General features: G+C 55.2%; 9 protein-coding genes across 37 annotated transcripts; 6 read left to right on the top strand and 3 right to left on the bottom strand.

Annotated features, from left to right (window-relative positions):
- The first annotated feature begins 9,225 nt into the window (after window positions 1-9,225).
- LOC108388398 (leukocyte immunoglobulin-like receptor subfamily B member 3) lies at window positions 9,226-29,656 on the top strand. The gene is made up of 20 exons (XM_073226348.1): window positions 9,226-10,668; window positions 10,841-10,876; window positions 11,056-11,340; window positions 11,480-11,782; window positions 11,992-12,273; window positions 12,450-12,752; window positions 13,097-13,219; window positions 13,530-13,572; window positions 13,647-13,681; window positions 13,851-13,900; window positions 14,627-14,776; window positions 14,854-14,999; window positions 22,628-22,641; window positions 22,725-22,901; window positions 23,087-23,371; window positions 23,501-23,803; window positions 24,011-24,292; window positions 24,473-24,775; window positions 27,410-27,454; window positions 27,577-29,656. Exons 1-20 carry the CDS (start codon window positions 10,467-10,469, stop codon window positions 27,693-27,695), a joined length of 3,486 nt encoding a protein of 1,161 aa, XP_073082449.1. The 5' UTR covers window positions 9,226-10,466; the 3' UTR covers window positions 27,696-29,656.
- A 10,084-nt stretch (window positions 29,657-39,740) lies between these two features.
- Window positions 39,741-45,610, top strand: LOC140843038 (leukocyte immunoglobulin-like receptor subfamily A member 5). 6 transcript variants are annotated; one of them, XM_073226899.1, is made up of 10 exons: window positions 40,447-40,692; window positions 40,803-40,955; window positions 41,055-41,339; window positions 41,480-41,782; window positions 42,970-43,086; window positions 43,394-43,436; window positions 43,511-43,545; window positions 43,715-44,087; window positions 44,494-44,535; window positions 44,718-45,610. In XM_073226899.1, the coding sequence occupies exons 1-10, from the start codon at window positions 40,659-40,661 to the stop codon at window positions 44,746-44,748; spliced, it is 1,416 nt and encodes a 471-aa protein (XP_073083000.1). In that variant the 5' UTR covers window positions 40,447-40,658; the 3' UTR covers window positions 44,749-45,610. The 6 variants fall into 6 exon arrangements, with proteins under 6 accessions (XP_073083004.1, XP_073083005.1, XP_073083000.1 ...); XM_073226900.1 differs by having other exon boundaries at window positions 40,451-40,692; window positions 40,839-40,955; XM_073226901.1 differs by having other exon boundaries at window positions 40,455-40,692; window positions 40,803-40,874.
- A 7,392-nt stretch (window positions 45,611-53,002) lies between these two features.
- On the top strand, window positions 53,003-60,332 carry RPS9 (ribosomal protein S9). 2 transcript variants are annotated; one of them, XR_005063313.2, is made up of 6 exons: window positions 53,003-53,165; window positions 53,427-53,548; window positions 53,783-53,905; window positions 58,947-59,133; window positions 59,226-59,411; window positions 60,079-60,332. XR_005063313.2 is itself a non-coding variant. In XM_017671166.3 (5 exons), the coding sequence occupies exons 2-5, from the start codon at window positions 53,452-53,454 to the stop codon at window positions 60,254-60,256; spliced, it is 585 nt and encodes a 194-aa protein (XP_017526655.1). In that variant the 5' UTR covers window positions 53,009-53,165; window positions 53,427-53,451; the 3' UTR covers window positions 60,257-60,332. The 2 variants fall into 2 exon arrangements, 1 of the variants encoding a protein (XP_017526655.1); XM_017671166.3 differs by lacking the exon at window positions 59,226-59,411 and having other exon boundaries at window positions 53,009-53,165.
- LOC108403805 (leukocyte immunoglobulin-like receptor subfamily A member 3) lies at window positions 60,213-65,609 on the bottom strand. Of its 4 annotated transcripts, none has more exons than XM_037025824.2 (11): window positions 65,279-65,609; window positions 65,042-65,077; window positions 64,613-64,891; window positions 64,182-64,481; window positions 63,725-64,003; window positions 63,126-63,425; window positions 62,684-62,806; window positions 62,292-62,334; window positions 62,180-62,217; window positions 61,933-61,985; window positions 60,213-61,453 (listed from the first exon to the last, which is right to left on the bottom strand). In XM_037025824.2, the coding sequence occupies exons 1-11, from the start codon at window positions 65,325-65,327 to the stop codon at window positions 61,412-61,414; spliced, it is 1,542 nt and encodes a 513-aa protein (XP_036881719.2). In that variant the 5' UTR covers window positions 65,328-65,609; the 3' UTR covers window positions 60,213-61,411. The 4 variants fall into 4 exon arrangements, with proteins under 4 accessions (XP_036881719.2, XP_036881718.2, XP_073082998.1 ...); XM_037025823.2 differs by having other exon boundaries at window positions 60,213-61,425; window positions 65,279-65,606; XM_073226897.1 differs by lacking the exon at window positions 65,042-65,077 and having other exon boundaries at window positions 60,213-61,425; window positions 65,279-65,607.
- A 4,354-nt stretch (window positions 65,610-69,963) lies between these two features.
- Window positions 69,964-74,986, bottom strand: TSEN34 (tRNA splicing endonuclease subunit 34). 10 transcript variants are annotated; one of them, XM_017671157.3, is made up of 6 exons: window positions 74,819-74,985; window positions 74,254-74,374; window positions 73,877-74,123; window positions 73,401-73,650; window positions 72,988-73,245; window positions 69,964-70,432 (listed from the first exon to the last, which is right to left on the bottom strand). In XM_017671157.3, exons 3-6 carry the CDS (start codon window positions 74,117-74,119, stop codon window positions 70,245-70,247), a joined length of 939 nt encoding a protein of 312 aa, XP_017526646.3. In that variant the 5' UTR covers window positions 74,120-74,123; window positions 74,254-74,374; window positions 74,819-74,985; the 3' UTR covers window positions 69,964-70,244. The 10 variants fall into 10 exon arrangements, with proteins under 10 accessions (XP_017526646.3, XP_017526645.3, XP_017526643.3 ...); XM_017671156.3 differs by having other exon boundaries at window positions 74,254-74,432; XM_017671154.3 differs by having other exon boundaries at window positions 74,254-74,440.
- A 521-nt stretch (window positions 74,987-75,507) lies between these two features.
- On the top strand, window positions 75,508-85,139 carry MBOAT7 (membrane bound acylglycerophosphatidylinositol O-acyltransferase MBOAT7). 3 transcript variants are annotated; one of them, XM_017671150.3, is made up of 8 exons: window positions 75,508-75,770; window positions 76,498-76,576; window positions 76,680-76,809; window positions 77,363-77,489; window positions 79,235-79,394; window positions 80,147-80,507; window positions 82,284-82,460; window positions 84,130-85,139. In XM_017671150.3, the coding sequence occupies exons 2-8, from the start codon at window positions 76,501-76,503 to the stop codon at window positions 84,515-84,517; spliced, it is 1,419 nt and encodes a 472-aa protein (XP_017526639.3). In that variant the 5' UTR covers window positions 75,508-75,770; window positions 76,498-76,500; the 3' UTR covers window positions 84,518-85,139. The 3 variants fall into 3 exon arrangements, with proteins under 3 accessions (XP_017526639.3, XP_017526640.3, XP_017526641.3); XM_017671151.3 differs by lacking the exon at window positions 75,508-75,770 and adding an exon at window positions 75,805-75,892; XM_017671152.3 differs by lacking the exon at window positions 75,508-75,770 and adding an exon at window positions 75,923-76,086.
- Window positions 85,140-85,257: 118 nt separating this feature from the next.
- Window positions 85,258-96,543, top strand: TMC4 (transmembrane channel like 4). Of its 4 annotated transcripts, XM_017671146.3 has the most exons (15): window positions 85,258-85,467; window positions 85,778-85,985; window positions 87,971-88,116; window positions 88,255-88,487; window positions 88,597-88,718; window positions 92,845-92,992; window positions 93,503-93,670; window positions 93,849-94,012; window positions 94,264-94,390; window positions 94,649-94,746; window positions 95,004-95,187; window positions 95,468-95,598; window positions 95,713-95,868; window positions 96,113-96,191; window positions 96,293-96,543. In XM_017671146.3, the coding sequence occupies exons 1-15, from the start codon at window positions 85,389-85,391 to the stop codon at window positions 96,359-96,361; spliced, it is 2,112 nt and encodes a 703-aa protein (XP_017526635.2). In that variant the 5' UTR covers window positions 85,258-85,388; the 3' UTR covers window positions 96,362-96,543. The 4 variants fall into 4 exon arrangements, with proteins under 4 accessions (XP_017526635.2, XP_017526636.2, XP_036881675.1 ...); XM_017671147.3 differs by lacking the exon at window positions 96,113-96,191; XM_037025780.2 differs by lacking the exons at window positions 95,468-95,598; window positions 95,713-95,868.
- Window positions 96,544-96,684: 141 nt separating this feature from the next.
- On the top strand, window positions 96,685-99,850 carry LENG1 (leukocyte receptor cluster member 1). Its single transcript, XM_017671163.3, has 4 exons — window positions 96,685-97,050; window positions 97,970-98,149; window positions 98,780-99,030; window positions 99,555-99,850. The coding sequence occupies exons 1-4, from the start codon at window positions 96,919-96,921 to the stop codon at window positions 99,769-99,771; spliced, it is 780 nt and encodes a 259-aa protein (XP_017526652.3). The 5' UTR covers window positions 96,685-96,918; the 3' UTR covers window positions 99,772-99,850.
- Window positions 99,808-113,471, bottom strand: CNOT3 (CCR4-NOT transcription complex subunit 3). 6 transcript variants are annotated; one of them, XM_037025775.2, is made up of 19 exons: window positions 113,245-113,469; window positions 109,389-109,649; window positions 109,093-109,176; window positions 108,939-109,006; window positions 108,619-108,693; window positions 108,440-108,529; window positions 108,089-108,217; window positions 107,897-107,992; window positions 106,865-107,087; window positions 106,643-106,776; window positions 106,191-106,247; window positions 104,852-105,215; window positions 104,656-104,779; window positions 103,731-103,929; window positions 102,597-102,696; window positions 102,310-102,508; window positions 101,895-102,027; window positions 101,259-101,384; window positions 99,808-100,127 (listed from the first exon to the last, which is right to left on the bottom strand). In XM_037025775.2, the coding sequence occupies exons 3-19, from the start codon at window positions 109,115-109,117 to the stop codon at window positions 100,029-100,031; spliced, it is 2,241 nt and encodes a 746-aa protein (XP_036881670.2). In that variant the 5' UTR covers window positions 109,118-109,176; window positions 109,389-109,649; window positions 113,245-113,469; the 3' UTR covers window positions 99,808-100,028. The 6 variants fall into 6 exon arrangements, with proteins under 6 accessions (XP_036881670.2, XP_036881674.2, XP_017526630.3 ...); XM_037025779.2 differs by lacking the exon at window positions 109,389-109,649 and having other exon boundaries at window positions 104,873-105,215; window positions 113,245-113,471; XM_017671141.3 differs by lacking the exon at window positions 109,389-109,649.
- Window positions 113,472-116,895: the final 3,424 nt, after the last annotated feature.

The following is a 116,895-nucleotide window of genomic DNA, read 5'->3' on the forward strand; positions in this document are numbered from 1 at the left end:
AACAATATGGCTTCTCTCTCACTTACCAACTTTACATTTCCCTGTATGGCCCCGGAAGATGACTGGTTAGCCAGAGACGGGTAAGATTCCTCAAGGGAGGAACAACCTAAGACAGGCACAGTCGCAGGGGGGCCATCAGGTGAGAATTTGGGGATCAACAGAGGTGAGGCTCAGAACCTCACCCCCCCTGCTTTGAGAGAAATCTTCTGCATCCGTGGATGTCTTGCTGCCCTTGTCTAGCCTGGATTAATACTTAGTCCATAGGCACACACCTGATCATCTGATCATCTACATTTGCCTTCTTACAGCACTAAACTATGTTTTCTACCTTTATCTTGCATCTACCTACCACTTCAGCATTTTATTAAAAATAAAAATAATAATAATAATAGGAGAAATGTGGGATCAACATATAAATCAAGTACAAAAATCAAATGAATATTCATATTTGACCTGATGGTTTATAGGTCATATTGCATGATCAAAACCGAAAGTTTCTGTGATGACTGCCCTTGTACTGTTCACCATGTAAGAATTTATTCACTCTGTAAGAATTCGTTCACCATGTAAGAACTTGTTCGTTATGCTTCAGAAGATTGGAGACTGACGAGAATTAGGCTTGAGATGGATTAATGATTGTACATTGAGCATTGACCCCCCTATACTGAATTTTATTGTTGTTAACAACCATTTGATCAATAAATATGAGAGATGCCCTCTCAAAAAAAAAAAAAAAAAAAAAAAAAAAAAAAAGGGAGACCCAACCAGCGTCGTCCATAAGAAACACTCTTTAAATTCATTATGTATGCTTCCATGTAAATAATAATCCTTATAAATTATAATAAATAGTGGATATAAATGTCTGGAGGAGGATACATATATACAAATACTAACCCATGAAATCTTGAGCATCTCTGTGAACATCAGACAAGGTATATATTTCAGAGCAAAACAATATTATCAAAGACAGAGTAGCATTGCATGAAAAAAAGGTCTATTCTCCAAGAAAACATAATTCTAAAGGTGCATTCAACTAGACACAAGTTTCACCACACAAGAGGCAGCCTGCTTGAGCTGAAGAGAAATAGGCAGTTGCACATTGTAACTGGGGACGTTCACACCCTTCTCTTCCAGCTGTCCTTAAATCTGCCATTTCCTGGACGGGCGGGTGCTCTTTAGAAGGCTGCCTCCTCTCGTGGCCTCCCTCTCCATTGCTCTGTGGAAAAATGGAAATATATGTTCATTACTGTCCTCAGAAGCGAGCTTCCTGAGAGCCATCCTTGTCTGAACCCTGTAGCGTCTCCACAGGTTGAGGTGAAGAGCCTTGCAGGGTGTTCTGAGAGGCAGAAATGACGCAAGTGATTTGCCCCAAGGAGCAGAGAGGGGGACGTGCTGGTCACAGAAACCGGCGCGTCAGGAGGAATCTGTGTGAGAAGAACCACCCGGGTGCGGGGTGCAAGGACCTGCGCTTTCCTGGGGGAGCAGAAGAGGACGGCACAAACCCCAGGCCGCAGGCCCCTACGCCAGTTCCCTGAGGTCGCCCTTGACCCCTCCAGGACACCCAGGCAGGGGGTGACGGTCACCCTCAGGCCCGTCTCTTGCCCCCGCAGCCGTTCACGCAATGACCACGCAGTCCCCAGGGCCCCTCCGCCCTGCGTCCCCTCCGTCCCGCAGTCCCGCCCACGTCCTCCCGGGGTCCTCGCTGGCCTCGTGTACACCCACACTCCCCTCTGACAGCAAGGCTGCTCGGGATCAGCCCCCATATGACCTCCCCCCAGTCTCACTTCTGCTTTCCTCCATCCAGATGGGCGCGGTTCCCGGGTCCGCAGCCCACGCCCACCCTCGGGAACGTCCTCCAACGGGCCGCTGAGCATGTCTGCCACTCACAGGTGGGCCTTCGTAGAGCCCTTGGGACCAGGCGGGTCCCTTCCCAAGCCCCAGCTGACCACAGAGGCTGAGGGGGGCCCTGAGGGGACGTCTTCTCATCTCTCTACTCTAGACACATCTGTGGTGCTGGGGATTCAGGGGTGTGGGGTGACAGCCCCCTAACACGGCTCCGCTCGCCCCCTCAGGAGTGTGCAGCCCACCCTCCCTCTCGGCTGACCCAAGCCCGTGGGGGTGCCAGGAGGGACCGTGTCTCCATGTCTGATAGAGGTCAGAGGTCACAGGGGGCACTGGACTGGGCGGAGAGGGAAGGAGGCACCTTGAGGTCAGCCACTGGGGACCCCACCCCGTGGAGTAATGGAAGGTGGGGAGCCCCATGCTCTCTCTGTACCCCACCCCACAGACGCACAGAGGCAGGGCCAGGCTGTGCGGGGCAGAGACTGAGGGTGTAAAGAGCTGACCTTTGAGGCAAAGCCCTGGGGTGAAGATGCATGAAGACGGGCCACAGCCCCACAGTCTCCCCTGTCCTGTTCCTACAGCATTTGGGGTGCAGACCCTCACCCCCACGGAGGAACCTCATGTCTGCTGGGTAACAAGGCCTCCATGCCCAGAGGTTCAGGTTCTACCAGGCTTTACCAGATTCTCAGGTCAACATGCCAGACGCACACAGAAGGCGCTGTTTCCCGCAGGGGCTGGGGAGGAAGGCGGGGTCTGCGGAGGGGCATCCGGGCTCAGGCAGCCTCGAGGGCAGTGGAGCCTGCCAGGTGGTCAGTGTGGAGCATAGCCATAAAGAGGAAGGAGCCCCCTGAGGCGGGTGAGGCAGGCAGAGAGACCCCAGGCCCAGGCCCTGTCCTTGGTGCTGATTCCAGGATCCTGGCCCCACCGGGGCTCCGAGGGCCTCAGCCCACGCAGGAAGAGCCGGGGCGCCTCTCAGCTTTGGGTAGGACTGTTGGGGGCCTAAGCCGAGCCCTGGTTGGCTCAGCCACTCTTGGACTGACCCACTGACAAACCCCATCCGTGTCTGGGACGTTGTTCTGCCAGCTGGCATAGACAGAATCTGTCCCGGTCAGTTCTGACTCCAGGGCCAGTGAATTTCTGTGGAAAGAGGCGCAGGGGTCCTTTCTCTCTCCTGGGACTTCAGGCCACGCTGAGCAGGTCCTGGCTCCCCAGTAACCGCTGTCATTATGAGGGACAGAGAGAAAGGCAGGGTTTCTGCCCCAATATCCACGAGCAGCCGGCCGTCAGCTGGACAGGGTCCCCTTCCGAAACATCTTCCCTAACAACGCGTGGTCAGTACTCCTTCCCCACCCCGGTCACTGGTGCTTCTTGGTGGTCCTTGTGTCATGTTACCAGAGCCTGTCTTAGGTCTACAGACGCCTGTCTTTTTGTCCAGATGAATATGCTACTTTATCATATATCTTTATTTGATTGTTTCTTATCAAACTTCCTGTCTAGACTGCACAGAGGTTGTGCAATGAGAAGTTATATTAATTGTGTATAATTCTAGATCCTAAAAAAAATTGCCTGATGTGTTGTACATCTTCCATCATTTATTTTCTTTTTTTTATTAAGGTATCATTGATATACAATCTTATGAAGGTTTCACATGAGCAACAGAATGGTTACTACATTCACCCCTATTATCAAGTCCCCACACACACTCCACTGTAGTCACTGTCCATCAGCGCCATCATTTATTTTCTAAAAGAAAAGGTAGGTAGAAGAAAGGAACATGACTCAGAAACATATAACTAAAAGTCAGAGTCCACATTTACACACGCACACACACTCTTCCTTATTTTGATCAGCCACATTCCTTGATGTACTTCTCTTCAGCTCCGAGCACAGAATGTGTTAGGTGGCTGCATAAATGGGTGAAAATTGGGTCCAGCACAGAAGAGGTAAATCCAGACCCATTTCCTAAATCCCCCTCGGGACTCACCAGGTGCTTCTCTCTCTGTCAGATGACAGACTCGGTGCCGTGCTGGCAAACCAACTCTGAAAAGTAGTTTTTCCCAAGGCCCTGATTCATGGCATTTGCCTGTTCCTTTGGTGTAAATACTCCCTCATGGCCAACTTCAAGGCACCAGTGTACGTGCAGCTGGGGTGGAATGCATACGAGGCCTCTGGCGAGTGTGTACCGTCCAGCCGGACCCCAGCTCACCAGGGACCCTGAGCTGCACGCATATTTCTTCTGTTTTAAAGGCCATGGTGATTTCTGCCTTAAGGTTATACCACAGTTTCAGTGAGATCGTGGTGCCCAAGTCCCAGTACATCCACGTGACAGGCAAAAGGAGAAAATGGGCCATTGCGGGAGAATTAGGGAGTGCCTAGAATCCCAACACAAACTGGGAGGAGTAAAAGCTGCTTCCGTCAGTTTGAGGAAGACACGCAGCTCTGGCCCATAACCGCATACAGGAACGTGTGTGGGCAAGCGTGTGACACTTCCAAAAGAATATTGACAGGCATGTCGTTCAACGTAGACAAATACCACAGAAATGATACCGCAGCCAGTGAATGTGATGTTATATATGTGTAATGGAATATTTTACATTGGGAAAAACACACACTAAAACTGTAAACAGGAATACAGATAACTTTTCAAGCACGATAGCGAAGGGAAATACTAAGCACAATGTTATTCCATTGTATGCATAAGTTAAAAGGAGAAACATGCATTATTTGGGGGACATAATTCTATTCAGACCTATAAATATTTGAAGGGAAACATTCCCACATAATTCAGTGTAAAGAACAAGGAGACTTTGGAAGTTTTGTTGAAGATGGAAGCTGCTACCTGGACCTGGTAATGTTCTTATGGACTTTTATTTGTCGAGTGGCAAGTCTTTTGTTGTTAGTGGTAAATAACACCTTTCTATTCATAACTTATGCTTATTTTCCATAAAATTTAGTGCAGTGGGGTTGAAGTAGGATGGAGGGGGCCACGGCCTTCCCTAGACACTGAGCACCAACCAAAGTTGCTCCTGATCTGGTAGAACAAACACTTCCCATGTCGGCACTGAGGTTCCCCCAAAACATGACCACCATCTACCTGTTCAGCCTCACCTGAGTCTACTCAGAGCCACTTTCCTGGTGAGACACTGGGTCTCTGGACAAACGCATTGCCCAACATCACAGGATATGTAGTGAGGAATAGAAAATGGGTCCATATGAGCTTCCAGACTCATCATGTCCCTGAATCTGAATGGGATGCAGGTCAGCAACATGGCCTTGGGGGCATTTGAGAGATGGGGTTCACCTGCCTCCGGCTTTGGTTGCCAAACCAATTATCTTTGGGGCTTAATGGTAGGAACTCTTATTATGCCATTCTGCTGACATCTCTGTGAATCTGACGTCTTGCTGAACCTGCTTTTTTGATTCTAACATTCTCCAAGTTTTGATATGATGTAATGTCATCACCTTTTTTACTTAGTATTTCAGAGATTTAAACAAACATTCCATGTTGAAGTATTTTACTAACATCATGAAGTATTAGATTTCTTTAGTAATATCTTCTTACTGTTATTGCTATAATTAAATTGCACCATACATACTCAAGAAGAGAATGTACACGCTAGCAATACGGAAAGAATTAGGGATGTCTGGATTTTGACTAATAAATATTCAACCTTTTAGGGACAATAAGGACTTTAAATATGTGCTATATATATCACAAAATATTTTCCTTATTTACTTGATTTATACACATATATCACAAACCATTTTATACATATTATATAATATGTGTATTACATACATACCATACATATGGTGCTGACACAAGAACAGATACACAGGCTAATGAAACAGAATAAAGAGTCCAGAAATAAGCCCTATCTGGTCAATTAATATGTGACAAAGGAGGCAAGAATAGACAAATAGGGAAAAGACAGTCTCTTCAGTAAATGGTGTTGGGAATACCAGACAGCTGCACGCAGGACAATGAAACTGGATCACTCTTACTCCGTGCAGAAAAACAAACTTGAAATGGATCAAACGCCTAAATACAAGACCTGAAACCATAAAACTCCTGGGAGAAAACAGAGACAGTGAACTCCTGAACATCAGCATCTGTCATTTTTTTTCTGGATCTGTCTCCCCAGGCGAGGGAAACAAAAGCAAAAATGAACAAGTGGGACTGTATCAAACTAGCACGTTTCTGGACAGCAAAGAACACCATCAGCAAAATGAAAAGGCAGCCTACGGAATGGGAGAAGATATTTGCAAACTATATGTCTGACAAGGGGCTAATATTAATTTATCTAATAAGGGGTTAATACCCAAAATATATAAAGAACTCATACAACCCAACACCAGATTTAAAAATAGACAGAGGACCAAATAGACATTTTTCTAAAGAAGACGTACAGAAGGCCAACAGGCACATGAAAAGTTGTGCCACATTGCTAATCATCAGAGACATGAAAGTCAAAACTACAGTGAGCTATCAGCTCACACTAGCCAGAATGGCTACTATGAAAGACAGGAAATAACAAGTGCTGGCGAGGAAGCGGAGAAAGGGAGCCCTGCTACGCTGTTGGCGGGAATGTCAATTGGTGAGGCCACTGTGCAAAGCAGTATGCAGGTTGCTCAAAAAGAATACCATTCAACCCAGTAACTCCACTTCTAGGAATTCACTGGAAGAAAACAAAATCCCTGATCTGAAAAAATACAGACACCCCTGTGTTTATTGCCACATTATTCACATAACTAAGATAAGGAAACAACCTAGGTGTCCACTGACAGATGATTGGATAAAGAAGTGGTACATATATACAATGGACTATTACTCAGCCATAAAAAGGAGGAAATCTTGCTATCTGCAACAGTGTGGATGGACCTTGAGGGCGCTATGCTCAGTGAAATAAGCCAGGTGGAGAAAGACAAATACAGTCAGATTTCACTTATATGCGGAATCTAAAAAGTGAAACAAATGAACAACAAAACCAGAAATAGGCTCATAAACACAGAAAACTGACTGGTGGTTGCCACAGGGGCATAGAGGATGGATGAAATAGGTGAAAGGGAAAAAAATTAGTAAGAATGTCTGATATCTTAGCAGACATTACATGGGTGTACACACACGTCAAAACCCATCAAGCTGTACGCTAGGATTTGTGCATTTTATTGTGCGTACCTCAATACAAACATTTTTTAAGTAAAAATAAAACATGACCGAATTTGCAAATGGAAATCCTCTCAAATCAGAGTGAAATGAGCATACATTTAGGGAGGTAAGCAAATACTAGGGGCATCGGCTGCTCTGGGAGCATTGACTAATCCCAGGTGGCCTAGAATTCTAGTTTTAAAATGGCAAAACAGGAGTTCAGGTTGGGTTGGAGACTCCCTAAAACCAGGAACCACAAAGAACTGGGCCCTCAGAGAAAGGGCAGGTCACAAAAATAATTTTTACATGAAAAAGCAGACAGCAGAAAAAGTTGTGCGACTTGCCTCGGTTCTGGCTGAAGGGAAGAATGTCTCCTCTGGGAACACACGGCTGCGGGCCCGCCCTCACACCGCGTGTGGCCCCGGGTCATGCCACCCACGTGTCTGAAAACACTACAGATCTTCACTTACTGAGTGATGCGGGTTGAACATTTACGGAGGCTGGTAGTGCCCCAGGGGCCTGGAGGAAGTAAAACCAAGCTGGGGAAAGGAAGGAGATTTCCCCAGCACAAGCCTCAAAAATCCGCACAAAGTTCCAGGGAATGTGAACTACAAGCAAAAAGATCACAGTACGCACAGAACATCCTGAGCAAAAGGCAGCCTGAACCATAAGCAGAACCATCCCCACAGAGATCTCAGGCCCTGGCAGGATTCTCAGCCAGAAAATACACAAAATGAGATGGAAGTCTAAAGGTAAGTCACGTGTCCACAGTCTACACCCAATGTTCTCTATTCCATCTGTAGAATCTTGGGACAGAGATGACTTAGGAAAATTGTCTGCATCTCCAGAGACCTTGTGATGAATGTCAGAATCAGTTCTCAGCAGGTTGGGAAATCCTGGCTATAGGATCCATGGCACCTTTAAGTGACATGGGGAAGCATGTATCTTTGGCTGCGGACCTGGGTCTTAAGAACTGTATTTGAGGTGCCTGAAACGGTCACTTCCACAGTGGTTCTGAAGTGGACTTTTATTGACGTCCCTTCTAACAAATCTAATCTCCTAGTCTGTCACATTGGTGATAGTGGGGGCACAATATGTCTGATCAACTGCCTTTCAGAAATACAGCCTGTATGTTGGGCAGAAGACTACATGAAATTCATTTTGAAAAAATAAATGTAACAGTTGCAACATACCAGGGACGGTCTGTTACACGATGACACAAGAGGCTTCACAGTGACTTTCTGTAATGGTTTCACATGGGAGCTTAGGGAGACATTTTTTAAGGTAAATCACAGTATCATTAGCCTGGGCATAAAATCAGAACAAGGGAAAATTCAGTCTAACCAGAGAAGTTTTAGCTGCTAATTAAAAGTACTTAAAGGGTTAGGGTTTGGTCAACTGAATTTATCCATTTGTAAATGTACAAATGGTCTTTCATTCGGGGATTTCTTCATTTTTTCTGGGTTATAATCGAAATGAGTAAAATTAAAACCAAAATATTATTTAATGATTTTTATCAGATAAGAGCTTTCTGTTAGTATAAACTCCTTTCTGGGAGACATACATTCTTCTAACCCTTAAGTAGGTCACTTAATCTTTTAGTGTTTGGAGACAAATGAATAAATTTCCCCTTGAATATCAAGCTACAGATTTCGTGTTCATACTTATGCACCCTGGCACTGACGTGTATTTCTGCATCTGTGGGACATGCCCAGCTGCTGGCCTCCTGGGCTGTTCCCAGACATCATCTCACGCTTCCCTTCAGCTCTCACAATATCCACTGGCCTCTCTCTTTCTGTTCCCCGTGGATCTTAATTTTCTAATTCCAGACTCTCTGCGTTGCATCGTAAAAGATGCCCTCTAAGCTGTATTCCAATTTCATACTATGATCTTCTCCCTGATGGAAGGATTCTTTTGAATGTATTATAAGAAAGTATTATATTTCTCTCTAAGATATTTTTCTAATTCATTTATAAAATTCTGTACTCTTCTGTAATATAAACCCTGATGTTGTTCCAAGAAGCCGATTCCCTCCTTCATTTTCAGACAGTTGAACATGCGTCAATTACAGTGAGTCGCATACACCCTCGGGGCCTCTGTCCTCTGTACACAGAGGCCGCACACGGGGCTGCAGACCCTCTTCCGCAGTACGAATCCCCATTATTGGAGTCACCCCTCCACGCCCTCCTTGGTGGACACTCCCCTCCCGCCCGCCCTGCAGGAGCTTCTCCGGCGCGCCCGGAGGGGCAGGGTGCAGGCGCGGGTAGTGGCAGCTGCCCGGGCCCTTGGCGCCCACTGTCCCCACGTAGCATCTGATCAGGGCTGTGCCCGCAGGGACGGCCCCAAGGGGACCTCACACTCACCCAGGGACGCGCGCTCCAGTCAGACTCCCCTGGACAGAACCTGCTCCCCCCCACACAAGGGCAGGGTCGGTACTGGGGTGGGGGTGGGGGCAGAGGGGTGCCAGCGCCCGTCCCAAACGTGGGTGGGGGGACATCGCCTCTCTTCACCCGGAGCACGGAACCTCCCTCCTGAGGAAACAGGCCCCCTCTCCTGTCCCCAGAAGGACACCTCCCCTCTGATGACCGAGGGCTGTGCCCGGCACCAGAGGCCACTCGGTCTGGCCACTCCCGCTGTGGTTCCCTCTCAATTTCAGTTCCCTTTTTTTGCATAACTGTGGCTGCGTATTTCAGAAATATTACAGAGACCATTTCTCGGCTTTACGAGCACATGGGGCTCTGGAGTGGGGACACCCATCTCCCACCTGCACTGTGGGGCCGACGCCACGACCTCTCCCGCTGAAGACGCCACACGCATCACCAGGCCTGCAGGTTCACAATGACTGACCGTCCTGGGCACCACTGACCCGCGGCCACCCCAGGAGCGGGGTCGGGACAGCACGCGGCCCAGGAGGAGCCTGAGGTTCAGAGACCAGGGGGTGACTCCCACGGGCACACTGGCAGTGGGCGGCGAAGAACACTTACCCAGGAATCAGCGCTGTCCTGACCAGCCCTAACCTTGCACTGCCCCCCAAAGCTGAGGCGGGACCATGTGGGGGGCAGAGCCCTGCCCCAGGAACAAGGGGCGTGAGGAGGCAGGAAGGACCCAGGAGGTGGGGGGGACGCCGTGCTCAGGAACAAGGGAAGCCCCTGAGGGGCAGGGGTGAGGAGCCCCAAGCCCAGCCCTGAGGCGGCCGGTTCCCTGCCCTGCTCCCCGCGTCCCCCCGGGGCTCATGGCCTCGGCGCCCCGGCCCTGAACGCGCAGTGACCTGGCAGACGTGGGTCTGCTGCCCTGGGCTCTGAGGGCAGCTGGACGGTGTGGCCCCTGAAGCACCCACAGGGCTGGGGGACCCCGTCCCGGGCGAGGCCCCGCGGGACATGCTGGTGGGAGGGCTGGGTGAGGGAGACCCCTGGGGAGGCCCTGGGAGGAGGGCCGTGGCTGGTCCCCCTCTCCTGAAGGGGCGTCTCGGGGAGGCATGGGGCTACTGGCTGCTCCGCAGGGACCCAGGGCCGGGCTCCGGGAGGCTGTTCCCCTTCCTGCGGGCCGTGGACACGTGGGCCCCGTGACACAGAGCCCTCCCCCCAGTGCCACACCCCGTGGTAGGCCTGTCCTACGGGCACCGTGGCCGCAGAGAGCAGCCGCCATGACGCCCACCCTCACGGCCCTGCTCTGCCTCGGTTAGCACTGGGGGCGCCCTGGTCAGGGGGGGACCCGCCCAGGGGGGGACCCGCGGGGGACCGCCCCCCAGCCCCGAATGTTCTGTCGGGAGACCCCGGGGCTCAGCAGCCTCAGGGGGAGGGGGGACCTGCTCAGGCTCCAGGGCAGGGACCTCACCAGACTCTCTCCCAGGGCTGAGTGTGGGCCCGAGGACCCGCGTGCAGGCCGGTGAGTCTGTTCCCAAGGGCCCAGGCCCCTCCTCCTCACGGGGACGAGGGCCACCCCCTGGGCAGCTGGGCATGGAGACCTGCAGGTCTGGGCTGAGGGGTGGGCGTCTGGGAGGTGTGGGGCTGAGCTGGGGACCCTGGGTTGGAGGGCTCGGGACCCAGCCTCTGGTTTCCTTCCAGGGACTCTCCCCAAACCCACCATCTGGGCTGAGCCAGGCTCTGTGGTCCCCCAGGGGAGCCCTGTGACCATCTGGTGTCAGGGCACCCTGGGGGCCCAGGAGTACCTTCTGGAGAAAGAGGGAAGCTTAGTAACCAGGAACATGCAGAGGCCACTGGGGCCCGGGGACAAGGCCACGTTCTCCATGCGAACCATGACAAAGCAGTGCACAGGGACGTACCGCTGTTCCTATTACAGCCCCCTTGGCTGGTCAGAGCGCAGTGACCCCATGGAGCTGGTGGCAACAGGTGAGACCCACTCAGGGCCCCAGCCCCAGGCTTTGCCCTCAGGAAGGGAGTCTGCTCTCGGGTGCCCCTCTCCCACCCCAACCCTGGGGTGAATGTGGGGACATGAGCCCCATTATCACGGCGGCCTCCCCTCTCCTAGGAGCCTACAGCAAACCCAGCCTCTCAGCTCTGCCCAGCCTTGTCGTGACCTCAGGAGGGAACGTCACCCTTCAGTGTCACTCATGGCAGGGATTCAAACAGTTCGTTCTGATGGAGGATGGAGAACACAAGCCCTCCAGGACCCTGGATGCACAGCGACTCCCTGGTGGGCAGCGCCAGGCCCTGTTCCCCGTGGGCCCCGTGACCTCCAGCCGCAGGTGGACGTTCAGATGCTACGGCTATTTCAGGAACAGCCCCCAGATGTGGTCGGAGCCCAGTGAACCCCTGGACCTCCTGGTCTCAGGTGAGGACCAGCCCTGCCCCGTCTGGGTTTGGAGGCAACAGACAGGTTAGGGGGCTCTACTCCCAGGAGAGCCCAGAGTAGGGGGTGGGCTGAGGGGAGCCCGGGGCTCCTGGGCCAGAGACACAGGGGGTGGGAGACAGTGAGACCCAGGTCGGGATGGGAGGGGGCTTGGGGGGCAGCCCCTACCATGCCCGCTGGTCTTTCCCCAGGTGTGTCCGGGAAGCCCTCCCTCCTGAGCCAGCAGGGCCCTGTCGTGACCCCTGGGCAGAACCTGACCCTCCAGTGTCACTCTGACGTCGGCCATGACAGGTTCGCTCTGACCCAGAATGGGGGACAAGGCCTCCCCCAGAGCCTCGTGCGGCAGCCCCAGGCCCACATCCCCCTGGGCCCTGTGAGACCCTCACACGGGGGCCGGTACAGGTGCTACGGGGGACACAGCCTCTCCTCCGAGTGGTCGGCCCCCAGCGACCCCCTGGATGTCCTGGTGGCAGGTGAGGAGCCGGCGGGTCAGTCGGGGGCCCAGACTCTGCACATGGCCTGCCGGGGGCGCCGGTGATGATATCCAGATATGGGGGTGTGGGGACCCCAGGGAGGGAGAGAGGCAGAGAGGCTGGGGGCTCCATCAGAACAGGGCAGCCTCACCCCTCACCCACCGTCCTCTCCCTAGGACAGCTCCCGGACAGACCCTCCCTCTCGGTGCAGCCGGGCCCCACGGTGGCCCCAGGGGAGAAGGTGACCCTGCTGTGCCAGTCGGGGAGCCCGAGGGACACTTTCCTTCTGTCCAAGGAGGGCGCAGCCCAGGCCCCCCTGCGTCTCAGATCAAAGAACAGGGCACAGCAGAGCCAGGCCGAATTCCCCATGAGCCCTGTGACCTCAGCCCACGGGGGCACCTACAGGTGCTACAGCGCAAACAGCAGCGCCCCCTACCTGCTGTCACAGCCCAGTGTCCCCCTGGAGCTCCGGGTGTCAGGTGAGGGGCCCCTGACCTGTCCTGTCTGAGCTCGGTCCTGTCTGAGGGGACACTGCTCAGGGTGGGGAGGCAGGGCAAGGGCCGGGGTTCAGCCAACAAGGTGGGCAGGACGGACTCTCGGCCCAGATGGAGACCCTGGGTCAGGCAGCCTGCTGATGGGGTCCCGGAGCCCGAAGCCGGGTCCCCCTGGGGGCAGGAGGGGGGCACAGGGAGCCAGTCCCGGGCCTCTCCCGCCCCCGCTCCCCGCCTGTAACGTGGGTGGTGGGCGGCCTGCGGGCAGAGATGGAGGGACACCCTGCCTGGCCCCCAGCGGGCGCCCCTGAACGGCCCTGTGCCCCGCCAAGGCCCAGGTCCGACGTGGCCGGTGCTGGTCCTCGTCGGTGTCTCCGCGGCCTGCGCCCTCCTGCTGGCTGTCCTGCTGCTGCTCCTGCTCCGCCGCCAGCGGCTACGCAGACGCAGGAAGCCGGGTGAGTGGGGACGGGGGAGCCGGGGCACAGGGGGGGCTCCCGGGATCCAGCGGGGGGGGGGGGTGGAACTAGGGAGGGAAAGGTCAGTTTAGGAAAAGACCTTCCGGAATCTCAAACCCCACAGTCTAGGCAGGAAACACTCCGTGTCAGCGCACGCTTGCAAATTTAAAGCACTTTTTCATCTTTTCAATCTCATCCAACACTGAAAAGACAGGCAGGGATGCGCCCCCACTTTCTGGTTTCCTCTGGGACCCACGTGGAGGGGCGTCCTGACCTCCAGCCCGGAAGAGGCTGACTCCCCCTCTTGTAGGTGCTGCGGGCGCTGAGCCCGAGGACAGAGGCCCGCGGCCCAGGTCAGTCTGTCCCCGCGGCCCCGGGACCCACCCCGTCCGCAGCCCCGGCCGCTAACGCCCCGTCTCCCCCTCAGCTCCGGCCCCGCTGATGACGCCCAGGAGACCCTCTGTGAGCAGAAGGGGGGCCCTGGGGACGGAGTGGGAGGGCTGGGGCCCCACACTGCGCGACTCCCACACCACCTCACCCCGGGTCAGGGCGGCCCCTGGGGAGCAGGGCGGGGCCTGCAGCCTCACAGTCGCAGGGACTCTGAGCAAGAGCCACCTCTCTGTGCCCACAGATGCCACCGTGACGGACGCACAGCCGGAGGGGGTGGAGCTGGACCCCCAGGTGAGGCCCCTGCTTCCCCGGGGCCCGCCCGCTGCCGCACTTCACCCAGTGGACACTCTGTCCTCGCGTCCCTCAGCTCGGCGCGCCCCACGGCTGGCCTCTTCCTCCTCGGGCACCTGGGTCGCGCTGCTGGGACCTCAGCCCTCCTGGTCGCTGTGCCCTCAGCCCTCCTGGCTCCCCGTCCTCTGTCTGACCGGCTGGCTATCAGACGCGCCCCAGGGTCCGGGAGGGCGCAGCTGCAAAGGAACCACCCCGAGGTCCCTGCGGCCCTGCGTTCCTCCCCGACAGGGCTGCACAGGCTCACCCTTCCCCCGCATCTCTAGGTGCAGCGGTGACCCCTGCCTCACCTGCCTCACCTTGAGGTGGGAGACATGTGGGGACGGGGATTAGGGTCCTGGGTGCTCTGCTGTGAAGGAAAAGGGAGCAAGAGGGGAGAGTGTGGGGGTGGGGCAGAGGGAGCAGCAGGTGCCAAGGTCCTGGGGCAGCGACCCGCTTTTTCAGGAAGGCGGAGTGTGGCTGCAGCCAAATGAGCAGGAGATCGTGCCGGGGTGGGAGTCAGAACCTTGGACAGCATCCCAATGGCGCTAGCCTAGGAAGCCCCTGAGGAGCCCATGGGGAGGGACCGGATCTGACTGGAAGTCCTGAGGCATCTCCCTGGCAGCCTGTGGAAAACTGGCTGAGGGAGGGTGAGCGGGACCCAGACCGACCTCCCCACTGTCTCTCCAGCAGAGCCCGCAGGACGAAGACGCCCCGGGGGGCACGTATGCCCAGGTGAGCCACTCCAGATCAAGACTCAGCAGGGGAGCAGCCACCTCTCAGGGGACGTTGCTGGACCCGGACAGTCAAGCAGAGGAGGACAGACGCATGGACAGTCAGGTGGGTCCCCTCCTCTCCGGGTCCCAGGCATCCCCACCCCAACCACATGCCTGCCCTGTCCCCCTCCCCCACTGCAGGCTGCTGCACCTGACGCCCCCCAGGAGGTGACCTACGCCCAGCTGAACCACCTGACCCTCAGACGGGCGACCCCGGCGCCCCCTTCCTCCCAGGCAGGGCAGCCCCCAGCAGAGCCCAGCGTGTATGCGGCTCTGGCCACCCGCTAGCCACGAGGGCCTGACCCGCACGCCAGGGGGAGACTGCCGGCACCCCAAACCTGCCCCCGTGGACACTACCTAACGACCCGGCGGCCTGGACTCCTCACGTGGACCCCCAGGAACTCCTGGGACCCTCTGGGAGCCCCTGATCCTGCAGCAAGGACAGCCGATACCCCTGTGTTTGGACGTCTCAGTAATCCCCGGGTGAAATGGGAAAACCACGCGGGAGTGAGAGAGGGTTTTACATTGAGTCAGAAGGGACGTGGACACGGCAGACCCATGAAATGGAAAGTTAGGAACTGCGGGTGAATGTATCAGGATATAGTAGGAATGTAGGAAAACAGTCAGCCACCAAAGGTACTGTATCAGGCGTGTGGGAAAAGCGTCATGTTCTTCCAAACGAAGGCGGAAGGAGGGGAATACTGCCGAGAGTGGCAGCGAACCTAGAGGAAAGTCAACACACCAGAGAACCTCGTTCTTGAAAACTTTAATCACATTTATCAATCCCAGCCGCATGGCCAAGGAAAAAGAGAGAGAAGGCCCCCACGCCCCTCATCAGGACAGCAGGGCAGGTGCCACAGACTGTGGGGAACAGACTGTTGTGAACCACTGCAGGCCAGCACGGGAGAGACTGCCGGGGAAATGGACAAAATCCTCAAAAATATAATTTACCAAAATGGTGGAGATAAAAATAAGTGGAAAAAAATAAAAAAAATAAAAAATAAAAAAAATAAATAAATAAATAAATGGAAAATACGTATCCCCTTATATATACATTGATGCTGGAATCAAAACTTGTCCCACAACTGAACTGTGGAATCTAAAAACATCACTGAGAGAAACAGAGTAGAGGGCGGTTCCCGGGACTGGGGTGGGCAGGAAATGGGGAGCTGCTGGCCTGGGGCACACGCTTCCTGTTGAAAGATAAATGCGTTCTGGGGATCTGATGGGCAGCTTAGCGATGATAGCTGATAATACTGTATCCTGTTCTTGAGTGATTCTAAGAAAACAGACCTTAAATGTACCCACCACAGAAAAGACATGGCAATTCGTGTAGGCACGGAGGTGTGAGCTGACAGTAAGACCGTGATCATGTTGCAATGTGTCCATGTGTCAGCTCAGGAGGCCACCCTAGCCACTTCCCCTAAACGCTTATGCACTTGTGAAACACACACACCCCAACCTTGCAAAACCTTTCCTGTGACTACAAAAAGAGGAAACACACCCAACACATTTTCTCAGTCAAGGAAAAAATTTACACCAAAACCGGACAAGGAAATTGTAAAATGGGGAAATCACAGGATGCCTTCTCACATGGACTTAGGCGTAAATCCCTAAACAAAACATCTCAAACAAGATTCGGTGATGTATGAAAAGGACACCTCATGGCCACCGGGGTCTCTTAAGTTTTTCAAAATCAACCCATATAAACCAACACATTAGCAGAATAAGTAAAAAATGATCATCTCCACAGATGTGGACAAAGCCTTGATAAAATGCACCAATAATTCATGATGAAAATAAAAATTCATCAGAAACAATAGGGAAATTTTCTGTTACCTATAGAGGTACATGTAGCCATGGACACTAGACGTCATTTGTAAAGGTGGGACCTTGGGCTCCTTCCCTCTATGACTGAGAATATCCAAATGTTTCCTATGATCAGTTCTGTTAGCTTGGTACCATGTTAGCATGATTAAATAAGAAAATACAATTTATTTTATTAAATATTACATAAATTATTGCATTAAAGCAAAACAAAGTGAAAGCACTGAAACGGATAAGAATATTATTGTATTATGCAGAGATGACACAGTCATGTGCACAGGAAACCCACAATAATAAAAATATGTATTACAAATGAAAAGGGAGTTTTGCAGTATCTCTGGGTACGTGGTCAATATACAGAAACCCATTGCATTTTAGATTTCCGATTCTGGACCAAGACGGAGTACACGAATGTCTCCCTATTCCTTGACTTGATACCAGTGAGACTGATTTTGGACTTCTGAGCCCTAGGATTGTACAATAATATGTCTGTGTTGTTTTAAGCCATGAAGTCTGTGGGGATTTGTGACAGCAGCAATTGGAATCTAATACCACCATTTACATTTTCTTTGGATTAATGTTTGTATAGTATGTTTCTCATCCTTCTATTTTTTTGATGTGGCTAAATATGCATACCATAAACTTCACGTTTTTAGCCATTGTTCAAGTGTACAATTCAGTGACATAAGTACATTTGCCTGTTGTTGGGCAATCGTGGTCACTGTCTGTCTCCAGGACATGTTCATTATCTGAAACAGAAACTCTCCACCCATTTAACAGCAGGGCCCCTGGTCCTCTGCCACCAGGCCCCGGGCCTCTCGGCTCTAATTCCCGTCCCAGCAATTTGCCTGTTCTGGGAAGTTCATGGAAGTGGGGTCACACACTCCCTGGCCTTTTTCACTTAGCATAATATTCTCTAGATTCATCCACAGTGTTCGTTCTTTACTTCACTAGTTACATCACTATATATATTATACATATATAAATATTATATATATATATGTGTGTGTGTTGCAATTAGCTGGGCAGCAAGAAGGTTTTATTTAAGGCAAAGTACACACTTGAGGAACGGGGAGCGCAGGCAGCCTCAGAGGAGAGGTGCCACATCGCTACATTTGAAGTCAATTTCTTAGATCTGCATATAGTAAGGTCTTGTTTGTAGTTGCTTTTTCTTAAACCCATCTTGTAATCTTTGTCTTTTAATTACTGTGTTTAGACCATTTATTTGTAGTGTAGTCACTGATAAGGTTGTATTTAGGTTTATCATTTTTTTTTCCTATTGGTCCTCTCCATTGTTTGTTTTTCTATTTTCCCTTTCCTACCTTTAAAAATATTTTTAGTATTCTAATTTCCCTATTGGTGCTTTAAGTATAACTCTATGAACGCTGTTTAGGTGGCTGCTGTAGATATTATCATATACTTACCTGACTATACACAGCCAAGTTCAAGTTAGTATTTTACCTCTTCAAGTGAAATGTAGACGCCTTACAAACCTATAGGTCCCTTTAGCCTCTTGCCTCCATGTAGCAGTTGTTGTATGTATTATAGCTACATACATGTCCAGGGCTGTGTCAGGGCTCCTGGGACCATGTGCAGGTGGGTGCGTCCTCTCCGGGCCTCCTGCTTCACAACCCCTGGGCAGCTGGGAGCACAGAGGGTCTGGGCTGATGGGGCCCTCCTGGGGACCTTGGAGTGACAGCCGGGGATGGGGGAAGGGCACCCCTGGACTCCAGGTCTGATTCTTTTCCAGGGGCCCTCCCCAAACCCTCCATGTGGGCTGACCCAGGCCCCGTGGTCACCAAGGGGTCCTGTGACCATCTGCTGTTAGGGGTCTCTGCAGGCTGCTGTCTAATGTCTGTATGAAGAGATATTCCTTCTGCCTTTGGATACAAAGGCCCTAAAGGACTCAAGGGATAAGACCAGTTACTCCACCAAATGCACAAGCTTGCACGTGCCAGGGCTGCATCACAGTGTGGGTCAAAGCTTGAAGGGCTGGTCAGACTGGAGTGCTACCCTGTTAGGTGTGGAGGGCCGATGTGATGTCACACCAGAAGTGACATCACCAGATCCAGGCACCAGGGAGTGATAGCGCCGGAAGTTAGATCACCGGGAATGGAAATGACATCATTATGAGCTTTTGTATATAAGTGGTGTTCAGAAAATAAACAGTGTCACTTGTCCACCATCCGTGGGCAATGAACCTCCTGATCCCAGCTTTGGTTTCTGTGTCTTTTTTGTATCTTTTTCTGTATTTTCCTCAAGCTCCTTATCCACTCCACTCAGGTTCAGCTGGTTTGTGGTCTCTGCAGTTAGGGGTCTGTGCAGGCTGCTGTCCATCATCTGTATAAAGAGGCAGTCCCTGGATCCTGAACCCTGGTGGCCCAGCAGGAGTCCAGGGACAAGGCCAGTTTCTCCGCTGGAACCACGAGCTCACACTGCGCAGGACGGTACCAGTGTGGATTTCAGGGGGAGCAGCAGCTCAGAGCACAGTGACACCCTGACCCTGGTGGTGACAGGCGAGAGGAGGAGCTGGGACCCCTCCCAGGGGAAGGATCCATGTGGCCTCAGGGCACCTCACCCCTCACAGTCCACACCTGGGGCGTGGGGGGCAATGGTCCCTCCTTAACCGGGCTCCCTGTCTCCCTCAGGACAGTACCGCCCACCTCTTCTTGCTGTGTTTTATCAGTAACCCTAGTAGACAACAAAATGAATGAGTGATCGGAGTTTATGCTAATTGTGGGGAAGATTGCCTGGTGTGTTGCAGATATTCCATCCTGTATTCTTAAAAAGGATAGTTTGCTAGTTAGAAGAACAGAAAGTGGCTTGGAAATACGTCATACGGAGTCAGAGACAACAGTTGCTGGCTGAGGTGCCAGCCTCTCACCTCTTCCTGCCCTGACTCTCAGGACAAACTGAAGCCCCAGATGTTCATCTTTGCCCACTAATTAAATGCAGAATAATCCAGCAGGGATGCCCACCTCATGACAGACTGGCATTACTGGTTGTATGTATGCCGGAACACGGGCTATGTTCTCATAGACTCGTTTGTCAGCGCCTAAGGCTGCTTGTTACTGGTAAACAAGACATTTCTATCTAAAACTAATACTTAGTTGCATACAGTTTAGTGAGGTGGGTTTGAATTAGGGTGCAGAAACTGAGTACCGACCAAAGGTGCTCCCAATCTGATACCGCATTGGCATTGAGGTTCCCTCAGATCGGGACCACCATCTACCTGTTGGGTCACACCTGAGCCTAATCAGACAGGAGGCACCCACAGGTGAGCAGCTGAGGCCCTGAACAGACGCTCTGCCCGACATCACAGGATGTGTAGGGACGAATGGGACATGGGCTCCTGTGAGTTCCTGAGCCCCTCGTGTCTTGGGAATCTGAATGGAATGTAGGTCAGCAGTATGGATTTGGGGGTATTTCAGAGATAGGGTTCACCTGCTGTCTCTGATTTTGGTTGTCAAAAATCATTGTTCTGTGAGACCTGATGGCTGGCACCCCCAGGCCATCCTGATGACATCTCTGTGTGTCTGCTTTCTTGATTCAGGCTTTCTCCCAGCTTTGATATGATGACATTTCATCATACCTTTTTATTAATATTTCATAAAGGTAAACAAATACTCCATGTGTTTGTTTTTACTTATTTATACAGTTTTGTTGTTCTTTCACAATATCTTCTTATTATTGACTGCTAATTAAATATAATAGGTAGTGACTAGATGAGTAGTGTTTATGAGTGCTATATGGTTGAAATTAAATATTAAGATGGTAAAGTATTTTATAAAAACATTTGTGTCTTACATTCACCTTTGTTGAATATTTATATAGCTTCCAGTCCATTTTATTAAATAACAATAACGCATCCTCTATTGAAATAAAATATTCTTTAATGACTTTGTTTTATTTGAGATTTTATTCATACCATGATTCTGTTTTTCCTGAGGGATGTACTATGATCTAGTCCTTGTATGGGCCAATTAAACTTGCAATGTTTTAAATAAAAGAATAATTTTGCATTATTACAACCATTTTGTTGAAGTATTAGTTCATTATACATTAAGATACACCAGTTTATATTAGCTTTCTTGTCAAATTTCCAGACCACTTTTGGTTTGATTGAGATTTATTTGTTTTGTATAGTTACATCAACTCATTTGGAGGTCATGCATTGTATTTAGAATTCTTGGTAGTTATAGCCATTGTTAATATTGGTATTAACATTTATACTTTAGAACAATTTTTAAATTTCCTCTTTCTTTAGATAAAAAGATTTCCCATAAGCTAAGCTCTTAGTACTTACCTACCTTCAAAACCTCCCTCCCCGCTCTTAGACAGACACAAATATTTTGATTCAGCTTTCTTAAATATAAGTGTACATGTGCATGTATATACAAACATAGTTCCAATGTTAGTTGTTTTGCCATTTTTTCTCATTTTTGCATCTCACTTTATTTAGCATAGATTGCTTTTAACTTATTACACATTTCACTTTTGTGTTTAGTGAGTATTTAAAGAGGAAAATGTCTAAGAACTTGCATATTTCAAATGCCTTACTTTCGCTCTCCATTTCTATTTAGATACTTGAAAGCATTGTTTAATTTCAAGTAAAAGACATGCTACAATGACCAGGAGGGCAAATCAATGTGCCGGCGGGGCTCCAACCCCAAAGCCCTCACCTCCAGAGGAGGAGCCCGACGCGTGGGCTCAGTGTGGGAGACACGAGTCCCAAGAGATCAGATGTGCCACCGACATGTCCTTGTACCACGATTTCTCCCCTAATGACGATCCACCTTTGCCATTTATAAATATCGGGGTGTGTTTAGATTGCTTCACTCACAATGAATTCCTGGAATTTTGTGTTCCCATATTTTTAGGTATTTTTCTTCTGTTTGAAAATCAGATCCCATTAATTTCCTTCACTTTGCCATGAAATATCGGGACTCAGATTTCATGTTCATACTTATGCACAGTGGCACCTACGTGTATTTCTGCATTTATGGGAAATGCCCAGCCACTGGCCCCTGGGCTGTTCCCGCATGTCCTCTCACACCTTCCTTCCGACTCTCACAATATCTACTGGCCTCTCTTGTTCCATTCCCCATGGATCTTAATTTTCTAATTTCAGACTCTCCACGTTGCATCGCAAAAGATGCCCTTAACACTTTATTCCAATTTCATACTATGATCTTCAGCTGTATCTTCTCCTTGATGGAAAGATTACTTTAAATGTGTTAAATGGAAGCATTATATTTTTCTCTAAGATTGTTTCTAATTCATTTATAAAATTCTGTACTCTTCTGTAATATAAACCCTGATGTTGTTCCAAGAAGCCGATTCCCTCCTTCATGTTCAGACAGTTGAACATGCGTCAATTACGGTGAGTCGCATACGCCCTCGGGGCCTCTGTCCTCCGTACGCAGAGGCCGTGCACGGGGCTGCAGACCCTCTTCCGCAGCAGGACTCCCCATTCTTGGGGTCACCCCTCCGCATCCACCTGGGAGGACACCCCCCCCACGCGCTGCAGGGTCTTCTCCAGGGCACCCCGAGGGGCAGGGCGCAGGCGCGGGTGGTAGCAGCGGCCCCGGCCCTTGGCGCCCACTCTCCCCACGTAGCATCTGACCAGGGCTGTGCCCGCAGGGACGGCCCCAAGGGGACCTCACACTCACCCGGGGTCACGCGCTCCCGTCAGACTCCCCTGGACAGACCCTGCTTCCCCTCCACGCGGGGGCGGGGTCAGTGCTGGGGCAGGGGTGGGGACAGAGGGGTGCCAGCGCCGTCCCAAACCAGGGTGGGGGGACATCCCCTCTATTCACCAGGAGCCCGGAGCCTCCCTCCTGAGGAAACGGGCCCCCTCTCCTGTCCCCAGAAGGACACCTCCCCTCTGATGACCCCGGGCTGCGCCCAGCACCAGAGGCCACTCAGTCTGGCCTCTCCCGCTGTGGTTCCCTCTCAATTTCAGGACTTTAGTTTCCCCTTTTTGCATAACTGTGGCTGCATATTTCAGAAATACTACAGAGACCATTTCTCGGCTTTAGAGGTGTTGCTTACACGTGGGCCCCGTGACACAGAGCCCTCCCCCCAGTGCCACGCCCTGTGGTCGGCCTGTCCTCTGGGCACCGTGGCCACAGGGAGCAGCCGCCATGACGCCCACCTTCACTGCCCTGCTCTGCCTCGGTGAGCGCTGGGGGCGCGCTGGTCAGGGGGGAACCCGCCCCCCAGCCCCGAATGTTCTGTCGGGAGACCCCGGGGCTCAGCAGCCTCAGGGGTAGGGGGGCTGTGCTCAGGCTCCAGGGCAGGGACCTTACCGGACTCTCTCCCAGGGCTGAGTGTGGGCCCGAGGATCCGCGTGCAGGCCGGTGAGTCTGTCCCCAGGGGCCCAGGCCCCTGCTCCTCACGGGGACGAGGCCCCTCCACCCCCCTGGGCAGCTGGGGATGGAGACCTGCAGGTCTGGGCTGAGGGGTGGGGCGTCAGGGAGGTTTGGGGCTGAGCTGGGGACCCGGGGTGGGAGGGCTTGGGACCCAGCCTCTGGTTTCCTTTCAGGGATCCCCCCCAAACCCACCATCTGGGCTGAGCCAGGCTCTGTGGTGCCCCAGGGGAGCCCCGTAACCATCTGGTGTCAGGGCACCCTGGGGGCCCAGGAGTACCATCTGGAGAAAGAGGGAAGCTTAGTAACCTGGGACACACAGAAACCACTGGAGCCCAGCGCCAAGGCCACGTTCTCCATCCAAACCATGACAAGGCAGCGCACAGGGATGTATCGCTGTTCCTATGACAGCCCCACTGGCCGGTCAGAGCGCAGTGACCCCCTGGAGCTGGTGGTGACAGGTGAGACCCACTCAGGGCCCCAGCCCCAGGCTCTGCCCTCAGGAAGGGGGTCTGCTCTTGGGTCAGCCCAGCCCTGGGGGTATGTGGGGACATGAGCCCCATTCATCACGGTGGCCTCCCCTCTCCTAGGAACCTACAGCAAACCCAGCCTCTCAGCTCTGCCCAGCCCTGTCGTGACCTCAGGAGGGAACGTTACCCTTCAGTGTCACTCATGGCAGGGATTCAAACAGTTCGTTCTGATGGAGGATGGAGAACACAAGCCCTCCAGGACCCTGGATGCACAGCGACTCTCTGGTGGGCAGCGCCAGGCCCTGTTCCCCGTGGGCCCGGTGACCCCCAGCCTCAGATGGACGTTCAGATGCTACGGGTATTTCAGGAACAGCCCTCAGGCGTGGTCAGAGCCCAGTGACCCCCTGAATCTCCTGGTCTCAGGTGAGGACCAGCCCTGCCCCCTCTGGGTTTGGAGGCACCAGACAAGTTAGGAGGCTCTGCTCCCAGGGGAGCCCAGAGTAGGGGGCGGGCTGAGGGGAGCCCAGGGTTCCTGGGCCAGAGACAGGGAGTTGGAGACAGTGAGACCCGGGTCGGGACGGGAGGGGGCTTGGGGAGCAGCCCCCACCATGCCCGCTGATCTTTCCCCAGGTGTGTCCGGGAAGCCCTCCCTCCTGAGCCAGCAGGGCCCTGTCGTGACCCCTGGGCAGAACCTGACCCTCTGGTGTCACTCTGACGTCGGCCATGACAGGTTCGTTCTGACCCAGGATGGGGGACGAGGCCTCCCCCAGAGCCTTGTGCGGCAGCCCCAGGCCCACATCCCCCTGGGCCCTGTGAGACCCTCACACGGGGGCCGGTACAGGTGCTATGGGGGACACAGCCTCTCCTCCGAGTGGTCGGCCCCCAGCGACCCCCTGGACGTCCTGGTGGCAGGTGAGGAGCCGGCAGGTCAGTCAGGGGCCCAGACTCTGCACAGGGCCTGCCGGGGGCCCCGGTGGGTGGTGATGTCCAGATATGGGGGTGTGGGGACCTCAGGGAGGGAGAGAGGCAGAGAGGCTGGGGGCTCCATCAGAACAGGGCGGCGGCACCCCTCACCCACCGTCCTCTCCCTAGGACAGCTCCTGGAAAGACCCTCCCTCTCGGTGCAGCCGGGCCCCACGGTGGCCTCAGGGGAGAAGGTGACCCTGCTGTGCCAATCGGGGAACTCGAGGGACACTTTCCTTCTGTCCAAGGAGGGCGCAGCCCAGCCCCCTCTGCGTCTCAGATCAAAGAACGGGGCACAGCAGAGCCAGGCCGAATTCCCCATGAGCCCTGTGACCTCAGCCCACGGGGGTACCTACAGGTGCTACAGCTCAAACAGCAGTGTCCCCTACTTGCTGTCACACCCCAGTGACCCCCTGGAGCTCCGGGTCTCAGGTGAGGACCCCTGACCTGTCCTGTCTGAGCTGGGTCAGCTCTGGTCCCCATCCTCAGGAGGGCCTGGGACAGGAATGAATGAGGGGTGCAGGGGGTCCTCAGAGGAAGCCTAGCCCAGGAGGGATGGAAGAGAGGCATCCCCCTCGGTCCCTGTCCCACAGTGTCAGCACAGATGGGGTGGAGACAGGTGGAGGGAGGTGGGGGTGACCCAGGAGGTCGTGAGCAGACACAATGGGAAGTCAGGGGGCCCTGCTCACCCCTTAGTGTCCAGATCAGAAGGGGAGGCTTTGGGTGTGCAGCCCAACCTGACACCGTCCTACAGAGAAGCAGCCGTGGGTCCCTCCCTGCAGGGTGCCCTCTGCGCCCCTGGGGCTCCCAGCTCAGGGCTCCCCTGACACCGAGGAGGGCGGAACCAGCTCACTGGGTGACTAGAGGGTTAGAGCAGACGTCCACGTGCAATCATGTCCACTTTGTGCTTGTGTGTGCGTCTCCATCTGTGCCGTGACGTCATCTGAGAACTTCCAAAGGAGCTTGCATTTGTAAATTTGCAAACTGAAATTCTAAGAACCCATGATTTAAAAATAGGTGATTCTATCCCTATTTTCCCTGGGACAAGGTGAAATTCATTATTCATTATGGAGAATAGCTTCTTGTTAATATCAAGTCCCGTCAGGTAGATTTTTATAGGCGGGTTACATGTAAACTGAGAGGCACTTGAATTTTGTTCATAAAAATAGTGGGATTCACAACCTATTTTAAGAGTTGTTCAACTGCTTAATAGCTTATTAAATAAGTTCTTTGAATTGTTTATATTTTCTAATAACAGTTAAGTATGCCCAAAAAGCACTTGGTCTGGCCACATTAATTTTATGTGCTATTGACTGACTACAGAGTCTCCCTCTTTTCAAATTTTTCAACTGCTCTCTTCTGGTAGAATGTTAAATATTATAATAACCACAGTAAAATAACCAAGGAAATGGAAATTTCACTTCCTCATTTCCAAATTGTATATTTTTCTTGCTTCATATACCATATGATATGAGGACAAAGTAAAATGCTCTGAAGCTTCATTTCAGGAAAGCACCTTAACTAACACTCCAAATCATTTTAAAGCAAAACCATTCAAAATCTGTATTTTACATCTCAAGCACTATGGACCTAGCCGTTTGTCCTGTTTCATCGGGGTTTTACTGCTAACGCTCTCTTTTCCTGGCAAATGTGCATCTCCTGAACCACTGTCTTTTCGCCTTGAAGTCTAACATGCGAGACTCATGACAAAGGCTTCTTTTCAAATACGTGGTGTTGACCCAAGTGAATGACATTAATCATTCATCACATGTTCTGATTGGTATAACCTAAGATTCATTTAGACATTTTGCATAGATCTTCATAATTAAGATCACTCTGTAATTTGTTTCACTTTTTTTTTTGACATTTTGATTTTTATATCAAAACTAAGTAACAGATTTACATGACTCCCTAATCTTTGTGCTCAGTCAACAGTATAATTCCACTGATTTTCTCTGTTCCTTAAGGTTTTAAAACCAGGACCGTGGGCCTCCTGGGTCCTGGACCTTTAATATAGTGGGGGGAGAGGTTGTCTTTTAAGGTAGAATTACAATGGTGGGCCATCACTGCCTGATCGCCATCAGCCTTTGTAGAGTTTGTCCAAAAAGAGGAAGTGAGGATGGAGCCCCCATGCCCTCTGCGTAGTCCCCCGACCTTCTCCGATTTGCCAAGGCCCGAGTCTCGGGCCCCTTCTCCCCCGCCCCCACGACCCCACAAGCACACTCTGCCTGGTGGAGAACAGGTGAGACCCTGTCTGTCTCTGTCTCTGCCTCGCTCTCTCTATAAATAGGTATACATACATAAATAATTGTGTGTATATACTTATTCATATATCCACTATTATGTAAATATGCAGTTATATATATTTATGCATCTATATCTATGATCATGTAACATGTACACATATAATATACCTGCAAATACTCATCCACATGCTCCTCATGGGGTGTTTTCCCATGTTTGTTTTTGGGCTCCCCACCTAGACCCACACTGCAGAAAAATAATAGTGTTCTTATGCCCAGAGACTAAACATCAGCTTTAGGAAATAGGTGAGTGTGTGTTTAGGTCTATCTGACTATCTGCCTACCATGCTATGTGTTCTTAACTAGATGAAAAATGAATTAGTGAGAGAATAAATGGATGAAAATCAAGACTTCAATGCACACCCAGAACAGGGAGGAAACTGGGGGTGAGGTGAAGTAGGGGACGCAGCCAGACCCTCACCCTCTGGGCTCCTGACACGCAGGAGCCCCCTGAGATGGACCCTCACCCACAGATCTGGGTCCTGAGCTAATGAGTAAGTGGGACTCTCAAGCACTTGGGGTCTGTGTCCCAGCTGAACAGCCAGGACACAATTGCTTCCGGATGGAGAGGCTTTTCCCTCCAGGCCTGGGGTTTGGGGTCCCAGCTGAACTCGGCTCCAAGTGACTCGGAAGCAAGGTCTGATTCAAAGAAAACAAGGAACCTGGAAGGATGCAATGAGGAGACCAGTGGGGACCCAGAGGACAGGCTGGACTGGGTCTCCAACTACTCACCTGTCTGCTCCTTTTTTCCCCTCGGGAGCAGCTGATCCCATCAGCCCATCACAGAACCAGTCAGACCCCAAGAGAGGTGAGTAGGAGAAATGCTCAGTTTGGGGCTGGGCTGAGGTGGGTTCCCTGGGCGCACATCCAGGATCCTGGGTCACTGTGGTCGGCGCTGACCTCTGTGACCTCTTTGCCCACAATTTCCAGCCCCTCACACCCAGGACTATACGGTGGGGAATCTTGTCCGGATGGGCGTGGCTGGTGTGGTCTTGGTGGTCCTCGGGGTGCTGCTCTTCCAGGCTGGACACGGCCCAGGAAGACCCTAGAAGGTAAACACAGAGGGAACACGCCCACCGGTCAGAGGGGCAGAGCCTGGGAAGTGAGCCTGATGACAGCTGGAGGTCCTGAAAGAAAATGCAGACCATCAGCTGGGGACGCTCTGCTGAGCACACCGAGGCGGGGACCACGGCTGGGTGCAGGACGGTGCCTGGGGTGCTCCCTGCCCAGCTCCGCCTCCCTTAGATGTGGTCCTGCTCTTCCCGCCACGGCCGACTTCCTGGGACAGGCTCCCCGCCCTGTCCCAACCTGTCACATGAGGGTGCATCCCACGTGGCCGGGGGTCCGCACACCTGAAACCTCACGCTCTCATCCTTTCCTGCAACAGGAGCTTCTTTGTTGCTACACCACATCACCAGGTGGACGTTGTTGAGGCTCCACCTCTTCAGCTCACAGAACTTAACCTGGTGTCAGTCACTGAAAAAACGGGCAACATCAGATGCAAGCTGGGAAAGATAAATCCAGAATGACACTCGCCAGCCTCTCTGGATCCCCAAATCCCTTCTCTCTTCATCAGCTGCCATCTGTGTCCTTTGTCCAGAAATGGCATCTCTTGGAAGCAACACACTGCTGTTGGAAGGCACAGCCTGGCAGTGTGCTGCCCTGAGGAAATACTGCTCAGCAGGCTCTGATTTGGGGCAGCTTCCAGTTTCTGTGGTGTGAGTCCTCCCTTCACGGCCAACCTGAAGGCGCTGATGAGACCCACTTAATGCAGAACTGGAGGAGATGGGAGGGACCTCCTCACACCGAGTAAGACCCCAAAGCAAAAATCAACTACATCAGAGTAAAAGGCTTCTGCACAACAAAGGAAATCATCCACTAAATGAAAAGGGAACCTAGAGAATGGGAGAAAATAGCTGCAAGTCATATGTCTGATAAAGGGTTAATATCCACTATATTACAATTCTAAAAAATGATAAATCATAAAAACAAAAAGAAACCACTTTAAGCTTTAATTAAAAAGTAGGAAGTGGGCCTTAAAAATGCATTAATACCCCAAATATAAAAAAACTCACACACGTCAATAGCAAAAAAAAATCTGATCTGAGTTTTTTCCAGAGATGACTTTCAGATGGCCAGCAGACACATGAAAAGATGTTCAATATCATTACTCATCAGGAAAATGTGATTCAAAACCACAATGAGACATCACCTCACACCTGTTAAAAAGACAAGAAATGACAAGTGTTGGTGAGAAAGGGGAACCTTGTGTGCTGTTGGGGGGAATGTTAATTGGTGCAGCCACTATGGAAAACGGTATGGGTGTTCCCCAAACTAGAAAAATAGAACTATATTATGATCTAGCAAATCTACCTCTGGGTATTTATCCAAAGAAAACAAAAACACTGACCTTTGTTCACTGGAGCATTATTTACAATAGCCATGATATGGAAACAGCCTAAGTGTCCATGAGATGAGTGAGAATGAAGATGTGGTGTATATATGCAATGGAATATCATCATTCGCTCATAAAAAAGAATAAAATTTTGCCATGTGCAACAACATGGATGGACCTTGAGGACATTACACTCAGTGAAATAAGTCAGACAGGGACAAAGACTGTATGATCTCACTTTTATAGGAAATGTTAAAAAAAACAAGCTTGTAGATACAGAGAAAAAAATAGTGGTTGCCAGAAACAGGGGGTTGGGAAAAATGGGTGAAGGGATGCAAAAGGTACAAACATTCAACTGAAAAATATATAAGACATTAAGACATGGAGATGTAATATTCATTATGGATTCTATAGTTGATAATATTGTATTGAATATTTGAAAGTTGCTAAGAGAATAAATTTTCAAAGAGTTCTTATCACAAGAAAAAATGGCTAACTCTGTATGATGACCAGTGTTAACTCGGCTTTTGCAATAATCGTTTTGCAATATAATATGTACAAGTATGAAATCATTATGTTGTGTCTCTGAATTAATATAATGTTGTATCAATTATACCTCAATGCTTTAAAAATTCTTTCATAAAAGGTTTCCAGTGGAAGTTTAGTATTTCCAAGACTGATGAACATCACTAACCTGATATTGCAAAGTAAATTAAATTTTTAATCACAGAATCCAGAAGTCAAGGCAGCTCATCTAGTTTGAGGAAAGATTGCTAACCAAGGCCTGACACAGCCTTTACCAGAAATGCGTATATGCATCTACAAGGTTTTCCTCAGGACCATGGATAGCCACCGTCCCCCCCCCACCCCAACAGACCCCACGCCATCCGCCCAACCCCCAACTAACTCTCATTTGGTATGGGAATGCCAAGGGTGAGGGTGGATTCAGCACTGGGTCGTGGACAGCTCCATCTCATGTATTCCTAGTAAGTACCTTCTCTCCACTGGCCCTTGAATTTTATATGAAAAAAGGTGTGTAGATATGAGTATATGATTTACTTGTGCTCTATGTAGAACATTTTATACATATGTATTTTCTTATATGTTCACATGGGCTACAACTATATTTGAAGCATATATAGACTTTTTTCCTCTAGTGGTGTGTTCAGCACCAAGAACACATTTCATAGGAGAACATACTATCTTATTAGAAAAGAGGTAATAGGAATTTAGAGTCCATCTGGGGTCTGAGGACAGAGACTCTTGGAAATAGGGTAGTAATCAAGCTGAAGACATTATGAACATGGACTAACCTTGTCCAAGAGCTGAGATTTCCCCTTGCCCTCACTCATTTTCACCAGAGAAATGTATGCACAAATGGCTTGTGCTGAATCTTTGTTAAATTCTCCCAAACACATCAAGAGGGTTGGTCATAACCTAAAAATGTTAAATATTCCTCTGCCAAAAGCAGTGTCCTCTTAGAAGGATGTATACTCTCTGGAGAAGGATGGGATATCTGGTGAATGACCAGAGAGACAAGAATGTCCAAATAATCCCAAGACAAGATAAAGTCAGCCACTGAATCCCTGCTTTTTACAGTAAGTATCTTCCTAGTCAGAGACATTTTCAAAAACTTCACCAAGGATGAAACATCACAAGATTATGCTTTAACTATTAACAAGCTGATTGTAAAATCTATACGGAAATGAGAAAGGCGTTTAAGAGCCAAAAAGTTCCGAAGGAATTGTGTAACAGAAAGCCTCACACTATCCAGTTTCCAGCATTACTGTGAAGCTACCGTAAGAAGGGTAGGACGGTATTAGAATAAGCACAGACACACAGGCAACTAGAGCAAAATAGGGATGAAGAAATAGATCCACACCAGTAGAGTCAATGGATTTTTACGATGGTTCCAAGACGAATCAATGGAGAAAGGATGTTCTTCCCATCAAATGTTGCTGGAGCAATGGGCTATGCCACCGGGGCTGTTGGGGTGTGTCCATCTCTACCAGATGCTGTAATCGGCGTTGCACAGTGGCCACACCACGTGCAGTCCCATCAGCAGTGTGTGAGGGGCCTGGTAGGGCCACAGCCACGTCAGCCCTGGGTTTTCTGCTGTTGCACCTGAGCCTCCCTGTGCATGTACTGGTACCACATGGGACTGAATGTCCATGTTCCTGATGAATCATGGTGCAGCAACTTTTCAAAATACTGCTGTACACTGGATTTCAAGTTTTGGAAGTGCTTGTCAATGTTTTTGGATTGATTTTTTAGCTTTCTCTGCTGTCCTCTTACAGATCTGCATGTTTTTCTTAAATGTTCTGAGTACCAGCCCAGGGTCTCACTTGGGCATTGCAAAGAACTTCTCCCCTTATGTCCCACTGGGGGGTTTGTTTCCTCTTCACTCTTGCTGGCATCTAAGAGGAAAACAAGTTCTTAATTTTAGTGTATTCCAATGTATACATTTTTCCACTAAGTTCATGATTTTATGTCATTTGAAGAAATCTTTGCCTCCCACAAAACTATAAGAATAGTTTCATGTATTTTACACAAGAAAAAGTAATGATTTACTTTTCACATATTGATCTGCAATCCGCCTGGCATAATTATTGTATATGGTGGGACGCAGCGTGGTTACCATAGGCGGCGGGGTGTGGGCGTGGTTACCGTAGGGGGTGGGCGGGGGCGTGGTTGTCGTAGGGGCGGGACGCGGGCGTGGTTACCGTAGGGGGCGGGACGCGGGCGTGGTTACCGTAGAGGGCCGGGCGTGGGTGCGGTTATCACAGGGCGTGGGACACGGGCGTCGTTACCGTAGGGGGCGGGACGCGGGCGTGGTCACCGCAGGGTTTGGGACGTGGGCGTGTTTGCCGTAGGAGCGGAATGCGGGCGTGGTTACCGCAGGGGGTGGGACGTGGGCGTGGTCACCGTAGGGGGCGGGACGCGGGCGTGGTTACCGCATGTGCTGCACGCAGGTATGAAAGTGCCTTTGGCTCCACAGAGTCCCCAGCTGGTCCAGCAGCAGGTGTTGGCCCTGACCTCCCCCTGCACTGCAGGAACCTCTCGTCGTGATGCAGGCGACCCGACCCAGGTGCCCTGCGTCCGCATCCTTCCCTCTGCTCTCCTGGACGAGTGTGTCTCCTTGTCTATTCTCCCCAACCCCCCAATCTCCGTCTGGCTCTGGGAATGACGGGTTTTGTGGCCTCCAGGTCGCAGGCACTGTGAATCCTCACACTCATGCAGGCTGGGGTGCTGCCGCTATGCTGCACTGAGGCAGGGGAGGCCACGAGAGGAGGCACCTGCTCGTGTCACTCACCCTTCCGGAGGGGTGGTGCCACATTTACACTGAGGTGCGTGCGTGCGTGCGTGTGTGTCTGTGACTGTCTGTCCTAGAATGAGAGAAATGACGCAAATGATTTGCCCCAAGGAGCAAGAGAGGGGGACGTGCTGGTCACAGAAACCGGCACGTCAGGAGGAATCTGTATGAGAAGAATCACCCGGGTGCGGGGCCGCGAGGACCTGCGCTTTCCTGGGGGAGCAGAAGAGGACGGCACAAACCCCAGGCCGCAGCCCCCTACGCCGGTTCCCTGAGGTCACCCTTGACCCCTCCAGGACACCCAGGCAGGGGGTGACGGTCACCCTCAGCCCCGTCTCTTGCCCCCGCAGCCGTTCACGCAATGACCACGCAGCCCCCAGGGCCCCTCCGTCCCGCAGTCCCGCCCACGTCCTCCCGGGGAACTCGCTGGCCTCGTGTCCACCCACACTCCCCTCTGACTGCAAGGCTGCTTGGGATCAGCCCCCATATGACCTCCCCCCAGTCTCACTTCTGCTTTCCTCCATCCAGATGGGCGCGGTTCCTGTGTCCGCAGCCCACGCCCACCATCGGGAACATCCCCCAACGGACCACTGAGCATGTCTGCCACTCCCAGGTGGGCCTTCGTAGAGCCCTTCGGACCAGGCGGGTCCCTTCCCAAGCCCCAGCTGACCACAGAGGCCGAGGGGGGCCCTGAGGGGACGTCTTCTCATTTCGCTGCTCTAGACGTGTCTGTGGCGCTGGGGGCTGCAGGCACGGCGTCCGTGTACCATGGGGACACACGCTACCGGAGCTCCATTTGGGTTGATACTGTGTTTCATGCGCTAATACTGCGTGTCTGGGGGTAATCAGGGCACGTGTGATCTTCACAACACAGACTGACCACAACGGCCCCTTCCTGATAAATTCCCTGTCTTCACATCACTCAACGTCTGTGCGTGCTGCACGGCACCTACGTGACCACCACCTCCACCTCCCTTTCAGACGGTCTCTGTGTCTCTAGAGCTCTCTAGAATGTCCTTTCCTCCGTAGAATCTCAGGGTCCTGATGTCCATTCTCTCTGCTCTTCTCTGCCTCGGTCAGTGTGAGAGCGGGCACGGGGCACGGGGTGGGAGGCCACCCAAGCCTAGTTCCTGGGGGAACTCAGGGCTCAGGGCTGGAGTGGCCTCTGGGGCCCTGACGGGAAGAGTCAGCTCAGACCCGGGCACAGCTCTCACAGGGACTCCCTTCCAGGGCTGAGTGTGGGCCCGAGGACCCGTGTGCCGGCAGGTGAGCCCTCCCAGGTGTCCCAAGTCCCCACATCTCACTTCAACCCCTGATCTCAGAGGGGAGCACAGGGGTTCTGGGAAGAGGACGAAAAGTCAGGAGGATCTCGGCAGAGCTGGGGACCAGGGATGGGAGGGCTCGGGACCCAGCCTCTGGTTTCCTTCCAGGGACCCTCCCCAAACCCACCATCTGGGCTGAGCCAGGCTCTGTGGTCCCCCAAGGGAGCCCCGTGACCATCTGGTGTCAGGGCACCCTGGGGGCTCAGTGGTACTGTCTGGACAAAGAGGGAAGCTCAGAGCCCTGGGGCACACAGAAACTACTGGGGCCCGGGGACAAGGCCACGTTCTCCATCCCAGCCATGACAAGGCAGCGCACAGGGACGTATCGCTGTTCCTATCACAGCCCCACTGGCTGGTCAGAGCGCAGTGACCGCCTGGAGCTCTGGGTCTCAGTTGAGGGGCCCCTGACCTGTCCTGTCTGTGCTCCGTCAGCTCAGGGCCTGCCCCAGCTCTGGGCTGGAAGGATGGTCATGTGAGGGGTCATTCAGGTCCCAGGTCCTCCGCTGTTCCCCCAAATGTCTTCCATGGCCACCTTTAGGTAAACCTGTCCTCTCTCCACTTACCCTTTCTTATGTCTGTGTATTTTCTCCATTATACATAATTGAGTTGTTTCTTAACATACAGTCCCTCCCCTCTGCCTCCTGGTGACTGTGAGCTGCACGCGGGCAGTTTTCCTGGCTTTCCTTGCTGTGTCTGACTTTCACTAAGCTAAGTAAGTGTTTGCTGACTGAAGATGCTCCCTGGAATTCCCCCCGGTCCCCACCCATCATTCCAACAGACAGCTCTTCACGCAGGGCTACTATTTACCCAGCTCTATTTGGTGTTAAGTCAGACAATGACGAACACAATGTCTGTCCTCAGTGTCCTCACTTCCTCCTGGGGGAGACACGATGATGAACAAGCACAGACATGCAGACACAGGATCGGACAGTGCCAAGTGCTGTGAATGAACAAAATAAGTGAGGGGCGGAGCATGTGCTGGAAGAGTAGGCACGTTAAACTGAACCGCCGGCAAAGGGTTCTCTGAGCAGGTGACACGTGAGCAGAGGCTTCAATGTAGTGGGGAGAAAACGCTGTGTAATATTAAACAGAAGAGCAGTCCTGGTAGAGGGAACAGGAAGTGCAGAGGCTCAGAGGTGGGAATGTGCCTACCTTGTTCCAGGAACAGCACATGTGGCTGGAGGTGCCTGGGTCAGGAGGAAAAGTGTCAGCCCTGAGGGTGGAGAGCTTGGCAGGGGCTTGATCATGCAAATCCCTTAGGCTTGTTGGGGCTGGTGAGGGCCCCGGAAGGTTTTGTTCGGGAAGGGACATGATTTGATTGACAGTTTACAATGCACACTCTGGTTTCAACGTGGGAAGATGTCACAACCTGTGCGAGAGTGAGATCAAGGACACACCCTGCCCTCGCTGTCCATCCGCAGCAGTCACCTGAAGATGACAGTGCCCAGGGGAACCACACTCAGGAAGGGAGTGGCCACCCCTCCAGGGGAATGCGGGACCAAGGCAGAAGAGGACAGGCAGCTGGACAGCCAGGGGGGCCATTTCCTCTCCAGGCCCCCGGCTTCCCCCACCCCAAGCACATGCCTGTGTCCCACTCTCCCCCTGCTCCAGGCTGCTGCATCGGAAGCCCCCCGGGATGCAACCTGCACCCAGCTGAATATCTTTATGCTCAGACAGAAAACAACACCCCCCTCCCAGGAGATTCCAAGCCCAGCATGTATGCTGCTCCGGCCACCCGCTAGCCCAGCAAGGACCCAGACCCACACTCCAGGGAGGAGACTGCAGTGACCCCAGAAGGACCCCGGAAGAGCTGCCCGCAGGGACCCTTGGCTAAAGACCCTCAGCCAACCTGGAGACCCGACAGACCACCAGGAGCTCCTGCGACCTTCAAAGTCACCTGATCCTGCAGAGAAAATTGATGCCAGCATATCTGGCATTACAAATATACACATTACTTCCAAATAACTGATGGATTAAAGAAGAAAAGCACCAAGTGAAAAGTGTTTCAATTTACGATAATATAAAATTACACATCAGGTGGATGAAGGGTAAGAAATTCTGACACAGGCTGAAAGATGGATGAACGCTGACGACGTGATGCCAAGTGAAAGAAGCCAGACACAAAAGCACAAATATTGTATGATCCCAGTTATTTCCTGAGGGGTGAGGGGAGACAGAGCATGGGGAGTGAGGGTTTAATGGGTGGAGTTTCAGGTTCTGATGATGAAAGAGGTTTGCAGGTGGACAATGGCAGTGGTTTCACGACAGTGTGAAATAAGTAACACCACCACCCGTACATGTTAAAATGGCTAAAACAGTAAATTCACGTCACAGATATTTTACCACGGTAATGTTTCCCAAGGTGGCTGTAGCATTTGCATCACTACCAGAAAAGGATGACTTTCTGCTACTCCTCATCCTTCAATACACACAGAATTGTCAGCCTTTTAAAAAGTATCAATTCTGCTGCATGCATCATGGGACCTCTCGGATTTAATTTGTGCCCCCCTCATGATGATGGAGCTGTGCATAGTTTCATATGCTTACTGGCCATTCATTGATCTCCTTGGGTAAATTTATCTCTGGAGGCTCGATGGAGAAGGCTTTTCCTTGGTCACTCAGGTTATTAGCAGAATTACGTATACCTGCAAATATGCATAGATGCAGAGACATAACAAGTGCTTACCAATCTTTTCTATGTTTTCTCAACTTCTCCTGTTCCACAGTAGCATCTCCTCTTCTCCATTCTGGGTTTATTGATCTTCTCTCTGTTTTATGTCATTTAGCATCACTTTCAGAAAGGGTGCTGATGCAAACATACATACATCCCTGCATCTCTAAATTCATATTCACATGAGTGAATAGAGTGGAAGACATCTGGTATTTAAAAGCTCAGGTCACGGATGCCCTCCTCATCCTTCATAAAGACACAACCTGACATGGGAAGGAGGTTAATAGGAGACACCAGTCCCCATATGCCAGAGGTTCCCCCAAGTGTCTTTGTATTTGAGGATTTGTCCACTCCTCTCAATTCAGCTTTGCCCCTTAATAACAACCAGGTCCCATATAGAATTCTCTGCTCACAGTTAAATCCTTGATGGTACTGCTCCAGAATTTTCTACCACCTGTTTTTGCTCTGGAGAGGCCCAGTCCCAATGAGCTTGTCTTCCAAGGGTCATTTGCATTTTCTCCAGTAGTTTTAGGATTATTTTTTAAATTTACTCTTATTGTTCTTTATTAGGGTCAAATATAATTCTCATTTTTTAATGCAAGCACTTAAATTCATGTCCTTTCTTCATTTTGGTAAAAATTTCAGCTCTTACATCTTTTCAAGTATTGCTTAATATCATTCTCCATCTTTCATTCTGAAACTGATAGACTCCCATTCACACTTCCCCATCTATTTCCTGTGTCTACTAATTATCTTTTCTACTGTTTCATTTCTGGTCTCACTCTGGTACATCCTAGAAATTTTAATCCATATTTTATTTCAGTGATGTCAACAGGATGACAGAATAGGAAGTCCCAGCTCTTATCCCCCACCAGGAACACATAAAACAACACTACTTGGGCCAATATACCTTTAGGAGGACCCCCAAGACTCCAGTTAAGAAGTTGCAGCACCAACCTCAGACGAGCCTAACACCGAGAAGAGCCACTTTGAAAGGGATGAAAAGCCCAGTTCACTTTGCTGAAGCCAGTGCCCCTCAGCACTAAGAGACACGTGGGCCCAGAATGCCTTCCCGGGAGAGAGGGTGAGCAGGGCATACGTGTGCCCTCCGCAGCCCGGTGGGATGGTCTACTGTGTTATCAGACTCGGAATGCTGGGGCAGCAAAGGAAAGGAGGGGCAGGGGTCCCAGCAGCCTGCACCATGCTGGGGGATTGACAGGGGTACACAGCGTGAGCCCTCTTTCCCTGGGGCAGACAGCGGGAGGTGAGTCAGTTTGCAGCACAGAAACCTCCAGCAGGTGCCCAGAATCTCTAACTGGGCTAACCGGTGGTCTTCCCCTGGCAAAACCAGATCTTCAGAACGGAAAGAGGTGGCTGCCTAGTCGAATCTGCAGACCCCACAGCAAAGCTACAGGAAACACAATCAGGGGACTGACAGGACCAAGGGAGAAAAAGAACTCGGCGTTATATAAACCACGAAAATAGAGATCTGTGCACTGCCTGACAAGTCCTTCAAAATCGGTGTCTTAAAGGGGCTCAGCCAACTGCTCTTCCACAAGGGCACCAAGAAAACACAACTGGGAAAGGGTAGTCTCTTCAGTGCACGGTGGGGGGAAACTGGCTATCCACCTGCAGAAGCATGAAACTGGACCGTCCACCCACACCATATTGTGTACATCAACTCCAAACATATTAAAGACGTACAGGTAAGACCCGAAGCCATAAAACTACTCAAAGAAAGCAGAAGAAAAGCGTGACATCAGTTTGGGTAATGATCTTTTCTTTTCTGTTCTTTTTTCAGCTCTGACACCAAAACCATGGGCAACAAAGGCAAAAATGGACAAGTGGGACCACCTCAAACAAAAAGGTTTCTGCACAGCCAGGGACACCACCACCGGACAGGAAAGGCGACCTGCAGAATGGGAGGATTTATTTGCAAACCACGTATCTGACTAAGGGTTCATTTCCCAAGTATATAAGCAACTCCTACAACACAAAGAAACATAAAAATAATAATAACTCAATTAAAAATGGGCAACAGACTCAAGCAGGCGTTTCTCAACAGAAGACATCCAAATGGCCAATCCGTCTGTGAGAAGATGCTCCCCATCACTAATCATCCTTTCTTGTTTTTTCTTTAGGATCCTGCCAGTCCTTCTTGGACTTTTTTTTTTTAGTTGTAATACACGTAAAACAAAATTAACCACTTTAAAGTGTACAATTAGGTACAAGATTTTTTTTTAAGTCATCCTTCATTATCGTCTCTTACCAGGAAGGGTCAAGATACAGATTTGCTTTTGCATGTAAGCCTCCTGACTTTTGGTTGGTCTTGCCCCCTCTGTGCAAAACGTCCAGATTTATCTCTTGAGGTGTCGTTAGACATCATTCTCACTTCTTCCCTCCTCACACAGCACATGTGACCTTCTATTCACTAAGGACCTTGAATGTCCGTTTGTGTTCTTTGAGGCTGCCTTCTGGAAATGTCCTTAATCATTTTCCAGGTTCACAGGGGGCTCTTCAAGGACAAGACATGATCGTTGGTGCAATGAATTTCTTTTCTTTTTTTTCCTTGCCACCCACCAACCCCTATCGTGGAATGAAGTTATTGCCTGTTCTATAAAATGATCCATATTCTTGCCTCCAAATGGCAATTTCTCTCTTCATTTTTCAGACCTGTGAACATGCTCTATGTAAAATCACTCCGATGTTTTCCTACTGACTCCACGCCTTGCATATGACCATCTCCATTAATCAGGAGCCTGACGTCCTTAGCCATTCTTGGGGTGAATCTTTGACGTCCATCCTTGTTGGATGCTTACCTCCCAGACGCCTGACTTTCCCCAGGGAGTTTCTCCCAGGGCTGTCCTGGGGTCAAGCTGATTGCCAGGGGTCCCGGCGGCTTCTCCTGCTGCATGGTGTCCTCCCCTCACATTTACTTAGCATCTGTTCAGGGTTGTGCCCAGTAAGAAGTGTCACACACAAGGGTAGATGCCGTGGATGAAAACATTGGATCCAATCTGTGTGGTTTCAGGCCACCCAAGGGAGGTTGCCCAATGCTGACCAGGGGCTGAGATCAATGGGCAGACACTCCGGTGCTGGCCGGAAACACAGGGAGGGGTCACGCTTCCAGCCTCCTCCTGAGCCCTCACCCCTCGCTTCCCGTGAGCACGCAGGCCTCTCTGTGTCCAGGCAGGTGGACACCTCCCCCGTCAGACTGCTCCATGGGCCCGGGCACCAGCGTCCACTCAGCTTTGTTCCCCTTTCTTTACTGGAGGCCTTGCTCCAGGTTGGGACTTTCGTTTCTCCTTTTCTGCAATTGTCCGTAGCCTGTCACCGCCTATCACAGAGATATTTTAAGTAGCCATTCTTGGTATTCAGAGCAGACAAGGTTGCTTAAGTGCACAGAAGTTATCCGTGTGGCTGTGGAGCCCAGGACGCCCTCATGTCCAAACTCCCATCCCTGAACCTGCTCTGAGAACCAACATTGATGACGCCTCCGTGAACCCACACCACTGACCCGCGGCCACCCTGGAAGCGGCGTCGGGACGACATGCAGCCCTGAGGCTCAGAGATGAGATGGTGAAGCCCACGGGCTCACGGTGCCCAGCAAGGAACACTTACCCAGGAATCTGCTTTGTCCCGACCAGCCCCTAACCACGCACTGCCCCCTGAAGCTGAGGCGGGTCCCTGTGGGGGACAGAGCCCTGCCCCAGGAACAAGAGGCGTGAGGAGGCAGGAAGGACCCAGGAGGTGGGGGGGACACCGTGCTCAGGAACAAGGGAAGCCCCTGAGGGGCAGGGGTGAGGAGCCCCCAGCCCAGGGCTGAAGCGACCGGTTCCCTGTCCTGCTCCCCGCGTCTCCCAGGGCTCATGGCCCCGGGGGCTAACGGCCTCGGCACTCACGGCCCCAGCGCCCAGGCCCTGAACGCGCAGTGACCCGTCAGATGCGGGTCTGCTGCCCTGGGCTCTGAGGGCAGCTGGACCGCGTGGCCCCTGAAGCACCCCCAGGGCTGGGGGACCCCGTCCCGGGCGAGGCCCCGCGGGATGTGCTGGTGGGCGGGCTGAGTGAGGTACACCCTCGGGGAGGCCCTGGGGGGAGGGCCGTGGCAGGTGCCCCTCCCCTGAAGGGGCATCTCGGGGAGGCCTGGGGCTGCTGGCTGCTCCGCAGGGACCCAGGGCGGGGCTCCGGGAGGATGTTCCCCTTCCTGTGGGCTGCGGACACGTGGGCCCCTGGACACAGAGCCCTCCCCCCAGTGCCACGCCCTGTGGTCGGCCTGTCCTACGGGCACCGTGGCCACAGGGAGCAGCAGGCATGACGCCCACCCTCACGGCCCTGCTCTGCCTCGGTGAGCGCTGGGGGTGCCCTGGTCAGGGAGGGACCAGCACCCCAGCCTGGTCTGGTCTGTCGGGAGACTCCGGAGCTCAGCAGCCTCACGGAGAGGGGGGCTCTGCTCAGGCTCCAGGGCAGGGACCTCACCGGACTCTCTCCCAGGGCTGAGTGTGGGCCCGAGGACCCGCGTGCAGGCCGGTGAGTCTGTCCCTGGGGGCCCAGCCCCCTCCTCCTCATGGGAACGATGGCCGCCCCCTGGGCACCTGGGGATGGAGACCTGTAGGTCTGGGCTGAGGGGTGGGGCGTCTGGGAGGTTTGGGGCTAAGCTGGGGACCTGGGGTGGGAGGGCTCGGGACCCAGCCTCTGGTTTCCTTCCAGGGACTCCCCCAAAACCCACCATCTGGGCTGAGCCAGGCTCTTTGGTCCCCTGGGGGAGCCCTGTGACCATCTGGTGTCAGGGCACCCTGGGGTCCCAGTGGTACCATCTGGAGAAAGAGGGAAGCTCAGAGCCCTGGGACACACAGAAACCACTGGGGTCCGGGGACAAGGCCACGTTCTCCATCCCACTCATGACAAGGCAGCGCACAGGGACATATCGCTGTTCCTATCACAGCCCCACTGGCTGGTCAGAGCGCAGTGCCCCCCTGGAGCTGGTGGTGACAGGTGAGACCCACTCAAGGCCCCAGCCCCAGGCTCTTCCCTCAGGAAGGGGGTCTGCTCTCAGGTGTCCCCTCTCCCAGCCCAGCCCCGGGAGTATGTGGGGACGTGAGCCCCATTTATCGCAGCCACCTCCCCTCTCCTAGGATTACACAGCAAACCCAGCCTCTCAGCCCTGCCCAGCCCTGTCGTGACCTCAGGAGGGAATGTCACCCTTCAGTGTCACTCATGGCAGGGATTCAGTGGGTACATTCTGATGGAGGATGGAGAACACAAGCCCTCCAGGACCCTGGACGCACAGCGACTCCCTGGTGGGCAGCACCAGGCCCTGTTCCCTTTGCACCCTGTGACCCCCAGGCACAGGTGGACGTTCCGATGCTACGGGTATTTCAGGAACAGCCCCCAGGTGTGGTCGGAGCCCAGTGACCCCCTGGACCTCCTGGTCTCAGGTGAGGACCAGCCCTGCCCCCTCTGGGCCCTGACAATCTATTCAGGACCCTGTCCTGGAGTGACATCTGCGCTGGGACCACAGAGATGGGACTCGAGGGTGTATCACTCGGGGGGCATCTGCCTCCCACATCTAAATAGGCCAGCAAAGGCCCTCCCAGCCCTCCCACTCCCCTGGGTCCAGAAGGTGCCAAGTGGGCAGCAGGAGGGTCTTGGGGAAGCCACAGGGCAGATGCATAATGGGGGGACTTCAAGGTCAGCCCAGGCCCCCACCACAGGGCCCAATTCACCATCTGTGAGTCACTGGGGCCTCCTTGTACAGGGGGAGTAGAGAGATCCCAGGACAGTCTGAGCATCTCCCAGAGCATCTAATGCCCCCACACACTCAAGGGTGGATTGTGCCCAAGGGGGGCCAGGAGTCTGCAGAGATGGGACCACCTGGCTCCAGGGGTTCTGAGGCAGCAGCTGATGGGCGGGAATCTGGCAGAGGGAGAGCTTGGGGCCCCTGGGGAGGAGGAGGCAGGCAGAAGTGAGGGGAGCGGCCGCTGCCTCCGCCCCCACCGTGATCCCCAGGAGGCTCTGAGGTTCAGCCCCTCAGCCCCATGAAGTCCAGCCTGGGGAGGGGGACGTGGGGGTCTGTCGGGGAAGGTGGGTCCACGGGGGGCAGGGGCTGAGTTCTGCTCTCGGTTCAGGCACGTCTGCGACGCTGACTGGACTCACCCTTCCCCTGTTGGGCCTCAGTTTCTCCAAGTGAAGGGCGGGTTTGGGGCCCAGACCTGAGATGTGCTGCCGGTTCTGACCGTGGCTCCGCCCTCCTGGGAGAGAAGGGCCCACAGGGAGCCCCCCCATGTAGTTCCAGGGGGCCTGTCCCCTCTGCACAGTGAGGGGGACACTGCTCAGGGTGGGGAGGCAGGGCGAGGGCCGGGGTTCAGCCAACAAGGTGGTGAGGATGGACTCTCGGCCCAGATGGAGACCCTGGGTCAGGCGGCCTGCTGATGGGGTCCTGGAGCCCGAAGCCGGGTCCCCCTGGGGGCAGGAGGGGGGCACAGGGAGCCAGTCCCGGGCCTCTCCCGCCCCCGCTCCCCGCCTGTAACGTGGGTGGTGGGCGGCCTGCGGGCAGAGATGGAGGGACACCCTGCCTGGCCCCCAGCGGGCGCCCCTGAACGGCCCTGTGCCCCGCCCCGCCCAGGCCCGAAGTGGCCGGTGCTGGTCCTCGTCGGGGTCTCCGCGGCCTGCGCCCTCCTGCTGGCCGTCCTGCTGCTGCTCCTGCTCCGCAGCCAGCGGCTGCGCAGACGCAGGAAGCCGGGTGAGTGGGGACGGGAGAGCCGGGGCGCAGGGGGGCTCCCGGGACCCAGCGGGGGCGGGGGGAACCAGGGCGGGGAAAGGTCAGTTCAGGAAAAGACCCTCCGGAATCTCAAACCCCACAGTCTAGGCAGGAAACACTCCGTGTCAGGGCACGCTTGCAAATTTAAGGCACTTTTTCATCTTTTTGATCTCATCCAACACTGAAAAGACAGGCAGGGATGCGCCCCCACTTTCTGGTTTCCTCTGGGACCCACGTGGAGGGGCGTCCTGACCTCCAGCCCGGAAGAGGCTGACTCCCCCTCCTGCAGGTGCTGCGGACGCCGAGTCCGGGGACAGAGGCCCGCAGCGCAGGTCGGTCTGTCCCCGCGGCCCCGGGACCCACGCCGCCCGCAGCCCCGGCCCCTAACGCCCCGTCTCCCCCTCAGCTCCGGCCCCGCTGATGACGCCCAGGAGACTCTCTGTGAGCAGAAGGGGGGCCCTGGGGACGGACTGGGCGGGCTGGGGCCCCACACTGCGCGACTCCCACACCACCTCACCCCGGGTCAGGGCGGCCCCTGGGGAGCAGGGCGGGGCCTGCAGCCTCACAGTCGCAGGGACTCTGAGCAAGAGCCACCTCTCTGTGCCCACAGATGCCACCGTGACGGACGCACAGACGGAGGGGCTGGAGCTGGACCCCCAGGTGAGGCCCCTGCTTCCCCGGGGCCCGCCCGCTGCCGCACTTCACCCAGTGGACACTCTGTCCTCGCGTCCCTCAGCTCAGCGCGCCCCACGGCTGGCCTCTCCCTCCTCGGGCACCTGGGTCGCGCTGCTGGGACCTCAGCCCTCCTGGTCGCTGTGCCCTCAGCCCTCCTGGCTCCCCGTCCTCTGTCTGACCGGCTGGCTATCGGATGCGCCCCAGGGCCTGGGAGGGCGCAGCTGCAAAGGAACCACCCCGAGGTCCCTGCGGCCCTGCGTTCCTCCCCGACAGGGCTGCACGGGCTCACCCTTCCCCCGCATCTCTAGGTCAGCGTTGACCCCTGCCTCACCTGCCTCACCTTGAGGTGGGAGACATGTGGGGATGGGGGTTAGGGTCCTGGGTGCTCTGCTGTGAAGGAAAAGGGAGCAAGAGGGGAGAGTGTAGGGGTGGGGAAGAGGGAGCAGCAGGTGCCAAGGTCCTGGGGCAGTGCCCCGCTTTTTCAGGAAGGCGGAGTGTGGCTGCAGCCAAATGAGCAGGAGATCGTGCCGGGGTGGGAGTCAGAACCTTGCACAGCATCCCAATGGCCCGAGCCTAGGAAGCCCCTGAGGAGCCCATGGGGAGGGACCGGATCTGACTGGAAGTCCTGAAGCATCTCCCTGGCATCCGTGTGTAAAACTGGCTGAGGGAGGGTGAGCGGGACCCAGACCGACCTCCCCACTGTCTCTCCAGCAGAGCCCGCAGGACGAAGACGCCACGGGGGGCACGTATGCCCAGGTGAGCCACTCCAGGTCAAGACTCAGCAGGGGAGCGGCCACTTCTCAGGGGACGTTGCTGGACCCGGACAGTCAAGCAGAGGAGGACAGGCGCATGGACAGTCAGGTGGGTCCCCTCCTCTCTGGGTCCCAGGCATCCCCACCCCAACCACATGCCTGCCCTGTCCCCCTCCCCCACTGCAGGCTGCTGCACCTGACGCCCCCCAGGAGGTGACCTACGCCCAGCTGAACCACCCGACCCTCAGACGGGCGACCCCGGCGTCCCCTCCCTCCCAGGCAGGGCAGCCCCCAGCAGAGCCCAGCGTGTATGCGGCTCTGGCCACCCGCTAGCCACGAGGGCCTGACCCGCACGCCAGGGGAGACTGCCGGCACCCCAAACCTGCCCCCGTGGACACTACCTAACGACCCGGCGGCCTGGACTCCCCACGTGGACCCCCAGGAGCTCCTGGGACCCTCTGGGAGCCCCTGATCCTGCAGCAAGGACAGCTGATACCCCTGTGTTTGGACGTCTCAGTAATCCCCGGGTGAAATGGGAAAACCACGCGGGAGTGAGAGAGGGTTTTACGTTGAGTCAGAAGGGACATGGACACGGCAGACCCATTAAATGGAAAGTTAGGAACCGCGGGTGAATGTATCAGGATATAGTAGGAATGTAGGAAAACAGTCAGCCACCAAAGGTACTGTATCAGGCGTGTGGGAAAAGCGTCATGTTCTTCCAAACGAAGGCGGAAGGAGGGGAATACTGCCGAGAGTGGCACTAAGGGGACCCAGCGAACCTAGAGGAAAGTCAACAGTCCAGAGAACCTCGTTCTTGAAAACTTTAATCACATTTATCAATCCCAGCCGCATGGCCAAGGAAAAAGAGAGAGAAGGCCCCCACGCCCCTCATCAGGACAGCAGGGCAGGTGCCACAGACTGTGGGGATCAGACTGTTGTGAACCACTGCAGGCCAGCAAGAGAGAGACTGCAGGCGAAATGGACAAAATCCTCAAAAATCTAATTTACCAAAATGATGGTTGTAAGGATACACACAAAAACCTGAATTGTCCTCATTATTAAATATGTTGAACCTGAAATTTAAAATTGTCGTGCAATGTGAACTTCAGAAAGCTTAAATGGTGAATGCATGTAAACACTTATACATTTATGAAATGCACACACACATACACACACACAGAAACACATACACCAAAGTCCCACAAGCCCCTCCTGACAATAGGGAAGGAGGGAAGACTCCCCCCAGCACATTTTATGAGGCCAGAAGAACATTGACAGCAAACCAAACAGGAAACTACAATGTGGGAACATCACAGGAAGCCCTCTTTGTGAGCCAGATGTGGACCCCGAAGCAAAAAAGCAGCAAAGAAGATGCAGTGATGTACAAAACGGATGTAGATATCACATCATGACCATGCTGGTTATGTTTTTTTTTCAGGAATGTGTGGTTATTTTCATATTCAAAAATCAATTGATACAATTCAAACATTATTAAAAGAAAAAAATTGAAAAAACAGGATTTATATATAAATGGATGCAAAGCTTTTCATAAAATACATCCCCAACTTGAAATGGAAAAAAAATAAGACACCTCAGACATGAAAGGGAGTTCCCTAACATCTATCAGAGCATCGTTAAAATTCTACAAGGGAAATAACTTGGAAAAGTAAAAGCTTGAAGTTTTTCTGCTTGCGATTAAGACTGAGACAAGGATATTCACTATTCTGTAGGGCACTTGAAGATCCAAACAATTAAAATTTTTAAAAAACTGATACATATTGAATGGGCTAAAACTGTTTTACTCACAGATTGCAAAATTCTGTGCATGGGAAATCCAAAATAATACTAAGATGTATTATTTTTATTTGAAAAGGATCGCTCCAATGTCACCAGATACATCAGCAATACATGAAAATGTATTGCATGGCAGACTTCCAGTTTTGGACAAAGAGGAAGTAGGTATGTCTTCCCAACGCTACTACAAAGTACATCTGAAACTCCTACAGGCTATACAACAAAAAGTAAGACTCTGAAAAGTGTGGAGGAGGCAGCAGATAGGCTAAGACTGTTAAAACCCCAGGAATGACACAGAGGGTGTCACAGGAGGCCAGCTGGGGTGGCTGGACTGCCTCCGTCCACCTCAGTCCATACTGAGTCCCATACTCCAGCAGTGTCAGCAAAGGCCTTCTGTAACCGAAGATTTAAATAAAAGTCCAAATTCTCACAACGGTATGTCAAAAACGTCCAGGTTTCCTTTAAAAAAAAACACACACACATTCCGAAGAAGACAGGAAAGTCTCATCTTGAGTTGAGAACCCTTGTCAGCAGAGACTACAATGGAGATGATACAATGTTGGAACTCCCTAGCAAGGATTGTAAAGCTGCCACAGGAAAATGCTTTGATGGGCAATTACTCTCACGTTTACATTACATCTAAAAACATAGAAAGCCTTGGCACAGAATAGAAGGCATAAAGGAGAACACAATAAAAATTTAAGATCTGAAAAATACAATGATTCAGATGCAAGGCTCTTTAGGTGGCGAGGCTGAGCCGCAGAAATGGGGGGAGGGAACAGAGGAAATAATGAACGACATGACAGAAGAATGAAAATGGCTCCATCTAAGCAGCCGGAAGCAAATAATCTGGAAAGGAAAATGAGCAGAGCCTCAGGGACCTGTGGGACTGCAACGAAAGAGTGAACCACCGTGGGAGCAGAGTCCTAGCAGCAGAGGAGAAAGAGGATGATACTGAAAAACTGTTCAAGAAGTAATGCTGAAATTTCTCCAGATTTGGCAATAGCCATAAACCCCCATGGTCATGAAATGCAATGAGCCCCAAGTAGGATAAGGACAAAAAAATCTGTGCAGAGACGCATCAGAATCCAACTAAGGAAAACAAAAGACAAAGAAGTTCCTGGAGTGCCCTGACTCAGAAATGCGACCTCCCCTGTGGAGGAAAAGCCTATTCAAATGGCAACAGGCTTCTTCCTCATCAGAGACCTGAAGGCAGAAGGAGGGGCCTAAGCATCCTTCCAGCGTAGGAGGGAAAGAAATGGCACCCCTAAATTCTACAGATGGTTGGGGAGTCAGAGCTTTGTCAGGTGAAAGGAAACTAGGAGGGTTTATCACAAGCCCACCTGCCCTAAATGAACGGCCAAAGCAAGTTCTTGACCAGAAAAGGAAGTGATACAAAGGAATCTTGGAGGCTCAGGAACAAGAAAGCAGAAGGGGGGACACCCAGTGCCCAGGACAGAAAGTCACAACCATTCAGCTACTTTTCCTCCACAGCACCTGCCTCACCTTATTTTCAAATTTTCAGGCACAGAAACACTCATGCATGATCTTCAATGATGTTGGCACATTTTGTTAATCTACTAACATTTTAAGGAATGAGGATAAATTAAAGCTTTTCTTTAATTCCCAGAGCACGCACAGCAATGAGAGATGCTTGAATTCCATGCACTACAGACAGACAGTTTCACTGTTCTTTGCTTTTTTGTACTTAGCAAATTCTGCATTTTATACAAATTGAAGGTTTGTGCCAACTCTGCACCCTGGGAGACTATCGTGCCATTTTTCCAACAGCATTTGCTGGCTTCCTGTCTCTGTGTTATATTTAGTAACTCTCATGAAATTTCAAGCTTTTTCATTGCCATATAATGTTCCTCCCAGTGATCTTTGATGTTACTATTGTCACTGTTTTGGGGATCCATGAACCCCAACCATACATGATGATGAACTTAATAAATGTGTTCTGACTGCTCCACCGACCTGCTATTCTCATCTCTCTCTCTCTCTCTCTCTCCTTGGGCCTCTTTATTCCCTGAGACTCAACAATATTAGAATTAGGCCAATTAATAACCCTACAATGGCCTCTAAGTATTCAAGTGAAAAGGTCTTTCACTTTAAATCAAAAGCTAGACAAAATTGAGGAAGGCATGTCAAAAGCTAAGATAGTCCAAAAGCTGGGCCTCTTGCACCATAGTTATTTACATTGTGATGCAAAGGAAAAGTTCTTGGAGGAAATGAAAAGTACTTGCTGCTCGTGAACACACGAATGATAAAACAGCAAAACAGCTTGATTGGAGAAGGTTTCAGTGGCCTGGTCAGAAGATCAAACCAGCCACAACATTCCCTTAAACCAAAGCCTAATCCAGAACAAGGCCCTCTCTTCAATTCTATGAAGGCAGAGAGAGGGGAGGAAGCTGTAGAAGAAAAGTGGGGAGCTAGCAGAGGTTGGTTGATGAGGTTTAAGGAATGAAGCCGTCTCCTTAACAGAAAAGTGCAGGTGGAGCAGCAGGTGCTGATGGAGAAGCTGTAGCAAGGTGTCCAGCAGATCCAACTCAGAGAAAGAATGAAGTGGCTACACTAAACAATGGACTTGCAACCTAGATGAAACAGCCCTCTACTGGAAGAGAATGTCATCTAGAACTTTCGTAGCTAGAGAGGAGAAGTCAGTCCCTGGCTCCAAAGCTTCAAAAGATAGGCTGACTCTTTTATTAGGGGCTAATACAGCTGGTAACTTTAAGAAAGCAATGCCCATTGATTATCCCCAAAATCCTAGGGCCGTAAAGGATATGCTAAATCTACTCTGCTTGTGTTCTATAAATGGAACAACAAAGCCTGGATGACTGCACAACTATTTACATGCTTTACCGAATATCTTAAGGCCCCTGTTGAAATCTACTTCTCAGAAAATAGGGTTCCCTCAAAATATTACTGCTCATTGACAATGTACCTGGTCACCCAAGAGCTCTGATGGAGATGGACAATGAAATTATGGTGTTTTTAAGCCCATTAACACAACATCCATTCCACAGCCCATGAATCAAGGAGTGATTTTGACATTCAAGTCTTATTATTTAAGAAATACATTTTGTAAGGCTGTAGCTGCCATAGCTAGTGATTCCTCTGCTGCATCTGGGCAAAGTCAATTGAAAACCTTCTGGAGAGAATTCACCATGCTAGATGCCATTTAGAACATTCATGATTCATGGGAGAAGAGGTCAAAGTATCAACATTAACAGGAGTTTGGAAGAAGTTGATTCCAACCCTGAAGATGACTCTGGGAGGTTTGAGACTCCAGTGGAGGAAGTCACTGCAGATGTGGTGGAAACAGCAAGAGAGCTGGAATTAGAAGTGGACCCTGAAGGTGGGACTGAATGGCCACAACCTCGTGATCAAACTTGAATGGGTGAGGAGTTTCTTCTTATGAATGAGCTAAGAAAGTGGTTTCTTGAGAGGGAATATGTCCCTGGTGAAGATGCTAAGATGCTGTGAAGATTGTTGAACTGACCACAAAGGATTTAGAATATTACATAAACCTAGTTGATAAAGCAACAACAGGTTTTGAGAGGATTGGCTCCAGTTTTGAAAGAGGTTCAACTGTGGGTTAAATGCTATCAAACAGCATCCCATGTTAGAGAACAATTGTTCAAAAGGAAGTCGATCAATGTGGCAAACTCCACTGCTGCCTTATTTCAAGAAATTGCCACAGCCACCCCAATCTCTGGCAGCCACCACCCTGATCAGTCAGCAGCCATCAACATAGAGGCAAGACCCTCCACCGGCAAAAAGATTATGACTCACTGGAAGTCAGATGACGGTCATTAATTTTTAGCAATAAAATATTTTTTAATTAGGATGTGTACTTTGCCTTTAGACATAATGCTATTGCACAATTAATAGACTATGGTATAGTGTAAAACTAACCTTTATGTGCACTCGGAAACCAGTAAATTCATTTGCGGTAGTCTGGAACCGAAGCCACGGTATCTGCTAGGGGCTGTCGGAGGATAAAATAGTGACAAAGGAGATCAAGAAACGGTGTGTAAGTTCCTCCGGGTGATAAATGGCACCAAGATGGAGCAGAATATATAGCAAGAGATTCCAGAACATTTTCCCTGTTCCGGAAATCTTAGGTTATAAGCTGCTGTTCTTGATAAAGGGGCATAAAGCCTTTTTATCATTGTACCTCGAGTTAAGGGGAAAAAAAGGAACTTTCTTAGAGACCTTCCACACTCTGAAATGATATACACTTGTTTGACATTATTATTTTCCTTTTCCCCTCATTAAGACTTGTGAAAATAAAGGGAAACCTCACTAAAATAGAGTCCTGAGGCTAGAAGGAGGCGCCTTACCACACAAAGCCATTTACAGGATGAAATGTCAATGACAGATGCCAAGAGAAGAACCCTCAACAGGAAAGAATGAGCAATTACAGGTCCCAAGAGGAGACATACGGACATGTCCTATGAAATCGGGTACCCCTGCCACTCGGCCAATGAGTAGCTGTCATCACCCTGAACTCTGGCAGCTCTCCAGTAGAACTTCCCTTAAAACAACCCCTCCCAACTTCCTCCGGCTCCATAAAATAACATTCCTTGGGCTGCACTATGGTTGTGCTGGATCCTGTTTCCTTGTCCCAGATTGCAATTGTCTACTACAAATAAGAAAGAATAAACCCAATTTTGCTGGTAAAATATCGGACGGTTTTATTTTTGAGGTCGGTAGCCTCCAATCTCCGTGAGTAGTGGGGCTGTTTGATTTATTCCATTTTTCCATGTAGAACTATTCCTTGTGCTGCTCAATTAATACCTGCTGCATAAAGGAATTAAGGAGGCCCACGTGGGGGGAACCCCCCAGAGGGACGAAAGGACCTAGATGAAAGTATGGCCCAGAGCTAGCGTTACAAGTGGAGCCTGAAGAATTTTTTTCCCCTTATCTACAAAAAAGCAAGCAAGGCAAAAAAAGAATCACATTGTTACAGAAAACCGGAAAACCTGGACTGGATCTGTTGGATCCAGGACTGAAGGAAAGTGTAAGATAAATTCTAACTGAAATGAGCAGGCGACGAGAGGCAACAAAGGGTCAGGCAGTTTATTTGAGCGCAATCCCGGGCGAGGTTCACCAGTCTGTGCAAATACAGTCTGAAGAACTCGCGCCCAGCCGGGCAGGCAGCGAGTTTTTAAAGAAGGTAGGAGGGAGGCAGAGCTTAGATTTACAGCGGCGCGAGGATTGGCTAGCCTAAGGCACCCTTTTCAGGTTGGGAGGGGGCAGCAGCCGGGGACTTTGGTACGTCATCAGTGTCCCACGTGCTCATCCCTCCCTCCGGTGCCTCCAACCTTACAGAAAGGACTCGGCTCGGTGTCGCAGGGAAGTCAGATATAGTGAGACGAGAGACCAAAGTCAAGAAAACAAAGTAAGTTTTAATACACTCTGCACAGAGTAGCAGAGCGGGCCTGCCTAAGATAGGACAGACAGGCGTGGATGCTCATTCTGAGGCTTCTTTTATGTGGTTTTGGCAGGGCAGAGAGGTCCTTGATTGACAGCTGTCAGCTCTCTAGGCTTGTTCTGATTTGGTGAAGTGGGGACAAGGGCTGTCCTGTGCTTGCTCCTCTTATATTTCTTATCTGGGGGACCCTGGACATTTCCTGAGTCACCCCTGGACCCTGTGGCTTCATCTGATTAACTCTGAGTCATTTCTGGCTGTCTGGTTCCACCTGATCAACTCTCTGAGTCATCTTTGGAGCGCCCTTTCTCCTTTCCATCCAGCTCATTTCTGTCTTTCTGCCTAACAGATCGCTGAGGGGAAAAACCAAGGGGCACTTGGAGGTCTTGGAAGGCAGAGGTTTATTTTACCAAGGCGGGCTCAGAGGAGAGTGATCTCCAAAGGCCATGCCTTTTATACATGTACTACAAAGCTAAGGGGAGAGTCAGCACCCAGAAACTTGCAGTAGGAGGTATTAGGTCACTATAGGTGTATTCAGGATGCTAGTTATATTTTAATTCATTTCTGTAGAGGTTACCCTGATACCGTATTATAAACTAATGGACTTCCATGACTATGATTAACAAGCTGTTCCATACCACTGAGTCAAGGTTGGGGTGTGGAAAACATTGTTACATTGTTTCAATCTCAAGCACCCAAGCACCTTGTGATTCCTTTATATTCTGGAAGCCTTAACAGAAACTTTGTTTCCTTGACTTTCTTAGCTTTCCTGGCTTCCTACCAAACTCGGAGGAGGGGATGGGATTTGAGAACTGAGTATTTCCTCATTAATATCAGGATGTGAAGGTGAGCTGTGTCCCCGTAGGCTGACTCGCAGAACCACCATTTCCGTGAATGAATACCGCTCTCCTCAGACAGGTCTGTGGCCAAGGTTCGAAAGGGCAGGCTGGCTTCCCGCTCTGCTTCAAGGTGACATTATTCTAATTTCATTATTCATGGTATTAACGAAGCATCTTCTGGAAGGAGTGCCAGCCCTCTGGGAGTCTTTTCTCCTAGCTAGGCGGGCTGAGGTCTAGCAGGTAGCGGTGACTTAACTTCCCCAACTTCGCGTCGCTCCTCAGGCTGGCCGGCGGGACCCAGGGGCGGAGGAGGGCTCCCACCGCTCAGGGTGCGCGCCGGACCCACTGAGGAAGAGACCATGGCCAAGATCCGGCTGTCATCTTTCTTAGCACGCCGCTCTAGCCCAACCTCCCATCTCGGCTGCTTTTCTGCCCGCCAACGCGTTTTCTGATTGGTGCGGGTGTGCGCCGTGCGTGATGACGTCAAGAGGCGGCAGCGTTGCTATAAGATTGCGGCTGAGGCGCGTGAGCTCCTCTTTCTCAGTCACCGGGGGTTCGTGTGAGGTGAGCTCTGCTGCCGTACTTTTTAGCCCGGGTGTGGGTGTAAGAGCGTGTGGGTTTCCGGAGCTTTAATGAGTACGCTAAAGAGGTCGCAAGTGATGAGGGTGGCTGGACAGCACTGCAATACGGCTGTGCGGCTGCTATCGGGTATAAAAGCCTCAGGGACAGCTCTCGCGATAGTTTGGGGTGCTACGAGGTTCCAGTGCAGTGGGTGTGCGCAGGTGCCGCCAGGCGCTCTCACGCTCAGCTTGTATTCTCGCGCAGGCGCAGACGGAGAAGTGGGGCCAACATGCCAGTGGCCCGGAGCTGGGTTTGTCGCAAAACGTATGTGACCCCGCGGAGACCCTTCGAGAAATCTCGCCTCGACCAAGAGTTGAAGCTGATCGGTGAGTGACCAGAACGAGTTTTTGCTTCTCGGGTCGGGGAAGGCTAGCAGGTTGGTGAGGTCGCCCACGTGCTCGGTCTGTTCAAATCCTCCGGTGTGAGCCAGCCCGCCTCTTCCTCAAGGTCAGGAATGGTGGTGGTTTAGAAAGGCTGTGTTCCGAAGCCACCACACCCGCTTTGGCACGAGGCCGTGGGACTCAGCCTGTTGGCGCTCAGCCATCCCCCTGTGTTTGCAGGCGAATACGGGCTCCGGAACAAACGTGAGGTCTGGAGGGTCAAATTTACCTTGGCCAAGATCCGCAAGGCGGCCCGGGAGCTGCTGACGCTGGACGAGAAAGACCCGCGGCGTCTGTTTGAAGGTGTGTGTGTGCGCGCGCGCCCCCCATGGGGAAGGATGAGGTGCTCCTGTCCACTGATCGGCGTGAGCATGGAACAGTTGCATCAGATGTTAGTGGGAACAGCGCGTCTGGATCCAAGTCTCTTTTGTTGTGTGCATGGCTGATTTACACGAACGGTGGTGCCCCCCTTCTTGACTAGAACTGATAATGCCAAGCAGGCTTGGGCACCAGGCTGTAGCTGTGTGTAATGTGGCAGAGATTCTTACTGATCTCGCTTGCCAGTGGTGGAATAGGCCCGCGCTTCTGGCACTGACAGCCGGAGGGGAAAGGGGCTTGGCCTGTGCCCTTCCTCATCCCTTCAGTTCAGGGAGGGATGTACAGCAGAGGCCTAACCGGGGAGAGGACCTGTGGGTGTCGCTGGGAAGGACGTCTCAGGTGATAATCTGGGGAGGGGGTGCAAGTACACAGGAGCTGGAGATTTTTTTTTTTAACTGGGAAGATGAACAACGAAATTTATCATCTTGACCAAATTTTAGATTCCTTTGCTTAAGGTGTTAGATTTCCATTTTGAGATGATGAGTCAGTGGAGGGCTTTCCAGAGCAAAGATTGACATACCACACAATTTTACCAACTCCACTCAGACTAAGGAGATGACAACGTTAAAGTAGTTGATACCTTCTTATAGACTAAGTGCCCTTTTTAAGCCTTTTCTGTACGTTAATTACATGAGAGCTTTTTTTTAGAGGAATTCTAGGGACCCTAACTCCAAAATAATAATCTTATCTGTTAACTGTTATGTATCCCTACATTGTACCTCTGGTATGTGTATGTATGTGATTGTAATGTTGAGGAAATACACAGAAAGTTCTCAAATCCGCCCCCCATCCCCCACCCCCTCCGGGTTTGGTAGGAAGCCAGGAAAGCTAAGAAAGTAAAGGAAACAAGGTTTCTCTTCAGGCTTCCAGAATGTAAAGGGATCATAAGATGCTTGGGTGCTTGAGATTGAAACAGTGTGACAGTGTATTCCCCCCATTCCCACCCCAACCTTGACTCTGGTATGAAACAGCTTATTAATCATAGTCATGGAAGCCCATTAGTTTATAATAAGGTATCAGGGTAACCTTTACAGAAATGGATTAAAATATAACTAGCATCCTGAATACACCTATAAGTGACCTAGTAGCTCCTACTGCAAGTTTCTGGGTGCTGACTCCCCCCTTAGTTTTGTAGTAAATGTATAAAATGCATGGCCCTGCTGTACTCAGGGCTCAGGCCTTTGGAGATCACTCTCCTCTGAGCCCACGGGTGTAAAATAAACCTCCGCCTTCCAAGACCTCCTAGTGCTGCTTGGTTCTTCTGTCAGTGATCCAGTCCAGGTTTTCTGTAACAGTAACAGATTTGAGGTCTGGCTGTACATATTTCTGTAACTTGTTTACAACAGCTTTATCCCTAACGCTGGGGACCAGGCCACAGCTAGTGCTGGTCTCTGGGAGGACTGTAAACGCACTGGAGTCCGAGGTTGGGGCAGGTGAGCGGCAGGGGACCATGGTTTCTGGTGGTTTTCCAGGGCAGAAGTGGGGGCTGCAAGGGGAAGGGCTTTCTCCTGATCCTGACTGAGACCTTTCCGCCACGGATAGGCAGGAGGAGCCTGTGGGCTCTGCCTCTGTCTCTGGAGGCTTTTGTTCACTGGCACAGCCTGACGCTTCACGGTGTGGGGCTTTGGGCAAGAAGGTTCTCTGAGTCTCCCTTGCTAGAAAGGCTTCAGCTCTTAGCAGCAGCCAACATTTGGCTGGCAGTTCATTGAGACATAGGCATGAACTCCATCCTCACCACAGCTTAAAAATGTGTTACATCTAACCTCGAGACAAGTGCTGGGCATAGAAGCCACAGGGCATAAATCTGCAAAGAAGTAAAAAGCTAACCTTTGCAAACAATATGGCTTCTCTCTCACTTACCAACTTTACATTTCCCTGTATGGCCCCGGAAGATGACTGGTTAGCCAGAGACGGGTAAGATTCCTCAAGGGAGGAACAACCTAAGACAGGCACAGTCGCAGGGGGGCCATCAGGTGAGAATTTGGGGATCAACAGAGGTGAGGCTCAGAACCTCACCCCCCCTGCTTTGAGAGAAATCTGCATCCGTGGATGTCTTGCTGCCCTTGTCTAGCCTGGATTAATACTTAGTCCATAGGCACACACCTGATCATCTGATCATCTACATTTGCCTTCTTACAGCACTAGACTATGTTTTCTACCTTTATCTTGCATCTACCTACCACTTCAGCATTTTATTAAAAATAAAAATAATAATAATAATAGGAGAAATGTGGGATCAACATATAAATCAAGTACAAAAATCAAACGAATATTCATATTTGACCTGATTGTTTATGGTTCATAATGCGTGATCAAAACCGAAAGTTTCTATGATGAATGCCCTTGTACAGTTCACCATGTAAGAATTTATTCACTATGTAAGAATTCGTTCACCATGTAAGAACTTGTTCGTTATGCTTCAGAAGATTGGAGACTGATGAGAATTAGGCTTGAGATGGATTAATGATTGTACATTGAGGGTTGACCCCCCTATACTGAATTTTATTGTTGTTAACCATTTGATCAATAAATATGAGAGATGCCCTCTCAAAAATAAATAAATAAATAAATAAATAAAATGTGTTACATCTATTCTTCAGGTCAGAAACAGCCACTTTAATGCTTGCTTTGTATCATAATTACAAGGGAGGGTCTCTGCCCACTGGGTTGCATTTGTAAAACATTCTGTTAGTGGCTCCCACGGAGGTTTCATCTGCATTGACAGTTACTGTCACACCTGGTGAGAATTCTGTGTTGGTGGAATGCCTGGCCCTCCCCGTTGTTGTCTTTTCTTTAAGATGTAGATGTTTTAAATGTGTACCTGAAATATCATTATAATGATGGTGGTTTTATCTTATCTGAAAGTCTCTGAGATTTTAACCTTGGGCAATTGAGAAGTGTTGCTGACCTGATAGCTTCCTGTGCAGGGATCGATCTTACAAGTGAGGCCACAGTTCTGTCTCTGACCTCCTCACTCAGCAGAGTGCCCCTAGGGCTCTTGCAGATGGCCTGGTTAGGGCTGAGTAGCCCTCTGTTGTATACACGTCACCACAGAGTCTCCATTTACCCCTCAGTCAGCGCTTTGGTTGTTCCGTGTCTCAGCTGTTGTTAAATAATTCTGCAGGGAACACAGGGGTGCAGATGCCTTTGGTTTGTTTTTTGTTTTTTCTTTACAGATAAATACCCAGAAGTGGAATTGCTGGGTCGTACAGTAGATCTGCTTTTCATTTCTTGATGAACCTCCATATTGCTTTCCGCGGTAGCTGCACCATGTCCGTCCCCACCAGTGGTGCCTGAGGTTCCTGTGCCCCCATCCTCCAGCTCTTGTTACCTCACAAGTGTGAGCTGACAGCTCTTGGTTTGGGTTTGCATTTCCCTGGTGAAAGCACTCAGCACCTTTCTGTGTGCCCATTGACCACCTGTACGGCTTTGGGGAAATGTCTGTTCACATCCTCTGCTCATTTTTTAACTGCATTGCTTGTTCGGCTGTTGAAGTGTGTGAGGTCTTTGTCCATTCTGGGTGTTGACCCCCAACCCCTTTTCAGATAGTACGGTTTGCAGGCACTCCTGTCCCATAGGCTACCTTGTTGTTTTGTGCATAGTGTCCTGTGCTGTGCAGAGGCTTTACTTTGATGCGGTTCCACTTCATAATTGTTGCTTGTGATTTGGTGTCATATCATACTGCCAAGACCCATGTCGGGGAGCTTACGTCTATGTTTGCATAGGAGTTTCATGATTCAGGTCTTAGTGTCAGGTCTTTAATCTGCTTCACTTACGTTTTGTGTGTCAGAGGTCCAGTGTCACTCTTGCATGTATGTGGCTTACCAATATTCTCAACACCATTTATTGAAGAGAGTGTCTTTTCCCTGTCACATATTTTACCTCCTCGTTGTGAATTAATTGACCGCTAATGTACGTGGGTTTGTTTCTGGGCTCTGTTCTGTCCTGGGTCTTTGTGTCTGTTCCGCCAGAGCCCTCCTGTTGTGATCACTACTGTGGTGTGAAATTGGCGTGTGATGCCCCCAGTTGGTCCTTCCTCAGGATGGCTTTGGCTTTGGCTTTTCGCGTCTTGTGCTTGTGCACAAGCTGGAGCATTGTTTGTTCTCTTCCTGTGAACAACGCCGTTGGAATTTTGACAGAGATCGCACTGAACTTGTGGACTGCTTTGGGCGGCATGGCCATTTTAATCGTATTCTTCCAATCCATGAGCACGGGGTTTGCACTTACCCATGTCTTCAGTCTCTTTCTTCTGTGTACAGGCCCTTCATCTTTTTAAGGAAATGAAGTTACCCTAGTGCCCAGATGTTAGCTAGCTTTAAGCCTGTGTGGTGATAATGGCTGGGCTGGGAAGGGGCTTGGCCCCGGGGTCTCAAGGGCAGTCCAGAGTGTAGTGGTCAGGAGCTGCGGCCAGGTACCGAGGCCTCCTGAGCCTGGAGTGGTTGGAAGAAGGGGGGAAGCTGACCTCAAGGTTACTTCATGCTGCGCATCATTAGGTTACAGCCACATCATCTTTTTTTAGTGGAGAATCGTACGTATAAAGCGAATAGCACAATTAATGTTGAGCACATTCTGTCTTAGACTTTTCACAGGCCCAAAAGTGAGGTTCCAATTCCATAGATGAGGAAGATAGCTTCCCACAGTGCTTCCTTAGGGCAGTGGTGGTTTACCAGCAGCCCCTGGTGTTTCCAGATGATTCAAGGCCTCTTACGGGAATTGTCTCGTTTTCTGCCCTAATGGCTCTGAGGAGGGTGGTGCTCCTGTTCTCAGATGAAAACCGGTGGCACAGTGGCCTGCCTTTGGGTGTGAGGGTCCCATGAGTTGCATGGGCTAGTGTGCGGGCCCTGTGTCACGGTTCCCTCTGACCTACGTGTGCCCCACCACAGCACAGCTACCAGGGCATGGGTCTGAACCCAGGACATCTGCAGTCAGCTGGAACCCGCATCAGGTGTCCTTCCTCTCTTCTCAGGCAATGCCCTGCTGCGGCGACTCGTCCGCATCGGGGTGCTGGATGAGGGCAAGATGAAGCTGGATTACATCCTGGGCCTGAAGATCGAGGACTTCCTGGAGAGGCGCCTGCAGACCCAGGTCTTCAAGCTGGGCTTGGCCAAGTCCATCCATCATGCCCGTGTGCTGATCCGCCAGCGCCACATCAGGTAGCCCCTCTGGGCTCCCCTAGTCTTGTCCCTGCGCTGTCCCCTCTGATGGTTGCCCCTCACTAAGCCTGCTGTCGCTGTCTCCTGTGCAGCCCTTGGAGGTGACAAAGAAATGAGCTCACCTTGAGGGTGCAGACTGACCCCCTGCAAACAGCTCGTTGGGGGTTCTAGGGACAGCCTCATCCCCCCCCCGTAGCCCAGCGCAAGGGTCACTGCGGCCTGAGCCGTACACCTTGTGAAGGCTTCTGCTGGGCACGCAGGCAGCTGGAGCTGGACAGGTAACAGCTCCTGGAGCCCCTACTGAAATCACTGGGCTTCTGGGCCCGCTTGTGAAGTCTGTCCAGACCCTGGTCACCACCACATCCTCACAGTCCAGGGTCATGCTGTGTGCCAGGGACTCAGAGCTGGCTGGCTCGGGTGGCAGGTGGTGCAAAGCAGACCAGTCAGAGGGCACGTGGGTCTTTACCTGGGTTCTCAGTTTGCCGTTCCTGCAAAGTGGGCACTACTGTGGGGAAGCTGCAGTAAGTGGGTGACATACTTGGCCCCTGCATCTTCCCCAGCCATTCAATATCCCTGTGACCTCTGGGCAAGAGCCTCACTACACTTACTTGTGAAGTCACCCCCAAGAACCTAGCCTCACATGTCTGCCCAGTTAGAGTATTTGAAAATCTGGCCTGGGGTCCATATGCGCAGACCTCAGCTCACCCCTGTGGTCGTATGGGCTGCTTCCAAGTTTCCCTGCACTTCCGTGAGATGCAGGTGTGGATGGAACCCGTCTGGGCCTTTGTGTGAATTAGGGGGTGCCTGAGGCTTTCCCTGGGCCCAGGGTGCCCTTCGGTGCTGTGCAGCTTCAGGGTTGGCACCGCTGTGGCCCCAGCCTGGAGTCTGGGCTCACCAGGGCCCTGCTCCCCCGGCCCCCTCACCTGCCACCCCCACCCCACGCAGGGTCCGAAAGCAGGTGGTGAACATCCCGTCCTTCATCGTCCGCCTGGACTCCCAGAAGCACATTGACTTCTCCCTGCGCTCTCCCTACGGCGGCGGCCGCCCTGGCCGCGTGAAGAGGAAGAACGCCAAGAAGGGCCAGGGAGGGGCTGGAGCTGGTGACGACGAGGAGGAGGATTAAGCCCACCCTCTCCCCCTTGGGCTGGGGGCTGTCTGGTTTCCCAGGCAGATAATAAAGCAGGACTCACACCTTGTAACGTGTGTGCCTCTCACCCCCTCTGAGCCACAGCCTGGTGTAGTGGGAAGGGCGCAGAGCAGGTTGTGCTTGCTTTAGGAGGGCCTGGTCAGCTGTGTGGGCTGCCTGCCCGTCGTCCTCTTGGGGAGGGGCTACAGCACTGAGCAGGACCAGCACCTTCCCACACCTCTGTCACGGGGTCAGGGGAGCGTCCTGGGGGGCAGAGCCAGCCATTAGTGCATGGGGTGCAGTGGGAAGGAGTCACTTCCAGGCAGAGCAGGTGGCAAGTGGAGGTCAGGGTCAGGCACATTGGGGCAAGGAGCCGAGAGCTGATCCCACGCAGATACCACCTGGGGTTGCTGGTGATGAACAGACTGGTTTTTGGTGGGGAACACTAGACAGAATCACAGGCTGCTTTCGAAGCTTGTTAAGGTCAAGACTGGTGGCAAGTTCCCAATTGTGGGTCTTAAGATACAGATTTGGGGAAGTGGAAGTCCTCCGCATCAGTGGCCTGTGGGAAACAGGCGTCTAAGGACACCTGGGGGTGGGACGGCAGGCTTCCCTTTTTCTGTTTGGTGAGCTGCACTGGGCCAGGAAGGGAAGGGGCTTGGTCTCAGGAAATGAGAAAGTGAGAAGGGTTTGGAGTTGAGCAACCCCCTCACAGGCTGCAGCGGGTCCCTGTCTGGGGGCTTTTGGACTCAGAGGTCAGCCAAGTGCACAGCTTCAGGCCCTGCTGAGTTGCTGTGGGGCCTACAGGAGATTCCCCAAGTCCTTGGCCTTCCCCCTCCTTCACAGGCTGGGGTTGCTTGCCACTTGACACAGGTTCCTGGTGGCAGTTCTGAGGGATCTTTGGGGGGCTGTAAGGTGGGCTGTGAGCCTGGGAAGCAGGCAGCTCCTGGTGGTCCGTGTCTGGTCTCCAGGCTGGCCTCAGTCTAGTCTCTCCCTGGCATGGGAGTCTGGTCCTTCCTGGGCTAGCGGGTGGCCAGAGCCGCATACACGCTGGGCTCTGCTGGGGGCTCCCCTGGTTGGGAGGGAGGGGGCGCCCGTGTTGCCTGTCCAAGGGTCAGGTGGTTCAGCTCTGCGTAGGTCACCTGGGGCTCTTCAGATGCTCTGGCCTGAGGGGAGGAGGGGGAAGCCTGAGGCCTGGTGAGGAAAGGGTGCACTTACTGGGGGGTCTTGGGTCTTTGGGGCTGTGCTAGGGACCTTGCCTCCTTGCCCTCCAGGCTGCCTGGGAAGAAGGTAAGAAGGTGGGGGGGTGTGACAGGGACATGGGGAGCTGTCATGTGGTGCGGGAAGAGGTGGGGCCTGAGGTGGGATGGGGCATGGAGAGGGGGCCATTCGCTGGGGTGAGCTGGTGGCCTATGTACCCTTCAAGGCAACAGCCATTGGGCAGATGGGACACTGCGGTAGGCTTTAGGTCCCCTTGCGCAGGCACAGGACGTTCAGCCTTTACACCAGGCTGCCCGCTTGAAGGTCACACCAGACCGGCGTAAGAGAGTGAGGGGAAGGGTCACGCAGCCTGGAGTGGCCGGCTGGAAAGGAGAGGCTGGGAGGGTGCTGCCCGCTGGGTCTGCACCATGACAAGGAGGCGTGTGGCCTGGCCAGTACCAGCGGGAGCTCACCTGACTCGCCAGCTGCCTGTCGTCCTCAGGCTGTGTGTCTTTCACGACTTCATCTGTTGGGAACAAAACAAAGTCCCCATCTTTTGCCAAGATTCCACACGTGGCAGAGGCTTGGAGAGGGTCTGCCGGGGCTAAGGCTGCCCAGCACCAGATCTCGCCAAGTCGCCCCCCCGGCCAGAGCATTTTCCACCCAGTCTCCATCCCCGCCGCCTGCTCGCGTCCCGGGGCGGCCCCCTCTCCTGCTCACAGAGGGTCTCCTCCTGGTCATCCGCAGTGGGGCCAGAGCTGGGGAGGAGATGGACGGTCAGGGGCCAAGGGGACATGGGTGGGGTTTTGGGGGTCTCTGGGAGAGGTCTCACCTGCTCTGTGGGCCTCTGTCCTTCGGTGCTATAGCTGCGGCTCCTGCGGAGAGGGGGAGGGGAGTCAGCCTCCGGCCCAGCCCAAACCCTCCCCTGGGGTTGCATTCACATCCACAGGGGATCTAGGGGCTGAAAAGACTGAGTCCATCTCCAGGTGGACTTCAAGAAAAAGCTATCGTCAAACCACAAAACCCATAGGTTCTCAAATATTTTGTACGTTTGAAAAGGCAGAGGATCCTCTGAAACACGTGTTCTCATATTTGATCCCTTCACGTTTTCTCATGGGAGGTAAATGCTGGAGTTTTACTAAGCTGACCTTTCCCCACCCTGGTTCCCCCCGGGTTGAGCCCCGGGAGCCCCTCCTGGGCCCCGGCTCCCCCGTCCCCACTCACCCGGCTTCCTGCGTCTGCGCAGCCGCTGGCGGCGGAGCAGGAGCAGCAGCAGGACGGCCAGCAGGAGGGCGCAGGCCGCGGAGACCCCGACGAGGACCAGCACCGGCCACTCCAGACCTGGGGCTGGGCGGAGTGCAGGGCCATTCAGGGGCGCCTGCTGGGGGCCAGGCACGGTGTCCCTCCAACTCTGCCCGCAGGCCGCCCACCACCCACGTTACAGGCCAGGAGCGGGGGTGGGAGGGGCCCGGGACTGGCTCCCTGTGCCCCCCTCCTGCCCCCGGGGGGGACGGGGGACAAGCTGAGGGTCTGTCCTTATCACCTTGCACCTGAACACCCGATATCGCCCTACTTCCCCACCCTGAGCAATGTCACCCTCACTGTGCAGACGGGACAGGCCCTGGACGACCAAGCTCAGACAGGACAGGACAGGGCCCCTCCTCACCTGAGACCCGGAGCCCCAGGGGGTCACTGGGGTGTGACAGCAGGAAGGGGGAGCTGCTGTTTGAGCTGTAGCACCTGTAGGTGCCCCCATGGGCTGAGGTGACAGGGCTCAAGGTGAAGCTGGCCCGGAAGGGTGCAGCTGTGTCTCTCCCTCGAAGGTGCTGGGGAGGAGCAGGTGACCCCTCCTTGGACAGATGGAAGGAGTCCCCCCAGAGCTCAGAGAGGCACTGCAGGGTTACAGTCTCTCCCCAGGACACAGAGGGCCCCGGCTGGACCGAGAGGGAAGGTTTCTCGGACATTCCTGGGGAGGGGAAGGGCTTGGTGTGTAGAGAGCTGCCCCCTCCCCACACACCGTGCACCCGGAGCTGAGGGTCCCCGTCCTCTCTGCAGGAACTCTGACCCCTCTCGCCTGCTCTCAGTCTCTGGGGAGGGGTCTCTGTCTCCGAGCCCCTCGGTGCCCCTTTCTCACTCCCTCCCCTCGGACCCCTGGCCCACCTCAGCCTCTGCTCCAAGGTCCCTTCTCTGGCCCCCATCACCACCTGGGTCACCAGGGGCCCAGCGCCTGAGCAGACAAGACCCAGAGCAGGGAGGGGACCTCACCTGTGACCAGGATGTCCAGGGGGGCGCTGGGAGCCGACCACACATGGGACACATTGTGTGCCCCGTAGCATCTGTACCGGCCCCCGTAGGTGCCATTCGCTTGGCCCAGGGGGAAGTCGGGGCTGGGCTGCCCGTCCAGACGCTGGGGGGTCGGGAGCCCCTCCTTGGTCAGGGCGAATCTGTCAAAGCCGGCCTCCGAGCGACACTGCAGGGTCAGGCTGTGTCCAGACGGCACCAGCGCGCCAGGCCGGGCCGAGAGGGAGGGCGCCTTGTACACGCCTGGAGGGGGACAGGCCCCTGGGGCTGCAGTGGCTGTGCCCACTGGTTCCTCCCCAGCCTCCCGTCTTGGCTGCTGGCCCCAGGCCACCAGCGTCACTGGCCCTCTCCCGCCCAGGCTTCCACGGGCCGGTCACTTTGGGGTCAGGAAATAGCCAGGGCTGAGCCAACCTCCCCTCACCTGTGACCTCTAGGGCCAGAGGGCCGCTGGGGTGTGACCACACGTAGGGGTAAGCCATGGGAGAGCTGTAGCATCTGTAGGTCCCGCCACGGGAGGTGGTCACGGGGTCCACGTGGAAGCGGGCCTGCCACCCCCTAGCAGAGGGCTGTGCAGCCACGTGTTGTGGCCCGTCAGCTCCTCCCTCCTTCAGCAGGTGGAAAGTGCCCCCTGTGAACTCTGACCTACACCTGAGGGACACAGTCCCTCCTGACGCCACCACAGGGCTTGGGTCAGCCCAGAGGGAGGGTGGGTCGTACACTCCTGCGGGAGAGAGCAGAGCCGGGTTAGACGTGTGGACGGCGAGGGGGCAGGTCCCCTGGGGGAGGGGCCTCCATGGGGAGGGGTCTCCGGGGGAGGGGTCTCCGGGGGGAGGGTCTGGCGCCTCCCCTCACCTGTCACCACCAGGGCCAGGGGGTCACTCCACTCTGAGCCGCTCCTGCTGTGAAACCCACACTGGTACCGTCCTGCGCGGTGTGCGCTCATGGGCCCGACGGGGAAACTGGCCTCGTCCCTGAACTCATCCTGGGCTACCAGGGTCCAGCGTCCGGAGTACTCTTTATACAGACTGTACCTGACAGCTTGCGGAGGCCCCTGACAGTGGATGGTCACAGGGCTGCCGTTGGTGACCACGGAGCCCGGGTCAGCCCAGATGGAGGGCTTGGGGAGGGTCCCTGGAAAGGAATCAGACCTGGAGTCCGGGGGCGCCCTTCCCCCGTCCCCGGCTGTCACTCCGAGGCCCCCGGGGGGTCCCCGCGGGCCCAGAGCCCCTGTGCTCCCAGCTGCCCAGGGGCCGTGAAGCGGGAGGCCCGGGGAGGACTCACCCGCCTGCATGCGGTCCCGGGGGCCCCGACACAGCCCTGGAAGAGAGCCCCTCTGAGCGGCCCACCCGGAAGCTCAGCCTGGCTGGGCCCCGAGCGCTGGGGTCCCTTCTGGGGCTGAGCGCACTCTCCCCTCCCACCCCAGAGGTCCTGCCCCACTGAGCCCCCGCGCCCCGAGGGGTCAGGCCCAGGCCTGGGAGGGCAGGGCGGCCCCATCCCTCCCCTTCCCCCATAGCTCACCAAGGCAGAGAAGGGTAGCGAGGGTCGTCGTCGAGGCGCTGCCCCCCATGTCCCCGAGGCCAGACAGACAGACACGGGGCGTGCTGACAAGGACAGCCCCCTGTGCGTCGTCTCAGGTTCCTCTCCAGGGACCTCTCCGGAGGAAACAGCCCCCAGCGCCCCGCTCTGCTCCCTGAAGGACGGGGCCGAGGCCGCAGCAGGCTCTGGGACCCTTCAGAGCAGAGCTGCCTCCAGACCCCACAAGCTCCACCACCCGCAGAGGGCAGGGCGCCCAGCCCGACTTCTGCTCCAGTTGCGCCCTCAGAGCCCGTGTGTCTGGGCAAGTCACTTCCCCTCCTGAGGCTCCGTAAATGCAAATTTCTTCCTTCCTTCCACCATTCAGGCAATCAGGCGACTACTGGGCAGTCACCCTGTCTGGGCTCGGAGCCAGCCCCTGGGGATTCGCTGGTGGAGCCACTTTAGGTGGCGAACAATGCTGGCGTAGTCCTGTAAGCCTCCCAAGTTGGAAGAACACGAGATTCAGTAACAGGTGGCCTGGGTCCTGAGTGATGGAGTGGCCCTCGGTGCGAGCAGGGATGAGCCCCGCGGCGGCCCTGCCTCCCAGCAGAACATCTGAGCTGTTCTCAGAGTGGAGAGCCGTCAGGAGGAGGCTGGGGCCTGGCCGCACAGGGTCGCAGTGAGCACCACTCTAGTATTTGGGCTTTTATTTAAGGCAGTGGAAGATTTTAAGCACCAGAGCATATGAACAGATTTCTGTTTTAAATAAACCATGTAGAAAACGTAGTAACAGGAGGGCCCCATGGATAATTAACTCTTATGAGTAGTGAGCGTCGAACATTCATCTGGCGCCCGGATGACCACTATTTTACCAGCATTCATGTGGTTTTTGTGTGTAACTGCTACAAAGCTGTCACACAGAAGGCATCGCTGAGAGTGGAATGAGACAGAGTGACTACATGGTGCGGAAGGTTGGAAAGGAGCTGGCTGGGCTCAGGGTGGCTGAGAGCGCCGCCCCAGAGAAGGCAAAGAACTGACAGACAGCTGGCTGTGGGTGTGCCTGGGGAGGTGGGGTTGACTTGGTGACCTTGGTGGTGGAGGGCGCGTTGTGCCCCCTGGCAGGTGGCTTTTGCTCTGGCCTGACCATCCCCAGCCTTGAATACGAGATGGTGCAGCTTGAACCTCTTTGAAGGGGGAAAGTGTTAGAGGGTTTTGAGTGGGCAGAGCAGACGGATTAGTAGGAGAGCACTTTGGGGCTGGAAGGCAGCAGATGTGAGGGCCCAGTCAGGACAAGGGGCTGGAAGGGCTGGGGGACTTGCTGACGAGGGCCTGGCCCAGCCGAGCGGATTTGATGATGGGTGTGAGTGCCAGCGAGCACCTGGCGCTAACCACATCCATCCATCATTCCTGGTGCCTGGAGCAGCCAGTGGGGTGGGGAAGGAGGGCCCAGGGCAGGGGGAGGCATCCGGAGATGCTTCCAAGACTGGAGGTCGTTGCCCAGAAGAATGCTTGACCCTCTCTGGCCCTGGGATTGCAGGTTTTCTAGCCCAGCGCTTCCCTGTGCAGACTCCCCGGTTCCTGTAAGTTAGCACCCGCTTTCCCTCACTGACTTCCTTCAGAAGCGAAGCCCTGTTCTCCTTCCTGGGCAGAGCTCTTCATCCCACACTGAATTCCTCCTCTAGGCCCTGGGTAAGAGCACAGAGCACGCGTTGGAGGCAATTCAGGGATTCTCACTGAAATTAGAGCCTGAACATTTACTGGGTGTCCATCTTGAGCAGGCACCTCGCCTTCCCAAGCTCCTTTTCCCCACAGTGGGGTGACAACCTCTCTTCTCAGGACTGTGGTGGTATCCAAGACATGCAGGGGCTCATTCTGTCTGGTCTTGTGGAGGCCGTGACAGCGCCCACGGAATATAGGCCCTGGGATGGTTACAGTGCCAGCGTTCATACCAATGGCCTGATGGAAGGCCACAGCCAGCTTTCAACGCCAAGTGCTGGATAAATGTCTGTGTAATACATGGCCACAGTGAAAACAAATTTCTGTCACCCAAGTGTCAGAAACACAGAGTGAATCTAGAGGCAGGCATAGCTCAGAGCTGGCGGCCTGCTCGCTGTGGTGCCAAGGACGGGCCCAGGACCTGCTTGCTGTGCTGTGTAGAGACCCAGAGGCAGTAGTGGGTTCCTGGGGGGAAGCTGGGACTCCGAGCCTGGGACTTGCTGGTGACGGGTGGTGCGACATCTCCACTCACACACCTGAGGTCATGCCCAGAGTTCAGTCCTTTCTCTAGGAGTGAGTGGAGAATATCTCCCAGGGTGGGCAGATACCAGTGTACACCCCCACCTAGTGTGGGGCTCAGCTTCGAATAATCTATTCATTGCCAAAACCCTGAGCAGAACATTGAGTTTGAAACACATTCGAACTGTTGAGTCTGAAGCAACTGCAAACTGGTCACTTATTTAGGACTTTACAACCCAGGTAAATATGGATTACAACTTCGTGAAGGATTATCTCAATGGTAAAATGACAAAGCATATGAGATCACGCAGTGCCATGAAAAATAGACTACAGACCCAATCATTATGGGACTTCCCAATCAGGCAAGGAAGATAAAATAGACAATTGGAAAGAGATTTAAAAATAAGCATGCTTTAAATCCTCAGTCACTTAGAGGAAGATGTGACATCCATGATACAAGAGTTGTTTAATAAAAAAAGGTGTTATTGAAATTTCATAAGTAAAAAGTCATCTACTGAATGAAAGACTTTGCAGATCTATTCCATAATAGACAGTAGATAGTCAGAAAATTGGGGAATTGGAAAATGAAGCTCAGAAAGTACCACACAGTGCAGCTGATATAAAAATATAAACCAAAAGATAAAATCTGAGTCATGGAGAACCAAATAAGGAGGTCCCAAAACATATGTCATTCACTGTAAGTGCGGGAAAATGAAAAAATGATCAAGTGGTAAGAATCAGAAAGAATTGTTAAGGGTTTTTTTAGAAATGAAACAAGAGAAATGGTCAGCTAGGCTTTGAAAACCGAACTGTTACTGGGAAATAATCCCTCGAAAGCAGGTCAGAACTTCCAGGTGGTACCTAACCAGGGTGATAACCTGCTCAAGCAAAAATCCACATTCTCCAGAAGATGTTACCAGAACCCAATGGCTTATGACATAATATTCAAAGAAGCAGGAGAAGCTTATAACCTCCAAATGAAAGAACAATCAACAGACACCCACCCTGAGTTGGCCAACAGTTTAATGCCAGTTTTATAACCAAGCTTCATGAAATAAGGACAGACACTTTTGAAATGAGTGAAAAACAGGCATTCTCGGCATAGAAATATAAAGTATAAAACAGAAGAAAAAGGGAACTTTAGAACTAAAAAAATACAGAAACTCAAGTCATTGTGCCTAATGGCAGAATGAAGAAGACAGAGGCAGGAGTTACTGAACTTGCAGGCAGACAAGCGAAAATACAATCTGAACAGTAGAGGACAAAAGAGATTAAAAAAAAAAATGAACACAGACTCAGAGATCTGTGAGACAATTTATAGAACTGATGTCCTAGCAGCAGAATAATAATCTCAATGAAGGAAACAACATTGAAGAAATAGCAGACCATTTCACAGAGTTGTCGGAAGTCATACACTTGCATGTCCAAGATAATCAGCAAATACAAAGTAAGATAAGCTTTACAAACCATGCGTAAAGAGGAAAAATGACTTGAATGGCTACAGTTCCACATCAGACACTATCACGGTCAGAAAATTTGAAAGTTCTGAGAGACAAGAGCCAACCTAGAATTCTGGATATACTCTCATGGAATGAAAACTAAATAAAGTCATTCTTCAAGGAAGGAACTCAGAATTTGTTGCCACTAGACCTGATCTACAAGAAATGGTAAGGTAAGTTCTTTGGGCAGGAAGGAAATATTCTAGAAGGAAACTGGGGGATTCAAGTGTATAAGGAAGAGCAAAAAATGTTATAGCCTATTTTTCTCCTCCTAAGTCCTTTAAAATATTAATGGATATTGAAAACAAAATGAGAACATTATCTGGTGGGGTTTCTAATGTAGGCAGGTGTAATATATACAACACCACTGCCAAGGGGTGAGGGTAACGGGGCCCCTGTGGGTGTAAGGCTCCTCCCTTCTCTTGAGGAAGTAAACTGAACTCTCCAGAGACCCTGTGAAATAACGGGAGGATATTGTGCTGCCTACAACAGCCACTCAAAAGCAGGCCAACATGAAGGCGTAAAGAACACGGATAAACACTCAGTCACAGAAGTCGGCCGCCTCTGCCAGCTGTAAGAGGGCAAGGAGACAGATTCTTGCTGCAGAGCTACCAGAAGCCATCAGCCTCCTGCCACCCCGACCTAGGTGTGTGGCCATTGGTTACGGCAGCAGGAAGCTGCCACAGCCACAGCCACTTCTTGCATTATTTTTTGTGTGTGCTTTGTATGCACCTGAAATACTGTGTAAAAGTTTTTTCCAAAGAGAATTCAGTGTGGTGGGAAGAGCTCAGACTTCTGAGAAAGACCAGGTTTTGATCCCAGCTCTGCTACCTACTAGATGGGTGACCTGAGGCACGTCGTTTCTCCTCCAGGCCTTGCCCTGCTCTGTGAGAGCAGATGTGAATGCCCACACTTCCCAGGACCGTCCAAAAGGCTCAAATCACAAACTCCACATTTATTAGACAAGTTTATTGAGACCTCTTGGGACTTAGGCCCTGTAGAAAACAGAGATGAATCAAACCCAGTCTATGGCAACTATGAAAACAACACAGCCAATAAGTGCTTTGAAACAGAAAGGGACATAATAAGGATGTAGTGTTTATAATTCTGAAATCAAAAACTAACCAGAGAGAGAGGCAGGAGGGTGTTCTAGCCTCCCACACAGAGATGAGCTTGGGACCATCTAGAAAGGCTTTTGCCACAGATGCAGCCACATCCCTGTAGGTCTCTGGTGTTCACTGCAGACTGGCCCACTGCAGGGAAGTGTAGACCACCTTACCATCAGGCTGCGGAGAACAGAGGAGCAGCGTCTTTCTGACGCTGGTTCCAAGACGGCCGGCAGAAACCAGGTCCTGCAGTGGGATGGGGTCCCCAGGAGCCCAGCACTGAGCGATGTAGTGGGCGTGGAAACGAAGGGGGTCACCTGGGTAAGGGAGAGAGGCATGTGGCAGTCTCCTGGCAGAAGGTGTGACACTGGCCTGCCCATGGACAGGAGCCTGGGATCACTTTAGGAATCCCAATGAACATTTTTAAACAGACACCCTTGGACCCAGGCTTACAATAATAGAGGCACTAAATTATATCTACAAAGATGTTCACTTTGTTACCATTTACAACTGCTAAGAAATGGAAAATGACCAAAGCAGACTGGTCAGATTCATGGTATACCTGTAATGCCAGACATTATACAACTGTTAATACTAAAACAACGTTCCAACTTAGAAAACAGTGATAATACTGAGTAGGGAAGCAAGTTATCACATTATAGCATATTCTTATTTATTAAAAGAAGTAAATAACTGAGTATACTGTCATGACCAAGAACGAGGACCACAAATCAGCTGAAGCCATGAGGAGCTCAAAAGAATATCATGTAAATATCCAGGGAAAAGTGACTCTAACAGAATAAAAGCAGGAAAAGAATTTTCAACAGGATGGAGTGACAGATAGACAGGATGAGGGTGTCAACAAAAGTCTCCAGACAAGGGCCTGATAGTAAATAGTTCGGTGGGTCATGTTGTAAATATCCCACTCCGCACAACAGCAGCCATATACCTTATGTAAACAAGTGGACAGGGCTGTGCTCCAATAAAACTTTACGTAAGAAAAAAATAAAAACAGTGGGCCTGATTTGACCTGGGGGTAGTTTGCCTCTGGATTAGATCAGTCCGATCAGTCAAGTAGAATGGGACCCAAGTGAGGCACCACTCAGAAGACTAAGCAATACGTGATATAAATTTAAAAAAGCAAAGCTACTGAGATGTTTCATCTGAGGGGACGGTCATAGCAATGATGAGACAAGGCTCTGCCTGGCAGCTGGGCTTTCAGCAAGAACCTAGCCTGGAGCCAGACACCTCTCTGGTTGTTATGGTACCTCAGCCAGCTGAGAAGGGTGCATCAAAATGCTTGAGAAGTTACCCCAAAACTGTTTTCTTAGAGGCTTAGCATCTTTTAGCCTCAGGTAGACTTAGAAATATTTAAGGAATTAAAACCTTGAACCCTAATCCTCAGGGAATAAGGATTCTACACAGATTCATATATTAAGTATTTATTGTTTTAGAAACATTGACCTATGAGAACAGGTCAGCCTTGTGGTTGTTGCAAATGTACAACTGAGTGACTGATTTAAATTTATTTTAACCTGAAGTCCATCCACAGCATTAGAACGTATAAACTTAAAACTCACCTCACTTATAATTGCTTAGATTTAAATTACTGGCAAGGTCCATAACCAGAAAACCAAAGGACTTAAAAAGGAAAATAAATACACTAAAATTTAAAATGCAGCTTACAAAGTTTAGAACTACTTAACCCCTCTTACAAATGGGATCAAACATGAACTAACGATCCCCTTAAAATCTGTTAGATTGGAAAAAACTTAAGATTTGTAAGTAGGACTGAAATCAGCAAAGAACATTAACATTTGTATATTTAATACATTGAGTATTCACTTTCAAAACCATATCTCTTTTACATGCAAAAGTCACCAAAAAAAAAGTAGCAAAGTAATTAAACTGTGATTATCTGTAGAGACTGGTAAAACATAGGGGCGGGTAAAATGTTCTATGGGGGCAGGTGAAATGTTCTCAGCTCCTAAATCGGGCATTTAGTTGCACTTCCAGGCTGAGAAGAGAAGGCTCTCAGCTTACTTGCAGATGACTTAGTGGACAGTCTTCAAAGAATAACTAAGATCTGCCTGACTACTTACCAGGTGGATTCCTGGGGGAGCAAAAAGGGTCATTTCCTGCATACTTAAAAAAAAACCTTTCAGTTACACAGTAAGGGCATGCTTAATGCAAATTCAAAAGTTAACTGAATCATCAAATCAAAGGTCACCTTTATGTATACCTGATGAAAATTCCCTCCCAGAGGAAGCCACCGTAGTTGGGCTGGAGCACATCCTTTCACGCCTTTTTCTACTTGCTTGACAGGATTCTCTCAGCCTACTTAGTGCTCCATTTTAAGTCCTTCTCATATTCTTTCAATACAGATAGGTTTTTAAGGCTACTTAAGTAATGTATATATAGCTGCATAACCATGTAAATTATGATTTACTTTTCACTGAACGTATGTTCTATAAGCAGTTTTTGGGTCATTTTTTTGACGTATGTACACAGACCTATGTCAGTCCCTGGTAACTAGTGCTTTCTGTTTTCCTAACAACTAACAGTGATGTTTAACCACTAACCTATTAATAATCATTCTGTTTCTCCCAGTTTTCAGTGAAGAATCCTGCAACGAGTATTTCTTGTATGTTCTGTGTACATATATGTAAGTACTTTTATGTGGAACTTCTGCATTTAAGTAAGCATTCAGCCAAATGTACCACATGGCCCTCCAGAGGGGTTTGAGTCCCCAAATGCTTCCATCCTTGCATGGGTTTTGCAGGCAGGGAAAAACAGGGCAAAAGGAAAAATGCAGGATGTGGTGCAAGTGTGAAGACAGGGGCAGGGAGCAGAGGTCCCAACCCAAACTCACCAGGATAGACCAGAAAATCACCCCCGAACTTGCCAGCTGCGCTCAGGAAGAAGCCGCGCTCCCACAGGTCTCTGTAAATGCTGTAGCGGAGCTCATGGGCAGGGCAGCCAGCATGCGGCCAGTCCTTGGACTGAACATGCCAATCCAGGGGCCTAGCCTTGACGGGTCGTGGCCTAGCGGTGGCCAGCTGGACAAGCAGAGCGGACCGGGGTAAGGGGGCCACCCCATTTGAAGGTCCCGGCTGGGGAGAGGCAGATCCTGGGGAGAGAGTTCTCTCTTCACCAAGAAGGTTTGGTGAATCCAAGAAGCAATGTCTTCCCATCCCTCAGGGTGACAGAGGCCCTAGATTCGTGGCCCAAATTGCACAAAGACCTCTCCCCTCCTTCCCCTGGTCCCTGGACTTCAACTCCCACCTCCACCTGCGTGCTCGTGCTCTCCAGAAGCCTGGCTCGTGTTGGCCTCATTCTCTCCTTCAGCTTGGTTCCCGCTGTCCTCCTGGCTCTCGCTGGTCCCTGATTCCTGCTCCAGCCTCTGCTTCTTGGCAGCCTGACCCTCTGCAATCTTCTCTAGGAGCTCCTGACGACGAGTCCGCCGGGCCTCAATTGCCAGGGCGCTTTGCTCTCGGAAGCCCTCCTCTTGCTGGCGCTTGAAGGATGCCAGAGCCTGAGAAGTACGCGGAATCCCAGCATCCAGGCATGCCCTCGCCAGGAAGCCAGGAGTCCCGACGTCCTGGCCCTCCGACCTCAGAGCCCGAACCGGGGGGTCCCAGTCGCCCACTATCTTAGAATCCCGGACTCCCAAGCCCCCTCTGACCTCTGGACCCGGAGCCCAGTCTCCAGCCTCTTCTTCCCCCGGTCCAGGGAGTGTGCACACGCAGCCTGCCCCTTACCAGGCTGTGTTGGCGCGGATCCGGGAGCGGGGCACTGACTAGGGTCACAGCGCCGATCTCGGCCAGGAGCCGCGCCTCTTCGGGCATGAGCAGCAGCGGAAGGCCCAGGCGTGAGTTCTGGCGGGGCCCGCGGGGCAGGGCGCCCACTGTGCGGCCCCCCACGCCCAGGCGCTCCCGTAGCGCCTGCACGGCCTCGGCCCCCCACACCAGGGAGCGGCCGTTCGCCACCTCCACCACCAGCATCCTCCTGCAGGAGCGGAATGCGCCGGGGTCACCCACACCACCTCCCGCAGCCCGCCACAGACCCTGCGTCCGGAGGGGGCGGGGTCTGGGACACGGGGGCGGAGCGTCGCCCGGCGCAGCGGGTCACCACCTACCCGGCCAGAGAGCCAGGCCCCGTCCCTGGGTGCCGAGCTGCGCTCCCGGATGGTCCCGCCAGGTCCCGGGGTCGCCGGAGGCGAGGTCCCAACCCTCACCGAGCCGGGGCCCCGCCCGGCCCTGCGGATGCAGCGCTCAGCGTTCGGCTCCAGCCAGCAAGCCGCACCAGTCCTTGAGCCTTCGCGCCTCAAAGACACGCCCCCACGGAAGCGAAATTTGGCACCGCCTCTCGCAAAGCGAGCGCGTCCCACCCGAGGACCGGGCCCCGCGGAGACCACGCCCCCTCGGCGTGCTGGGAATTTGGCCCGCCCCTTTCCAAGCTCCGAAGTTCAGCAACTGGGCCTTCTAGCTGAGTAGGCCTCCTACACTCCGAAGTCCCGCCCCCCACCCGAGAGCAGGCGGTCGGCGTTCGGGCACTCTCAGCTCTCGTCAACCCCGTCGCCGGAGGCTCCGCCCCCTCAGGCCGCCGGCGCTCCCTCAATTGGGGAGTTTCCGCCCCACGACAGAACCCCACAGCCGGGGGCCACGCCCCCTGAGAAGCTGCCCCCGGCTCTCCGCTCTCACCGGCTCACCCCTCTTGTGAGCGCTCCCTTCGGAGTGCAGCACTATTCTCTCACAGAACCAGCGGGTCACCTCGTAAACATCAGCTCGTAGTCCCGGCGGAGGCAACTCCTACGTAGCGCGCCACGCGCCGCTTCCTCCCCCCTCACACCGACCCCACTGCGTCAATTTCGTCACGCCGCCACGTCAGCAACGCGGGAAGCCTGAGGCCCGCCCCGGGCAGAGCCGTGGCCCCGCCTCCCCGTCCCGGGGAGCACTTTAGCCCCGCCCCTCGGAGCACACCTCCCTCCGCCGCGGGGCCTCAGCCACCTACGGTAACAGACTGCTCACTCTCCTGGCCTCACCCTCTCGGCCGGCGCAGTCCGGGCCCCTCCCCCTCGGCTGCTCCAAGTCCCCGCCCCTTCGCGTGGCCGGCCTGCGGCCCCGCCTCCCTCCTAAAATACGAGCCTCCGCCTCTTCTCATACCCGTCACTAGCACCCGAAGGTCTCCGAAGGGCTTCGACGCCGTGGTCACGCCCACATCCGGCCACAGATCTTGGCCCCTCCTCCATCTTAACCGAGACCTCTTAGTACTCGACTGTGCCCGAAGTACGCCGAAGCTTGTGGCCCCGCCTCCAAACTGCCTCCCGACTCTGCCCGAAGGAAGCCGAAGCGGAGGCCCCGCGGCCTTCACGGGACACCGCCTTCCTCCGAGCCCGAGGCTCCTGGACCCGCCCCTTCCGAGCCCGAGGCCCCGCCCCCGGGCGTTCGCGCGGCTGGGCAGCTGCGGGTCCCCGCGCGGCCGCTTGCTTGTGCTGCCGGGCGCCCGGTTCCGGCTGCTTCCGCGCGCTGCCCCCAGCCTGACGGGCCGCGGACGCGGCCCCGGACGGAGCAGCTCTGAGGGAGGCGGGGGCGTCCTGGGCGGGGAGGCGTGGTCGGACCGCGGACCTGCCCGGAGGGCGGGAGCCGGTAGCAGGTGGGCCTGGGTCGGGGCGCTGAGGCCCGGCTGCAAGCGGCGAGGGCGGCGCAGGGAGCGCGGCCGAACCAGGGGTGGCGTAGCCGCCCGTGGCTTTGCTGTGGCCGTCCGACCCGCGCGGGGTGCGCGCAGCTAGGGTGGCTGAGGCTGGGGGGGCCAGCAGGATGGGGATCTATCGGAGCCTACGATAGAGGCGCACGGTGGAGGCCTGGGCTCCTCTGAATCCTCCCCAGGAGGAGCTGGGGGTCTGGAGACGCGGGTTCTCAAACGGAGGAGCTGGGGTTCTGGATCCTGCAAGACGGGGGGGCGCTGAGAGGTCTGGAATTCTGGGCTCTCCTAGGAAGGGCCCGGGAGAGGGGTTATTTCTGGGTTCTCAACGGAGCGATGCTTAGGGACCTGGGTCCTCAAGAACACGGGAGTAGCTTTGATTTCTGCGTTCACAAAGAGCGGGGCTGGATTACTGGGTCCTCGAAGAAGGAGGGGGCTGGGCAGTCTGGTATTCTGGGTTCTCAACAAGGGGGCCTAGGGGTGGGTTGGATTTCTCTATCCGCAAAGGAGGAAGGACCCGGAGGTTCCCATCCCTCTGTTCCGAGGGGAGAAACAGAGCAGAGGACTCCAGGATCCTCCACAGCTGGAGGCCGAGGGGCAGATTCCCTAATCCTCGACGGGGGAGGGGCTGGCCGCCCCCGTTCCTGGGCTCTCACTACTAACCTCCGCCCTCCCCCAGGCCATGTCGCCCGAAGAGTGGACGTATCTAGTGGTTCTTCTTATCTCTATCCCCATCGGCTTCCTCTTTAAGAAAGCTGGTGAGTCAAGTTCCCTCCCCAGTGGAAAATAACGGGGTGGTTGGGGCGGCAGGGGACCCGCTCCCCGGGAAGGTTCCAGGCTTATGCTCCCTTCTTCCTGCAGGACCTGGGCTGAAGAGATGGGGATCCGCAGCTGTGGGCCTGGGGCTCACCCTGTTCACCTGTGGCCCCCACACTTTGCATTCTCTGATCACCATCCTTGGGACCTGGGCGCTCATTCAGGCCCAGCCCTGGTGAGGATTGCGGGTGGGGGAGGCAGGGGAGGCCCAGCCGCAGGAGGCAGCGACCTGTTTCCTCTTTGGGTCTTACTGGTTCCTGCCTCCCTCTCTGGGTGTCTCTCACTTATTTCTGATTCTCTGTGTCATCTGCTGTTTTTCTTCCTCTTCTGCCTTTTCCTGGGTCTTGTCCCCGTGTGTCTTTCCTGGTCCTTAACACACAGGTCATGTATTCAGGAGAGAAGAGGAGGATGCCCGGCTGTTGGGCCTGCCGCCATTCTTATCCGTGTACTCTCTCTCTCCCTTCTCCCCTCTCCCAGAAAAAATGAGGATTGCAGGGCTTCACCCTGAAGCTTCCCTTAACCCTCCCCTCCCTCTTTGCTGTTTGGGGGCATTCCCATGTGGCTGTCTCCCCTCTCCTGCTGTTTCCCGTCACGCTCATTCTGCCCCCCTCCCCGCATTTTCTGTCTCTGAACGCGGGGGAGGGTTTGCAGCTAGAATTTGGGGGAGGTGGGGACCTCGAGGCTGGGGCCCCGCGCCCCGCACAGCGGCCTCTTGCCTTCGCCCCCAGCTCCTGCCACGCCCTGGCCCTCGCCTGGACCTTCTCCTACCTCCTGTTCTTCCGCGCGCTCAGCCTGCTGGGCCTGCCCACCCCCACGCCCTTCACCAATGCCGTCCAGCTGCTGCTCACACTGAAGGTCAGCCTCCGCTCCGGCCCTCCCTGTGTGCCAGCGGACCTCCCCAACTTCACCTCCTCGCAGCCACTCCCACGGGGGCTGGGGACGGGACTTTTTCTCCCACAAGTCCACAGGCTTTGCCCTGGGGCCGGTCTTCCCCGCTCAGCACCAACCTGGGGTAAGGAAGTGCGCAAAGTAATGTACCTGTAGGTGTTTGGAGTTTGTGGTGTGCTGAAGGCCACGCCAAGCGCTTACCAGTATTTCTCCTTGCATCTTTGTAGCAAGCCATTTTGCACAAGAGGAAAACCAGCTTTGCGGGGAAGGCACTTATCTGAGGGCACAAAAGCAGGACACCCACTTCTGGCTCTAAATTCCCCAGGAAGATGGGTGGAAACATTCCCAGGTCCCACCCCAGACTAAAGACATGAGTTGCTACTGTGTGCTGGGATCTGGTGACATGTCTGTGGGCAGAATGGTCCTGCAAGGTAGCGAACCGGGTCTCTTCAGTGTCCTGTGTCCCCAGGGGGGTTCAGGAAGAGGCAGGAGTTGGTTCGCTAAGGGAAGAGTGGGAGAAAGCCTTTCAGAAGATGTAGGGAGGGTGAGTACGGGAGCAGGCTGGGCCTTACGACTTGGCATCAGCCACGGCGCCTCTCGCCGAGAGGAGGAAGGTGAACAGGCATCAGGGGCCGGGCCTGTGGGCCAAGGTGAGGAGTTCGGACTCCTTCCTGTAGGGCCCGCAATCCACTGAAGAGGGTTTTTGGTTTGTTGCCAGAAGAGGTAATGTGACCAGATTTACATGTTTAAAAATACTCGCTCTGGAGGCTGAGAGACTTGCAGCCAAAGGGGCAGGGTGGGTTGTGGGAGGTCTCCTTGGTCAAAGTCCAGCTGACAATCGGACGGGTGACGCAGGCTGTCAGTAGGCCACTGAGAGCCCCTGCAGGAAGCGCTGCATTGAGGATAATGTGAGGAGTGCTTTAGAACAATGAGCAGGATTTGCGGGAGCCACAGGGAAGTGCAGGAATCCTGGGCCAGCTGCAGGGGAGCCAGGGCCCAAGGGATGAGAGGGGGCCAGGCAATGGCACCTGGAAGGAAATGTGTAGAGCTATGCGCCTTGAGATCCATCAGGGGTCACGGCCCAAGGTGGTCTCACAGGGGAGTGAAAGCTCAGCCCTCGCCCTGCCTTCCTCCACCTGCGCCTGGGGCACCCTGTCAACTGACCCCAGAGGAAACTGGGTCTGTGTGGGAAGGGCTGGAGGCAGAATGAAAAGGACAGACTTGAGAGACCTAAGGGATTAGGCTTGGGGAGCAAGAAAGGTCTCTAGCCTGAGCAATTGGTTGGGTGGTGGTGGCTTTTGCCTAGGGTAGAGATGGAGAGGACCCACTCGGGGGAGTGGGTAAATTCATGTCCCACTTTGAACGTATTAAATTGGGGGTGCCGGCAGACAGCTGGGTTTTGATGACTAGAGGCAACTTGATGAATAGATTCGGGGCTGCAGGGAAAAGTCAAGACCAGGGGTATGAGTGCCGAGTCTACAGAGCCAGGAACACACGTAGGAGGATGATCAAGGCCCAGAAGTGGGCCCTGGGGAGGCCAGCCAGTGGGAGGCACAGAGCGGCCATTACCCAGGACCCTAGATGCTCAGAACTGCCCTGGAGTTGAACCTTGTTGCGCACAGCAGCATCTGGGCTGCCGAGGGGGGGAGTGTGAGGGCAGTGGGTGTGCGGAAGGTGCCAGGGGCTGACCTGTCCTCTGCCCCTTCCTCCAGCTGGTGAGTCTGGCCAGTGAAGTACAGGACCTGCACATGGCCCAGAGGAAGGAAATGGCCACGGGCTTCAGCAAGGGGCCCAGCCTGGGGCTGCTGCCGGACGTGCCTTCTCTGATGGAGACACTCAGCTACAGCTACTGCTATGTGGGGATCATGACAGGTGAGCAGCTGCCCAGGCCTGCCTCCCGATGGTCCCTGGGCTCTTGAGGAGTGGAGAGCAACCATTCTCAGCCTAAGTACCTCCTTGTAGTATAGGGGGAATGAACAGGAGATAAAGGAGAAAAGTTGGGTATAAACCTATTGTTCTGCTACCTAGGGACATAGGTAAGGGCTGCTCCAGCCAATCCAGATACGTGCGGCTTGTGGTCCCTTTCTGGTGTTGGAAAACATCTTTCATTAACTTTGAACTCATGGAAGATTCTCATTTTTACGACCACTTTATTGAGCTGTAATTGGCATTCACCCACTCAGAGCCGCCTCCGGCGCCCCAGTGCTCAGTAGTCACAGTTGTGCAGCCATCTCACCCTGAGGTTATACGATTTCCTCACCCCTAAGAGAAATCCTGGCCCTTTAGTCATCCGTACCCCCACCTGCAAAACCTCCGTGCCCCCAGCCCTGAAAACTACTGATCGGCTTTCGATCTCTATGGATTTGCCTATTCTGAGCAGTTGGGAATGGCGTCACACACTGTGCGGTCTTTCTGGGACACAAGGGCCTGTAACACCTGTCACTTCTGCCCCTCCCCAGTGCCCCCTCCTCCGCCAGGCCATGATTTCATACAAAGTGCTGTCCTGTCGCCTGAGAGTCTGCCCCTCTCTCTCTGGGGTCTGTCCCCTCCCTCTGGCTTTCACACCTCCCATCGCTGCCCCCCGAGCCCCCAAGTCTGACCCGCTGCCCTGCATTCCACCACAGGTCCCTTCTTCCGCTACCGCACGTACCTGGATTGGCTGGAGCAGCCCTTCCCAGAGGCTGTGCCCAGCCTGCGGCCCCTGCTGCGCCGCGCCTGGCCGGCCCCGCTCTTTGGGCTGCTCTTCCTGCTGTCATCGCACCTCTTCCCACTGGAGGCCGTGCGTGAGGACGCCTTCTACGCCCGCCCGCTGCCCGCCCGCCTCTTCTACATGATCCCCGTCTTCTTCGCATTCCGCATGCGCTTCTACGTGGCCTGGATTGCTGCCGAGTGCGGCTGCATTGCCGCTGGCTTCGGGGCCTACCCCGTGGCCGCCAAAGCCCGGGCCGGGGGCGGCCCCACCCTCCAATACCCACCCCCCAGCAGGTCAGGCAGCGTGAGGGAGGCTGCCCAAGACCCGGCAGGCCCCATCACCGTGGGCTGGCCCTGCCCTTAGCAGGCAGGGGAGTGGGGAGCAGGGGGGCAGGCCTGTTGTTCGCAGAGTGTTCCCCTTGGCCAGTGCAGCCCGCCCCCTCACACCCCCCGTCCTAAGGAGTACTGATACCTGCGGACTGCCCCTTGTTGATAGCACCCGTCACCCCATGGATGGTGAATTGCTCTCTCTTGCTGGAAAAGGGAAGGAGGTACCTTAGCAACCATGTGCTGCCCCTCTGTTGCCATGGAAGTGTCACCCCACTAACCCGATTGTTCCTGGTTGCTTGGGATACCATCTTTGGGCTGTGATGGGTAGCCCCTTGTTACTAGGGAAACAGTTCTCTAGCAACTGGACCACCTCTCTTTGCTAGGGAAGCAGGTTCCCTAGGAACTGTGAGCTGCCCCTTCCTGCCGCAGGCCGGCTCTTCGTTGCTATGGAAACGGCAGCTTGGAAACTCCCTCTCTTGCTAGGAGCCATTGCCCTGCCACGGCCCCCCCATGGGATGTCATCACATAGCCTGCAGGTGCCCTCTGTTTCTAAGGAAATGGCATTCCTGACCCTGCTGTCCTCTAAAGGAGGGTGCACTGCCCCTGGCAAGCTCAGGCTGCCTTCCTCCTGCTGCCAAGGAAACCCCTGGACCCTGTGGGTGACCTTGTTGCTAGTAATGTGGTTCCCCTTGCTCCTTCATTGTGAGGTAAGTGGCACTGCCAGTAACCATGGGCTGTCCTGTTGCTAAGGAAGAATTGCTCATGTTGCTAGGGAAATGACACCCCTAGCAACCAGGAGTGGCCTGCCCCTCTGTTGCAGCAGCCATGGTGCGCCTTCCTCCTGGGCTGGATCTGGGCTGGGGGAGCAGCCCAACGATGTAAATTATGAATCGCTTCTCCCTGCTAGGGCCATCCCCCCCTAGTGTCATAAGCTGCCATGGGTCAAGGGGGACGTGGTGCCCCCACGAGAATTTAAGGCAGTGCCCTATAAACTACGGGCAGGCTCCAGTTCCTAGAGGGGACATCCCACAGACAGTGACGAGCAGGAATCGAAGGCTTTTCCAAGCCTGCTGGGCCCGCTCCTGATGGATGGCTGCTCTCCCGTTACCAGAAGCCACAGCAGTTCATGCGGGCCGAGGTGGTTACCTGATGCTGGGGGTGTTGGCACCAAGGACCCAGGAACCATCAAATTGCTGGAGATGGCACTTCTTGAGCAATCATACGTACTAATAGCACGAAAGGCCCTTTCCAGAAGCTTTTCCAAGCATCCTAGGCCTTGTTGCTAAGGAATGCCCTTTCTCTAGCAACAGACCGTCCAGGTGTCCTGTGGGCTAGGGCTCCTCCCTAGCAACTGCAGTGTCTGGCCGCTTAGAAGGGGCCACACTCTGAATATCCTGAGCCCGTTTGCTGAGGAATGGCCTTTCCCCAGAATCCAAGACCAGTGCAGGGCCCGGCTGCTGAGGACTTGAGCTTAGCAACTGTAACCCCTCAAGGCTCACTGGCTCTTCTGGGCCCATTACTAAGGGCAGACCCCCAGTCTTGGTGAACTGTACAGCTGTCCCACAAAGGCAAGGCTCCCTCCGGGCTACTCTGCCCTGTTTCCCCAGCAGACGTGACAGCCAGAGGGCTGCTGCCTGGCCACCCTCCCTCCTTAGCGTCCGGGGCTGGGACAGTAGCGGCTTCGGGAGGGGCCTGGCTGAGCTGCGTGTCTGTCCCCCACCCTCACCCTCCACCCCCCAGTCCGGAGAAGGCGGCTTCCCTGGAGTACGACTATGAGACCGTCCGCAACATCGACTGCTACGGCACGGACTTCTGCGTGCGCGTGCGCGATGGCATGCGGCACTGGAACATGACGGTGCAGTGGTGGCTGGCGCAGTACATCTACAGGAGCGCGCCTGCCCGCTCCTACGTCCTCAGGTGAGCCCGGCCGGGGCGCTGCCCAACCGCGTCTCCCAGGAGCCTGCCTGGCTGGGGCTGCGGTCCTCGGGGCTGCAGCGCTGCGTCGGTGTCTCCCGGCGGGCGGGCTGCTCACTGGCGGAAAGCAGTGCGCGAGACCAGGTGTGAGGTGTTCTCGTGACACCTGGCAGGTGAGCGCTGGCCACACGGTAGCATTATTGTTCTTAGCTCGCCCGATATTCTCCAGTGGAGGCTTTGTGCCAGGCGTCATTATTGTTACAGCCTGAGGAGGGGGGAACTCATACCCCCATCTGACCGAGGCTCAGGGAGGTTAGTTGCCGGAGCCACCAGACCCAGGTCAGGACGCATCCTGACAATGAAGCTGGCGGTGATAGCATCCCCGGAGCCAGGCTTAGCAGAGGCGGGATGTCATTTATGACTCGTAGGTCTGCTGTGGTGGGAGGGGGCAGGAGAGAAAGCAGGGGGCAGATTTGGAGGCTGACCCGGTGGGAGGTGAGGGGCCAGGTGGGCATAAGGAGCAGCAGCCCGGGAGTGGAGGGACCTCAGAGGTGAGTCAGGGCTTGGCACACACCAGATGTTGGGCGTGGGAGACAAATGAAAAGTGATGCCTAGGGCATGAGGGCTGAGGGCACGGAAGGGCCATTTCCCTAGAAGGGGGTAAGTGGCAGGAAGTTTTGGGAGCGGGTGGGTTGAGGAAGGAAGACTTGGGTTTAGCCTCAATGACTGTGGGATGACATCAGATTTCCAGTGGGCCACTGGGTATGCAGTTAGTCGTGTGCCCCACGCACGATGGGTAAGGCTGGGGTCAGAAGAGACACTTGACCATCATCAGGTGCAGACAATACTTAAAGCATCAGGTTGAAGCATAGGGGTGTTTGGGGGGGTGCCCACATCCAGATGGGAACCCAGGGTGGTTGTGCTGCACCCTCAGGGCTTTTAGCAACACCTGGCGATGGTTTGGGGCATAACCGGGGCATGTTCCGGCATCTGCATCCTCACCCTTGTGCGATGCACGGGTCAGCCCCCATGCACAGAATGACCCCAGTGTCGGTAGTGCTGAGATTGAGGAACCCTGGTGTAGACCAGGGACGACGACGAGGAGTAGCACAGACACACGCAGCCAGTGAGCTGCAAGGGCAGTCGGGATGGTGTTCCTTCCCGGAGGGAGCCAGGTGCTTCGAGGAGGCATCCTTTGTGGCAGGCAGTGCCGTGCGCTTCAGTGTGGTGGAGGCAGGCCCGACCACTGGGCTGTGTGTGATGGAAGGTCTTTGGCAGCTGACTGGAGCAGCCTGAGTGTTTCGGGGGGGAGTCAGTACCTGTGGACAGGGAAGACCCCCCCACTCCCAGGCCACAGTCCTTGGCCAAGCCTCCTGTGCCCTCCGTGGAAAGTGGGGGTCAGAGTCTGAATCTGTGGGTCTTCAAGAGATAGCATTTTGGGGTCCATAAGGAGATGGGTCTGTGGTTGGAGAGTTCTGAGTGTTCATGGATGAGAATTTATAGTCCTGGACCCCCAGAAGAGGAAGTGTCTGAGGGCTTGGCTTTATGGGTCCTGAGGGAAAGGGGTACCAGAGGGGTTAACTGGGTTCCCAAAAAGAAAGAATTCCCAGGTCTGCGGGAGGAGGGCTGGGGGCCTGGGCCTCCGGGTCCTGATCCCCAGCCCCTCCCCCAGGAGCGCCTGGACCATGCTGCTGAGTGCCTACTGGCATGGCCTCCACCCTGGCTACTACCTGAGCTTCCTGACCATCCCGCTGTGCCTGGCCGCTGAGGGCCGGTTGGAGTCGGCCCTGCGGAGGCGGCTCGGTCCTGGGGGCCAGAAGGCCTGGGACTGGGCACACTGGTTCCTGAAGATGCGCGCCTACGACTACATGTGCATGGGCTTCGTGCTGCTCTCGCTGGGCGACACCCTCCGGTATTGGGCCTCCATCTACTTCTGCATCCACATTGTGGCCCTGGTGGCCCTGGGGCTGGGGCTGGCTTTGGGTGGGGGCGGCCCCAGCCGGCGGAAGGCAGCGTCCCAGGCCACTGGCCTCTCCCCAGAAAGTCTGCGAGAGGAGTAAGCGCCACAGCACCCCTTCCGCCGGCCAACGGCCCCTCGTCCCCCCACCCACTGCCAGCTTCTACCCGGGAATTCTGTGAAGCAGGCTGCTGTCTCCTTCCCCAGAAAGAGTCCTTAGCTTGGCGAGAGGCCTGGAGAGGATTCCCACGTGCCCAGCTCAGCACCCTGCCACTGGTGAAGTAAGGCTAGGGCGTCCCCTGCCTGCGGGCTCCAGAAAGTCACCTTTCCCTCCTGTAATCAGGATGTCCAGGCAAGAATCTCCCTCTGTCCCTGTCCCAGCCTCCAGGTATTCAGAGACAGCTTCACTAACCCCCAAAATGCTGTGGTTTCTTGGGCAAATCTCCTTTCTTTGGCCCAGGGTGTTGGGGGAGGCACTGCAGGTCAGGTTCTGGGAGCGGGGAACCTCTTCCTTGTGGCTTTTGCACCACTTTTATCTCAGTGTTTCAAACGTGACCCTCCCATTTCATAAAGGGGAAACAGGTGCCGGTGAGCAGGCCTCTGGACTGTGGTCTTGCTAATTCCGTCTGAGCCACTGCAGGGTCCCAGCCCTCCTGCCACACACTTGTCACCTGAGACAGAGTTGAAATGTATAAATTTCTCTAAATAAAGTGTTACTCAAAGACTGTGTGGGTGACCAAGCCGTGTGCCCCTGCTCCGCTCCCAGGAATCACACTGCCATCTGTGAACTTAAGCTGCTGGGACACCTTTCAGGGCAGCTGCCCCAACAGATAGCCAGGAATGCACCGACCTGGCTGCCTGGCCCCGCCCCTCCCTTACCTGGGGCAGGCCCCGCCCCTCCTTTACCTGGGGCAGGCCCCGCCCTGCTGGCCGCTGGACACGGAAACGGTCGCGACACAGCCGCGCCTGGGGCCATGGAAGAGACCTCGAAGTGGGAACCAGAGGCCTGGAGCCCCTCTGCAGGGTGGCCAGCTTCTCGGGAATCCAGGGCAGGTGGGGAAGCCTGGCGGTTGGGCCCAACCCCCCAGGCTGGCGGAAGTGGTGGGCGAGGTGGAGAAGGGATCCCTGAACGGGGGGCAGAGGGCAGAAGGGGCGGGGGGCTCGATTCCTGGGCTCTTGGAACACACGGGAGGCAGAGACGGGGCCTTGGTAGGAGTGGAGACCCACACTCATCTCGGGGGCTGGGCTCGGATATCTGGGGAGCACGAGGGGCCGGGCTCGGAAACTCCTGAAGTGGAGGAGTGGGCTTCTCACCCTGGGGGCCCTCCCCCGGCTGCTTCTAGCCCCTGCCCTCCTGCCCCAGGCCCATCCCTCTCTTCCGTGCTGAATGAGCTCCCCAGCGTGGCTACCCTCCGCTACCGAGGCCCCGGGGTGCTGCCCTGGGGGGCACTGGAGGACGAGGATGGAGAGGGGCGCACCCAGGCGTTCGCCGAGGGCGCCCAAAGGGAACTGCAGGACCCCCACCCCTCCCGGGAGCTGCCCTGGCCCATGCAGGCTCGACGCGCGCACAGGTGAGGCCCCGCCCCCGCCAGGTGAGGCCGCGCGCCGCCCGCCGGGCTGTCGGCTCCTGTCCTGGGCGCTCTCCGTCTGTGTCCGCTCCGACGCCAAGGAGGCCCGCCGTCATGGCTCCGGGACTCACTCACTCTCTCCACTTCTCCGTGTATGAAATCTGTTCATAGTTCTCTCCTCTCTGCTCTGTGTCTGTCTCCGCCTCCTCTGCAAAGCCGGTCGCTTTTTACCTCTTCCCTTGTCCCACCACGTGACTTGTAGGACTTGGTGGAGGACGCACATTCTGGGCCTTTTGCTCAACAGTTACATGTTCCCCTGCTACCCGAACACAGAGCGTTCCCATGAAAACTTCCATAAGCCCAAGTGTTGCACAGCTTTCCCCTGCTTTCTGGAAGTTCGCACCAGGATACTTCGTTTTTACAGAAGACCTGCGTTAGTGGGGTCACGGCTTTTTCCGAAGAAGTGAATCCTCTCCGGATTTCTTTGAGTTACTGAAGACAGGTGCTAACGTAGGTCTTTCATGAAAAAGAGGTGACAAAATGCGAACTTCCAGAAAGCGGCCGTAACCTGTATCCCGCAGTTCTAGCAGGCACAGCAGAACCTCAGAAGCCAGCCCAAGGCCCTTCCCAGAATGGGGCCCTTGTGATGCGCAGGCAGCCCTGGAAACCCACCCTCTTTTCCTCCTACAATCTTGACACCAATCTGGTGGCGGGGGGGGGCGGTTCTCCCCACACCACCAAGCTGGGCTCCCGCACCGGCGGGGTGCTCTTCAGTTACTCCGTTTGGGCACTGTGTGCCTGCCCGCAGGGTGAGGGCTCACCCACCCCACGAGACTGCCTTTCCGCCAACGCTGCTTCGGATGCCGCCGCGGGCCCAGGGGGGCATCTGTGTATCTCATAGGTCAGAGGGCCCCACGAGCCCCTTTGGGTTCAACTAACTTGTTAGATGGGCTCACAGAGCTCAGAGAAGCATTACCCATAGATGGCTGGTTTGTTACAAAAGGATGGAACTCACGACAGTCAGATGGCAGCAGTGCACAGGCCCGGGGACGGGGAGAGGGCGCGGGGCCCTCGTGCTCTCTGGGCCGCTCACCCCACATCTCCGCATGCTCACCACCCTGGCAGCTCTCCGAACCCCATCCTTTCGGGTTTTTATGGAGGCTTCGCGACACAGGCGTGATTGATCCACTCATTGGCCATTGGCAAGTGAGCCCACCTCCAGTCCCTCTCCGCTCCCCAGGTCAGGGGGTGGGACCGAAAATCCCCGCCCGCCAAGCTCTGGGTTGGTGCCCCTGGCAACCAGCCCCGTGCTCAGAGGCTTTCCGGGCGTCACCTCAGTAACATAAACTCAGGTGCGGTTGAAAGGGGTTTGTGCTGAATTATCAAGACACCTTTCTCGCCCTCACCACTTAAGGAAATTCCACAGGTTTTAGGAGCTCTGTGCCGGGAGCAGAGGCGAAGACCAAACACACGTCTTATAAATCACAATGCCACACCTTCTTTTCCCGTTTCTTTTTTCACGTTTACTCTGTGATGGTGTCTGCCTACAGCAGGTGCGCCAACCGTGCGGTAGAGTCACGGGGCTCTCCCGCAGCGAGAGACCGGGCAAGCTGCGCAGTGTAGCGGCCCCAGGGGCTCCCGCGGCCCAGCCCTGGCACCCTTCTCCCCCAGCCCCTTCCCAGCCTTTCGCGAGGATCGCTTCCTCGCTTTTCTGGATGATTTTCCACCCGTGCGGGCATCCCCCAAGAGCAGAGGGAACGCGCTGGCTCGAGACCTTTGTGTAGACGATTGCGCCGTGTTCATGTGGTGCCCGGCCTCGCGTGCCCAGCCCTTGCTGCCTCCCCTGGTCGCTAGCGAGTATTCCGACTTAGGGATGTACCGCGGTCTGCCTCCTGGCCCTGCTGTCGGGCTGTCTCCGCATTTGGTTGGGTTCCATTTGGGGTTGCTGGGCCCCTCATTCTCTGTCTCTGACTCTGTTTCGCTCCCAGGCAGGGCCAAGCTAGGGACCAAGCGGCTCGTGGCTCGGGATCCAGGGCGGCCCACTGGACCCTGCTGCTTCGGAGGTCCAGGCAGAAGATGCGGGAAGGCTTGCGCGCCTTGCAGCCCTGGTCGTGGACGCTGAAGAGGATTGGGGGTGGGCTGGGCCTGGGGCTGGGGTTTGGGGGCTGCTGGCCTCCCCAGTCTGAGGGAGGAGGGCTGGGGGCCTGGACCCCTGGATCTGAGGGAGGAGGGCCCGAATCAGACTAACCCCGCTCTCTGCCGCCCCCTGCAGGCCAGTTCGGCGCCGGCACCGCGTCCTACTTCTCGCTGCTGCGCTTTCTGCTGCTCCTGGAAGTTCTGGCCTCGGTGCTGAAGGCCTGCATGACGCTGCTGCCCGCCTGGCTGGAGGGGGCACCCCCGGGGCTCCCGGCCCCGAACACCTCCTCGCCCTGCGGCTCCTACAGCCCCGGTGCCCAGGGCCTGGTCACCTTCCCCACCCATCTCTTCAACTTGCTCTCAGGAGAGGTGCGTGCCCCGTCCCTGGGGGATGCCCCCTGGGCCCCGGGGCCCTCGGTGCCCCCCGATCCAGGCTGCCCAGCCCCATGGCCACCCTGCGCCTCCTTTGTCTCTGCAGGGATTTCTAGAATGGTCTCCTCTGTTCTACGGGTTCTACCCGCCCCGCCCGCACCTGGCCGTCTCCTACCTGTGGTCCGTCTTCGCCGTCGGCCTCCTCTCCCTGGGGCTCATCCTGCATCGGTCAGTGACACCGACACCCGGACCCGCTCTGGGATCCCTTTCTCTCTTTGAGTTGAAATGGAATTGTAAAAGGCTTCATCGGTGCTAAACACCAGAGAAAAAAGATGGGTAGATTCTCCCTCCTTAGAGTCTAGGGGGGAATGTAAGATGTTAACGTGAGAGTGAATTGATTACACTTTTTCTGAGTCGGGGGGAGAGTGCTTTATGGAGAACAAGCAGGTGATTCATTCAACCCACATATTTCTTGAGCAGCTGCTGTGTGCTAGGCATTGTTCTAGGCAGTTGGCAAAACTGATAGAACAAACAGAAAGCCGACAGTGTCCTGTCAACTTGATCACGCCGACACTTGATCAGGGGAGACAGGTGATCAACAACACGCTGTAAGTGAGTCAGTTTCGTGGTGTGTTAGCCAGGCCCCTGGATACAAGCGGAGCAGGTGAAGTATTGGGTCAAGCAGATAACCGGGGAAAGAGTTTTCCAAGCAGAGGTTACAGAAGGAAAGGCAGGGGGCACACTGGGGCCCAGCAGGGGTGCAGCAGAGGGAGGGGGAGCAGCAGGAGCGAGGCCCACACTCTGTAAAGAATTTGGCCCTCCTGGGGGACATGGGACTTAATGGCACGTTCTTGAGCAGATCACCCTGATCTGATTTAGGCTTTAAAAGGAGTCCTCTTAGCTCTGTGGAAGAGAGAGGAGTCCGGGGAGGGAAAGAGAGCGCGTGCAGGAGAAAGGGAGACAGGAGGGGAAGGAGGGAGGGGGCTTAAGAGGTGAGCAAGGCAGCAGAGGTAGGGGTGTGGAGGCTGTTGCAATAAGGCAAGCGAGAAACCGTGGCGGCTTGGACCAGGGTGGAGACAAGTGGTCAGTTTGGGATTTTTTTTTTTAACATTGAATTTCTCACCACCACCCTGCTTTATTAAGATATAATTGACACACATAATGCTGTGTAAGTCTGAGATGGGCAAGGTGTTGATTTGATGTATTTCTCTGTCAGCTCGCAGTTACCATTCCTTTTGTGGCAGGAACATTTAAGATCTCTGAGCAACTCTCAGGTGTACTATACAGTATTGTTAAGTGTTTTCAGAATGCTGTACATTAGACCCCAGGAATGATTCATCTTATAACCGGAAGTGGGTGCCCTTTGGACAACATCTCCCCATTCCCCGCCCCCAGCTCCTGGTAACTACCATTCTCTGTTTCTATGAGTTGAACATTTTTTGATTCCACAAGTGAGATCATACAGTATTTGCCTTTGTATTTGATGTATCTCACTTAGAATAATGTTCTCAAGGTCCATCCATGGTGTGCAACTGGCAGGATTTCCTCTTTTCTCGTGGCTGAATAACATTCCATGGTGTATATGTACCACATCTTTAAGCATTCACCTGTTTACACACACCGAAGGTGTTTCCGTATCTTGGCTATTGAAAATAATGCTGCAGTGAACATGGGTGTGCAGCTGCTCTTCGGGATACTGTTTTCATTTTCTTTGGATAATTACTCAGAAGTGGATTTGCTGGATCATGTGGTAAATCTGCTTTTAATTTCTTGAGGAACCTCCCTGCTGCCTTCCACAATGGCTGCATCCATGTACATTCCCACCAGCAGAGCAGAGATTCCTTTCTGTCCGCATCTGCTCCGACACTTCTCTCCTTGATGATGGCCATTCTAACTGGTGTGAGGTGGTATCTCACTGTGGTTTTGATTTGCGTGTCGCTGATGATCAGTGATGCTGAGTGCCTTTCCATGTACCTGTTGGCCATCTGTATGTCTTTGGAAAAATGTCGATTCGACTCCTCTGCCCATTTCTTTATTATTTTGTTTGCATTGAATTGTATGAGTTCTTTATATTTTTTGGATATTAATCCCTTGTCAGATATGTGATTTGCAAATATCTTCTCCCATTCAGTATGTTGCTTTTGCGTTTTGTGGATGGCTTTTTGCTGTGCAGAAGCTTTTTGGTTTGATGTGGTCCTGCTTGTTTATTTTTGCTTTTCTTGTGCCTTTTGTGTCATATCACAGAATTGTTGCCAAGACCAGTGTCAAGGGACTTTTCTCTTAAGTTTTCTTCTATGAGTTTTTCAGTCTGAGTATTTATCCATTTAGAGTTAATGTTTGTGAGTGGTGTAAAATTGGCGTCCAATTTCATGCTCCTGCAGGTGGCTCTCCAGTTTTCCCAGCACCATTTATTGAAGAGATTCTCTTTTCTCCATTGGATATGTAGGTTTCCTTGTCAAATATTAGTTGACCAAATATATTTTTATTTCTAAAATAGCACATCCAGAAAAATGCACAAACCAAAGGGTACAGCTTGCTGCGTTCCCACCTATATCAAGAAATGGAACACGTCCAGCCTCCAGAATATATTTTGAGAGTGGAGCCCGCGGGATTCCCTAATAATTGGACGTGGGGCGTGGTGCAGATGGCAGTTAAGGATGGCCCCAGGGCTTTGGCCTGAGCAACTGGAAGGGCAGCGTTGCCATCTGCTGGGATGAGGAGAGCTTGAAAAGAGGTTTGGCAGGGATCCGGGAAGGGCACTTGGTTGGGAATGCTTGATGTCGCCCTGCCTTGGACCTGGGAAGGGAATGTTGAGCAGATGGGTTCTGAAGAGGTGTCTGGACTGGAAACACAAATGTGGGACTTGCTGGCACTCAGGCAAGACTGGGAAGGGACTGCGGTCAGGAAGGGAACCAAAGACTTAAACAAAAAAAGTACAGTGTCTCCTAAATGCCAGGCACTGGGCCCAGGGATACCAGCCTGGGGACCACCCCCCCAACTTGTGCAGCTTACAGTTCAGTAGGGGAGGTAAATGTGAGGAGGCTGAGAAGCCACGTCATCGGTCACAGTTTGGGAGCAGTACTGCGGAGAGAGCACACGAGGTCGTATGGTCAAGATGGCAGAGCAGGGACCAGCGCTTTTCTTTTTTTTCTGATATAATAGTAAAGGCTGAGTAGGAAATATTTTAATCTCTTCTGACCATACCGTCTCTGTCTCAACCAACCCCTGCTGATGTAGGGCAAAAGCAGTGTAGACAGTTTGAAAGCCAGTGCATATGGCTGTGATCCAATAAAACTTTATTTACAAAACAAGATTTGGTCCTTGGGCTGTGGTTTGCTGCCCTCTGTGATAAAGGATAATGGATGGAGATCCTCATTAGGTGGAGTGGTCAGTAAAGGACTCTGAGGTAACCTGCTGGGGGAGACCAGAGATGAGAAGAAGCCACCCAGGTGAACAGCCCAGAAACTGGCATTCCAGGCAGAAGGAACTGCAAGTGCAAAGGCCCTGTGGTGGGAAAGTGAAAGGCCAGAATGAGGAGCAAGAGGGACAGGATTCGAGCTTTGAGAAGTGGGCGGGGGCCGGATCAGGTGGGCCCCGGCTGGCTGCGCTGTGGAGGAGCCCAGACTTCAAGAACATGGAGTAGCTGTGGAGTCCGTTTTAAACGGGAATACCATCCAGTCTGCATTAAGTAGAAGGCTCCACCAGCTCCAGGGCAGAATGGATTCCGAGAGGGCATGGGTGGAAGCAAGGAGACCAGGTGGGAGTCCTCTGGGGGCGCCCGTGAGGGAGACGGCGGGCCTGGCGTCAGGGCGGCGCGCTGGCGTGGAGGCTCCGCCGCGACCGCTGCCCTTCCCCTCCCTCGGGCTCCCCGTCCCTCCTTGGGCCCTCGGCCCCCTCTCTCGAGTCCCTTCACAGCGCCCCCTCCCCGCCCGTCTCCGAGCATCTGTGCTTCTTTGGGTCTTTCTACCAGAGACCTGCTCTGCGTGTCTGTCCTTCCCTTCTGCCCTGCATCTCTGATTTCCTCCTCTAAGATCTCTTGTCCCTTGTCTCACGGAGCCCTTGTCCCCCTTTCTCTGAGTCTCTGTCCCTTTGGGGGTCTGTCCGTCTCCCCAGGGTCCCTGTCTCCTGGGTCTGTCCCTGTCTGCCGGGTGTCTGTCCCCCTGGGTCTGCCTCTGCGCCTCTTGGTCTTTCGCTCCAGAGACTGAATGAATGTGTCTCCACCAGTTTCACTCTCCCCCAGGGAGCAGGTCTCCAAATGCCCAAGGTCTTAGGGTGCCTTTTCGCTGTTCGCCCCATAAAAGTGCTGCCCCTCTGTTCCTGACTGCCCTGCTACACCCCGTCTCCCCTCTCTTAGCTCGGTGTCCGGATTGAAGCAGACGCTGTTGGCCGAGTCGGGGGCCCTGACCAGCTACAGCCACCGGGTGTTCTCCGCCTGGGACTTCGGCCTCTGCGGGGACGTCCACGTGCGGCTTCGCCAACGCATCATACTTTACGAGTTGCAGGTGCGCTTAGGGGCGCGGCGGGCGACCACGGAGGGACCAGGGGGCGGGGCTGAGGGGCGGGGCCTGGAGCAGGGATGGGACTTCGGAGAGATGCTGGGTGGAGCTTTCTTGTAAGGAGGCGGAACTTGGGCAATGAGAGGCCTGGGAGGCCACAATAAGGATACCTGAGGTCAAAGGGTACAGTAACTAGCAGTAGGAAGGGGCAGGGCCTGAAGCTCCCTGATTCACTGGTTCAAAGAGATGGGTATGGCGGGATTGGGCTTGGTAAAGTAGAAAAGGTCTCAGGGGGTGGGGCTTGGGGGGAGCCTGAGGGGGGCGGGGGGTGGAGTGCTGGGCGGGGTCTGGAGGGATGTGGCCAGGAGACAAGTGGTCACCTGGAGGGCCCTGGCGGGGTAGGGACAGGATTGTAGAAGTCCGTGGGTGGTGCTGTATCAGGTCAAGTTAAGCGGGGACTCTGGACCACCACCGGGCCTGGGGGAATGGAGCCCAAGAACTCCTCTCCGGCGTCAGGTGGAGCTGGAGGAAGCCGTGGTGCGGCGCCGGGCCGCGGTGCAGACCCTCGGCCAGCAAGCCAAGGTGTGGTCGGTGCGGGTCCTGCTCAACTTGCTGGTGGTCGCGCTCCTTGGGGCAGCCTTCTACGGCGTCTACTGGGCTACGGGGGCCACCGTGGAGCTGCAGGTGTGGAGGGGCCCGGAACCTACATTTGCAAGGGTTGGAGGGACGCAGTCTGTGATTCCTGGGATCTTAGGAGGGGTGGGGAGATTATGCGGGACCGCGGCCTTTGCGGGGCTGGGGAGCACGTTTAGCACGGTCCCTCCAGGACCCCACAACCTCTTTGCGCCACCCTCCCTCCCAGGAGATGCCCATTGTCCAGAACATGCCACTGCTGAAGCTCGGGGTGGATTACCTTCCGTCCATCTTCATCTCAGGGGTCAACTTTGTGCTGCCAGCCGTGTTCAAGCTCATTGCCCCGCTGGAGGGCTACACTAGGAGCCGCCAGATCGTTTTCATCCTGCTCAGGTTCCAGCCTTCAGGGCGGGGGTGGGGGTGTTGGCCAGGCGGTATGAAGGACATGGGTTCTACACAAGACCCAGAAATCCCCAGGATATGGGATCCAGTGAGATCTGGATTCAAATGCAGACTCCGTCACGGAGCTTCAGCACCTTCTGTGAAATGGGCAGAACTGTGAGCGCGTCCCAAGCAGGAGAGGCCTGGCGCGTCGGGGACGCTTGGTCAGTATTGATTCCCTTCCTGTCCCTTCCCCTTGCCAGGACCGTGTTTCTCCGCCTGGCCTCCCTACTGGTCCTGCTCTTCTCTCTCTGGAACCAGATCACTTGTGGGGGCGACGCCGAGGCTGAGGAGTGCAAAACCTGTGGCTACAACTACAAAGAACTTCCGGTGAGGACAGCCACAAACCCTGGGCCCTTGTAGGAAGGAGGAGCTGGCCCTGCCTAGACTCCCGGCTTAGAAGGAGTAGCTCAGGTTGCTAGAACACCTTCCCCTTTGAGGACAGGGCTGTGGATGTTTGAAAAAACTGGGGACCCCCAAAGTACCGACAAGGTCTCATACGCTCGCGGCTTGGAGACTCGATGCTTTGAGCCTCCGGTTGCCTGGGTCCTTCCTGAGGTCTTCCCGACCCCGGTCTTCCTTCCGCAGTGCTGGGAGACTCGGCTGGGGCAGGAGATGTACAAACTCCTGCTCTTTGACCTGCTGACTGGCGTGGCCGTCATGCTGCTCATCCAGTTTCCACGCAAGTGAGAGCTTCGCCCCTTGACGCGGCCCCGCCCCTCTCCTTCCCAGGCCCGCAGACCCCGCACCCGCCATTAAGTAGCTACTTCCCGCCGACCCCCGCCCCGCCACCCATCACTTCCGCCCCTCTGGCCCTCAGGCTCCACCCCCAGGCACGCCCCCTCCGAATCCACGCCGTCTTTCCCGCTTCTCTGATACAGACTTCTTACTGGTGGGCGGGACGGTGGGGGCGGGAAGCTGAATCGGCCCGCCCCGCCCGCAGGCTTCTGTGTGGCCTCTGTCCCGGGGCGCTGGGTCGTACGTTGGGGACCCAGGAGTTCCAGGTGCCCGACGAGGTGCTGGGGCTCATCTACGCGCAGACGGTGGTCTGGGTGGGGAGTTTTTTTTGTCCTTTACTGCCTCTGCTTAACACGGCCAAGTTCCTGCTGCTTTTCTATTTGAAGAAGGTAAGTGCGGAGGGTTTCTGGATCCTGGGGGAGGGTCCCGGGCTACTGGATCCTGAGAGAGATGGGGTCTGGAGGATTGGCTCCTGGATGTGGAGGAAGGGTCTAGGGATCTAACCTTTAGGTCCGAAGGCAGAGGGGATCCAGACCCCTGGGTCTCGTGGCGGGATGGGACTGGGCACTCCTGGATCCTGAGGGGCTGGGGCCAGGACTTCACAGTGGCGAAAAAGGGCAGGCTGTGTGGCTCGGCCTCTCGAATCAGATTCCGCCCTTCCCCCACCAGCTCACCCTCTTCTTCACCTGCTCTCCGGCCTCCCGCACCTTTCGGGCCTCCACAGTGAATTTCTTTTTCCCCTTGGTCCTCCTCTTGGGTCTGGCCATCTCCGCTGTTCCTGTGCTTTACAGCATCTTTCTGTAAGTGTGAGAGACGCCTGCCTCCTTTCTCCCCCTCCCTGTGCCCTCATCCAGGGTGTGACTCTGTGTGACTCTTGGCCATCTTTGAGCTCTGCCTGCCTCTGTATTCTTTAGGATCCCGCCTTCTAAGCTGTGTGGTCCATTCCGGGGACAGTTGTCCATCTGGGCCCAGATCCCCGAGTCTATTTCCAGCCTCCCTCAGACCACTCAGAATTTTCTCTTCTTCCTGGGAACCCAGGCTTTTGCTGTACCTCTTTTGCTGATCTCCAGGTGAGGAGGCGCAGACTCCTGGTTCTGAGTTTGAATGTGTGTGATCTGGGGGCCCTGCTGCCTGTGTCGGAGAAAGGAGGGGCTGGGGGCCTGGACTCCTGAGTCTGACGGAGAAGGGGCTGGGTGTCTGGCTCCTGGATCTGAGGGAGGAAAGCCTTGGGGGTCCAGACCCCTGATTTCTAAGGAGCCATAAGTTGAACGTGTTCTAAGAGTTTTGGGGTGTGGCTTCCATTCCTGTTTGTAGCATACTAATGGTGTATACCGTGACCCTGGCTAACTCCTATGGACGCCTCATCTCTGAGCTCAAACGCCAGATAGAGACGGTAATTCAGGCCGCGTACCTGGGAAGGGCCCTGGGGAATATGGAAGGCACATGCGGGAGAAGGTCTCTCTCACCTCCGCCTCTCTTTACCCTTTCCTGCAGGAGACCCAGAACAAAGTCTTCCTGGCCCAGCGAGCTGTGGCACTAAGCTCGGGCAACGGGGCTTTTTGAGCGCCCGGCCTCACTCAGACCTAGATCTGCATCAGACCCTTTGTAAGCCTCGGCCACATCATCAGAAAAGTGGGACAACTGGAGGAGACCCCACGCCCTTCCAGTCTCAGGACTGGGAGGGTTCCAGGGCTCCGACTACTAAGGGAACCCTGCCTAGTATCAATAAACGCAGCTGAATCTGTTGAGCGCTCTTCCAAACTTGTGTCCGGAAGCCGCGAGCAAGGTTTCTGTGAGACACAAGCCAATCAAAACATGAGCCTCCAGTGGATGTGAAGGGCGTGCTAGCCAACCGGTGACCACGTCCGGTAGTGTTGGGGCGGGGACACCTGTGAATGGCTCCGAGCCACGCTAAGGGGCGGTCGTTAGGTGATAGCAAGTACAATTCGACTTTAGATGACGGGACGTGGCCTCTTAGCCAATCAGCTCTCGCTACAGCCCTGGGGGGCGTGTCAGCCCAGGGCCAATCCGTGGCCAAGGAAGGTATAGCAGGGAGGGGTACCCGCGCCAATCCTAAGTGCCAAGGGGCGGGACGCTAGTCCGTGGAGGGTGACGGCGCCATGAATATCTTGCCCAAGAAGAGCTGGCACGTCCGGAATAAGGATAATGTCGCCCGCGTGAGACGTGACGAGGCCCAGGCCCGGGAGGAGGAGAAAGAGCGTGAGCGGAGGGTACTTCTCGCTCAGCAAGAGGTAAGCTCAGAGCGCGGCCGGCCGGGGCTCCCTGGCCGAGCGCGCAGGCGTCCGGAGGGGCCGGAAGTGGGCGGTGCGCAGGCGCCTTAGGTCCAGTGCGGATGAGGTGCGGGTGCGATGTAAACCGGCACCATCCTTCCCCGGTCCTCGGCCTGGGCCTCGGCGTTGTCTTGGTCAGCGCTGCTCCTGAGCTTTGCAAGGCCAGAGCGGAGCCTGGCACAGAGTAGGAAGCTTAGGAATAAATGAGACAATGCTAGTAGTTCAAGGAAGCTTTTGACCACTTTTTAGTTTGCCTGCACAGCCTGCCTACTTACTGAGCGCTACTGTATGGTCCCCGTGCAGAGCGCTTGACAAGCACCATTCGTTCTTAAGAGGGGCGCTGTCTGTCATCGTAACTGAGCAGAAGACTGAGGTGGCCCCAGAGAGGAAGCTACAGCCAAGTGATGGGAACAAGCCGGTCCTGCGCCGCTCCCCACCCGCACTCCAGAGGCCGCCTTTATAGCTCCAAATTTCTGCTTACTCCTAGTCCTAGGTGTCAGTCCTTTAACTAACTTGGTCCTCAACACTGGCTGGGAGGTGATCTGGGTTTTTAAAATTCACATTTATTGATATAAATTGCAAGTCGACTGGGGGTAGTGACTTGGAGCCCTGTTTGGAATTGAGATCTGTCCTAACGCAGCAGGTGTTGTCTGTCTTCATAGCTGTTCTTATTGTGTCACCCGAGATTGGGAACCCCTCTGGTTTACTGTTTGAAAGGCAGTTTACACACCTGGCTGTCACCTCATACCCCCCCACCCCCACCCCAGGCCAGGCTTCCTTCCTTATAGCCCCCTGGCATCGTGGACTGGGATTCAGAGAACAGTTCCCTGAGTCACATCTAGGTTCTAAATATTTTCCCTATACCTTTCTTTTCCCCCAGGCCCGCACAGAATTCCTGCGTAAGAAAGCCAGGCATCAGAACTTGCTACCTGAGCTGGAAGTAGCAGAGGCAGGAGACCCAGGTTCTGGCCCTGTGGACCTGTTTCGGGAGCTGCTGGAGGAAGGGAAAGGGGTGACCAGAGGCAATAAAGAGTACGAGGAAGAAAAGCGACAGGAGAAAGTAAGCTGGCCTGGCCTCCTCCGAGTCAAGGACACAGCCGGGAAGGGGGCACTTGCCCTCAGGTGTGGGAACAGGAGTGTAGGAACATGGTGGGGATTAAAGAGCTAATCCAGAGAGCTCAGCATGGACTCAGGTGTTTTTTCTTTGCCAGCCAGGCCCACAGGGGCTTGCAGATGGGTGCTGGAGCCCCCCAGCTGTTAGGTACAGACCCACCAGATCTCCAACCTATGTTAAGACCCAGTAGAGATTTGGGAAGTGTTATGGTCGATCCGATTTTAAAGGTGAATCCACTCTCAGGGTTTTTCTATCAGATCCTGAACTTGCCCCCATCATCCTGCCTTGATTGCTTCTTTCAGATTTTACTTCCCAAATATCTCTCCAAAGATGCCTTTGAACCTTAAAGCAGTTCCACCCACCCTCCCTTTCCCGAAACTGCTTGTGTGTCCCTGAGCCTGCCACCAAGCCCCAGGGTGGAGGCCCCCCTGCGCTGGTCTGTCGTATCTGCAGCACCAGGCAGTTGGCCCGTGAAGGCCCTCACCACCTGGTGGGTGCGTGACTGGTTCTGCCTCCCCAGGAGCCTGTGTGTCCTGCCATCACGTGAGTTTCACTTCTGTCCCTTCTGGCCCTCAGGAGAGGCAGGAGAAAGCTCTGGGCATCCTGACATACCTGGGGCAGAGTGCCGCGGAAGCCCAGACGCAGCCCCCTTGGTACCAGCTCCCCCCGGAACGAGGGCGCCCCTCACCTGGGCCAGGTCCGGACAGAAAGCTCAAGGACCGCCTGGACCCTCTGCGGGAGCTGCAGAGGCACTTAGGGAAGAAGAGAAGGCACAGCAGCGGTGACAGCAGCCACGGCAGAAGGAAGCAGCAGGAGCGGCCCCGGGAGTAAGTGGGCCCGCGTGGGCCCTGCCGGAGCTGTGCTCAAACCTGGTTGGAGGAGCCCCGCACCCCCGGGTCTGCAGTCAAGCCTATTCCCCCAGCGCCACCGGGCCTTCCCACCTCCCCAAGTGCACCCTGCTTGCAGCATGCCCTGAGGCTGCTGTCCCGACAGCGGGGCATCGTGGACCCCTGCTGCCGAGCTGTTTCCGTCTCCCAATGCTGAATGGTACCAAACGAGCTCTCCACATCCTCGATGTTTGAGACCAGAGTTTGAGAACCATGGGGTCAGAGTAAAAGCAGGTTTGTGGCCCTACTATGCCAGGCCCTGAGCATGGAGGCGAACTGACTGCAGCCTCTCTTCTATAGGAAGGGAAGCTGAGGCCCAAGAGGCCAGAGTGTTCAGGGTCACATGGGCACCACAGGCCTCACTGAGCTGGGTGCCCGTCGGAGGCAGGGAGGTGCCAGGTGGCAGCTCCCTCCTGGGGGTGGACGGGGCCTCCCAGCTTTCTGACACAGCTTTCCTCCCCCAGGCTGCCATCCCTGGACCAGCTTCGAGCTGAGCGCCTTCGGCGGGAAGCAGCTGAGCGCGCTCGGGCAGAGGCCTTGCTGGCCCGGGCCCGGGGGGTGGGCCCCCCGGAGGAGCAGCCCGGAGAGAGCGAGCTGGATGAGCGCCGGAGGCGGTACAACTCCCAGTTCAATCCCCAGTGGGCCCGGCGCCCTGCAGCTGGACCCCCACCCGCTCGCTGACTCCAGGGGCACAGGAGAGGGTGCGGCTGCCAGCCGTCATATAAAACTATTTATTCATAAATATTTTCCAAAATGAAAATAGGTTTACCAAAAAAGTCCCTCACTGGGGAGGGGAGGGGGCAGCCCTTGCCCTGGCCCCCAGGGTGGGGCTGCTTCCTGTGGGGGTTGCCCTGAGGCTGTGGCCCCCTCTTCCAGGGCTGGGCCCTCACCTGGGCAGGGGATCAGCATGCGGGGGGAGGGGGGCGGGGGGGCCGGTGTCACTGGAGGTCCCGGTCCTCCAGGTAGCGGTACTCAAAGGTGAAGCCTTCTTTCTTCCGCTGGCCCCACTTCTCGTAGTCAAAGTAGATGTAGGTGCCCTGGCCGGGGGAGAAGTGGTCAGTGAGTGGGTTGGGGGGTGGCTGGGCTCTGGCCAGATGTGCCAGGCACAGGGCTGACTGCCCCGCACACATGCTCCATCTCGGATAAGAACTGGCATCCTGCCCACTGAAGGTTGGGAGCAGGACGTGGGCCTGAGCCTGGCAGGTCAGCAAGGCCTCCCAGTGTGCGGCGCTGTGGCTTTGGAGCACCAGTGGGGTGCTGAGCATGAGGTGCCTGTCCTAGCACTGTCTTCACAAAAGCCAGGCCGGTACCCTGTCTTGAGAGCAGAGGCTGTCTACATCCAGGCACGCAGTCGGACAGACATTTTATTGGTGATGCTGGTGTGGGCATTTCTGAAGGGCTGATGCCGTGAAAACGCTGACGTGGAGGATTTCTTTGGACCAAACGGACGGGTCAGGAAGTCTGGTGTCAGAGGACACAATGTAGGGAAGGGGGCAGGGTTCTGAATGAATATCTGAAACACTTCAAAGAACCGAGAGTAGACAGGATCCCGTTCAGTATTTGGCATCAGGTGAACATTTGGAGAAAAACCTTTGTGGAACACGCCAACTAACAGTAACTTGAAACAAAATACAGTACGCCAGGACAGGCACCAGTGAGGACTTACGTGTCATCAACTCATTTAATCCTCGTAACAACTGCTAAGGTGGGTCCTGGTACCCCGCTTTTACACATAAGGAGATGGGGAGAGATTCAAGGAACTTGCCCAAGGTCACCCAGCTAGAGCTGGGTTCAAACCCAGAAGTCTGGCTCCAGGGTGTTTAGCAAGAAGGGGAGGGGGCTTCAGTTATCAGAACAGAAGGTCACTTAAACCCAGCTTTGCATTTGTGTGAACCCATTCTGCTGGGTGCTAGGGACACGGGAGGAGACACAAAGGACCTGCGCAGACCAGCCCCAGGACAGGCACAGGCTGGGAAGGGGCATTTAGGCTGGGGTCTATGGGCTGGCTAGGAGTTGGCCAGATGAAGGACAAAGACAGCATCCCAGGTGGAGCCAGTGGCTGAGGGGCGGAGCTGGTTCCCTGTGGCAGGGGCTGGAGGGGCAGCAGGGGTGCCAGCCTGCTGGGGGACTCCACCCCGGCTCCTCGGGGGGCACAGGAGGGGCCTCACCTGCTCGAACTCGTCGGTGATGGTCTTGGGCTCCTCGTGCCTCTGGAACCACATCATGTACTTGGTGTGGAAGCGCCACGACTGCTTCTTCAGGGCCTTGGCTGCCAGGTACTGTGCCTTTGTGCCCTGGGGGAGGTGGCCGGGGTCAGGGCTGACTGCCCTCAGCCCCAGGGTGGGCCGGACCATCCCACCGGAGAGAGCTGGGGCTCAGCAGGAGAGGACGCAGAGACGCTGCCTCACCGCAGCTGGTGTGTGAGCAGAGCCAAGAAGCAACTCAGCTTCCCAGGCAGGACAAGGGTGGAGGCTACTGGTCAGCACGGGGGGCAGCACAGGCGGGGCAGTTCCCTGGTGGTCTCCAGGGGTCTGGGCACACAGTGACAGCTGCAGTGCCCGGGGATGGTGGTGGGCCACAGCAGGGGTGGCTGGCTGCTCCAGGGGCCAACCCAGCCCTCAACCCCACCAGTCCTGACGTGGCTGTGCTGGAACAGGCTTAGCTGGGGGCCCCAGACCTGGGGGGTGGGGGGAATGGTCTGGTGGCTGCAGTGCAGCACCCACCTCACCATCCAGCCCAAGAGGGGACAGCGACAGTGGTGGTAAAACTGGGCGCCCAAGGCTGCCCCGGGGCCCCTGCTGTACCTCCAGATAATAGAAGATGAAGAAGAGAGTCTCAGTTGACAGGCGCTGGTAGAACTCCACAGTGTCCGAGTGTGGGGGCGGCATCTGGTGGTGGTAGGGGGGCGTCGGGCAAGGGTTCCGGGGCAGGTACTGCCTGTGGGGTGAGCGCAGGGTTGGTCCCCTTACCCACAGCCCTGCAGTCTGCAGGGTGGGCCAAGTCGCACCCCTGCCTCACCAGCTTCCCTGATAGCCAGGCAGGACCTAGTGTCCCAGGTCCGTGGAGCTCCCCAGGCACCCAGTCCCAACAGTTAATTCCTCAGCCCCTGCCTCTGGGGAGCCCCAAGTCAGGCTCAACAGGTACTACCCACCCTCTCAGGACTGGGGGCCTGGTGCCCAGCACCGCCTCCCTCACACTCTGGGTCCCTGGGGCCCTCACCGGATTCGCTCGGAGTCCGAGGGGTGGGGCATATGGTGCCAGGCAGCCTCCTCCATGGCCTGCTGGTAGAGCTGCTCCTTGGTGAGGGGCACAGGCCCCAGTGGACACACGCCCAGTGACAGTGGGATGTTCACCTCTGACAGCTGCAGGGGCGGCTGGGCCGAGGCTGGGGGAGCCGATGTGCTGCTCAGGATGATGTCTGGTGGGGGTGGGGCAGGGCCCGCAGTGAGGCTGGGCTGGGGCCAGTGCCCCTGTGCTGGGCAGCCCCACCACACCAGGACCCTCACCTCGCTCGGTCAGGTGCAGCGTGGGTACCGGGTCCTCGATGCCAGAGCTGATGGCTGCTCGCTCTGCCATGGACTTCAAAGAGCTCAGAGGCTCGGGGGCCTGGGGGAGCGGGAGGGTGGCTGAGCAGAGGCCCTCGGTGTGTAAATGTGCCCCAGTACCATCTCGGTGGAGGTACCCCCAGAGGGGCACCCTGGAGGCAGGCCTGTGGCACACAAGCCATGCTGCAGAGGGCACCCAGCCACAGCAAACGCGCCAACACGCAACAGCGCAGCACCCCAAGAGCCCACGCCTGGCAGGGCTCTCAACTACCAGCCACACTGCAGGGCACCACTGGGGGGCAGGGTCCCGATCCACCCCACTGCCCAGGGTGCCACCTCCTGGCCTCCCGGCCTCCAGCTCCGAGGCTGGTCCCCCGCCGGGCCCCCACACCCTTTGCCGGCCATCTCTCCTGCCCCTCAATCTCCTGCGGGCACTGCTCTCATCCCTGACCTGTCCCCTGCCCAGCCCCTCACAGCCCCCACTCCTATCCTCAGTGGCTCCGGAGGGACGTCCCTTCGGCCCTTTCTCCACTCACAACCTCCCCAAGGCCCAGTAATTTTTTCTTCAATGTTAGGGACTCTTGAGAAGCTGAATTTCCTAACCCTTGTATGACTAAAATCTGAGTGACTCTGTGCCAGAAACTGTCCCAGAGCTTTACAAGGGCCAGTTAGCCTCCCCGGAGCCCCCCATGTCTGCCTTTGGGTGACAGGTGTGCCACTCACTCCCATTTTTCAAGCAGGGAGGGCCAGTTAGCCTCCCCGGAGCCCCCCATGTCTGCCTTTGAGTGACAGGTGCACCGCTCACTCCCATTTTTCAAGCAGGTGCCAGCGAGTGTTTTGACTCAGATGGTTTCTTAGAGGCCAGGTGCCATGTGAGGTGGGAAGTGTGACGTGCCTTATAAGAAACTGGGATGCAGACAGAGGGCTGGAGGACAGACGAGGGGAATGGCCTGAACAGACGAGGGCCAAGGTGGGAGGGAGGGGGAGAGACGGGGCCACAGTCCAGCGAGGGGGCGGGGGTAGCAGAGGCCTGGAGGGAGGGGACAGCCAAGGCCTGGCGTGAAGCTGGCAGGGCTGGGGGGACCTGGGGCCCACCTTGATCTCCGGGGCAGTGCTGAACTGCGGAGGCCCATTGAGCAGGGCGCCAGCTGCCTTGGCCTCGCTGAAGCTGGGTGTCGGGGAGCTGGAAGGGTTCACAGGAAGTGGCACCAAGAGGCTGGGTCCCCCGGAGTTGTTCCCTGAGCCTGGGGCCACACCCCCAGCCCCAGCAGGAGCAGCAGCGCTGGGTTCCTTCCTGGGGAGGGGAGAGAAAGGAGGGGACTTGGGAAGGGCACACAGAATGGAATGGGGGTGGGTGCAGGGGCTCCGGTAACGGGGGCGGATCAAGAGGGAGTGCAGGGAGAGGGCCCTGCAAGGGGCAGGCTGGGGGCACCCAGTGGGGGGGGCTGGCCTGCGCAGAGGCAAGGCAGAGCCCCATCTGGGGTTGAGTGGTCTCCCGGGGGAAGGAGAGCTCCGGGTTCTCAGGAGGCTCCAGGCGACCGCAGAGTGCCGGTCAGTGGGAACAGGCAGCCTTGCACTGGCCTGTGGGAAGAGAATGCACCAACCACAAACGGGATGCCTCCCAGAGCGCCAGGGTGAGGTGGGTTCAGGGAGCAGGGCTCCCCTCCCACCCCAGGGGGTCAAGCTAACCTCTTTTCAGGTACTCTGGGAAATGACTTAAGATGTAGGAGGTCGGCTGGGGAGAGGAAGGAGAACCCCACATTCTCCAACAGGGTCAGGCACGCCTGGGGCAGGTCAGAAAAGGGGGTTGGGGGCCAGAAGAGCTCCTCCAGGAATGGAAGGTCAGAATGTTCTGACATGTCACCATTGGGGTTGGGAGGTGAGGAATGGTTTAGAGTTGGGGGACCGAGGTACACGTGTCCTGGCAGAAAAGAAGTGGGAGCAGACATAACCGGGCGGGAAACAGCTCGTGGGGACATCCCCACCTGCAAGGGCAGGGCTGCTAGAGCCGGACACTCACGAGGTGCTGGGAGGTGGGTTGTGGGAGCCAGATGGAGGGCCCAGCGCCTGGCTGCTGGCACTGCTGCCTCCACTGCTGCTGAGAGCCACCTCTGCTGGGCTGTCTGCCACTACCGAGCTGTAACCTGGGAGGAGGAAGAGTGAGTGAAAAGGGGCTACCCCAGAACCCCCCAGCCCTGCACAGCCTCCCCACTTACTGGTGGCGCCGTTCTGCTTGCCTGCGCCTCCACCTCCACCACTGTTACTGCCGCCCCCACCTCCTCCCCCGCCGGGCTGGGCGCTGGGGGGCCGTGGCTGGGCGGAGCTGGGCCCGCTGGAGGCCGGCGGGGCCACAGCCTGTGCGTAGGGAGCAGGGGTGCCTGCGCTGTGGCTGGGGGCTGGGCTGGCCTTGGAGCCCAGGGCGCTTGGGGGCGCTGCTGAAGCGGGGGCCCCGTTGTTGCCAGGGGTGGTGCTCAGGGCAGAGGTGGCAGGTGGGGGTCCGGAGGGGTAGCTGGGCGGCACAGCCGGGGACTGAGGGTGCTGGTTGCTGTGGACAGGCTTGGAGCCATTTTTGGCCGGAGACTGCAAGTGGGAGAGAGAAGAGGGTCAGGACTCCGTGGGCCAGCGAGTCAGCCAAACCTACTACACACACCCTCCCCGGGGCCAGGCTCCCTCACGCACACTCCTGACTGTGGTCCCCAGCTTCGTGCTTAAAACACTCACATCCCAGCCCATACCGAGACTTCCACGTCCAGCCTCGGGGTCTCCCCACCCTGTCCCACAGGGACTGGCTCCCCCACCTGGGGATCATAGGAACCAGTGGCAGGGAGGACGTGGGAAGCGCCTCAGTGCCCTTGGCGCCAGGTTGGCTGCAGCTAGCCCAAGTGCCTGAGGAAGGGCGCAGCCGAACCCACACAGCAGGTCCGAGCATCACAAGAGTAGTCTCGGGGCCGCTAATGACCGACATCCCGGAAAGCAGAGGCCAGCAGTATGCCCATAGCATGCCCACTGGCGGCCAAGCTTCTGACAGGCCAGTAGGTCCTCTCAGCCAACTGGGGCAGCTGTCCCGCCTGCCCAGCAGCCATCCTGCTAGCTCAACCAGGTCACACTGGCCACATCTCCACCCACCCTGGGCCAGGCCCCCATCGGCCCACTGAGGGGCTGTGGGCCAGCCAGCTCCCACGTGACCACATGGCTTTTGAGCACAGGGTTTCCTGACATGGCCCCTGGCCTGGGAGTGGCTTGATTCACTAGAGAGAATTAGGTAGGGTTCATTCACAGGGGCCACTAGGGGAGAAGGAACTGCAAGAATAGATTCCCCCTCTCGGAAACTCTCGACAGCATCTCCTGCCCACCCAGGTGCCCACCTGTTTACCTGCTTACCCACACCCGCCCAATAAGGCACCACAGGCCTCCCTCAGGGCCACACTACCGTATCTAACCCAGCCCTGTCCCAAAGCCCAGCACTACAGCTGCACTCAGGCCTTAATAAGCTAAGCCTTTGGGAACTAAGGAGTGGGTGAATGACAGGCCTGTCGATATGCTCATCAGACCCACCTGGCTGACCTCGCTGTCTGTCGAGCGTCCCCTCTTCTTGTCATCTTCAGAGTTTTCCTGAGGTGGGAGAGGCTTGGTCAGACACCCACGATACCTCTAGGTCCCTACCAGAGATGATAATCTCCGAACCTCCCGGGAACCTGGGCCCCAGTGACCAACCCTTCAGCCCCAGGGCTATTCAAGTACCTATGACCCTAAACTCACTGGAGGACCTACTGAAGTCCTGCTTCCAGGATCTCAGCCAGCATCACCTGCCGGCCTCTTAAAAGAGATCCAGGAACCACTGATCCCGGCTCCTTCAGAAGCCCTCCCACTGCACCCCTGGGGCAGCCCGAACCGCCGACAGCTCTCACAGCTCAGGCCCTCGACATAGACACCCCTCGGTTCCCTTCCCACAGGCCATCCCGAGACCCAGCCCCCTCCCCTCCCCGGTGGGGGGCCCCAGGCCTCACCGTGGTGCAGTTGGCCGGGCTGGGCGGGATGGGGGAGCTGGAAGTGGTTGAGGTGGGTGTGCTGCTCGACTGGTTGAAGATCTCATCCTCCATGTGGCTGTGGCTGGGGGGGGAGGTGGCGACCAGCGCCTGTGCTGTGGGGGCAGGGGGGGCGTGCTGAGCCGGCCGGGCGCCCTCCGCCGGGGCCTCGCCGCCCCGTGCCCGCAGGCCACCCCGGCTCACGAATGTCCTCGAGGTCCAGGTCGTCGTAGAGGAACTCGTTTTCCTCGAAGTCGGGGTCCTGGGACGAGTCGACATAGTACTCGACGTCGTCCTTGATCTTGCGGATGGCATCCACCAGGATGGAGTCATTGTCCAGCATGCGCAGGATGGTCTCCAGCATGCGCACGTGGTAGCGGTGCTTCTCTAGGTGCCGCTTCAGGCCCTCGATCCGGTCCTGCTTCTGCTGGCGAGCCCAGCGCCAGGCTTAGGGCTGCAGGGCACCACCCCACCCTGCCCCCAGAGAGCCCTGTGCCCTCCTGCCCCCGAGCGATGCCCCACCTCTCTGGCCGCCTTCTGGGGCACAGGCACCTGACCAGTCTCCCTCTGCCAGTAACAAGATGACCCCAAGGGGCTCGCTGTTGACCATCACTGCAGTCCTTCATCACACGACACCCCTGCCCTATCCATGTCCCCTGTGGGAGCCTGGGCCCCTCCTGACTTAAGACGAGCCCAGCCTCAAAGCCCGGTTTCTGCAAGGACCCACTGCACCTCCCCTCCAAGCCCCTGGCCCCCAGCCCCCTCAGAGCCTCAGACATCCCGCTTGGCCATATCTTCCATTTCCCAGGCCACCCACCCCTAGGGTGCCCCGAGACCTGGCTCTCTGCTTATGCATTTCCTGTACCAACAAGGAGACACAGCTGGTATCCCACTGCACTCACACCCAGCGCCCAGCGCTGCCCCAGACAACTCCTCTTAGGCCGGAGAAGCCATCTGTGTCCCACTGTGTCCGTGTCTACGGTCCTCTCCTTGGACCTGGGCCCTCTAGGTGCCGGGAGGCCACAGCTTCAGCCACCCCCACCACAGTATCCTCAACCCCGTGACCCCAGTGGGACCCAGCTCTTGCCCCAAGTGGCTCCTCTGTTCGATGGCCCAGTGAGGACCCAAACACACCTCCTACCCCGTGACCCTGACTGCCTGCCCTGTCCGCCCCAGCAGTCCAGGAGAGCTGGTCTCTCCAGCCTGCCACTCGGGAGCACAGGGCCCCCCACTCACATCCTTATCTCCCTTCTTCTTGCGCGTCTGCACGGACAGTGACTCCACTTCGCTCTCAAACTGGTCCACCTGCATGTTCAGGGTGTCGATGGTATTCTGGGGGGGAGCGAGGGGAAAGGCAGGGTCAGCCAGTCCCCCTGGACACCAGGGGGTCAGGCCCCAGAGGCACCTCCTCTCCGCTACCTGACCCACCGTGAGCCACTGGCCGACCTCCTCCTTCTCCTTCTGGGCGGGGTCCACCTTTTGCGCCAGGCCCAGGCCCTCCTTGCTATAGGCTTTGGTCTTGGTCTCTCGCTCCACGACTTTGAACCGTTCCATTTGCTGTGGAGAGCGCAGTTGGCAGGGGGCTCCCAAGGGCGGGAGAGGAGCGGACTAAGGGCCAACAGACACTCCGACCTGAGTTTTGGGAGTCAGACCCAGCTCCTGGGCCCCCGGACCTCGCTCCGCCCCTTGCCCTGGGGAGGGCCCACACTGTCCCCAGGATGTCAGGGTGGGGACCAGGAGCCCAGCCACCCTGCCCAGGTGCCAGGCCCTGGCTCCTACCGTCTCAATGAGCTTGCGGTTGTCTATGAGCTGCCTCTTGTCCTTGATCTCGTTGGACGCCACCCATGTCTTGATCTGGTCCCTCAGACGCTGCCGGTGGCAACAGCAAGGCCTCAGGCCCTGGGTTCGCTCAGACCCCCAGCCCCAGCTCCCTGGCCCTCCACTCCCAGCCCCCTCACTTGAAGCTTCTTAATCTCCTTCTTTAGGTCAGCCTCATACTTTTCTTTCTGGTTTGCGTTGGCCGCATTGTGGAGCTGAAGGATGGAAAGAAACCAGACGTCAGTGCGGGACGGCCGCCCATCCAGCGGTACAGCTCCAGTCCTTCCCTCTGCGGCCTGGGGGCTCTGGGGACCTCCCCCCCCGTCCACCTCAGGGGCTCCTCTCTCAATACTTCCCATCTGGACATGCAAACCCTCTCCCTGGCTGACACCCGGAAGTCCTGAACCTCTCCCTGTGCCCTCCTCCCTCAGGCGATGTGCTAGAGCCCCAGCCCGCGTACCTTCTGCCAGATATCCTCAAACTGCTCCACGCCCTCGGACACCTTCTTGAGGCAGCGGTCGATCTCACCTGCCGGGGGAGAAGGGCGGTCAGCACCCCGCCAAGGCAGGGGCCCGGAGCGGAGTCCCGAGGCGCGCGACCCGCGGCCCCAGTACCTTGCAGTTTGCGCTTGTCTGCCATCTTCCCTGCCCTACAGGCGCACTCTCCTCATACTCCCCTGGAGGTGGGCGCTGCTGAGACTGGGAAGGAACACGGATTTACTCCCCGGCCGGTCCAGACCCAGAGACACGGATGGGGTCAGGGAAGGAGGGTGAAGGGAAGACGCATTCACTATCGGTTTGCAGAGACCAGGCCCAGTTCTCCTCACACTGCCTCGGTTGCCCAGCACATGGTCTGGCCCACAAGAACACCTGCACGTTTACTGAAATAAACAGATGTACTTCTTGTGTACCTCTGATCCAGGAAGCAGAGAACTCCTAGAGCGTGGGGCACCTCCTCCCCAAACGATACTCCACAGGGTGTTTTCAAGCAGGAGAAAGTCACGGCACACGGCTGGGTGCTAGGGATGAAGGCATTAGCCTCACTCCCACAGGGGACAGGCACCCAAGGACCAGACTGAGACCACACCTGTGCCCGACACTAACACGCCACCGGTCGGGACGAGTCAGGACAGCGCACCTCTCAGCAGGGGGCCTGCTGCTGCGCACAGGAGCTGTAAGGGACACAGGGGCATGCCTGTAACCAGGAGGACCTGACCCATCCAGACCGACAGGCTGCATTCCGGAAAGAAGAGGGTCTTGGACTGTGAGGAAGACTATCCCAGCGCAGGATCCTTAAACCAGAGAAGCTAGCACTCCTAACCCAAGGGGCCGACACCAAGGACTAAGAGATGCCCGCGAGTGGGCTGGAAGGAGAGGCTGCAAGGGGAGCAAGACGTGAGGTGGTGGCCTGCACACGAGGAGCCACACAGGCGCTGGCAATGCAGATGTCAGCGTGAGCGCCTGGCACTTGAGTGTGGCATCTTCACGCTGAAACAAGTGGCGTGCAACCCAGAGGGGACTGAAGTCAAAGGGGAGTCCCCAGGAGCTCTTGCCCAGGGAGAAGCTGCATCGCAGGGTCCAACATCAAGACCAGGGGAGACCCGGAAGCCTCGGGAAGCGAGAGTTCTGCCAGGACTCCGGCCATGCCCCCAAACACCTGCACTAAAAAACAGGGCCCTGAGGTGGGAACTCCCATCTAGGCCAGGGCAGGCTGCCCCAGATCAGCCCCAACTGCCAAGGCAGCAAGGGCCCTACGTGGAGGAACGTGGGCCTCCGTGCAGAGGGAAGCCATGCCAAGGCCCCACCCATGGGGAACGGAGGTCTCAGGAGCAGTCCTGTCCAACACACTGCCTGCAGTGACAGGAACGCTCTTCACCTGTGCAATGAGCACCGCCGAACATTCGAGATGCGATTAGTGCAACAAAGAACAAAGTTCCTAATTTTCATCTTAATTAGTTAAAATTTAAATCACGCAGTGGCTAGTAGCTACCGGTGAGACAGTGTATCGGGGAGCATCTGTGAGCTGCCCCACGGGGACAGCGCAGGTGCCCCAGCCTCAGGGAGAGTGTGCCAGCACCCCCACGGGGACCCACTCTGGACGGCAGTAGCTGCGTGTGGGGCCTTAGACTCCAGGGCAGCTAAGACAACAGCACCATCCTTGGCCTGCGGCCAGATGCCACACCAGGTGGGGCCCAGTTCTGGCACAGGGACCCTCAGTCCAGGAGGGTGGAGCAGGAAATAGCTGCAGAGGGGCCACAGAGGGACAAGTGCCTCAGGCCTGGCCCCCAATACTGAGCTGTGTGGGGATGAGGTTTGGCTCCAGCAGCCACACCAGAAGGCCCCCATAATCATGCCTGGCGGCGGGGTGTGGGGGTGGGGAGGGTCTCCACCACTAGTGAGGGTGCTCTGTCCAAGGACGCCCCCAAGGGGTGGACACCTCGCCCAAGGAAGGAGTCAATACTCCCCCCAACCTGCCGAGAGGGGCACAGACATGGCAGCAAGAAGCCCTGAAGGGGTTGGAAGCAAGGTACCAGGGGAACATGAGCCCCAGGCCAGGGAGGTGACGTTTCAGACCCTCAACGTGGGCAAAAAGCAGAGACAAGGGGCGGACAGCACCTGGTCTGGGGGAGGCAGCTCCTCCACAGAGAAGGGCAAATGGCCCAGCCAGGGTACCTACCCCCAGACAGGCTGGGACTACAGTGGGAAGGAGCCTTAGCCACAGGGGCCTCAGCCCTCCCTGCAAAGAAAAGCCCCACACCCAGAGTGCGCCGCCAGCAAAGAACCAGAGAAAGGAAGCTGGAGCTTGAGTCTTGACGCGGAGATGCCCCCCTGCTCTGGAAAAATGTCCCATATTCCTCCAGAGAAAGATAATCAAGGCAGGCCCCCTCTGAGATGGGCACCTAGGCTCACAAGGGCCTGCGTTCCCATGGAGAGCGGTCTCAAACGGCACCAAGGTGCCTGGGAACCTTGGCCCAGGAGACTTAACCAAAAGTCCTTTGCCCAAAGGGAAGGCACACCCCCAAATAAGAAGTCCGTACTGAGGGGGCAGGTGGGGTGAGCAGAGCGCCAGCACTAAGGGAGCCTCCACCGTGAAACACAGGCCCAGAGGGCTGAGGGAGCCCCCAGGACTCCATCCCGTGGAGAGGACTGAGAGGCAGGAGAGCAGGCACTAATATCCCGCAGTCCCTAATCTTGGGGCTGTCCCGCACCCGTGCAGAGGCCTTGGGCCATGTGTGAGAAGGATGGCCTCCACAGAGGCCATGTGGGAAGACGATCCTAACCAGGGCGGGTGGCTGCTGATGCTGCCACACACAGCATCTGGGACTGGAAGGCCCAAAGCCAAGGTGGGCCACTGGGAATCCCACCCAGGGAAGGTCACACGAGAGGAACCCCAGGCCCAGGGAGGGTGATGACACTGGTGCCTTTCAAGCCTCAGGCACCCCACCCCCTACAGCAAGGAACCTGTGCCCCAGGACAGAGGGCAGAGCCCCACACAGCGAGTCACCACAGAAGGAGGCAGAAGCACTAGCCCTGGGCACCCACACCCAAAAAAGTCCTTAGTCTCACAGGGGCAGACACCCCTCAAATCCAAGCGCGGCCAGTACCAGTAGCAAGGAAGGCAAGAGCCCTCTCCTGGGAAGCAGTGAGAGAGGTTCCTCCCCCCGGAGAAGCAGGAGAAAAAGCACCCCAGCAGAAAGGCCCAACCCTTCCAGTGCAGGAACCGCGGATCCCGGAGGCCTCACACTCCTGGGGGCTGCAGCTGGGTGGGTGTGGGTAGCCGGGGGCCAGGCTCTGCGGCTGCTCACACCGTGAGGGTCTTCAGGGCTGGGTGCTTCCACAGCAAGGTACCCCACGCTGACACCGAGGGGGTGGGATCCGTGGCCGGGAGGGGTGACGCCCCAATGCAGGGACTGCCAGGGACAGGGGTGGAAGCCTCAGCCTCGGGGCAGTGACAGCCTACAAGGTGAGGGCAGTAGGGGGAGGTGCCAAAAAACCCGACCCAAGGTGCAGGGGCACCAGGCTTGGGGGAGGGGGCAGCCCCTGAACTAAGACTGGCACTGAAGAAAAGGGGCGCTTGCACGGCCCACAGCGGGGGATAGTTAACCCCAGAAGGCGGGCTTAGCAGTATCGTCAAGACAAGACCAGGGACCTGAGACCCCAGTACACGGACCCCGAGGAGGGGGCGACACCACGAGGAAGCGCACACCGAGCGGCGGGCAGTTTGGACCCAGGAGGGCGCACATCCACAAAGCCAACGGCGGACACACAGCCCGACGGGGTAAGAGCCGAGGACAGCCCCGACTCCCCAAAAGGGGGCAGGCCCGGGCTGGGATGGGGTTGCCTCCGACCTGGGGGCCTTCTCGCTCTGAGCGGGGAGGGCGACATACTGAAGAGGCGCAAAGTTTGGCCGGGACTCCAACTCCCGGAGCCGGCATCTCGCTCCAGGCAGTTCCTCCCGGCCGGTCTCCCCACAGGAGCGTGGGGGCCGCCGGCCCAGGAAGGCTGCCCTCGCCCGGGGCCCCGGAACCCACGTGAAGACGGCAGCCCCGCTGGGCCACGGGGCAGGAGGGACGCCGCCGAGGGGCGGGCCGGCGCCTCCACCGCGGCAAGGAGCCAGCAGGCACGGGGGCGCGGCTCGCCCCTCACCCACTGGGGCGCCGGGCCGCGCGCGGGGGGAGCGGGGCGGGGCGGCCGTGTCCGCGGGGCGGCAGTCTGGCGCTGGGGAAGGGGTTAGGGGTCCGGCCCAGTCGAGCCCGACGCTCTCACCACAGGAGCTGGCGCCGCCGCTGAGGAGCGTATCGCGACAGGCGGGGGAGGCGAGCGCCCGCCGCCTTTTTCTCGCGCCCCGGGCCCCGGCGCTATCGCGATAGCGACGCGAGGCGAAAGTGGGATGGGGGATGTGGGCCCGGGGTTGTTCTGACGACGGGGTCGGGGCTCAAGGGAGGCCGCGGCGTCTGCCGATGGGTCCGCGGAAGCTGACCGGGCCCGGTCCAAGATGGCGGCGGCGGAGGAGCCCTCCCCTCCTCTCTTCTCGTCTCTGGCGCCGACCCACCCCCGGGTCCCGAATATAGGCCTATCATTGCTTCTGCGGCACGTCGCTCTTGCCCCTCACGCGCTTCCTATTGGTCCTTGCAGGGATGTGGCCTGTCCCCTCTTGCCGATTGGGGAATCTCTCCAAGGCGCAGCTTTCGATTGGCCTCCCTCGCAGGCTGCTAAGATTGGCTAACATTTTCTTCCTTGCTCCGCCTTCCCCTCCGGCCTCAGGGCACAACACGCCAGCGCGAGGTAAAGTGCGTCAATCAAGAGGCCTGTGTCTAGGTGATTGGGTATACCCGCCACCCCCGTCCCAAACCAATTGGTCGGGAGGAGAAGTTAAGCTGATCAGGGGCGGGAAGGCGTCCGTCAAGTTTAGGGCCATTTTTTATTGGTTGTGAGGGGATATTCTGCCCTGAAGCCATTGGTTGGTCCTGGAAGTGGGTGGGGAAAGCGGAGGAAGGCATGGAGAGTGGGCGTTAAAAGCCGCGTACCTAATGGGAAACAGGTGCCTTAAAGGCGGGGGGGGGGTCCCGCTGAAGTCATCTGCCAATCAAAACAGCCCCTGGGCGAGAGGACCCACCGCTCGCCCCTGGTTGGTCTCCACTATAGTCAGTCATCGCAGCTTGTCCAACAGCGCAGCGAGTAGGCGGCACCCGTTCCTGGAGCGTGTGAAACGGGGCGTAGCAGGCCGATTCGCGGCTGGGGCGCAGCCCTCCCGTGTACCTGCGAGACGGTACGGTCTCGTCCCTCAGTGGCATTGTCTTTCACCGGATGCTTGTCTTGGACACATCTCCGAGACTCAGTATATTGAATGAAAAAGCAGGGAGATAGTGCTCCAAGTCCCTGGCCTCTTGCGTGGCCCGGTTGGTCGCGAAGCGCCATGGAGGAGTGGTCTTTGTCCTCTGGCGGGTTCCGTGGCTGTCGGACAGTGACTCGCTCTCCTCTGCACCTCTGTTTCCTCGGGGTTGTGAGGACGCTCGTTGCAGAAGGTACAGATTTCCCGCCGCACGGTTGCTTCCTGATGCCCACTCAGATCTCAGCGCCGGCTCTTCTCTTGGGGGAAAATGTTCCTGATTCCCCCACCCCCCGGTTGTGAGTGCGCACGTGTGTTCATTCGGATATATACTGAGGCACGGCTACTGTCACGTTCGTAGTGATCCGGGTCTGCCCCTCCGGACTTCGCACCCCCAGGAAATAGCGACTGCTGAATGAATGAACGGCAGGGATGCTTGTGGCTGAGGACTTGCTAGGCACTGGAGCTTCCCTGAACCACGAGGCGTTTGCCCAGGGTCACACACAGGCGGGATGGGAAGTCAGATCCGCCCGTCTCCTCTTGGCGGAGGAAAGAAGCACAGATGCAAGGAAGATGAAGTGAGAGTGCATGAGAATCGCCTGTGACAAGGGAGGGAAGACGCTTGTGTATAGGATGTGTCCTTAGGTCCACGCAGACCTGGGAGTGAAGCCTGGGGCTCTGAACTTTAAACTTCCCCCGGGAGCCCTGTGTTCATTAGTTTTGAGAATTCTTCATCTCCAGCCTTGCTGTTCAAAGTGTGGTCTCTGGATGGAGCAGTGCCTTACACTTCTCAGGAATCATTTGAGGATTTATTAAAATGCCTAATGATTCAGGAAGCAGCCGATTGTTTTTTCTGACAGCTCCCCACGTGATTGACTGCTTGAGTAGCCAGGGTCCAGAGCAGTGGGTCTCAAACTTGGTCACACATTAGAATCACCTGGATGGCTTTTTTTTATTATTATTATTAAGGTATCATTGATATTCACTCTTATGAAGGTTTCACAAGAAAAACAATGTGGTTACTACATTCACCCTTATTATCGAGTCCTCCCCCTGTACCCCATTGCAGTCACTGTCCATCAGTGTAGTAAGATGCCCGAGTCCGTACTTGTCTTCTCTGAGCTACACCCTCTTCCCCGTGACCCCACACACACCATGTGCACCAATCGTGATACCCCACAGTCCCGTTCTCCCTCCCTCCCCACCTGCCCTCCCACACCCCTCCCCTTTGGTCCCTTCTTGGAGTCTGTGAATCTGCTATTTTGTTACCTGGGTGACTTTTTTAAAGTAGGTACTCAGACCTTACCCTAGACCAATGAAATCAGAATTTCTGGGGATGGGAACCACATATCAGTAATTTTTTATATTTCTGAGATGATTCCAACATGCAGCTAATCTGATGTAGATAATATTCTAGAGCAGTGATTCTCAAAGTGTGGTCCCTGGATCTGCTGCATGAGGTCACCAGGGAATTTACCAGACATTGCACATTTTCGAGCCCCGCTATGGACCAATTGAATCAGAAACTCTGGGCCCTGCAACCCTATTTTAATGAGCCTTCCAGGTAATTCTGAAGCCTACTGACGTTTCAGGTGACTGTCCTAAGAGTAGGCAGGACCCCTGAGCCAGGTTCCCAGATTCTTCTGAGAGCCCTGCCCCTCCCATTCCCTCTGGTCAAGGGAGGTGAGTATTCTGAGGAGTTGGAGACAGAAAGCCCTTCCCACACAGACCCCTAGCAATGATGAGCAAAGACTGTTGCTTTCAAGCAGGGCTGATCTAAAGACGTAGGAGTAAATCTGGGCAAACAGTTATGGGGCATATGGGGTAATTTGGCCGGTATAAGGAACCTCGCAAGTGCAGACTGTGATGTGAGGAAGCAGATTTAGAGCTGGTGAGGTTGGGACAGAGTCCTGGGTTGAGGGAGGGACTGGGTCCCAGGGACACACAAAGCCCCGAGTGGTGACAAGGGGAGGCCAGGAGAGGAACACAAACACAAGAAGAGATCTCAGCAGGCCCCAGCAAGCCAGAGAGACTCAGGGAGAAAGTGTGAGCTGGAGCGAGTGGGAGGTGGGCAGGGATGGGGGACGGCGCCTTCCCACGGGCTCCTCCTCCTGTATGCGTCTCCTGGGTAACCTGCCCTCACAGGTCCGTAACCAGGACTCCCTCCCCAAGGCCACCATGAAGCCCAGCTCCAGAGCAGAGCAAGCAGGACCCAGCACACTCTTCCTTCTTAGCCCTTTCAGGGTAACCAGCCTTGTGTCAGGTGCTGGGACCGGATGGGCTTTCCCCCAGTGCAGCCCACAGGCCCCCCGAGCCTGCACCTTTCAGCCAAGGTGAGGCAGCTTCAGCTGAGCCCCAGTTCCGAGACAGATTGAGGGTGCTTCTCATTTAGGTGGCAGGAATCCAGACAGCCCTGCATCCCTGTCAGGGCAGGGAGCCTGTCTGCCCGATCCGTCAGGGCTTAGTACAGCAGGCTGGGAGGGGAACAGCGGTAACAGGGCCTGGCCACCGGGCCCTGCTTGCGAGCCCAGGGTCAGGTACCTCCTGGGTACCTTGCATGTGTCTTCAGGGGCACCTCGTGGTGTTAG

Source organism: Manis javanica, chromosome 17, assembly GCF_040802235.1.
Source record: "Manis javanica isolate MJ-LG chromosome 17, MJ_LKY, whole genome shotgun sequence".
Taxonomy (NCBI): domain Eukaryota; kingdom Metazoa; phylum Chordata; class Mammalia; order Pholidota; family Manidae; genus Manis; species Manis javanica.

Coding starts and splice junctions, on each gene's coding strand:
- LOC108388398 (XM_073226348.1), top strand. CDS start 10,467: ATGGGGCTACTGGCTGCTCCGCAGGGACCCAGGGCCGGGCTCCGGGAG. Junction 13,220..13,529: donor ACGCAGACGCAGGAAGCCGG/GTGAGTGGGGAC, acceptor CCCCTCTTGTAG/GTGCTGCGGGCGCTGAGCCC. Junction 23,372..23,500: donor CCTGGAGCTGGTGGTGACAG/GTGAGACCCACT, acceptor CCCCTCTCCTAG/GAACCTACAGCAAACCCAGC.
- LOC140843038 (XM_073226899.1), top strand. CDS start 40,659: ATGACGCCCACCCTCACGGCCCTGCTCTGCCTCG. Junction 40,693..40,802: donor CACGGCCCTGCTCTGCCTCG/GTGAGCGCTGGG, acceptor GGCTCTGCTCAG/GCTCCAGGGCAGGGACCTCA. Junction 40,956..41,054: donor GCACCTGGGGATGGAGACCT/GTAGGTCTGGGC, acceptor GTTTCCTTCCAG/GGACTCCCCCAAAACCCACC.
- RPS9 (XM_017671166.3), top strand. CDS start 53,452: ATGCCAGTGGCCCGGAGCTGGGTTTGTCGCAAAACGTATGTGACCCCG. Junction 53,906..58,946: donor CCCGCGGCGTCTGTTTGAAG/GTGTGTGTGTGC, acceptor CTCTCTTCTCAG/GCAATGCCCTGCTGCGGCGA. Junction 59,134..60,078: donor ATCCGCCAGCGCCACATCAG/GTAGCCCCTCTG, acceptor CACCCCACGCAG/GGTCCGAAAGCAGGTGGTGA.
- LOC108403805 (XM_037025823.2), bottom strand. CDS start 65,327: ATGGGGGGCAGCGCCTCGACGACGACCCTCGCTACCCTTCTCTGCCTT. Junction 64,004..64,181: donor TCTGGCCCTAGAGGTCACAG/GTGAGGGGAGGT, acceptor GTCCCCCTCCAG/GCGTGTACAAGGCGCCCTCC. Junction 62,807..63,125: donor CCTGGGGCTCCGGGTCTCAG/GTGAGGAGGGGC, acceptor CACTCCGCCCAG/CCCCAGGTCTGGAGTGGCCG.
- TSEN34 (XM_037025859.2), bottom strand. Junction 73,651..73,876: donor ATCCGCGCCAACACAGCCTG/GTAAGGGGCAGG, acceptor CGTACTTCTCAG/GCTCTGGCATCCTTCAAGCG. Junction 70,433..72,987: donor TGATTTTCTGGTCTATCCTG/GTGAGTTTGGGT, acceptor TCCCTTACCCAG/GTGACCCCCTTCGTTTCCAC.
- MBOAT7 (XM_017671150.3), top strand. CDS start 76,501: ATGTCGCCCGAAGAGTGGACGTATCTAGTGGTTCTTCTTATCTCTATC. Junction 76,577..76,679: donor CTTCCTCTTTAAGAAAGCTG/GTGAGTCAAGTT, acceptor TTCTTCCTGCAG/GACCTGGGCTGAAGAGATGG. Junction 76,810..77,362: donor CTCATTCAGGCCCAGCCCTG/GTGAGGATTGCG, acceptor CTTCGCCCCCAG/CTCCTGCCACGCCCTGGCCC.
- TMC4 (XM_017671146.3), top strand. CDS start 85,389: ATGGAAGAGACCTCGAAGTGGGAACCAGAGGCCTGGAGCCCCTCTGCA. Junction 93,671..93,848: donor GGGCCACCGTGGAGCTGCAG/GTGTGGAGGGGC, acceptor CCTCCCTCCCAG/GAGATGCCCATTGTCCAGAA. Junction 95,599..95,712: donor GTGCTTTACAGCATCTTTCT/GTAAGTGTGAGA, acceptor TGTATTCTTTAG/GATCCCGCCTTCTAAGCTGT.
- LENG1 (XM_017671163.3), top strand. CDS start 96,919: ATGAATATCTTGCCCAAGAAGAGCTGGCACGTCCGGAATAAGGATAAT. Junction 98,150..98,779: donor AAGAAAAGCGACAGGAGAAA/GTAAGCTGGCCT, acceptor TCTGGCCCTCAG/GAGAGGCAGGAGAAAGCTCT. Junction 99,031..99,554: donor CAGCAGGAGCGGCCCCGGGA/GTAAGTGGGCCC, acceptor TTCCTCCCCCAG/GCTGCCATCCCTGGACCAGC.
- CNOT3 (XM_017671141.3), bottom strand. CDS start 109,117: ATGGCAGACAAGCGCAAACTGCAAG. Junction 109,007..109,092: donor AGACAAGCGCAAACTGCAAG/GTACTGGGGCCG, acceptor CTCCCCCGGCAG/GTGAGATCGACCGCTGCCTC. Junction 107,088..107,896: donor AGAAGAAGGGAGATAAGGAT/GTGAGTGGGGGG, acceptor TGGGCTCGCCAG/CAGAAGCAGGACCGGATCGA.